This window comes from Lissotriton helveticus, chromosome 6 (assembly GCF_964261635.1).
Source record: "Lissotriton helveticus chromosome 6, aLisHel1.1, whole genome shotgun sequence".
Lineage (NCBI taxonomy): Eukaryota > Metazoa > Chordata > Amphibia > Caudata > Salamandridae > Lissotriton > Lissotriton helveticus.
The window spans coordinates 2043105778-2043240498 of record NC_136067.1 but is presented as its reverse complement, the minus strand read 5'-3'; the positions used below and the strand labels follow the sequence as shown (position 1 = coordinate 2043240498).

At 45.1% G+C, this 134721-nt stretch overlaps 1 protein-coding gene across 6 annotated transcripts; it reads right to left on the bottom strand.

Moving 5' to 3' along the window:
- Positions 1-15257: 15257 nt before the first annotated feature.
- Positions 15258-91547, bottom strand: KHK (ketohexokinase). Of its 6 annotated transcripts, XM_078650065.1 has the most exons (10): positions 91176-91547; positions 69329-69513; positions 55689-55805; positions 38121-38255; positions 37375-37509; positions 22826-22898; positions 20050-20196; positions 17522-17610; positions 16465-16622; positions 15258-15871 (listed from the first exon to the last, which is right to left on the bottom strand). In XM_078650065.1, the coding sequence occupies exons 2-10, from the start codon at positions 69418-69420 to the stop codon at positions 15786-15788; spliced, it is 1032 nt and encodes a 343-aa protein (XP_078506191.1). In that variant the 5' UTR covers positions 69421-69513; positions 91176-91547; the 3' UTR covers positions 15258-15785. The 6 variants fall into 6 exon arrangements, with proteins under 6 accessions (XP_078506191.1, XP_078506194.1, XP_078506189.1 ...); XM_078650068.1 differs by lacking the exon at positions 38121-38255 and having other exon boundaries at positions 91176-91544; XM_078650063.1 differs by lacking the exon at positions 91176-91547 and having other exon boundaries at positions 69329-69600.
- Positions 91548-134721: the final 43174 nt, after the last annotated feature.

Genomic DNA, 134721 nt, shown 5'->3' with positions numbered 1-134721 from the left:
TCCAATAAATCTGTGGTATTTGCGTAATCCCAAGACCCGCAAAGACCTCCTTGCTAAACTAGATGACTACTTTGCCAATAATGTGGGATCCGTGTCTTCGCCTGGGTCCTTATGGGAGGCCTTTAAGGCAGTTATCAGGGGCCATGCCCTGTCTGTGATAGCGGGTTATAAGAAGGAGAAACAGAGGGAAGTGGTGGAGTTGGAGACTGAAATCTGTAGACTGGAAGGGGAATTGGAGCAGGGAGTGAAGCGGGCTAAACTTCACCAGTTGAGCCTGAAGTTGCACAATTATAAGGCGTTGGTCACCGATAGGGTTAAGGCTCTTGGTAGGGAGCAACAGGGTAGACTTTACGAGCTGGGGGACAAGGCAGGGAAGCTATTGCATGGCTGGATAAGAAAGACTGGGCTTGCCGGCTGGTCCCTGAGCTCCTAACGAAGGAGGGGACACGACTCACTGAACCGCAGGATATAGTAGATAAATTCGCTGACCACTTCCAGGCGGTTTATACATTGGTCACTCCCATCTATTGCTCCGTGACATACAACTCCTGTGCCTTTCCCTCGATGACTGACAGTTTATGGATAGTGCGCTGACAGCAGACGAGATTGCCCTGGCTAACCGCTCATTAAACTCCGGTGAGGCACTGGGCCCCAACGGGCTCACCATTGAACTTTATAAACTTTAACCGGATAAACTCGCGCCTTATTTGAAGGAAATGTTTTTGGAATCCAGGGACGCAGGGATTCTCCCTAGAGATCAGAGAATTGCTTCGATAGTCGTGATCCATAAGGAGGGCAAGATCAAAACAAACTGTGCCTCCTACAGGCCTATTTCTCTCCTAAACGCCGAGCCGAAGATTTTGGCCAAGCTTCTGGCAAATAGACTGGTAAAAGTCATCAGCGATCTGGTGCACCCCGATTAGTCGGGCTTTATGCCCCATAGGAACACCGCCCTAAATCTTGGGGTATTGGGGTATTAGCCAGACCTCACACTGTGGTACTGAAAATTCTGAACCCGTGTTATTAAAGTCGTCGAATCATGACGATTTTGGTAACATCAGACCGAAAATGACGAAAGCAAGGTGTGCATGTATTTTCGTCACGTTTGAGTGGCGAGATCACCATTAAATCAGGGATTCCGTCCTGAACCCTCGGGTTCCATTTTGTGCACAGCAGCCATTTTGTGGTTTCCCTCACATAGGCCGATGACTAAGGCCAAGCGAGTCTTAAGGACACGTACACCTTCAGCTGACTTCTGTGTGACCTGGGCAAGCTGACTCCACTGCCCGAAGTCAAACCTGTTCGACCAGTTCCTTTCCCAGTAGCTGATCAAGCATCAAGGCACAGGAGATCATAAACCTTTATTGCACACAACTATGTCTTATCTTACTCACACCTGTCTCTGCTCCTTTCTTTATGGCCTGTTTACGATGGGGATGTGCCCGTTTTTATTATGGGTTTGTGCAGCTTGTGTAAGAAGGAATGTTGGGTTTTGCATGCTTGCAAAACCTAGGACTGCCCTTTTCTTTTGTACTGAGTCATGTAACGCTAAAAACATATAAAAGGCCTCTGTCCTCTGAATTCCTCAGACTACCTCATTCAGTTGCTACGGCTTCTGTGTGACGTGGCCTCACTATGTTAAGTTTAATAAAGATGTATTTTTCATATTACAGCTTCTGTGCCAAGTTCTTTGTTATATTAGTAAGTATTCCCTGAGAACGAAAATTGCAGTTCTTCAGATGGCGCAGCCAACGCGGGGCTCATCAGGAGAAGTGACTTTCTGTGGGAGTGATCGTGTCAGGAGACTGAAGTCTACTGAGGAGGACAGAACAGGATTCTACTAAGAAGGTACTCTGTGCACGGGGATTCTGGAGATTCTTTGATTCTGCAGCCCAGTATATTTCTGATCTTCCTGATTTTGATCCGCCACATGATGTCACTCCTGACTGAGAACCTTCTTGGCGTGAGTATTCTTAAAAAGACCATTAGGTCATGTAGAACTTGACAGTTAGAATTTGTATAACCTTTTGATTAGTAAAAGTAAGAGTTAAGTATAAGTGGGTCGCTCCCAGTCCTTTGTTCTTTGGTTCCTTAGTCTGGTTCTTAGTTTGATTTGTCCTTAGTTTTTATTTGAATATTGCAATTTTCAAAAACCGAGGGTCTTGTATATTTACGAGTGTATCGATAAGAGATAGCCCCTTGAAGTTTGAAGCTAGATTAGTGAGCTATAAGATGCCTGATCTTAGCAAATTTGGAGCTTTGTATTGGCCAACTTTGTAAACGTTTGGATTAGCCGGCTTCCCCTAGAGGGAATATCTAAATAGGTTTAGATTTAAAAACATATTTCTTCCTTGGTGATTTTGTATCCCCAGGGAATTAAAATATGACATAATACATACAAGGATCCTTTGTTCTGCGCAGTTTTATGAACAAAGATATGCAGAACGATTTTTGGTGTTCTGCCAGTCAAAGCTAGTGAATTAAGTGTATTGTGGCTTCGTGCACATACAGCAGTCTGTTAGGCTGTGTTTTTTGCAGTCTTTTGGAACCCTATTGAGACGTGTTTCTTGTAAATATGACTTACAGCTAAGTATTTACAAATGGGTTTGGTTTGGGTACAGTCTGTAGGCTGTCCTTTGTTTTCGTCCTGAGTGTTGATTTGTGGGTTCAATGTGTGTTTTAATGTCTATGTGGTTTTTCTCATTAGTGTAACTTCAGTATGTGGATTGCGATGGCAATTTATGAAACAATAGCTACAGCGCTGTATTGTGTGTCCTGAGTGTCTGAATACTTTCTCTGTATGTCTGCAATGAGCTCAATGTGTGTTTGTGGGTTTCTTGATGTTTTCAGTCTGTTAAGTAAAAATGTCAGATTAATTAATATTAAGTAGAAATTAAATAACACTCCAGCAATTTACTATGTCACATGCTAAAATGGCTATATGTTGCTATTCAATTTACAGACTAAGCAAAAACGCATATGTGCAAACTGTTAAATGCTTAAAATAGATAAAGTTAAAATCCACATTCACTAAGAATATGAAGGGCCTCAAAAATAATTGTGTGTTTTGTAGCAAAACGAATTTATAGCATTTTTTTACTTACATGCATTGTAGTACATGTAAAAGGCAAGCACTTCAGCTAAAGTTAATTTTTGCTAGATTTAAATGCATCTTATTGCACGCGCATTTTTAAAACTTGAAATGTCTGTTTTCAGTAAGACTGAAAGCGTGCTCAGGTTCCAGCACTGTGCAGGGCCTTTCCTGCCGTTAAGGCAGCAGATGTTGTTTTTCGAAGGCCATGAATGGCATCGGAATGTTTATTTAGCACAGTTGGACTTTTTCATTTCAGAATAGTGTTTTAGAGGGTTACAAAAATAAGGTTCATCACTTTGTATCACTGGAAGACATTCCAATTGCGGTTTTCCTCTCTTTAAGCATTTTTTTCAAAGTATATTTCTGGTTCTGTTGCTAAATACTGATTGTCCTTTAAAAAAATGGCGCGAAAAATGTCATGTTTAAGTTAGGCTTTTGTGCTTAGGCGCATAAATGAATGCATCTAAAATGATAGGCAAGGGATGCAGCTTACCTTTATATGTGGAATTATCCTAAAAACAGATAATTGGTTTCATTGAACGAAAAATTATTAATTATGGAAAAATTATTTTTAAAAAAATAAGTGCTTTTTAAAAACGTTTTTTGATATTTATAAAGCTTAATACTCATACTATGACCTCCTAGTATTAACATTTGATTTAAGTTATGTGTTACTGTATAATTAGGTAATTTGCATGTTGGTTTTCACTTGGCGCAGGCGTAAAAACTCATTTTTTTGAAGGAATTAGATGTGATATGCTTAATTTCCAATCTTTGCAATCTGTAAAGCACATTCTGAGGATGATTAATAAGTAATATAATTGTAGGATTTTTATTTTTAAGTGCCCCAAAGATAAAAGTCGAAATTGAGTTAAATGGATTTTTAACACAGCATTCTTGTCATTTACCATAGCTTGAAAGTGTCTCTGGCTTCAGTAAATGCATACATTTGTGTATAATACAAGCTTGCGAGTTGTTATTAAGGTTGTTTTTCATAGCTCAGTGAGCCAATGTGCCCGGTGCAGAGGTTTGTGTCTAATATCAGGGTTGAAGGTTCTAACTTTAGCGGGGCCCATTTAGGCGTTCATCCATGTTAGGTTGCTAAAATGAGTACCATTGTATAGGGTGGTAGCAAACATTTTTTCTAAAAACTGGTATGTGTGAATCATTCACAGTAAATGTAGTAGGCCTTCTGTCTTTGTCAGCCTCTGAATGAGCAGACATTGTGGGCTAGGAGAACAGGCTGCTCAAGTTGCGCTAAGATGCTATCTTTAGTTTTCCTGTAAACAATGGAGGAGGCTGTTATGTTGACATTTGTGACCCTTTTAAATTCGAGCCTTGTCTCTGTGAAATGCAGAATGACCTTGCTAAACAGCCTCTGAAAGGTGGGATTTCTGGTTTCTCCATAGGAACATCAATAAAATTAAAGAACTTAATTCCAAAGGGAAATATATAAAAAGGGTTTCTTTAAAAGTCCCAACATCATGACATTTGTATTTCTGCTCTAAAAAATAATGTCTGCTAGTCGCTTTTATTTGACAGAAAACGAAGTGTTACATTACGTCTTAGACAAAAAAAATAAGATGCAGCCTTTTACTAAAATTTTGAAGCCTACATGAATAAGTAAGAATGATTTGCCAATTGAGAAGTATTTTTCAAAGTTAAAGGGCTTCATGTTGCAAGGTGACTGACAAGATGGTAACAGTTAAGTAATGGAAATGTATTTTTGTGTTTGTTAATGTGTATCATGTTTTGTCTTCTGCTTAAAAGTTATAATTGATGTCTGTTTATTATGAGAAATGTCTCTCTTTTGTGTGCTGTGTATTTTTTCTCTTCGCTTCTGCTCACAGATCATTCATGGATTGCTCTGGGGGATTTTAAGCCTAACAAGACACGTGAGTTTGGTTGGCTGAAATGAGATTTTTTTTTGCGCAACTCCTTTTGAAAGAAATGTCCATGCGTTTTTCATGTTTGTGTATTTGGTTCTATCATGAATTGTTCTTGCTGGTTCTATGTGCCTCTCAGTTGTATTTGACAGCAGATACCCACTAATTGGTGATCTACTGTCAAAAAGGAGGGTAAGGATTTTAAAACCTGACACGGTATTATGCGTCACCGCTCATTTATATATGCTATTGTTTTACAGCGAGTATATCGGATGGCTTGATGTCCGTTTTGTGCGTTTTTTGCATGTTTTATGTTTTATGTTGCTCCTTAAGAAATGATTACGAGTTCACCTGTGTTGTTGTGAGGGGACATGTATGACGATACGTGTCGCTGTACAACAGTTGGGTAAAATTTTCACTGATACTAAAATTCACAGATATGATTTTTTTCATATTGTGAACCAGACAGACAACACTTCACCAGTGTATGTCAAATTTGGCTATAAGTATTGAAGAAAAATAAACAGCAAATTGTGTCATTTGGAGAATGCCACCGTGAACTTTTACCCGGATTTTACCCCGTTCGTTCAGAGGCAGAGAATGGGATTCCAGGGAGTCAAGAGACGGCTACGGGACTTGGGCCTTAAGTACGCCATGCTGTTCCCGACCAGACTCCGTATTGAGTATGGGGAACGAACGTTTTTCTTCGATCGCCCGGACAGTGTCAGTGACTGGCTTGATTTTTTGCCAAAAAAGGATGATCGTACTAAGCACCCCGGCGGAGCCGAAGGTGGCTTGCCGGAGCAGGAGTGACTGATGGATCCCGACGTCTGAACTTTTCAACTTCTCCAGCTGAGTTGGGACAATGATTCTTTAGTTCTTCCTTCATATTGGCCTGAGGGTGGCGGGGGTGACGGGGTCTCTTCCTCCCCTGGGGTTCTTCGTGTAGATTAGTTTCTTGATGGGGCGACAGGCACACTGCAAGTTGGGGTGGATTTTTAGTCTAACGCAGGGGTGCAGGGTGGGGGGTGTTGTAACGGGTTTCAGTTGGGGGGGTGGGGGTGTGTGTGTGTGTTTGTTTTAGTTCACAAGGCATTCAATTGTTTTCTTTAACTGTCTCTGTCTTTGGGTTCTGTGTCTGGGGCGCTCTGCTTCTTCTCGGGGATGGGGGGTGGTGAGTTGAGACTACTATCATGGAATGTTAATGGGTTGGGCGACAGGATAAAGCGAGAGGTAGTGTTGCAGTTCCTTAGGCGCCATTCACCCGATGTAGTTCTTCTACAGGAGATGCATCTTATAGGGAATACGTGTCGAGCCATGAACAGACGTGGATACCGCCTAATTGCTCACTCCGGTTTCACCTCTGGTTCCAGAGGGGTTGGCATTCTTACTCAGTCTTCTCTCCCCCTCGAAATTGATGAAGTTATACTTGATGATAGAGGGCGCTATGCTGCGCTCACGGGTAGATGGGAAGGGAAGACACTGTCCATACTTTCGGTATATATCCCCCCTGGCCTTCAGGCCTCCACGTATGCCGACTTGGGTAGGGTCCTACTGGGGTTGCCTGAGGGCCTTCTCATCCTTGGAGGGGATTTTAACTCCATTGTCTCTGGTACATCTGATCGTTTTCCCCCCAGGGACTTGGCTAGATCCCATATGTGGTTGAGTGACTTCCTTGATACCTTTGGGCTCGTTGATAGCTGGCGGTTGTTGCATCCTACACAGTTTCAGTACACCTTCCACTCTGGGGCACATGGTAGTCTTTCTAGGTTAGACTATTTTCTAATGCCATCGGCTCAATCCTCCTCCATCAATGAGGTTTGTCATTTTCCCTGGGGTATTTCTGATCATTCCCCCTTGTGGCTTCGGCTTGCGATGGGTGCGGGCAATGCGGGCAGAGTGGCTCCTATTAACCCCTGGTACTTTCTTGACCCAAAAACCCGTTCTGAACTTGTTAAAGCCGTGGATCACTACTTTAATGACAATGTGGGGTCTGTTTCTTCTTCTGTAATTTTGTGGGAAGCTTTCAAGACTGTCATTCGTGGGCATTCTCTTTCACTGATTGCCGCTGCTAAAAAGGCTAAAAATGAGGAGCTTGTGCGCCTGGAAACTAAGATAACTGCACTAAGGAGTGACCTTGATACAGGAGTAACACGTTTAAAAATGCATTCCCTCAGTCTGAAGCAGGCCGATTACAGGTCCGTCGTTACTGACGTGGCTAGGGTGATGTACAGGGAGCAACAGGGCAGGATGTATGATGTGGGTGACAAGGCCAGTAAATTGATTGCTTGGCTTGACAAAAAGGAAAGAGCGAATCGTGTTGTCCCCGTGATTGAGAGGCTGGATGGTGAGTGTGTCACTGACCCTGATGGGATTGTTGAGTGTTTTGTTGACCACTTTCAAACGGTGTATGCCTCTGTCTGCGACAGGGACGAGGAGGACTCCCGGTTGTTTCTTCGTGACATTGCGTTGCCCTGCCTTTGCGACGATGACAGAGACCTCATGGATGCGCCCCTCACGGTGGATGAAGTAGCGGAGGCTATACGTTCCCTCCGCTCAGGCAAAGCAATGGGCCCCAATGGACTACCCATTGAACTTTACAAACTGCGACCCGATAAAATGGTGCCCCACTTGAAGGATATGTTCCTTGAGGCTCTGGACTCCGGCTCCCTTCCCGCTGATCAGCGACTTGCCACAATTGTGGTCATTCATAAGGAGGGAAAGCCACGGGATCGTTGTGCCTCGTATAGGCCTATATCTTTGCTTAATGCCAAACCCAAAATGTTGGCTAAGTTGTTGGCTAATCGTTTGATTAAGGTGATCGGGGACCTGATCCATCCGGATCAGTCCGGTTTCATTCCTCATCGGAACACCGCCCTTAATCTTCGGAGACTCCATGGAGTCCTCGCGAGAGCTGGGACTCTCACTGAATCGGCCATTTTAGCTTCCCTTGATGCTACCATGGCTTTCGACACTATCGAATGGCCTTATCTTTGGGCGGCCCTCTCAAAATTTGGATTCGGCCCCGTGTTCATCGCTTGGGTGAAACTTCTTTATGAGATGCCCCTTGCCCAGGTGGTGGTTAACGGGAAGGCGTCCGGTGTTTTCACACTCGGACGCGGCACTCGGCAGGGCTGCCCGCTGTCTCCTCTGCTCTTCGCCCTCGCATTGGAACCGTTGGCGGAGTGGCTCCGTTGGGAGCCTTCCATAAAAGGCATTCGTTGGTCTCCCGATTTCGAGGATCGTGACTTGCTATATGCAGATGACATTCTCCTATATCTAACTTCCCCTCAGAAATCCTTAAGCGTGCTCTTCGATGTTCTTACCTCCTTCGGGAAGAACTCGGGACTCGTTATTAATTGGACTAAGTCCTGTGTCTATGTTTTAGCTGGTGGTCTCCCCCCATTGCCTCGTAGATTTCCGATTCAAATCACTGAGTCCGGTTTTAGGTACCTGGGGATATATGTTTCCTTGGACCCCACCGTTCGGTATGAGCGCAACTTGCTGCGTCCTCTTCAACGGCTGAAGTTAGATGTTACACGTTGGCGTCATTTGCCACTGTCACCGCTAGGTCGTGCGGCTCTCTTTAAGATGATGTCGCTTCCAAGATTATTGTATGCGCTCCAGAACTCGTTTGACCCCGTTCCCTCTCGTTACTTTCGGGAGGTGGAGAGTCTACAACGGCAACTGATCTGGGATGGCCGTGCACGCGTTGCTCTGTCTAAACTCACGCTTCCTTGGTATGACGGAGGCATCGCCCTTCCTGACATCAGGCGCTACTATTGGGCCTCCCAATTAAGTGCGGTCAACCACGCCACGTATGTTCCCGGTCCCGCCCCAGCCTTTGCAATGGACAAACACCTTCTGCCAGGGGGGAACTTCAATAGGGCGCTGTATTCCAGGAGGCTCTGTACATCGCTGACTGGCCCAACTAAAGTCGCAGTACGTGTGTGGCATGATGCGAATGCGGCCTTGGGATGGAAGGATAGACTCTCTTGCGCGACCCCCTTGAATGACTCTGAATGTCTGGGTAATTTATGGCGGACGAAAGGATTTGATAAATGGGACATGATCGGAATCACTAAGGTGGTGATGTTAAGACCTTTGAGGTGCTTAAGGCGGAGTATGAGATCGGGGACAGGGAATACTTCAGGTACGCTCAGGTCCGGCATGTTCTACTGTCGGTCTTTGCTGTGGGTACAGCTATCCCTGAATCCTCGCCTCTTGAGGATCGTATTCTTGATGGACATGTGCCCGACAGCACTATTTCATTAATCTACAAGAAGCTTATCTATAACAGGGCTGACCTGCTTGTGCGCCTGAGGGCCACGTGGATTGCCGACGGTCTAGAATTAGATGATGAGGACTGGCAGTCCGCTCTGTCCTCGCCAAAAGAAGTCGCCATACCCGCACGCCTTAGATTTGTTCAACTTAAGATCCTCCGCCGTGTGTATGTCACTGGCCCGAGTCTGGTATGCATGGGATACTCCTCTGATGACTTATGTAAGCGTAGTTGCGGTATGACTGGTACATTTTTCCATATTCTGTGGGAATGCCCAGCGATGGTCGAGTTTTGGTCCCGTGTGCATGTCGTGATGGAGAGGGTCACTGGGGTGGCACTGCTGCCAGAGGCCAGGCGCTGCCTCCTGAATGTCTGGGAGCCCAATGACTACACTGTGACACAGATTACCTGGGTGACCCTTGGTAATATGATCGCCAAAAGAGATATTGCACAGCTCTGTGGTTCCCATAGGTCTCCGACTGTAGCGCTGTGGGCAGAGAATATGGACTGGTGCATGTTTCGTGAGAAGACTGTTTATTTGTCGCGTGGACGGCCCAAGAAGTGGGGCAGAATCTGGTCGCAATGGAACGCATACCGTGGCAATATATGCACCCCTCCCCAAGATTTGTTTCCCGATGCCACCTTGTCCCCTTGATTGACATTCTAAATATTAATTACGTTCTATTGCTGCTGGTTTCCTAGCTGCCCCCTCCTCACGAAACACTATGCTATGTTATGTATGCTACATTGCTAAAGCGCCGAGTACATGGACCCATGACTGTATTTCCGCTCCATTTTTGCCTTGTGTAACATGTTATTGTTGTTGTTAATTTTCAATAAAAAAAATTAAAAATAAAATAAAAATTGTGTCATTTGTAGTCACAATACTGCCCTTACCTGTAAGGAACAGGCAGCCCTAAAAATATGTATCCTGATTGGACGTAAGGATAAATTATAGATTTGTGACTCTTGTACATGGTGATTTCTATATTACATTAGTCAGTTGTATTCTGCTTCCTAAGTAGTATATGGCTTTGTACCATAAAAGAAACCAGGTTTCATTTTTCCCTGAAGAAGGAACTGGAACATTAGCTGAGATTACCGTATATGGTGTAGCGGCCAGCGGTAGAGTTAAATTCGTAAACTATTGTGATTTTTTGTGTATCATCCATACTCTTGGTATTGTGTCACATGCCTGACTATCACCCAAGCGCATCGTGCCTAGTCATTGGGGATTTTAACTGTGTCCTAGTCCCATTTCTCTTTTCCGTATTCCTTTCACAAGTCAGCTTTTATTATTATTAGTGTATTGTTCAGGTTCACACTTTCAGATTGCAGTAATGTACCATGGACCCCCATCTTATGTATAATTCCCTTTTGCATAACCAGACTGTTTTCCCCGATAATCTGCATTATGCGATTTTTCTTTTGAGATGTTCTAGATGAGGAATTTAGGAACACCTATATGTAATTATTGAGATAAAATGTGTTTGCTCCATTAGACGATGCCACTATGTGTGAGGACATCCATTCAGATAGAATTCCCATGTCACTATCTACCCTTAGATGATGGAGGATATGCTCTCACACGGAAACCCAATAGAAGAGCCTAGAGGCACTGTTTTGCCTATTGCCTTTGTTTTTGTATTGCCTTTGAGAATGACAGTGTATTTAAACGCAGAATTGTCTCATGGCGTGTGGCCACTCCTTTGAAGATCGCAGGCCACCTGTTTGCAGTCCCCTTGTTATACAATGAACTGTTTACTTCATCGCACTTGCTTCATCAGAAGGCGTTCAACATCGGAAAAGAAGGAGGAGCTGGTTTTGCCACAAAACCAGAATTTCAGTGCAAAAGAGTGCCTGTCATGTGCTGGTTAACCTCTGACAGTGTGCAGTCCCTTGAGCCCTTGGCCTGAGTTTTGTCCACGCACCGAGCGCCTGTCATGTGCTGGTTAACCTCTGACAGTGTGCAGTCCCTTGAGCCCATTGGCCTGAGTTTTGGCCACGCACCCCCTTTTTCCTTTGCTTCAACGGAAGTGCAGTGCACCGGAGGATCCAAGAAGTGGCAAAAGGCACTCCATTCTGGTGCCCATGAAAGAGCAGCCTGAGCGTCCTCTGACACTGAATGATGAGTGTTGGAGTCTGAGAATGGTCCCGGGTCTGCACGAGATGACTTGTGCCCATGACCAATGAAGAGCACAATATCTGTAGTGTCTGCCGCAGAGAAGAGATCCTGGTGCATTGCATTGAGACACTGAGACTTTTTGAATGAGCTATGAGTGTGTAAGCTAGGAAAAAAGGGGACTCCCTAAAGTTATGTCAGGTCTAGAGGGGGGAGTAATAAACCATCAGTAAAAAGGGGGGAACCTCTATTAGGACCTATATTTCTTTATACATGAGCATTAAAGTCACTTCAGAGTTACATACAAGATGCTACAAGAAACATGAAAACATTCACTTAGACTTAGTATTGATATTTTATTTCTTTCATACTAATGGTGCTGACATATGTCAGCACTATTAGTATGAAAGATTGAGCATGTATGAATGTTGGTATGAGTGAAAACAACTGCTCTTGTATAGTGTTGGGGTCTTTTGTTTACATATGATTTAATCTTGCATTTTAACTGATTTGTACATATGTTACCATGTCACTGTATTGTAATTTTGATAAAACAATCACCAAAAAATGAAAAAAACTAAACTGTTATGAAAATGATAGAAAATAAATGAAAGAAATACAATATCAATACTAAGTCTAAGTGAATGGTTTCATGTTTCTTGTAGCATCTTGTATGTAACTCTGAAGTGACTTTAATGCTCATGTATAAAGAAATATAGGTCCTGGACTCACATTAGCGTAAGTGTAGGTTATTGCCTATGTAAGGGCAAAAGGAGGGTCTGTGGTACTGAAAATTCTGAACCCGTGTTATTAAAGTCGTCGAATCATGACGATTTTGGTAACATCAGACCGAAAATGACGAAAGCAAGGTGTGCATGTATTTTCGTCACGTTTGAGTGGCGAGATCACCATTAAATCAGGGATTCCGTCCTGAACCCTCGGGTTCCATTTTGTGCACAGCAGCCATTTTGTGGTTGCCCTCACCTAGGCCGATGACTAAGGCCAAGCGAGTCTTAAGGACACGTACACCTTCAGCTGACTTCTGTGTGACCTGGGCAAGCTGACTCCACTGCCCGAAGCCAAACCTGTTCGACCAGTTCCTTTCCCAGTAGCTGATCAAGATTAAGCATCAAGGCACAGGAGATCATAAACCTTTATTGCACACAACTATGTCTTATCTTACTCACACCTGTCTCTGCTCCTTTCTTTATGGCCTGTTTACGATGGGGATGTGCCCGTTTTTATTATGGGTTTGTGCAGCTTGTGTAAGAAGGAATGTTGGGTTTTGCATGCTTGCAAAACCTAGGACTGCCCTTTTCTTTTGTACTGAGTCATGTAACGCTAAAAACATATAAAAGGCCTCTGTCCTCTGAATTCCTCAGACTACCTTATTCAGTTGCTACGGCTTCTGTGTGACGTGGCCTGTTACGTTTAATAAAGATGTCTTTTTCATATTACAGCTTCTGTGCCAAGTTCTTTGTTATATTAGTAAGTATTCCCTGAGAACGAAGATTGCAGTTCTTCAACACTCTACAGGAGCCAGCTATAATTGCGTCACTCGACGCAACAATGGCATTTGACACGATTGAATGGCCTTATTTGTGGGCAGTTTTGGCAAAGTTTGGGTTCGGCCCCGGGTTTATCGGATAGGTACGTCTGCTGTACTCGGAGCTTCTAGCTCAAGTAGTAGTAAATAATAGAGCTTCAGCTCCCTTCTTGCTGGGACGGGGTACCCCCCAGGGTTGCCCGTTGTCCCCCCTTCTTTTTTCTTTGGCTTTGGAGCCTCTGACTGCTTGGATACGTTGGGAGCCTTCGATCAGAGGTCTGCGGTGGGCCCCTGAATGGGAGGACAGCATATTTTTGTATACAGATGATATACTACTTTATCTGACCTCTCCTCGTAAGTCCCTTATCGTTATCTTTGATGTCCTGGCTTCCTTTGGGAGAAACTCGGGGCTTTCCATCACCTGGGAGAAATCCTTGCTGTTTGTATTGAAGGGAGACACCCCTGTCCCTCCGCGAAACTGTCCTATACAGTTTAGCACAGAAGAATTTAAATATTTGGGAGTCTTTGTTTCACTGGACCCCTCGCTTAGGTATACCCGAAACCTTCTTCCCCCTCTCCAAAGACTCAAGAGTGATGTTTCCAATTGGAAGAAGCTTCCTCTTTCATTGTTGGGAAGGGCAGCCCTCTTTAAAATGATGGCCCTCCCCCGTTTTCCCTATGCCCAGCAGAACACCTTGGATGTGGTACCATCTAGATACTTCCGTGAGATCGAGAGCTTACAGCGGAGTCTGTTGTGGGAAGGTAGGCCCCACATTGCTTTACACAAGTTAACACTTTCCTGGTATGACAGAGGCATTTCCCTCCCAGATATCAAGAGATATTACTGGGCGTCCTAGCTGGCAGCGATTAACCATGGCACGTATGGCCGGGTTGATGACCCTGGATATGCTATGGATAAATGGCTTCTTCCAGGGGGTAGATATAGCAGAGCCCTATATTCTCGACCTAATAGACTGGCATTGACAGGGCCGACTAAGCTCTCGGTCAAGGTCTGGCATGTAGCCATGGGTTCACTGGGCTGGAAAAATAAGCTGACAATGGCCCCCCCACTGTGGGACTCGGAGAAGTTGGTCACGCTTTGGAAGACGAAAGGCTTTGATAAATGGGATCTCATTGGAATCTCCACGATCATGGATATTTGGGGGAAGGGGAGAATTAAATCATTTGAGGACGTGCAGGTAGAATATAATCTGGCGAAGTCTGAATACTTCCCTTGTGGGCAGATTCGTCACTCCCTTCTCTCTGCACTCCCCGAGGGGACAAAGCCCCCAGAGGCTTACCCTCTGGAAGATAGGATACTGGACAGACACCTTCCTGACAAAACGATCTCCTTGATATATAAAAAACTGATCAATCACAGACCTGACCCCCTTGAGGTGCTAAGAGACAAATGGATGCAGGACGGAATAGAGCTGGATGAGGAAAATTGGCAGACAGCAGTGTCCTCCCCTAGGGAAGTCGCAATGCCGGCCCGCCTGTGACTAGTTCAGCTTAAAATTCTCCACAGGATTTACCTCACGGGATCTCGGTTGTTGCATATGGGACTCTCAGACAGGAGGCTATGCAAACGACAAGGTGGTCATATGGGCATACATATCATCTGGGAGTGTGAACACATCACTATATACTGGTGCAACATACATGATACCATACATAAAGTCCTTGGGATCTCCCTTTCACTGGAGGCGAGGAGGTGCTTACTTAACATCTGGGAGCCTACTGATTTGAATATCTCACAGACGCAATGGGCTACTTTGGGATTCATGATTGCCAAACGAAATATAGCCCAATTGTGGGGAGCTGGGCAACCTCCCACACTAGAAGTGTGGGAAAACAATTTGGACTGGTGCATGTTCAGGGAGAAAACTGCATATCTTGCGAGGGGATGCCCTCGAAAGTGGTCATTGGTTTGGGGGCGTTGGAATAGTTACAGAGGGGAAATTTGTACACCACCCCTGAATGCCACTCTGGATGACCCCCCCCTTCTTCGTGAAGTTCCCATACAATTATGAGCGTTGTTTAATCTGTTGCCCCCTGATGTGTGCTCGGCTGCTTTATTTGACCCTCTGTAATGTGATTTTACTGATGCTTCTTTCAATAAAAAGAGTTATAAAATATATATATATATATATTACAAAAGAAAAAAACAATCTGGACCAATGAAAAGGATGTACTTCTTTTGGGTAATCTATTGGGGAACAGAATAGCCCACTGACCAACGAGCACCCAAGAAGCACTGGAAGATGCTGAACAGGTGGAAGCCTGAAGGTAACCAAGAGGAAATTAGCAGGAACGCGACAAACATATAATGTTTTTTACTTTTATTTTTACATTTAGTTTGGCTTTGTGAGGTCACACAGAGTAAGACAATAGAGGAAAAGAGTTCCTTGTATGCGACGCAGCTGTTAATTCATACTAACAATACCCTGCACATAATTGTGTATTTCCTAACACATCCATGGTATTGTACTGTTTTGTATTGCTCCATGAAAGGGATGTACACAAAAAGGATCTGGAGCCAGTGTTAACATTTCACAGATTTGGCAAATGTTGCAGCACAGAAACGTACCATCCTTGGTCTTTCAAGATATACAAGTGTGTTCGAGTGTCCCCGAGGTGGGCGATCTTTTAACGAATGCCCGGCACTCTGGACAGATGCTGCGTTTCTCTTCACGGGACTTTGATGCCCAGGATAGGTCTGGATGTCCAGCAGTTTTCCCGGCTACCAGGTTCACATATGAGTACACGGAGGACAGCGGTTTCATGGCCACTTCTTCCCCAAGTCATGAATTCAAGATCAATTCTTCTGACTTTTTAGAGGGGAGATGCTGACATCACACAATCCCATCATATCCTTGGATCCCACACTTCTTGCCTGCAATCTGGCAGCCGAAGGTCAGTGCCTCCTGAACACTCTTACCTAAAAGCAACACAGGGAGAAGTATGAAATGCACTACAGACGCACAACATCAGGACCGCCCAAACCACCATTTTTAGGGGATGCTACAGGCTGAGGCTGAGAAAAGGGGAAATGGTGCAAATGTTGATGTTCCATCACTTGCCCAGGTGATATCTACTAGAAGAAACTGGCACAAGGAGTAACAACTACAGCTTATGCAAAGCCTCACCACACATTTGCAATAGGTGTATTGTTTAACAAGATAGAGGAAGGCAAAGTCTGGCCTCTATTGCAACTGATTGTTGTGTTGCTAAAGAGAAAGCTGATTTGTAAAAGTTTTTCTTAACACTATAACTGCTTAAATTTTGGGCACAGCGAGGTAGAAGGATTTTCTATTTTTTTTATGTTCAAACGTCAGAATCCAAGGCTCTGAGTCCCGGTGTTAGCAATTTAGCCCCCAGATTACACCTCCTCCCAAGTTGAGGGGTTTAGGCAGGTAGTTCTGCAGAGACTAGGAATAGGTTTCTCAAAGTCAGGTTTCCTACCACAATGAGGTACAGGCTGGGCAGAAGGGGGTGAAACAACGCTGCTAAGAGACACTGAGAGCTACATACCAGTAGAGAGGGTGAATATCACAGATGCATTAAAGGTATCACCAGCTCCTAATGTGTCCACCATAACATCAGGAGGAAAGGCGTCGGTGTGAATTAATGTTCCATCAGGACCAAGGGCATCAGCTCCTTTCTCCGCCCAGGCACAGATTAGGTAGGCTCTGATCACACAAAACAAATGCATGCATTATCGACCCAATTCAGTACAAAAGTGTTCCATTACAGATGGACCAAAAACTTAATTTTCTCTGTGGGTGATTTTGAAGGGTTTTATTGCTTTGTCAAAGCGATTTTTGTCTCAATATGTCAATTAATTTCTGCAAGCTTTCTTATGCTGTTAAGTTTGCACAAAGCCACTCTTTGCTGGCTTCTTAAATTTCAGCTGGAAGCAAGACCAGTACAGCGAAGGGGAAAGGTAGATTTTATGTGACACCTGGAAAACCCATGCTGGAGACGTTGTTACAGGTACAAGATCCGGTACAGAGTTACAAAGTGTTTAAATCGAAATCTAACAACTTGTTTTTACAGAAATGTTAAACTAATTTCGACATAGCCAATTCACATATTTCAGGAAGGGTAAGCACTATCTACCTAGGAGCTCTCTTTCAATTCTCTGTCCTATTTCGAATCAAAAGTTCTACAAAGTCTGAGAGTCAATCAAGGACACACAACCTTCACTTTTTGCCCCAACCCTGCTCCCTCTCAGTGAAAATGCTATATTGTAAACAAACACATGTATGGTGCTTCAGAAACACAACATCTAACAGGATTCCAACTAAAGAAGTAAGGATGCCAGCTCCAGAACAATCTTTGTGTTGATACCATGACTGTGAGGAATGTCATTCTCAGGTGTTCATCCCAGGTCTCCCTATGATCTCCCAGTTGTGGATAACAAACTGAATAAACTCATTACAAGAGCTCTGAACCCTTCAATCATCAAAACAATATCATAAGTAAGAAAAATAGAGATGACAGAAACAGCAAAGGTATCCACTCAAGTCATGTTCACAACATCACGGACTGTGTCGCCCACCCACCAGCCTGGGTGGGTCTTCCTTACCCTTTTCTCATGCGGCCGTACAGCCCTCTGAGCGCCTCCGAAGCAGAATGAAACCCGAAGTGCTTTGCCACATCCTTGCTCACAAACACCTGCGGTGAGAAATTAAGAAAATAAGGTTTCATTAAAAACACACAATCCCCCTCCCCCTCTCACTTTCATGCAACACACCAGAAGTAGAGGCAACAGTAAGGAGCACAGACCACGGTCCACCCTCCTGAGACCTCTGCACCTACAGGGGGAGTAATGAGTGCGGACACATTGGCATCTACATCAGCACTCATGTGCGACCAGTTTATGAGACTGGCCATCTCAACCACGCTAGACGGTCCTTCATCAGGAAACATAAACAACAGGACTTTAAACCCACTACAGCCATCTAATGTACAGTTCTTTGAAAAGAGGACTGCAGAAACTATCCACAATCCACTCAAAGAACAGTTCCAGCCTGGACATGGTTTCAGGGGTAAAGACGAGCTCCTCTGCATCCCACCATGGGAGGCACAAACATTCTGGTGCTACATCACCTGCCTACAGAGTTAGAAAAAACAGATCAATAAATAGTCCTCTAAATACACTCTCTGAGCATCTGAACTGCTCTAGAGTGTGTTTGTGCTGTCTCAAGTGAGTAGACATTTCACCCTCCCAACACAACCTTTTCATGCAGTACCCCGTGCCTGAGCATTCTTAACAAACCTATGCAATGTGAATACGAAGCAACGTCACCGCCAGGTAGCCAGCCTCAACATTACAGAAGAAAAGGATTAGAGAAGTCAAACCTAGGAACACTTCAACCTGGAAACATCACATTCAAATCTCTGTGACTGAAGCAGCATTCGGGAAAGCAATCATCTGTTTCTTAAGAAAGCAGAGAAACTCTCTCTCCCTACATGGATACTGTTCCATTGCAAAGCATGGTAGCAGCCGCCTGTCTCAAGTCTAAGACCACTGAGACTGGGATGAGTAAAATGGCATTTGAGCACTAGAAAGTGTAAAAGTTCTCAAACGTTTGCAAGAAATTAAATCATGTTCCTTAGTTTTATGTACCAGTCCTGGAGGTATGCCACAGAGTATAACTGCACTCCTAAAGAAGATGAGAAGAAACAATTTCTCTGGAATATGACAACAGAAATAAACTTGAAAAGACTAGTCAATTTGGCATATTGAGAAATCTACGTATCAACTTTCGCACACCAATGTGTTCGGATTTCAGTTAATGTCCTAAACAAAGGAATGCTTTATCCACGGTAAGGTGCAATGTTCTGCTCCTCAAGGAGAACCTGGAAAGGGCTAAGCTACAGAGGGGCAAGTAAATATTCAGAATTTCTTTCTCTTGACCTATCCTCAATACAAGAAAGTCTACAGAAACAGAAGAGTTCCACAGACGAGAAGAGCTGGTATCAGAGCAGGGCGGCAGCAGAACTTCTCCGAGTGTGTGGTCAGGATAGCTTGATCACAGTTCAAATGAAGAGGTACTATAGTCAATGACAATTAAAGAATGAGTCAGTGAAGCAGTGAAAGAAAAATAACCCAGAGTAATAGAAGCCAGAGACATATGCGCATTTCTCATGGCTTTTGCTGATGGGGACTAAGTTGCTAAAAATAGCCTGAAAAAAAGTTCAAACGAACTGGAAAACAATTTTTTAATTATATTCATTGTACTTTTTACCTTAATTTACACCAATGTGTATCTGTAATTTTGCATGCCTTTTACAGCATGATTGTTTGTACTTTTATGGAAGAAAGGCTGAAAGCTCAATAAATTAATCAAATCACAAGTTCTGCATCTGCTGTGATTTTGCTACTGCAGGGTCAGCCGGCCATCTCACTGGTAAACAGTGGCGGAGTCAGCTGTTTCCTCTAGAGTATGGTTCTCCTATGTAGATCAAGAAGGACTTGATGTTGGCTAGGAGCCAGAATATCCCCTGCCACCCCATTTAGATCCATTGAATGCAATTGGATCATACGTTGGTGTCCTGAAAATCAGCCATAAATCTAGAACAACTTTCAACACCCTTGCTCAACAACACCCCTCTGAGTCTTTGGGGAGGGGCCGCAACCTAATTCTCCAAATCTTCAATATTACCAACTTTAGAAACATTAGGGGACAGGAAGGCAACTTGCTGTTAGAGCCTAGAGGCTTGGGGCAAGTGTTATGGGGAAGAATTGTAGTAAAAGCACAAAGGCAGATTATATATGGATTTAGCACTACTTTTGATATTCCAGATATGTCAACTCCATGCAGATAATAAAACTGGCATAAACCACGGAAGCAACAGCATGTGGAACAGTCTGATTAAGATCACCCACACTTTGGTTACAGGCCATAAAACAAGCAATAGTGACATCTATACAGTAGGAAGGGATGTTAAATTTTGGGGAAAAAAAGGCGCATAACCTCATCAAGAGCATACGGACAAAATAATCACATCTAGACACTTACTTATTTTTAATGCTGGTCAGATCTCATCTTATAGACCCATTAACTATCCTTCTTCTTGGTATACAATCGTGTTTGGGTTGCCACTTACAAAGTCTCCATAGCCGAATAGTTGATAGAGGTCTTCTCTCTCTTTCTCAATCTCCACAGAGGTGGAGATTTTCTGGCCTTCTGGCAGGGTTTTGTTGTAAGCGTCCACCCTTTGAATCATCTTCACTTGCTCGTCAGCATTCCTCCCCTTCAGTCATAAAGAAAAGCATTTGTTAAAGCAACTGGGCTGGAGTAGACCAGCAAACGAGCATGCTAGAAAATGGTAAGTATTTAGAAGTGTATTCTATTTCAAGTTCCAGTGCTATGGTTATGTGTATCCACACGCAGGTAAGAGTGTTAGTATTTCAGGGACTCGAGTTATGGTTCTTTGGACTGATAGACCCAAGACTCCAAGACTTAGGCCACTGAAGCTCAGCACTGGGAATCAAGGGTGGGTTTCAAGTCAGTGGAGATTCAAATGCCCTTGTGTGGTAGTAACTAGATAATGCTTTGTGAATGTACCGCTACAACTAAAGAGTCGAGACAATATGCATTTGTAAGACAGACTCTTAAAATAGTGCAACGAGAAGGAGGAGTATTTATTCACCTAAGAAACCCAAACTCATAACTCCTTCCAACTTGAAAGCAAATTCATGCTCATCCAATGGAATAACCTACTTTTTAGGAACAATCCAGCAGCCCACTCAAAGGATATAATCTTAAGAATTCACAAGCCATGAGTTTAAGAATTTTATCACTTGATAGTGGTGATCATAATAATAATGTTTTAGACAATGTTTCATACCACAAGTCTCCAATTTCTAATTCTTTAAATAACAGATGGTAATATCATTCATTTTAATGGTACTCACAAAATATCATACAGCATTAAGGAACAAGATACACTCAATTGAGCGCCATTCACTGTGAATCTACAGCTTGAACCAGAGAGCTTTTGAAACGTGACAGCTCAGAATGCGATGGTTTCGTAGAGCCGGCCATCATTAACTCCAAATCTTAAGGACCTACTTGTCTGAGACTGTCTACAATATTCTAATGCTGAGGCTGTACATTGCTCATAGCTGATGTAATCCATGCAGTTGGGTGGGGGTGGCCTGCACACCCCAGACAACTAACCTTAATGCAGTACTTACTTTCAAAGGCAAATCAATAAACTGTAATCTCGCCACTACTGACATGACACACACTTTGTGAATGTATTGTTGCCCTCTAGCCACAAACCTACACCACTGAGATTAGCACGGTTTAGAAACTGGGGGTTTCATGCCTGAAAATGATCATGAACAATGCATCCAATGTTTAGATCTATAGGATGCCCAACGGGCAGACAGAGTCTGTTCATCCTCAGAGACAGATTATTTCTATGTGTGTAGCTCGCATGCACAGACGGTAAGACTATTCAAACGTTATTCAAAGGTAACTGGGTGAAGGGCCTTCTTAAGAGGGATCCAGTTAGTAGGAAAAACTGCAACGGGTAATAAAAATACCTCCTTGGCAATCTTCTGACTTTTTATTAAGGATGGCAATTAACACTGATGTTATTAGCAACTATGGAAAAGGGAGGAGCCAAACAGGAAGATCTAGAAGTGGATACAGTAGAGGTTCCAACTGATAAAAGCAAAAATCACAGACAAAAAAAGTTGTGTGGGGGGAGAACATGACACAAAATAAGTTAACAAATGAGTTGCGATGGACCCATTAGCTGGAAATGCTTCCTTATTTATGATTTGCAAAGGAACTGATGTCACAGAAAAATACTCTACTTTATGTTTGATTAGGAGCCTCAGATACAACTTTAAGAACACATGACCTTGGAAATGGCACTTTATAAGGCTTGTATAAGACCTGTGTCCTGAAACTCATGGCATCTGCTTGGCACACAAAGAAGAAGCACACGTTTGACATAATTTGCCAAGTGCTGATTTCCGCAGTACCCCTGATGCCTTTGATGCCTGTAGCTCTACACGACCTGCAGACACCCCTCAGGGTGAAATGCACGCAGAAACGCCAAGGCAGTCAAAACACTTCCAAGATAAGATCCATCCTTAATAATTATGGGCGGGCGCATGGGGCAAATTTCCAAAAGACTTCACAAATGTGCTCAGCTCTACAACCCATTACCTATTGAAACAGATCAAGCAGTCAGATATTCTTGACCTTAAAGTGCATGACAATCCCACCTCCTAAGAGTATGTTTAAGTGTTCTCAAAGGTAGATGATGGGTGCCCTGTTAACTTGCAACACTCTATAAGGTGGCATTTCTAGAACCAAAGAACCAATCCTAATCATGGAGGAAAAAAGACCAGAACCTGTTCAACACAGACCCTTCCCTCACACATGACAATCTGAATACACTGTTGATAAATAACAAAATGCTTCCTTACCTAAGAGAAGGCATGCACCAACTAACAGATCAACAACCAAGGACCAGTCACCAAAAAACGCAAATGGCAGGAAGGCTTTGCTAGCCAGCATCGAAATACCTTACAAAGCTGGAGCTGATTTCAACATTTTATATACTATTTTGGCAAAGAATCTCCTTCCCACTCTCACACCCAGATGAATCTCACTTTCCGAAAGACTTGTTCACCGGCAACAGAGGGGTTTAGATTTTAAGGCATTCTGGAGAGTTTAGGAACTGGATAAAAAGTTAGTTATCCTTCTGCTATGCTGAAATATTCTGTAATGTATGTGAGGCTGAGTTCTGTCAATTTAACAGATTCCTCGGGCCATGGTTCTTTTGAGCAAAAACATGCAACACCTCTTACTGTTCTAAGTAATACAATCCCTTGAGGGCCAATGACGTGGACACTCACCTCCCAATGGATCCACTTGTATTGGGAAAGATCCACTTTTTCGAAATCCTCTGCAGAAACATCAGGCAAATTCCTAATACAGGAAAAAGGAGAGTTATATTAAAGTCAATACGCCCACATGCACCGTACTTATGGTGTACATGCGCGTTTCGGACCATATTCACAAAGATTTTTCCCCTGAGTTATATGTTACTCAGGAAAATTCAGGAGTAATTTTCAACTACTCACAGAAACTTTGTAAATTAGGCCATGTCTGCTCAAATGTTTGTGGGTGAGTGCATATATTTTCTGCTCACTGATCTGCCTGTTTTTCTTTCAGACTGAATAAGAGTTTGTGACAAGTGTACATTTGTACAACTGTCCCTGTGTTACTTCTCTCTCTCTCTGCATTTCTGTATAAGGTCTGCAAATGCCCTTGAATGGATATGTGTTTATCCATCTAAGCAGGTCTTTACTACAGCTAATGGACCACTGCTAAGGGTCACACTGTTTGTAAAAGGCCCTAAACACGAGCTATATTCCTGAGCCACAGGCACAGCCTGACACAGTAGGTATAACCTAATAAAGTAGGGCCTTAATGGCACTCAATAAATGTAGTCAAGGCTAGGCAAGACAATTCAAGTTTTCATTATCAGCTATATTCCTATAATGAAGAATGCTGCACAACTCCAGTTTAGAGCTGCTAAGATCTCCCAGTGGGGTCATGATCACATCAAGAGACAGTGTGTATTCTACAGATCAGGAACCAAGTGAGATCAGCTAGTCCTTGGTTAATAATAACTTACATGATGTATGCGCCTATTGACAAGTCCTGTAGATAGAACACATCTATAATGAGCCTACAACAGTAGTTCGGGCTGTTGGCCTTGTGAATTGTAGTTCTTACTGTCACACAAGCAATGTGAAATAAAAGTTATGACACCCACTAAAGGGTCGCTCACAAAAAGATAGAGAAAGCAATGTATGTAGCATAAATACTGGCCAAACAATGTTGTCCACATATAGAAATTGTGCCATGCAACCAAACTCACCAAGAAGCACCTGAAGCCGAGCATGCTAGACTTGAATTTGAATCGTGATGAGATTCAACACAATATTAAGGGGGAAGTAATCTTGGCTGAGATTTTATATTAACAAGGCAATATTTTTGTAAAGAATATTATTGGCCAGTTTATATTTTCACAGTCTTTATATATGCATCTATTATGCATGTGGTATGTGTATGCCGAGAACCTAGCCGAAAAGGAAGTGGAGCGCTGCACAGGGTTATAGGCACCCATATAGTCAACTAGTTATAGGTGAAGTAGCTGGTTGTTGGATTCCTACTTCCTTATGATGTAGTATCCTTTAAAAAGGTGACTCTTCCAATCTTTCCCAAATTGTAGTAGCGTTAAGACGGTCCTGGTGGATCTGGGGTTTTTATTAAATATCCTGAGTGCACGGATTCGGATGCCTTTTTTTCTTCTTTTTCACACTTCTTAGTTTCCAGGCTGATACTGTCCTGGCTGCGGGTACGCAGAGAAGCACCAGAGAGAGTGACCTTGTCGGCAAGAAAAGCAGGGTGATTGTCATACCAGTTTTGTAGACAATGCAGCTAGTTATGAAGATGGTGCGTGTTGGCTGGGGGAACCAATGGAGTTCCACCAAGATGGCAGGGATGTGATCATAAGTCTTCTGGTCCTGGATGACACCTGATGTATTATGTCGGAGGCCATTAAGGGAGGACAGTGTGAAGTCTCAGAGGTCATGGAACAGGGTGTTACCGCCATCCAGATCTGAGACTATGATGGTCTAAACAGCAATTTTGGAGTTGCTTTCAGGAAGAAATTGTTTCACTTTCTTTAAAAGAGAATGCTTAAACTAAACAGTCTTCCTCTTTTGTCAATGTGTTCCTTCAGGACGAGGATAGTGTTCAGGGTGAATCTAGGCAACTTGGTATTCTGTGAAAATTGTGTTCAGAAGCTGTGAAGGTTCATGTCATTGATCCAATTTTCTACTATTTCTTGTTTGTTCTTGTAAAATAACAGAAATTCTGTCTAGTTTGAGTTGAGCTTCAGGAAAACACTGAACATCCAGATCTAGATGAGTTGCAGGCACTGTTTGAGTAGTTGTGTGTCATGAGCAGAGGAGACTGTCAGATAGGATTGAGTATCGAGTGTCATCAGCATATTGTTGTGTCTTGATGCTGTTATTTGCTAGTAGAGCTTCCAAGGGGCTCCATGTAGAGGTTTAAGATGACAGGAGACATATAGAACTCCGGGGCGCGGCAGGTAAAAGATCCTTCTGGTGCCTGGGGAGAACATGTGATGGTTAGGAAGGCACAGGAGAGCCAGTGAAGGGACTGCCAAGGAATCACATTCAAGACACCAGGATGTGGATGAGAGTTGGACGGTCAAATGTGCTGAAGGCAGCTGGGAGGTCCAGCCATATCAGGAGTGAGGGGGCATCTTCAATACGACGTGTAAAGTAGCTTTAGCGTAAACTGGATTCAGATTACTAATCATGTAGGAGATGGTTAACCCCTTCCACGCTCGTGACGGAACCATTCTGTCACGAGCCACGGTGGGGCTGTGCTGGTGACGGAATGGTTCCGTGTAGGCCCTGCCGCTGCCCCTGCGCGGCGCTGATTTCGCGCCTGCGCGGCGTGTTCTATTGAGTGGGTGGGGCCGTGACGGAACCATTCCGTCACAAGCACAGCGCCACCGCGGCTCGTGGCGGAGTGGTTCCGTCAGGAGCATGGCGGCGTCGTGCGGCTCCCCCCAATCCCCCCAGCGCCATGGCGGAATTACCGTTGCGGCCAAGGGGTTAACTGATGTGATCTTGGAGCTGAGTGGAATCTAGCTTTTCTTTTATATCTTACAACATTCTAGTGTATGTTTTTGAGTTGTATATTTTACCATATAAAATGTATTTACTGCTTCTCTGTAGCTGGAGACAACCTCAATGTGTGAGGTAAAGATTAGAACATGCCACTTCCAAGGGAGATGGGGGAGGAAGTGCTAAGGTTTGTTGATCCACCATCCCAAAGTGAAAAGGAGAGGGAGTGTCAATGTTTGACTCGTGTATCATCCCTAGAGTGGAATGCAAAAAGTGGCCGTGGAACAGATGACTGTTTTGTAATGAGATAGCATAGGGAAAAATAAGTGAGTTCACAAATAATGTTGTTAACCCTTTGCAGCAGTTACATTTTAGAGCATTGCCAAGAAAATATCTGGTAAGTACAAAGGTCGAGCCTGCTGTTAACCTACAGATGACAATAGCAGCAATCCTGAGAAGCACAGAAATACCGAACCGGTACTTGTAGAACTACCTGTGAGCACCTAACAGCAAGTGTACCAGTGAACTGTGTGTGAACCATGAACAGGAAGCAGGACTTCTAAGTTAAACCAAACTCCCTTTCCATGTAGTCCAAGATCGAAATGTACTGAGCAATTACCCTACCTGAACCATTAAAGACATACTGAATATGAGTTGAACGATAAAGTTAGGATTAAATATTACTTTTCAATGTGTCTTGGAACAGTTATACACTGAAGAGCAATCCCAGCACTTTTACCATTACTAATCAGAGCAAAATGTACTTGATAAACTTTAATGTATATGAACCAGGGTGAAGCAGTAATGACCACCAGGCTACAACGACAGCTTTATGCATGTAAAAGAAAGGCCTTTAAAGCGAAGTCCAAAGTCCTGAGTAAGTACGAACAGGAAGGACCTGCTGATGTGCTCAGCTACTCCCCTCGGAGAAGTAACATTCCTGAAATATAACATGGATTGGTCGAGCTGAGGGCCCACGCAACTGAAGGCATGGGTATCCCATAAAAGCATTGATAAGGATAGTGTCCCCTTCGCATGCCTAGTACTGCCAGCTCGATATACCCCCAAATGGTACACAATGCTGCACATACCTGTAACTGGTCTTAAAAAGGGGATGTTGCATCTCCATTCTACATAACGCTCGGGGCCTCCCTGTCAGAGCCGGGGCACGGCTGTGGGTCATCTGCCTGAGCTTCACGTGTCAAGCCAAATTAGCCATTTCTACCTTTTGCAGAAAGTCCATTGTTAGAAACCATACGAGCCCTGCAGTCAGCTCACCCAGGACACCCCTTATTAGACGCACTACAGGGCAACAAAAGGATCTCCGGTCAATCACACTCCCTCTGGAACAACCTTCTCCCCCAGTAGCTGCTACAGCCCTTGGCTCATTACCTGCACAAAAGCAATGAAGGCCCCTCACTACAATGACAACACTGCAACAGACCCTTCCAAACCACACTCCCACCACTACAGGCCAACAGACAAGAAAAAGAATCCAATGGCAATGCCGGACATATGGCACCGTATCACCATCGGCCCAGGTTTGGCCAATCCTACGTACCCTGAAACAATGCTATTTGTTTCCCCCATTAATGCAGATAATATAAATAATAAATAGTTGATTAAAGATGGAGCATACTTCTGGACACTATTTGTGAATAAACATGGATGTGCTTTGCACCACAGCAGTATCCACTTCCCTACACTGTGTCTTGCCGCGTCTGGGCTCGTGGCACGCAGCTGACCCGATCGCTCATACATCAGGTCCATGGTGCTGATCTGGCCATTTATCAATAGTATGTCACAGAGCTGCATCTGACAGGTGCAAACAGAGATACCTTTAGTTCCTGACGGGAGACTGACACAGCAAATTTGATATCTTCCAAGAGGAGTAAAAATTGAATAACAATACTGTGATAAGCATCAATTAAACGGCAGACTAGTGAGATTACTAGATGCATTGAAAAAAAAAAGCCATTGAACGCTTAAACTCCACCTAGGCCAAGGGGAAGCCGCGATACTGTGCGCACTGCTAAATATGATACAAGACTGCCACCATTAAGGAGGACCTGGGAAATCTCCATATACACACTTGGACAGGGTTCTCAATAACGTCTCCTTTTGAATCGTAGTACCGCCCAGACAAAGTATGAAGCCGGGCAGAACGCATAAATTACATTGAGAACTTTGTGTATGAAGAACAAAACAATTTTTACTTGATAGCAATTTAACGGTTTTAACCTTTTAAGGAGCTATGAATTTTTGGAAATGTGTAATTTTATCTTATGATTTTATTGTATTATCTGAAACTCGTATTGCAATGGTTTTAAGTAACTATGCAATTGTAATAAATCCAAATTCATACTGTGATAAGCATGTACACGTCATTAGCACTTTTTCTATGACACCAAGGGCAGAACTCCAAACAAGGCCTGTCTCAGTCTTAAAAGAAGGAGCCTGGATTGCAAAAAGTGAGCCAGATAAGGTGGCAGCGCTAATGGCAGACATTTGAACTGATCCTGTTTGGCTCTACCTGAATGCTGTTCCTACTTCAAATATCCCTAAATGTCTGCACAGGTTGAAAAGCGCAATACGCAGATAGAAGGGTGTTGAAATGCGAAAGTCCACTGGATGGTAAATGGGCATTAACCCCATTCCTGAGTTACCAACTGTTTGTGCAGATGGTATAATGACTTTTTGAACTTGGGGCACACTAATCAAGCAGAGGCCTGGGCCTGTCCTAGGTAACGCCAGGTCCAAAGCCTGTTCTGTGGCCTGAAGGAGAGCACAAAGCGTGCCCTCATAGAGGCACAGGGTCTCTGCCCAGACCCTGGGTATATCACATTGAGAAGTGGTGGTAGCGCATTGAGTTTTTGTGAATCATTAGTGTGACCACTGAATGTTCTCTGTGTCAAGCATAGGATTGTTTACTGATCCTTCTCATGTGAAATATCACGGTTATGTGAACCCCAGATCCTTGCTCCTGGCATTCTAGGTGAAAGACGAGTATATATGTGCAGTGAGAAAGTGGCACGCGTGGTCATAGTACTCAGTGAGTGGTGAGAGTCTTTGAGTACAGGAGGCAGTGGGATCCATTTTGGAAGGCCCCTGGTTTAGCACGCCACAAAACCGGTGCAAACAGCTTCTTCAGACAGTAGAGGGTTATTGACTGCATTCTGGTGGGTGCAGATGGAGACCCAGACACTGAAGTAAAGGGGAAGAAGCAGGGCTCTCCTTAGAATGTCAATGAGGACCTTGTTATCATTCACCATGCATTTTATCAAGGAGATGTTGATTAGTTCTTCCTGAGCACTGAGAATTGATAGATGGCAGGGGAAGGGACTGGGACTGCAACTTCTGCGGTTCAAGATGAGGATGTTCCTTTTGTCTGTCCCCGATTATTGCTTCAAGAAGGCTGATGATAGCCAGGTACAAAGATCTCGCTCCTCGTTGTCCCCGCTGTTTTGGACACTTACTTCCAGTGAGAGCCATCGGCTTGCACAAAGTCTGTGTTTAAGGAACAGACAGAAAATAACAACTCAAACAGAACCATCTCAAACCGGTTCTGAAAACACATCCGGTCTGGAAAATGCATATAAAAGTGGAATCCAAACCACTACTGGCGTAATGAAACTTGAGTGGGCCCACCTGCAAGGTAAGTGGAGGGGTCTCCAGACCCAATCAGGAGCTGTATGGATAGAGTACAGGGCTGAGGGGTCCCCTGGAGCTCGGGCCCCCCTGCACCGCGGGGGCCTGTGTTACGCCACTGCAAACCACCACACCCCACTACCAGTTCCAAGTGCTTCATGACCAAGGATAGGAGTGTTCTGCACAGAGAGACTGGTGATGCTGATGCTGTGGAACCTTTTTTCTCTGCCAAGGTTTGAGCACTGTTTAGCCTGGAGGGACTACAGCTGAAGACATCCACATGGCCAAGATCAGCCCTAAGGCCACATGTGTCACCCCAGCATCTGCCCTAAGAAGGCAACACCTGCCGAAGAGGACAGCTGCTGTGTGAGCTGTAGTGCTGAAATCTCTCAGTTGTCATGTTATGAGTAGGCTCATAGCCACTATATTTCAAGAGCAGCTGCCGAAAGAGCCAGACCACTGCCCACGTCCATCCCGCACCACCTGAACGGCAACAACAAAACACAGGAAACTGTGGTGCCTATAACTCGAAGTTGAAGGAAAGACTGGGGTAGCAAATAAAAGTCTGAGGAACAAAATTTAAGGATTTATACTAAGTAACTATAAAAAGGCGAATGCAAACTAAATTGTTGAGGGCATAAACGTTCTGGGGGTGCCTAAGCAGTGCCGTATCCCGAATTATATGACAGGGACGATAGATGCTGCAGAACTTTAGCTAATGGGAGAAAGGATACCAACACATATAGTGCCCAAAGGAAGACTGCAAACATAATAACATACCTGTATCCAATTCCCTTAATTGCACTGTGTAGTATTATGCTGTGTTGTATGATTGAAGCACTTTTTAATTTAAAAGATAAGCACTGGGCTTACTTCTATTACTTGACTGCTCATCATCACTACCCTGAGAGGCAAGTGCAGAAAGTGTGTACTTTGCCAAGTTTGCAGAGTCATTGCAGGAAGGACCCATACCAGAGGCAAGTGACCTCAACCAACATATTTTGGGCCCAGTAGTCTCTGTTTGCCCTGAGAATGCCAAATCAGATGCGACAAACGGCAAATCCGATTAAAACTACCTAGTAAAATAAATACAATTATTACATGAATATTACAAAATTAAAGCATCTGACCAAGCACAAACCAGTAATAAAACGAATAAAGGAACACTGTTCCATAATCTTTCAAAGGAATAGCATATAACCAAAGGTTGAAAGAAGACAGATCAGTATGGAGCTTCAAAATAGAGATGGGGAAACTAAAATCCTGCCTTTTGGAAGTGAAGCAGAAATGTGCAGTTGTCCAATGATGGCTTGAACAACTTAGAATCTGACTTTAAAAAAACCTGGTACCTCTTCAACATGAAATGTATGGCCTGTCTAAAGGCGCGAGGAACCACAGGAGCCACTCAAACTCGCCCTTGTTTAAAACAGTCCTAACTCTTCAAGTCATACGAACTGCATGTACCAGAATGCAATGGGGCGATCCGGCGGAGAGGTTAGGAGTGTGCTCCCATCTTTGAATACTTGTTTAAAACAGTATTAAAAGGGACGTGATTCGATAAAGATCACGCAATCTGGGTTTCTACTGTGACCAGTGGGAGCCATGATCCATCCTACGTATCTTGACTAGGAACGTCCAAATGCGGAACTCAGCAGAATGCTAGAAGCTATAGCCACTTTGAAAACCTACGGAAAGACTCCGATCATTTCAACAAGTGGTCAAGGGTCCTCTGCAGAATGTCAATATCACAAGAGCCTAACCCCAGTATTAGCATAGCCAAGGGGGAGAAACTACAAAGTTCTAATCATTAAATCAGCCCAACCTGAAATCATTGGACAGATTCTTTTCTCCCATCATGATAATCGTGCGATTGCGAGACAGCCCTTGAAAGATTGCGGACATAGGGTTTGGGTGGAGAAAGGTTAAGCACACCCACCTCCTTCAGGGAACATAAAAGTAACTCTTCTTCTCACAATGCAAATAAAGTGCTTATACAGTGTGGGCGTACAATGTTTATGATCTCAAATTATGTCCTTAAGAAATCTTGGTGTCTTATTACATATAACTGTATATACACTCTAGCTGGGTCCCAAATTCAACATAAAAAAAATCTGAATCTAGTAAATCAAATATTACAAAGCATAGAACCACATTCCTTGAACACCTTCAACAGGTCTTTACACAAGTGCTTGTTTTCAGCAAGCCAAAAAATCTATAGAGTTAGACCACTTTAGAAAAATCCTCTGCTAAGCCCAATATATTGGAAAATTACAGATTTAGCTAACCAGGTGAGAGAAAATATAGGATTATGAATTAAGAGAAGTTGGCAGATGACCTATTCCTCATGGGTCTGATGTGTTTACATTCAGGTGCTATCTTCTACCTAATTTCTTAAAGTTACAGAGTTTTGTAGATTTTCACTTGCTTAGCAAGCACCAACCAGACATCTACCACACCTAAACAACCACATCACACAGCCCAGCAATTGCTTCACTGGCTAACAAATGCTCTACCTTAAAGGTACAATGCCTTTTTAACATGGCTATTAATGGTGCTAGACCATCCTTCAGTCAAGCAAACCTTCAAGGATACTGGCAGATAGAGCCCAAGGCTCTAGACTGGGACTCCCAGTGACTATCCCATCCGCTCTAAGATGCTCCATTCGCTACAAGAGCCAGACATCACTGCAACCTCCTTCTCCATTGGAGCAACACCAAAAATTTAGAAAGGCTGTACTGCACGGCTAACTCCAGTTACATTACTGTTGACAAGAGCAATACACTACTCATAAAGGCTGAACATCAAAATACTTCCCACATAAGTCAAACTTGGAACCCATTCCTTCCCAAACATAACAGTGATGTGAAAAAGAAGGTTAACTTCATAAGATTCTATGGTTTCCTATACAGTAGAAAATTAGAACGTCAGAATTCCACAAATATCCACAAGTTCATGACTTTTGCCACTAGAATAAATAAATGAAACACAATAGGTTTGCATTCATCTAAAGACCACTGAAATTATCAATGCCATGTTGACACCTGGCTAGCTCAATACTTGAATGGGTGCTACTATGGCTCGCGTAGCAACTAGGATCACTGGTTGGTCACCAGATTTATTTACAACATTTTTATGACATGGATCTGAATGAATTAAATAATGAATGAGATGTTTGTATATGCCACCCAGGGAATCTAGTTACAAATTGAGCACCGTATTTACCTACACTTTATGACTTGCTATATCAATGAATAAATGGATGCAGGAGATACATAAGCAAAGAACAAAAATCTAATCACCTGATAGATATCGAATTCATCTGGAACATGTTCATGACTTACTTCCTGGATGCATAAGCAAATTAATTTGACATTTGTATAGCACACGCTGCGAGTCCAATCAAAGCTAGATGTTTATTTATCTCTCGGACATACATGGCTGAGGCTTCAATGTCAGGGGTGCTTTTTGTGGCCGGCTGGACCCATGACAGAAACATGTAACTGCCTCTGAAAGATAATGGGACTATCAGCCCCAGGAGAAAACGCTGACGGGGCCCCTACATGCAATACATTTCATACATAAAGACCATTGTGCTTAATGTTTCAGAAATCATCTACATTGAAAAAAGTGTGGACATGTGAAAAATTACCCCTGCAATAATCATATGAAGAGTATCATTGAAAGGTTAATATATTCAAGCATTTTCCATTTAACAAGTGTTTAAAAGACATTGTCTGTTCCTGTAATATGAATTTTGGAACAACATAAGAAATTAAAGTAGAAATTACGCGTGATTCAACATCCTGCTCCAGGTACCATGTGGTAATGCTGGGGAGAAGGGATGGAGAGATAGGGTATTAGATCTGTTAGTGCCAGCGTGGAGATACCCGGACTCTAGAACTTCCTATGCATAAGGGGGCACAGAACGACCCGGTGGAACAATGATGATGAGGCTGTGTCTCAACACCACCAAAAATAACCATTCAATATTCTTGTTGTAGCCAAGGATCAGATCATTTCTGGGTGGGTGGCCTGTGCTTGAGAAATAAACACTAATAAGAAGTTTGTTCGGTGAATTATTGTTTGTGTCTGGATAACGGCAGATTATTTTTGATCTACGATCAGAGCCTGTCCTGCTTATACCTTGAGAACACAGTCCACCGTGGACTGGTGACCATTGGTAGTTGCTCTGATTTACGAGGGCACAATGACAGTACACAGAATCAAACAATCCAGCGCTTGTGGAGTCTAGGGCGGGACATTTATTTTTTGGGGGGGTGGATAGTGACATATATCATTTGTATTAAATACCGAACATCCAGAACCCTAAAAAGACTTTAGAATCTGGTGACCCTTGTTAGGTTGCTTTAATCAGTTAACATTTGGGATAGCAATATTGTTCAAAAGATGTCATCAAAAGTTAGCATACTCTTTTTCAAACATATATATTTGCTTTAGCTAGGGAAAGAAAGGCTTCAAACTATGACCAATTTGCGAAGGAACTCCTCAAACCAAGAGAAACAATAAGGTTTGACTTTTATCCAGTAGGCTTTATCTGGTAAAATAGGATGCCCAAAAATATAACCCTGGTTATTGGAGAGGTGCAACCCCTACCACACCAGTCCATACAAATGCCTCTAAAATATGAGCAATGAAGAGCTTGCTGAAGACCTGTCTGACTTGATAATCAACACAGAATTTGACTCTACACCACCACAATCTGCCACTGCTCTGTTTTTCAGGTCCTCTTCTTGGTTACAAGAAATACATGACCTGCATCTCCTACACTGCCAATGTCATCAGCATTTTCACTGTCTGCATCCCACATCCCAACACACCCGAGTCTCTCACTAACCCTCAATGCACAGGGCCCTTCTTCAGAGAATTTAAGCTCCCTGCTCCTCTTCATTCAACACTGCCTCCCCACACCAAAGAACATTGCCCACCCATCAAGAATTCAATAAAGTCTACAAGGCCCGCAAGTAGATCTGTTACAGGTTTGTGTTGCCCCATTGCTTGACTCTTGGGCACCTCCAGCAACATGATGAATCTTAGCTTGGTCCTCTCAGCACAGCATTAATATTTGATTTGATTTATTTATGTATTGTTTAGTTAATTAAAACCACAACAATATTACAAACACTAATTTTAAAAAAAGAGCAAATCGCATAAAAGTTACATATCTCTAAAACATCTTAAAATGTATGTAATTATAAAATATATTTCATGTTTTATCATTGGTCATATTTAGCTTTTAGTGCTTGTTCATGAGTACGTAAAAATGTAGTTAGTTTACAGTTCATTTGGAGGTCATTAGAGTCCAGGCCTCTTATGATAGCTGTTCTGCACAACTTTATTCCTCTATCCAGAAATGCTCGCCGTAATATTGTGGTTTGTGCTGGTTGCAGTATCTTGAAATGACATACAAGATGAATCAGATCTTTCTTTTTATAGCCGCAATGCCGGCAATTTTCATTTTCCTTATGTTTCCAATGAGGGGCTTCCGCAAGAGTGGGGAACTGTCCAAACCTTAATGTTATTCATTTCCTCTTTACATAAATGGAGTAAGTGGAGTCCAAATAGGCCGCTTGTTTCAGTGTTTTATAAGTGTTGATCACTGTCCATGAATTACTTCTTGTTGAAAAAAGGTCTTTATCAACCAGTAGCGAGTGGAACTTTGCAGCCTTGTTTATTGTTAATTTGAATGTTTGGTAGGACATGTATTTATTCCACAGCTCACTTGTGCAGGTAGCCTTAATAATATTTTCTTAAGTAAAGTTTGCACCATCTTCCCCTCCATCACCCCACCTCCATGTACCGCCTCTGCCTTGCGGAAGCTCTATCTTATACCTAAACATAAACAAATATGATATTCCAATTAACTAACTCTATTAATATATAAAGTGTTTAACAACCAATTCCTGTATCGTGTAATAAATAAGTTGTTATCAAGGAATAGACACCGGCCCTTTTTGTGAGGCTAGAGGCCAACCATACCTAGACCATCAAAGTAAAAACAGAGTTCCAGGTTATCAATTTGCTTACTCTATTTTAAAATCTTCAAAATGCAGTTATTAAATTTCTTTCACCCAAAAGAGACAATCTAAACAGACGACACGTGGGCAATTAACAAATAACGCCAAGCCAGTACAACAATCAAGAAGAATTTTCATGGACCAAATCAAAACTGACAGCATCATTAGATACTGATTTAATGCTTTTAGATATAGAGCCAGTAGAAACAGATCTTCGCTAAATCAAATGCAGTTTTATGTCCAGAAGCGTTTTTCAGGTTTTGCTTCACTTATGACAACACTTGCCGAAAGCAGGGACTTTCAGGAACATAGCATTCACAGTTACATACGCTTCTTTTTGAAGAAACTTTCTTCTTTGAAAGGGATACACTAAATTTTAAGATTTTAAAACATGCCCCATAGCTCTTTATTGGTGATGTGAAGGTTAATTTCACCTATAATATCATTATAACATATATGATTTTGCTGCTGATGTGTAATGAGTTAATAAATGTATTTTACTTGATCGCACAAAGTAGTCTGAGGGAGAAAGGGGAATGTTCTACAGACCTTCCTCACATCATAGGCTTTTATGGGTACAGACTCACTATATCGCCTGACCACATCACCTAATCTTGAATTGTCAAAGGTAAATGACATAAAATAGAATAATGTAATAGTTATTCAATACAAATATGGCAACATAACTTACATTAAGAAATGAGTCAGGGTTTTCCCTCAAGATAATGTAATGACAGGTGCTGTAGGGAAGGATATGTAGTGGCAGGTGATGAAATAGCAGGTTTTAAGGCTGGATCACAGAACTGCTATTGAATTCATGTGATATTTTTCTGCTCGGCCTATAGAAGGGCAAGGTCTAAATGGGTCCTTCAACTCTGTAGAAACTTGGGTATAAGAAATTATAGAGAAGTCTTTAGGATATTAAAATATGATACTCCCCCAGTTTTTGTCGTTGCAATCTCTAAATTTTTATTTGCAATGTGGTGCAAACGCAGATGCCTACTGAAAGACTGAATTGTGAATCTAGGCAATCTTGCCCTTTATTAATTATCTTTGGGACCTAAACCCGTATAAATATAGGGTGTGAATTTTTAAATATTTTTTGTTTAAATTAGATTTTTAAAGTGTCTGTTTTAATTGGCTATACTGTTTTAAATGTTGATAATGACGCCCTGGTCATAGCTATTTGCTTATGCCTGCTCTCCCACTTGCGACAATTGATTTCAGGGGGTGGCACCCTCCATATATTGATATTTTGATATTGTCTATGGGCCCTAATGATAACTTGCATTTTTTTTTATTCTTTAAACTAATGTGTCATTTTATGATGTTTATTTGACAACGTTATGTTACCTGTGCTTTTATGGCTGTAATAGCCGAAATAAAGCTTTTTGACTGACTGGCTATTGAGTATTTTCAGTCCAACCCATCCTGTTGCGTTCTGCAACACACAGTAAAGTCCAAATGCCTCCACAGAAACAATGTAAAGCGAACAGGGTGAGGATTTGAAAAGTCCAAACTAGTGTTAATCTAGCTGCCCTTTGTTACCCATTTTGAGATACATTTTTAAAATGTTTTATGTGCTAGGAATGATGGATTGAAGTTATCGTATTGAGTCACTGAAGCCTTCAATACAGAGGTAAAGAAGACCTAAAGTGGTCAGCGGTGTGCACAAGAGCAATCATTCCTATACTCCAGCCCTCGTCCGGGTAGAGCTGGGCTTCCATCCAATTAAAGACTAGCATCTGCTAAGTATGGGCATCAGAGTCAGCAGTGATGGAGTCAACTGCTAGCCTAGGACCAGGCAAAGAAGCCAAGGAATATGGAGAGATGAATGTGAGGTTGGTGTCAGGGCTCTACCAAACAACACAAATCAATGGGAGACTATGTCACAACCAGTAAAAATAGTGTATCACTGTCTGTTCCTGGCTTCTGGGGTGTCTCCAGGCTGGCACTAATAGGAATCAGCAATAGAGAATTGAATTAGTAGTAGAGTAGTATTATGATTTAGACGTGATTGGCTGTTCGGATTTCCCAGTGGGATCTTACGTGTCATACAGCGTGACCGTCCGCGAACCGTTCGCCATGTTCACAATGCAACAAGCAGATGGCGTATCCCCCTGGCTCTGCCACGCCACATTGGATGCATCCACACCCCTTCTCTGAAAGTCCATCGCGATATAACTTTGGTAAAGGAGCGGGAGGAATAACAGGAAGGGAAAATAGGCATTACTGTCAGGGACACCAGATTAGCTGCTTAAGGGAGGGCGTTGCTCAGGAGATGGAAGAAATGGAGATGGAAGAAAGGCGAAATGGGTGGAACAGCACATTACTAGAGTATGAAACACCATCAAGGACGCTGGCATCATCCACCTGCTCCTCGACTCATGTCATACTGTACACTCAAGACGTCACATTTACAGAGCAGTCCTGCTTTACAATAGAAGTACGTGTTAAAGAACTTACCTGTGTTACAACCCACCTGTTAACGCTGCTCCCACTCAATCACGACCATGCGGTCAGTTGTTTTACAATGCAGAGACTCTCTCTACACACTGCGATTTAGAAAAAAGGTGGAGAAGGATAACACAGCGAGACTCTTTCAGCAAAAATCAAAGCAGTATGTTGACCTTTCATTTAGTTCTACAGACTTTTGAGACCTTGACACCAATGTTTGCTTCTTCTTTCTAGATCTCTAACTCAGACATGTCATGAGTAGGACCTTGACAATAACAGCTCTGCAACATGTAAGCACACGTATGATCTCAGCACGGGGTCCATTTACCTTTACACACCTGTTCATATGAAGAATGGTGCGGCTACCGTTGGTTGTGTTGCAGATGACTATGGAGGCTGGGAAGGAGCATCCGGCGTGGGTGGTCACATGACTGGTATCAATTTTGTAGCTTTCCAGGCTGTCCAATACAAAACTGTCGGAGGTGTCACAGAGAAGGGGGAGGAGAGGGTTTCATCAATTCATAACCAAAGTTGGAAACACTGTCACGTGCAGGGAGAGAGAGTCTGGGAAAAGAGAATATGGAGTCTGGATGATCCAGGCAGAGAAAATAAAAGGAAGACATGGGGTGATGCAGTGCATGCTGGTGTAGTGAAAACTGAGAGACATGCAGAATGTAGTCAGGATGCATCAAGGTATTAAGGCATGCTGGGATTATAAACTGGCGGCGTGCAGTAAAGGCTGGGAATTGATTGGAATAGTGATAATTAACCCTGGGCGTAGGACTATGCTATGCTCGCGTATTGTGCGTAGTTTGCGCAACTACACCCTACGCGAATAGCACGTAGCACCGTGCAAAAATGCATAGTGGGCATTTTTGCTTGCTCGCGGACCTCAACGTCAAGTTGGCGACAGTGAGCGAGCAAAATCAACATCCCCGCGAGACTTTTTCCTCGTTCGCGATCAGCAGCATCAAGTTACCGATTGCGAGTGTGGAAAATAAACCTCCCAGCGAGGTTCTCAATGCGGGGAGGTCAGGTTTCTCACTGCGGGTGGTCGCGCATGCTCGCGACCGCTCGCGATGAGAAACTACCAGTCCGCGTTGAGAAAGCTGCTGCTCGAGTACAAATCTACTCGAGCTGCAGAAAACGACCGCTTGCACTGTGCAAGATGCCGTTTGCAATGATTGAACAGTGCGGACAAGCATCCGGCACTGTGAAATCAGTGCGAACAGCATTTTCCTACCGCACTACGCACTTCGCATAGCTACGCATAGTGCTACTACGCAAACTACGCCCAGAGTTGGTGATAATGCAGGCGCATGCTGGGACTCCAAAGGAATAGTGACATAAACCAAGGGCAAGCTGTGAATGTGCAGGAATAGTGATATATTGCACCAGTATGCTGAAAATCCTCAGGTCTAGCGATACAATAAAGGAGCATGCAGGAAATTCAAAGGGATAGAAGCTAAGAGAAGCACTGGGAGCGAGAAAAGGCCACAGAGTATCTAAAGCAAAATAAACAAAGGCGATCAGGAGACTAGAGAGGCTTGCTGGCGACCCATAGGCATGTGAAGATCAGATGTATGCTGTGAATCCAAAAGTATGGAGGCAACACAGATATCGACTGGAAATCCAGAGGGTCAATACAGTGACGGTGCATGCTGGACATCATTCTGGAAACTGAAATGAAGGCGTGCAGCCACAGGTAAAGATAATGCTGAGACAATCTGGAAATCTACTGTGAAGGGAGATAATGAGAAAGACTACTTACCAGTAACTTGGCCACCCTTAGAGGAAACAAACCTTTCCTATCAATTTATGGGAAAACTGATTTCAATCATCCATAACATTGTGCCCGCTGTAGCTGAAAATAATTTCTTAAGACGCTGCACTAAGAATGCTTGGGTAGATATGGAGGCACCGGTAAACTGAGACAGCGAATTGGACTAGGAGGAATGCACAGTCTGCGTTGCCTATTCTTCATGTATGCAAACTGATTTCAAAGAGTCCTCAAAGTTATACATAGAAAGCAGGAGTGTGCAAAGATGGTCCTCCACAAACTAAGTAATGTTTTAAACTTTAAAAAAGTGGCTTCAGAAGTCTGTCCGAATGAAATAAAATTGTTAATGGCAGCGAAGTTAAGTGCATATCAGATATAAGGCAGTAATGGACCTAGCAACCCAAGATGGGAGTACCAGGCTTTAGCTTATTTAGAAATCCGGACTCCAATGATGAGTCGACGTCTAGAATCATGCCAAGCTGGCTTATTACAGATGACTGAGGGCAGGAACCTTGCCTGGGCTACATCTCAAACATGTGACTGGGCCAGGGTGAAAAGAACTCCTGACTGATTGAGCTTGAATTGAAATGGCTACTGGCCATTCAATGCCTGACCACTGTAAGAGTGGAGGCCGTGTCTGTCTGATGTGATCCCTGCTTGGTTTGTAGGCCTAGGACCAGCATAGGCTCATCAATGTAAATGAAAACAGCCCCGAAAGATTGACTGCGCTATTTAAAAAGAAGACTAAAGATGCCAGATCCTTGGGGGACTCTCCTAGCTACTGGTTTCAGCGAGCACCACACTCGCTGCTACCGCTTTAAAATTAGTAGACAGATCCTCTTAATAGTCCCATATGAGACAATCCTCAGCAAAAAACTCTCAGAATTGCCAGGTGGACCAAGAGTAATTGCTTCCAGGTATCGGATATATCCAATAGGAATGAGCCAGATGATTTGTCTGTTGCATCCATCAAGAGCTCCTCGAAGTTCTCTGAACATCTCAGGCAAGGTCAGTAGTAAGATAAGGGGATAGTTGGCACTCCAGAATAACACTAGAAGCATCAAATACAACCGCATTGCCGGGGAAGAGAAGAGCAAATGTCTAATTTCTCATCGAGCCAAATAGTTTTGCATCGTCCGTGGACTGAGCTATTAAGGGGCAAAATACAAACACACTCCATTACAAATTTGCTTTCACAAAAGAGGAAGTTTTAGAAAAGTTAAGAAAACTTTATTTCCATAAAACCATAAAAATAAAACCGAAATTTGTTGGAACAAGGATTAACACACAATAATTACTATTAGTCGCCAATGCTTTATAAAGTCATTTGAAAGGCAATTGGGACACGGACTTGTTGAAGAAAAATCAGGAAAGTTGAACAAACACTCGAATATATTTTAACTAGATTAGGCTCTGAACTCCAATGCCTCATAACTTAAGGATCAAATACGATTCAGTAAGTATGGTATGATGCAGAATTAATACTCTTAAAAAATATGACTCATCTCTGCTCTAAAAAAGAAGGAGGAGTTACACTGCATAAGTTGGTACTGCAAGTGAAGAGATAATGCTACTAGGATTTCCTCTAGTACAGGAGGGGCGGAAATAAGCCAGATGGTTAGCCCTCCAGGACCGACTTTGGAGAACCCTGATCTAGTGTGATTTGGAGGTAGCCTGTAGTATGGAGCCTATTCAATATTGTTTTTTTGTTCCACAACAAAGGCAGATCCGCATAAGCTTGCTGATAAAGAGAATGCACTGCCTTCTGCCCCAAAAGAACCTGACCCTGGGGTTTTTAGGAGGAGTATGGGCCTAGCAAAATCTGCATCTCAAAGATATCGCTGTCAGAGCTACAAAGACGTTTAAATGATAGTCGCGAAACCACGAGTGTATGTTTAAACAGGGGATCGACTGATGTATCCTTCTAATTGAATAGCTCTTTGGATTCCCTTGCTGACGATTGTGTTAAACAAAACACTGGAGACCAGTAAAACTCCTGTGACTGGTCCTTAGTAATCTACTCCATACTTAAAAATAAGAACAGAAGTAGTGATCCAGACTGTTACTGATCTATTTTGCTCCTAGACACTTCAGAAAAGCATGGAGGTGAACTGGGCTTCCACATTTACCACTATGGACAGAATAATAAGCTGATTTGGAGCAAAGTTTTAGACCTTTTAGCTGCTAAATATGAGATGGTTAAAATGGCAAAGATCTACATGGCCTTCATGAATGTGAACTTACTGTTTGACAACGTAAATAATACCAAGCTACTGGCCATTGTAGGAAATCTGCCTTTTCTGGATGTTTTGCCTTTTGCGGGACTGTATATTTTTGCTGGCCTTAGGTCTCTGTGCACCTTACTTACCCCTGCTAACTAGTAGCACAGTAACTGTGCTCCCTTCCCTTTTATCCATGGTTAAATTGGCTTATTCCTGATTGACACATTTAACCTGCCTGTGAGACCATAGCATATGGCATAAAAAGGGGACTCAGGGAATGGAAGTTACATGTTGCTTGTGTACTGCAGTACCTATTGTGCCTTTTACAGTACACATGGCTTCAGGCCTGCCTGGCATAGCCTGACAATAGCAGTGTAAACCTGCAGTGTGACCTGTGAAAAGAAAACCTTTTGATAGGTAAAATCTTCCATCATAAAAATTATCAAGTCACTCCTATGTCAATCTTGTACACCACATGCAGGATGCATTGTATTTAAAAGTGGGAGTTTTAGACAATTAATGTTAGCATGTCCCTACAGTGACGAGCGTCCTAAAAGCTATTTTCACCGTGGCAGGCCCAGCTGCTCTATTTAGAAAACCAAAGTGCAGATTAAAATACTAATACTGATAACTCGGGTAAAGGAACAGCTAGAATAATAATTAAACTATTATTTTTAATAATTATTAGGAAAATGCAATTTAGTAGCAAAGTTGGATTTTTTTATAAACACTTAGGGCCATATGTATCGAGCAAATTCGCATTCGCAAACGACGAAATTCGCGAATTTGCTAAATGGTATGTATTAAGGAAAATCTCACAAATTGAGAATAACTTCCCATTCATTCCCATGGGCCTCCTGGCCCATAGGAATGAATGGGAAAGTATTCCTTAATTGCGATTTGCAATTTGCTAATCGCAATTAAGGAATACTAAGAATTCGCAAAAAAATTGCGAATTTGTACATACATCCCAATTTGCAATTCTGAAATAGCGATTTCTAAAAAATCGCTATTTCAGAATCGCAAATCAGGTTGATGATACATATGGCCCTTAGGGCCATATGCATCAAGCAAATTTGCATTCGCAAACGCCGAAATTCACAGAATTTCAGCGTTTGCAAATGCGAATTTGCTAAATGGTATGTATTAAGGAAAATCTGGTGCAAAATAAAGAATCGCAAAATTTGCGATTCCTTATTTTGCAATTGCATTTAAGGAATCGTAAATTTTGCGATTCCTTAAATGCAATGTATGAAGCAAAAAAAATTTAGCAAATTGTCCTTAAGGAATCGCAAATGACCACCAACTTCAAGTTGTGGGTAAGTTCCGAATTCCTTCAAAAATGCATATTTTTGCATTTTTCAAAGTGCCATGTGACGCACATACATGCCCTTAGGGCACGTATGTGCGCCACATGTGCACCCATGCTTATATCAGGGGTGCAAAAGGGTGTCCTTTGGACACCCCTGTACCCTTGAAATTATTCTCAATTTGCGATTCTCAAAATTGCGAATCGCTAATTTAGAATAACTTCCCATTCATTCCTATGGGCCTCCTGGCCCATAGAAATGAATGGGAGAGTATTCCTTAATTGCGATTCACAATTTGCTAATCGCAATTGAGGAATACTAAGAATTCGCAAAAAAATTGCGAATTAGTACATACATCCCAATTTGCGATTCTGAAATAGCGATTTCTAAAAAATCGCTATTTCAGAATCGCAAATCAGGTTGATGATACATATGGCCCTAAGAGAATGTAACTTTAAAAAAGTTACCATTTACCTGACTAAAATTGTCAGAAGGCCAATTAGCACAAGTTTCTGCCAACTACCAACCCTGTTTTGAACCTTTGAATAGGTGTGAAATGCCTCCACCCAAAAATAAACTAACCTGAATGGGCATTGATGATTGCTCTGAACACTACACAGTATGCAGAGGGGGGCTGTGGGCACCAGTGACACTAGACAGTCAAATCCTGCTTGAGGGGTCTGTTGAGTCCATATAATGCTTGGGGCACGCTTGAAAGGGAGATAACGGGATGCCACGACAATTCTTGTGGTTCCTCTATCTGGTGTCTGAAGGACCCTGCTTTTGTCTTACCAGACTGATGTATCTGGGTTTGTTGTGGGGACAGTGCTTCAAGCTGGATTTTAGTGTTAGATGTGGGAAGACACTAGAATTACTATAGTACACTCCACACACACACACACACACACATCTGAAGCCCTCAGTGGCGGAACACTTTTACCATCTTAAAAATGCCCTGATTTCAGGGCATTTTGGGCGTGCTTTCAGTCAGGCAAATAGGAACTAATGAAAAATTTGGTAAGGTTGGCCCCAGGAACGTTTACCTCATTGGTTAGTGAGTGCCCAGGAGTCACCTCCACCCACTAGCTGGTGCTAGACATTCATGTGGCAACTCCACGCACTCACTTCAGAACACTTTCTGGACCTGTGGAAGATCAGAAGGAGACTGGACCCCCTATATATGACCTGAATGGAGCCCTGAAGGACTGGACCTGTTCCCTTTTGTACCCGGGCGGAGAAGTGGAGGCAGACCCTTGCGCTAAGGGACAGTAAAGAACACCAAATGCCCCCCTCACCATGGGAGTCTTCAAAAAGAAAACCCCACATCTGGATTTTCTTTTTATGAAGAAAAAAAAATAGGAGAACAGTTTGGTGCAGGGCTCCATCATGTTGATGGAGCCCTGCGCCAAACTGCAAAAAGCATTGTCAGGAATCGCGGTGTCGATGGTTCCTGGGGAGGCTTTAGGAAATGACTGTGTGCTTGGCAGTCATTTCTAATTCAGGCAGACGATACCTCCGTCAGGGCGAAAGAGTAATTTACTAGGTCACCCTGGTGTAGAAATGGGCCATCCCCCAGAATATAAATCTGGCCCCAAGTCAGAAGATAATGCTTTTGACCAGGACGATCCTGGTTGGTGTTAAGGACCTGCGCTCCATCGCGGTCTGTCTGAAACTCCGCCTAGATCCTGGTCTACTGCAACCGTAGGCTATCATTGAGACTTAGTGCTTTTAGGCGCCATTTACCCATAAATCTTTAAAAATTCAATCTTTTATTCTCCTTATTAGCTTTTTGTCATTTTGGTGTCACTTTGCTTATTAAATGTTACTATTTTTCTACTTCGGTTTAGGATTTTTATTGTTTGGCATTTCAACTTTATTACTGTTTTACTACTCCATAAATAATTTACACATTGGCCTAAGTAAAGCCTGTCTGCTTTGTGCCAAAGTTACCAGGGGGTTGAGCTCAGGTTAATTTAGTCACTTTTAGGGTTCACACTGATATGAGAATAATCCAACAGCCAGGATGAGGAAGAAAGGGTTAAAGTATGTCCTTATTAGGGCAATCCAAGGTCTGTCCAGTCACTCAATATATCATTCATATATGCAGAAGGGGATGACTGTACAGAGTTCTTGAGGGTAACGAAGGTAGGCAGACACGTTTGTGTAACTGGTCTCTTCGAGTTCCATCAATACATGAACGATCTGTACCTACGTAAGTTAAGTTGATGACCACCTTAATACTCCTATTTCATATGCAGATGATGCAATAAACAGCACCCTTTCTGTTTGTTTCATATGCAGATGTGGCGGTTTTGGCATCACATTTTCCCATAGCTCTTCCAAATTTATGGATCTATAGATTTATTCACACTGCAGATGTTAAATATAGTGTTAAACAAAAAAGCTATAGTACTACAAACAATGTTTTAAGATGTTTCTAATATGGACGCAGCTGAAATTCTATGCTTAACCCGTATAACAGTGTCTTGAATAAATATGAGATCAGATTCTTATAAACTTTTCATAAAATCTCAATGAGAACAGAGTTTATACAAATATAATCTATTAGATGTGAGCAACTGGAGATACAAACATCTTCAGTTAAACACCATACACGATTAAGTGAGATATGGATAGAAAGGAATATTTTGTTTTACTTAAGAGTGACTATAGAAAAGGAATGCTACCAAGATTATGGATAGGAATAGAGCCAAATAAAAAAGCTGCAATGACCCAAACAACAGATCAAGGTGTTTTCACTCTGGATTTAGCTGCAGAAATACCAGGGTTAACTTATAAAAGAAATTCCATGTCCTGGTAGTTGTGAGTTATATAACAATCCTGGAACTCTGAATCCGCTGATTTAGGTCTCAGTGACGGCTGATTTCATACAAAGATGCTAGATTACCCATAAACATATAGAGATGCAAAACTCTCCAGTTAAGCATTTCGTTCAAACATTCTTACTGTAAGTCAGCTATGGACAGAGAGAAATATTCAGTTTTCATTAAGGATAACCATGGAAGAAGTCTACTTATGAGATTCAGAAAATAAATACAATGCTGACCTGCTAATGTGGGAGCTTGTAAAATATCAGGTGCCTTTATGTGATAGGAAGCCTTTATACAATGCAAGGTATGTTTTCTTTTTCTGACTATTAACTTTAAACATGTTTAAGAATTTCTCTTTGCCGCTTTTTCGTGAAATTTAGTTTCATTGTTCTTAAATTTTGGATCTGACATGGAATTGAATTTTATCTACTTACAAGGTTAAACAATGAGGCAGTGTGTTAAATTAGCCAGTCTGCTACTTCAAACTTCCCTGTTACCATTGCATTATTTTATTGAGTAACAACACAACTGATTGTATTTTATTACTCAGCAAATTGTTGTAAGTAAACAAATTCTTATTTTGTTCTCTTATCATGATGATATCATATCACCATCTTATCACTAAATCTACCATGGATTTACTGTGGGGGGAGTTAGCAGGAGTCATTACTCAAGTGCTCTATTTTTGGATATGAAATTGTGCTTTCCAAGAATCCAAATTTCAGGTCTCTCACTATCTAACTAAATTAATTCTCCAATTGATCCAGTTGTTCATTTGTAGAGTTCGGGACAGCTGCAATAGTCTGGAAATCATAGCCGACATGTTGACTTCTTCAGAATTTGCCATTGCTCTGGCTAGTAGCTGTTAACTACTGCATCCATCGCCTATTGCCAGCGTAAGATCCAATTGTTAATAAGTTTATTAGGTGCTGCTTTTTATTTTGAAGAATAGTTCGTAAAACCCTCTGTATGTCTCCAAAATATTTTCCAAAATATGCACGTGTTCGGATTCTGCATCAATCATTGCTTAGTCCTAGGTCGCGTTTGGAGACTTACAGAGAGCTGTTCCTGACATGAGATTTCACTGAGGGCTGAGGCAGTGGAGGCTGCCGAAACTGGCAGTGCCTGGCGGAAACTATCGCACACAACAGGTGGGCTGAGACAATTGATCTTCTGCACATGCAGCCACCATATTGGGGGGAGAAAGGGGATGGAATAACATGTTCGTCAGAAGCCATCTTGCTTTGGGATATCATTCATGGGGAACGCTGTACTTTTCTGAATCTTGCACATCTTCTGCTTCCTTTGATGGTCTCTCTTTCAGGTGATGTTGGGTAAAGAGCGAAAAAGGCCCCAAAGACAATCACTCTTTGCATGGCAAAACTGTGAGTTAGTATGTTTTCTTTGCGTGTTATAAAGTTTGCACTCTGCCTCTCTGCATTGTGCACCATTATAGTTTTTGCCATTGCCACAGTTCTCTTCATTAGTTAGCTTGCTGTTGCTTTACTTACTCTCTCTCCCCTCTCCCTCCTTATTTATGTTTTCTGCAGAATCCTGGTTCATTTGGAAGTCTTCAGAGCATCTCCTGTGGCACCTGGCCTTTGGGGAGCGAGTATACCATTCATTTACTTTGTGCTGCAATCTCAACCAATCTTTTCACTATTAGTTAGGTCTTCTCTGCTTCAATCTTCCCAGTGTTTGAAATGATCTGTGATGTTTACATCAGACCCAGCAGATAGCCCTTCTTACCATGTTTTGTTCCCCCGAGCTCCCTGTGAATCAGCACAGTGTCCGACACCTTCCTGGCTATTCGTGTCTTGAGGAGATTGTGGGTCGAGATGCGGTTCTGGTTTGTATACATTGCTTCTGCACATCTTATGATCCTAATCCCTGTAGAACTCATGTCAGTGGAGGGGTGTGTGCTCTCACAGTCCATTCACATAATATATTATTAGAGGCAGCTCATGTGTGCTATCAAAGTGGTTAGACTTCCCTATCCACAGGGTAGAATCTATAATAAAGGTAATAATGTTTTATACTATCAGAGTAGCAGCATCTAAATTAAGCAGAAAGAAACAGACAAACATTGAATGCTGATGAGGGTCTTTACCAGCTGGTATGCACCCTCTGCCACTCTGCTGGTCTGCATGGACCTTGAAAGATTCCAATGTTCTGGTATCAATTAGCAGCATGTGATTCAGAATATTGTTGCTTGTGTTCCACTTTGTAAAATTAATTAAGGCTGCAGTTTCAACTAGTCATTGGCACTAATTTCTTGCAGTTGTTGTGTCTATGCTTATTGGTGAGCAAGGATCATACAGTCTGTTACCATGTTAGCATCTTGGTTAGGATTTGAAAGCATTTTTTTGCTACCTGGAAGTTGGCATAGATCCTCAGTAAGTAAAGCTCCGTAGCTGAAAAAATGAAATGTGCCCTGAAGTTACTGGACCAAGCTACAGCTAAATGTGCCTTTTCTGTTTCTATAATGTCCTTAATTGTGGTGTTCCACTTTTAAAAACGTGTTATTGGTACCATCTAGCTGCCTCCATTTGGTCTTCCCCATACACTTGTTCTGTTTTATACAATCCTAAAAGTAGCCATATGCTCTTTAATTGTCATAATTTCATCCTTTACCATTTTTTATTTCTCTAATTCTTTAATTTAATTTACGAGTATACATTATCTCGTTTCTTAGTCTTCTTTAGAGTGAGTCTAAATGGATATTAAAACATACTGCCTATTACATTGAATAGATATAATGCCACACAAGGTACATATTTGTGTCTCAATACAAAAGAAAACAAGAATCATCATAGACAGCAAACAACAATCCATGCAAACTAAATAGGAGTACAACACATTATTATAACATCAATCAGATTCAGGTGCTATTGCCCATATCTTTAGATCAAGCTTAGGTATTCTGGATAACAAGTGGGGGTGGGGAAGGATGTCAACAGCCAAAAACAGGTCTAGTAACATCAATAGAGAATGTTCTTCATTACACATATGTCCTTTATGGGTGACTGCCCCCCCCCCCAGTGAAGTCTTCTCCACTCTTCTTCTTAAATAAAATACAAATAGTCAACATGGGACACAGTTCAAAGTGCAAATAACAAAGGTACCTGACACAAGTGAAAATCATAGATGGGTAACACATATAGGAGGGAAACAACATTTTCAACGCAACTTTTACAACGCACTACCATTACAATTCAACATCCAATACAATGCATGCAATTACAACGCAACCATAACAACGCATGACAATACAACGCACACCACTACAACGCATGTCATTACAACGCATACCATTACAACGCATAACATTACCATCCAACACTTACGCTATTGTTGCACCCCCTGGAGTTAGAATAGTAATTTTAACCCCTACACTATCCAACACTTACCCTACTGTTGCACCCCCTGGAGTTAGAATAGTAATGTTACCCCTACACTATCCAACACTTACCCTACTGTTGCACCCCCTGGAGTTAGAATAGTAATTTTTACCCCTACACTATCCAATACTTACCAAACATGCAATGTAATGTTATGCGTTGTAATGGTATGCGTTGTAAGGTATTATGCGTTGTAATGGAATGCGTTGTAAATATAGTTTTTAAAATTTCGTTGTAATGGCATGCGTTGTAATGGAATGCGTTGTAATGGATGTTGCGTTGTAAAAATGCGTTGTAAAGGTATGCGTTGTAAAAGTGTGCGTTGTAGTGACATACATCCATATAGGATGCTTAGAATCAGGCTCACTGTGCACACTCTTTCAAAAGACCTCAAAGCACTACAAATGTGTAATAGTGCAGACTGCTGGGATATTGGGCACAGAGGCCTTCATCTTGATGGACATTTGCATTAATCTAAATCATCTTACACTGCTTACGTTATTATTTAATGTCATGGAACTCACGGCATGTGGCTGCATCGGTTAAAATATAATGTACACAGCTGATCAGAAATGCCAAGGGCTTTGTCTCCAAACTATGTGACATTTTGATAAAATCTGTATTCATACAGTTTCCATTTGAGTCATAAGTCATCAAAATGCAGGAGTTTCCCAATAGTTGGCACTCAAGTTATGTTCTATTGCATCACACTGGTGTGTTGGTACCATTTCCAGGAGTTTGGAGATACTGATGTGCACATTGGTCATTATCAGCCTCTATAACGGATAGTTGGCCGAAACAGTTTGGTAACAGTAAAAGGCACAGGAGAAAATGGCTTTCCTGGGATGTGATGGGTGGAGACCTTTCAGGGGTCATTAATGAGTTTGGAAATTTTGGAATGACTGTCTACACTGCATTCTTGATAAACTGTTCTAATCTCAACACGTTCGCTTTTGCATATAGACTAAGTTGTCGAGCATGTTAAGTGGTTGAAAGGAGCGGATGGCAATAGGACAAATAAGAGACAGATTTTCATTTTTATTGCAAACAGCAAGCATTGTTTTTGGTTGATCTGATGTCTGTAATGTCTACTTTGGAACCCTACTTAATTTTAAAAAAACTATAAAACATCAATGGCTTGTACGGTAAGAGTGCACGACATCTGGAGGAACCCAGCTACTGAACCCTACCATTTTCAGCTCTGACTACTCATATCTGCAGTATGAGGCTGGGAGCAGACAGGAAGGGAAGAGGCAGTGGCTAATGGAGAGAGCCAGGTTGTTGCAAGAGGTGTTGAGAGCAGACACCACCAGAAGCACTGAGTTTGAATGTAGAGGCCGCCAGCGAGGAATGCACACAAGGCGGAAGTTGACAACAGGTTTAAGGGGTCTGATCCCTCATGCCATTTATGATCCATAACTTGCACATAAAATTAGCTGTTAATGTGTATGGAAAACACTCAAACTATTTTACTGACCAAGAGTTTAAAAATCAGTCTTTTGAAAATAAATTGGTATTTTTCAAACAATATTTTGGAATCAAAAAGATCATTTTCAACTGTGCGGACGAGGGAATGAGGACGTTCAGCACATGCCGCTATCCAACAGTTACTTGTGACGTATGCAACGTATGACTGGCAGGAGCAGGGTAGTGAGAATAATCAGCGTCATCAAGTCTGTATACAGCCTCTTTAGGAATGGTGCTAGTAATCCTACAGGGAGAACGTATCGCCATCAAGCTTCCACGCTGGGACATCCACCGCAAGCAATATTCATATGACACGAGAGCACGATCACGCATAAGAGCATTGAAAGACTTTCCGAAAGAGAGGGAATTTGTTCACCTCCATGGACAAAGGATGCGAATTGCAAAGTTTGTAAATCAATTCCAGTCCCACTATGCCAGTTGTGAAACCTCCTGGTAGAATCAGTAGCTTGAATGTTAGCCCTTTCTGCAATATATGCCAATGAGGTCTTCTCAGCGCAGGAGCACACCTTCCTCTACAGGCATTTTGGACAGCTTTCACGCCATAGTTTTATATTGGAATGCTCTTTTTGGGGATGTATGACGTTACAACGCATACTTTTACGGTTTTTACCACGCATACCATTACAACGCATAGCGCTTTGGGGTGCTGGATAGTGAATAGTTTCATTTGCTATTCCAACTCCAGTCCCCGTGGACACTAGGGAAGGTTATTGGATAGTAAATTAACCTATTCCCTATCCTAGAGCGCCCCCCCAGCGCAATGCGTTGTAATGGTATGCGTTGTAATGACCGCGTTGTAATGGTAGTGCGTGGTAAAAGATTCGTTGTAAAGGTTGTATACCTCTTTTTAGGAATGTAACGTCCGCGTTGTAACTTACTGTGTGGTATTTGCTCACGGTGTAAAGAGACATAATCCTCTTTTTGTTGGTACCAAACCCCAGAGGATTGCAGTAATCCCTGTTCGAACCCACAACGACCCTTGCGATCATCTGCGTTGAGTAGGAAAAAGTGGGTTCTCTTACAAGTGTTTGCAGCTCTTCCAATGCAAGTGGTAGGACTTAGATATTGGCAGAGTACCATTCGCCAATTTGGTCATGAATATTTTTAAGTAAAAAATTAGGAGAATACGTACCTCACCCAAGGGTGAAATACGAGTCTTGGATATTTTCATCATAATCCTTCATTTCTTTAATTACCTTTGTGATGCCCTGAGCAGTAATTCAGTCTTGTGTTTTTATTGAGACTGGGCCACCGATGGCTCACGCGTTTATTTTTTCTTGATTACGAACTGAACACATTTTTACTCTGTCTACAGTCCTTTTCGATATAATTATAAAATCGGACCCCTTAAGGGAATGAGAGTTTATGAGGCGGATAGATACATATCCCAAAAAGTAGCGATGGCAAACAAAAGCCCTTGGTGGATTCCATAACTCCCTAATCCTGGGAGAGATGACACTTCCCCCAAGCACAATGGTGACTGCCTAGTTTCAAAAGACAGTTAATAAGCTCAACACCTGGTCTGACACCACACCGGCTTCTTGATTCAGTGTAGAAAGTAGGATGCCCAGGGGGCCAGAACACCGTCAGGCTCTGCAACCAAAGGAATGTACGAGTCTACTTTACTGTTGTCTTTTGCGGTATTTTATAGCGCGAGTCTGGCCCAAGGGGATTAGAGTGTTTTACAACAGACCACACTATGGTACACATATTTAAGTACATTGTAAAATAATAAGGCACACATTAGTTACTGTAAATGCCTGTAGTAGTCTTTCTAAATATCTTTTTAACAAACAACTGCCTAAGCAGAGCAGTGGGTCGGTTTGCTGGAGCTCCAGAATTAAAACTAGTTAGTTGATATCTTTGGGAAACATAGTTTGCTTTTCCTTCTGGACTGATTTACTCTAGAATTACTCCATTTTTGTATAACTCAAAAAAAGAGTGCTTTAAATAATAATCTATCATTTCCCTGGACTTAAAAAACTAGAGCCACATCTCTTTGCCACACGAGAATGCCCTTAGCAATGGGTACAGTGCACAAGTGTGTCTTCTGTGAGTGGTGCCTCATATACATTCGTAAGATCTTCTAGGTGTTGTGTATATTTGTCCTCACCTTTTTACCTCTACACAGCCACAACGAAGATTCAAGCCAACTTTTAGCAGTCCTAATATACATACTTTGAAACTCATGAAACAGCTGGTAATAAAATGTTTGGCACTGCCTTATTTCATGAGTTTTTTATTGCTATTTATTTAACTAATGGTATTAAGAATAAGTAGAACACTTGTAGAAACCACTGCAGAATGGAACTGCAGATGGGGAGGTTTATAAACATCTAAAGTTAAACTTGAAGCTAGCAGATTTAGTACCATACGATTTGTAGGTATGATACTAAAGGCCTGATATAGATTTTGGCAGACGGGTTACTCCGTCACTACGGTAATGGATATCCTGTCCACCAAAACATAAATCCCATAGGTTATAATGGGATTCATAGCTTGGCACATGGGATATCCGTCACAGTTGTAACAGAGTAACCCGTCCGCCAAGATCTGAATCAGGCCGAAAATCTATCCTTGAAATGCATAATGGTGGCACATGTGGTGGAGAAGGTTCTAAAAATGGCATCTCTCTGTGTCTCTTATCTCATAGAAATGAACGCATGTAAATACACAACTGTGCAAACCCTATTTAACAAATGAATGTCTGCTATTTGTATTGCTTTGGCTAGCGTTACCCGTGAATCATAGCAGCAAACTGCTGTATCGCTCTTCCACTCTGTAGCCTTATGGTTGCTAACCGATACATTTAACTATTAAATATTAGCTCTTTAGGCATTGCATTTTGCATGTATATTGTAGTTCATAATGGTTTACATTGTCTCCTGAGCCTCTCAAAAATGTATCAATGGTAGTGGGCGTGTTCTAACGTATTTAATAACATTACGTCTTTCAGCTCATCTATGCTCGCATTCCACTTTTTCAGATGGATGATTCAGCTCGCTTGATTCCCAAATTATCTGTGATTATCCTGTGAGGTAGCGATCATTATACAAAGAGAGGGTTTGTAAGTATACTGTCGCTTGCTTCTCATCCTTGGCCAGCATGGTTCTGTGAGCGACCCACTGTAATTCTGCAGCAGACTTGCAAGAACAGATGTTGAGCGAGCAGAGCTACTTAGCCAAGACATAGAAACGATATTTACAATTTCATGCTTACTCTACTGGCTCATAGCATGCGACAAAGACACTATTAACAGTGGTAAACCTAGGCAGGCGCAGTCATCACAAGCTATTCCCTTTTTCATTGGTGGAACAGGATGCAGCTGGAGAACTGTGGTGAAGCACCAGCCAATGTATGCTTTGGGCACCATGCAAATGAAACAGATAAAAAGGTTGTACCATGAAATTGATCATTTTCTAATTGAATTGCCTGGATGTCTCAGTTTGAGTCCATGCTGACTGAAGAAGAGACGAGACACCCACGTAGAAGGACTCAGTGATGTTGATGGGAGAAGGAGGAGGAACAGCAGGAGTTTGGGTAGCAGTGGTTAGTGGTAGTTATACTTCAGGAGGAGGCGTCGAAAATGAAAGCAGATATCACAATAAGAAGCTTTGCCACCTCTGGCCTGACACTGAACACATCTGAATGTGTTGTTGGAGGGCACATACTATATGTGTCATAGGTGAGAGAGTGCATCTGCTGTCCACTGGGACCACCCTCTGAACCTGCTGGTCAACCTGTCGCTGAGGCAGAGGGCTGATACTGCTGCACCACAGGCCCCCTGCGGAGAACGGGGTAAGGAAGGGAGAGAAGTCACTGGGAGTCCGCGTCTCACTTTTCATGAAAGGATACCCACACAATCCACATTTTAGGGCCTTAGATGCGGACCATTGGCAGAGCTAGAAGGGCAGCAAAAAGTAAACAAAAACAAACCAGTCTCAGAATGCAAGAGGTCAGATGCTCAGGCACATGCGGCTAATGAAACAGCATCATGGGTAGGGAGCAAGGACATGGAGGATTGCCGCTGCAGAAGGCAGCAAGCTCCACGCAACTAGTAAAGGGGTGGTGGCTGGTGGATGGATATTATATTTAGGTGAGGGAGTCATGTGGGCATAGTAGAACTATCTGAATGTCTAACAAAATCCAACATGTTAAGATATACACATTTATGACATACAAGTGCACTATTTCATGTCTGGCCAGAGAAGGAAGGATTCAAGCCCAAAATGTTTCTTAATTGCAGATTAGAAAGACTACCAGCTTCAGCGTGTCTGAAAGATTCTACACTTGGTTTGAAAGTGAAAGATGCACGGTATGCTTTTTAAGGATAAATTGGGGGTTTAAAAACCCAAAGTTAATAAGGCGTCTAAACTAGTCTACTGTCTCTTAGACTATTATTAAGGCCCTAAGCTCCCATGCCTTGGCTGACTTTGCCTTCACCCACTAAGACAGTATGAGGGGTAAGAAATGGAAATAAAAGTGTGATAATATTCTGAACTGAGCAGGTGATCTAGAAAGGACCTGTGGGTGCCTCGGAAGATCTTCTAAGCAACTGACATGGACTCACAACACCCTTAGCCTATATACACCCACGGTCAGATGAGGTGCTTTATATCCTCCAAGATATGACCGCTTAAGTCTGGAGTTGTACTCTGGGAATTCAAGAGCCCTGAAGGACTTGGGCGTTACCACAAAGAGCTTGTGCAGGGTTATAGATTGCATGTAGAACAGTTAGATTCTAGCATCACTTGCCCCACTTCTCAGACTCATCCCAGGGCACTGCTCAAGAATGTACTGAATGGACAAGATGTTGGTGCTGTAGGTGCATGATTCGTTTTCAGATGCCAGTCACAAAAATACTTCCTACTTACTTTGCGATGTGTCCAGGAGCCAGCGAACCCATAAATGCACAGGGTGCCCCCAAGAGGGAGAGGACGGTGCAGGAGTTGGAGGCATTGCCTCCCCGCTGCCAGCGCTGAGACAAGCACCTGTGGGAGATCAGCAGGGGTGGTGTTAATTCTCTTGGTAAGGCTGGAATTTCAATCAACTGGCAACAAACTTTTTCATGGATCCCCAAATGAGGATTTTTTTGGGCAATTCCCAATATTAATGTAGACCATTTTAAAAAGTTCTATATCATCAATTGATTAGTGAAAGTAGCAAAAGGCGATTGTCAAATGAGGTTAAGAAAGGCAAGATGGCTCAGTGAGTTAGCGGTCACTGTGGGAATCTGCGTATGAGCATGAGGACACACGTTTAAATACAACCAGGGTCAAATGAAGCTATCTTCTTTCTGAAGTCCAAAAATTGAGTACCTTAAAATTGGATAATAGTAAAAAGCTCTTACTTAAAGACAACTCTTACATGGTTGGTCCATTATCTTGGTTCACACTTCACCAGACTGAACCGCTGCCTGAGCTGAAACCACCCATCTCCCTCCCTTGAGCTTGGTGAGAGGGAACTACTGACAGTGAAATAGGGGTGATGGTAAATATTGGGATGTACCCTCAATCTAGCAAACTCGAACTACCATAGAGAGAGCAACTACAGACAACACGTAGAGCACCGCCTTCTGTTCAGCTATCGTTATTGATGCCGGAGTGTTCTGTTTTAGCACAAAGTTGAGATATTCTTCTGCTATTGATGTGTTCTCAAGTGTCTGCGGTAAGGGATGCCGTGACATTTAATCAGTCGGGCTGTGTTCTTTTCCCGGCTTGTGCACGATCTTGAAATCATATTCCATCAGTCTTATACCCCATCGCTCAATGCGAGGCAGTATCTTTGCATTTGGATTGCCATATATTGTCACCAGCGCCTGATGGTCAGTTACGATGGTGAATGGTTTCCCGAGATGAACATGTGGTAGTGTTCACATGCCCACCTTGATACAAGTTTGTGAAACTTGGCCACTGTGCACAATTGCCGTGAGCAACTGCTCCGGTTTTACAAAATATTTACACTATTATAATGTTTTCTTATATCGTTGTCATCAAAAATTATTCACAACTCAAAATGCACATGCAATGTGCCAATCTTCATTCATCACACTGTAATTTTTGTATCTGTTAATTACACAGAACATAACATCTAATACAAATCAATTCTACTATCATCTCTTTGATAAAGTTTAGCAGTTTTCATTCTTTGTAGCCCAATGCATTTCGGGCCCCTTGGCCCTTCTTCGGCGGCTAGAATATAAAACAAATAAAATCATAACATTCATTATACTGATGCTAATGTGCAGGGAATTATTTGAAAATCACCATCAGTTGATACATTCTTTAGTTTTGTACGTACATCCTACTGGGTACTGGTGAATACCTCAAAGCAACATGGTGAAAGAACCCCACCGTGATCAGAAATAAACAAAAGTGAAGTAAGATACCATTATCGGGATAACACATGTAAACCAAAATGACATTTTCAACCATTCCATCACGTGTGTCCTAGGTAGCAACCTCAAGACAAACACCAAACCACCACACATACTGTGTGCTCACTTGGTTGCTCCCATTATGCTAAAATCTTATCACAAACTGCCAACTATCTTCAACCTCTGGACAACCTCTTCAAGCTGGACACACATTAGACGGTCTCTTCTCTAATGACAAAAATGTCAAAATCATAGAAGTCCTCCCTCTTGCATGGTCAGATCATCACGCGGTAATGTTCGAAATCTTATTTGACTCACTTCCACATCTAAGTCACAATACTCGCGCCTCTAACACGTTCAGGTCCTGGAAAGATCTCGATAATTTACAACTTATGGAAACACTGCCCTCCTTGCTGCCTGACCTCTCCTATGATCCCAACATAGCCGCTAATAAATATACTCACTGGCTCACAACAGCCATGAACAAGTTAGTCCCCACAAAATCCATCTCCAAAAATCGTAGCTCTCCCTCGGCGCCCTGGTTTAATAATGCTCTCAGACAGCAGAAACAAACATGTAGAAACCGAGAAAGACATTGGAGAAAGACATGTTCCCCTGAAGAGAAAGAGAAATACAAAAATGAACTCACCAAATACAAATCTATGATCCTACAAGAAAAAAGTTACTACTCCTCCCTGATCGAGCAAGCCAAACACTCCAACAAACAACTTTAGCAGGTTGTATCAAAACTTTCACACCTACTCCCTCAATCGATCCCCACACCCTCTCAAGCGTTCTGCAACAACCGGGCCAGCTACTTCTTTGACAAAGTAAATAACATATATACCGACTTTTCTGACAATGTCAAAGAAAATCCTCCTACCCTACACACCATCAAGCCCCAACCCATTTTTAAGCAGTTTCACAAAACCAATTCCACTCTTGTCGCTAATGCAATGACCACCATCAAATCAGGCTCCCCCAATGACCCCTGTCCTCCAGCTATTCTCCTCCCAGTAATCAACATTGTAGCACCCCAACTCACAGATATTTTTAATTCTATGTTCAGTACAGGGGTCTATTCCTCAATCTGGAAAGACACCCTCCTCAAACTCCTGCTGAAAAAATCCCATCTTGACCCTGAAGACACAAAAAATTACAGACCCATTGCCAGTCTGCCTTATGCGGCCAAACTGGTAGAGAAACTGATGAACCTTCAAATCTCCCAGTACAGCGAAGACCATTCCCTCCTGGATGACACCCAGTTTGGTTTCCGGAAACACCAAAGCACCGAGACGGCACTCATCAAAGCCACCGATGAGATAAGAGCCATCCTCGATCAAGGAGGAGCAGCTGTGCTCATCCTGTTAGATCTAACTGCTGCCTTTGACACGGTCGATCATAACATCCTGATTGACCGTGTCAACGCTATAGGCATCCAGGCTGAAGCCAAAGATCTTCTCGCTTCATTTCTCTCCAATCGTACCCAGACGGTCCAGCTGGGAAATTTCATCTTCGCACAGATGACATTACCCTGTGGCGACCCTCAAGGCTCACCCCTCAGTCCCACATTATTCAATATCTATGTGGCAGACTTAGCTTGAGTCATTAAGGACTGTGGGATGAGCCTAACATCTTACGCAGACGACACCCAACTGGTCCTGGCCATAAAAGATAATGGAGAAAAAATAGCGGCCAATTTTCAATACGGCATGCTAGCCATTAGTCACTGGATGACCACAAACTGCCTCAAATTAAACTCCGATAAAACGGAGGTAATGACATTCGGCAAACTCAACCCCGTCTGGCCCGGTCTTGGTGGCCTCCCGATCTAGGCCGCCCCCTCATCCAGTCACAAAGGTCAAAAACCTGGGAATACTCCTCGACGATAAGCTAACTTTTACCACTCACGTAAATTCTATTGTGTCCACGTCTTTTTTCAAACTTAAATCTATAAAAAAGATTCTCCCGTTTCTTCCCTCTAATTCAGGTAAAACTTTGGTTACAGCTTTCATCATGTCCGCCCTGGATTACTGTAATAGACTTCTTGTCAATGCCCAGCACAAAGTCATTAAAAAATTACAGTCCATACAAAACTGCGCAGCTAGAATGCTTTCAGGCACCCCCAAGTTTAAACCCATCGCCCAAGTCATCAAAGGCTATCATTGGCTCCCTGTCAAAAACTGGATAACGTTTAAAGCTCTTTGTATTGCGTATAAAGCCTCTCACAAACAAGGACCCCGCTTTCTACTGAATTCCTTTGCATTCCACGTTCCCAACAGATCACTACGATCTATGAACGCTCTTCAAATTGCAGTACTACGTACCAGGACTGTCTCCTGGGGTGATCGCCGATTTACTGTGTCAACAGCCAAACTCTGGAATTCCTTGGATCTTGATATAAGATCCTCCCCTACCCTGACCATCTTCAGGAGAAAAATTAAAACATGGCTGTTTAATCAATATTTGTAATCAAATGAGAAGGGATCACTTGTCCTGCTATAACCTGGATTTGCAGGTAGCGTACTTCTGTCCCAATTAAAAAACCCTCATGCACATGTCTGATGTTAAGCGAGAGCGGTATATCTTGATTCTCCGCTTTTTAGACTCGTGTGTGCATAATCATGGGGTTAGTGGTTTATGCACCCTCCACCAGGAGGAAAACCCTTCTCATTTGATTACAAATACTATGAACAAGGAAGTTGAATGGATCACGATTTCCTTCTCCCTCCACAACTGATTATATGTTTAATCAATAATCATCTTTCCTACCCCTCTTTTCTGCCTCGTCCAGAGAGCCGAGACACCCTTGGGCATTTGTTCGCGCTTTATAAATTGCATAAATAAATAAATAAATAAACCTCATTCCACTGTGTGCTTTAACCGAACAGCTCTGTTAAATGAATGATAAACAAAAAAGAATGCTGCCGGTTGCAACCTTAAAATACTTGAAAACATACTAAGCAGTGACCACCATAATTAGTCACGATCATGCTCACCTTCTTATCGCCTGCTAACGACAATGTCAAGTGACCCGTCTAGCCACCGATATTCCGCACCAGCTGTAATCATAGAGGTAACAATACAACACGCTTAGTTCAACCGTTGGTCACACACCACTCCGTAAATGCCGCATCCACTCTTACAGCTACAAGGAGCCTACCTTTAGTTAGTCCTTTCCCTCCTACCAGACGATTTCCATGCTTGCGTTTCCCACTGCTGCACGACTCTATGTTGTACTGAGTTGTGCCAGTCCCTCATTGATATCTCGTGTTCGACTGCATAAAAACTGACAACAGACTTCAAATCGTGATGTCCTTTACTCTACCTCTGTTTCAGCCGCCATCTTGGAACGATGAAAAACAGAAAAACTAATGGTAACCTCCATAACACTCTACATAAACTTACGCGTGTACTAAGCCTGCATATGAACTAACAGCAGGAATTCCGATCGTGATATCCTATACTATATCTCTACGTCAACCGCCATGTAGGAACAATGAAAACCTACTCAGACCACCATATAACTCTACACAAACCTCCACATGTGCTTATTAATCAGTCCTCCTGAAAATATGCTTTAAAAGCACAAGAACAGTGACAAAATTCAATCTATCAATCATGTTCTATATTCAATAAAATTACAAAATTGAAAAAAGGAAAAGGAAAAAAGAAGAAAGTGCAATGCATAGACCCAAGTTTCACACGTTACAATTACTTGTTGTACTGCAAAATATCAATCCTCAACTCTTAAATAATGCAACAAACCTTACATCTTCCATATCAGCAAATTACAAGAATCACCATTTCTATGACATACACACTGATACAATGCAAATTCAATCGTACTTTTTTAGATCAGTTATAGAAATCACCCCATTTCAATTTTTTCATTTAATCCACTAGGATCCTGAGTATTTAATTTCCTTATCCAAAAAATCTCCTGCTGTAATAATGCTCTGGTGAGATTTTTCCCTGCTACTGGACTAACTACTTCAATCATCTGAAACCTTATCTGCGCTATCGAGTGCTGTGCTTCCATCCAATGCATTACCAAACTGCTACGGACTTTTTGGTTGTGAATGGTACTCTTGTGTTCCGATATGCATATTTTAATTTTCCTCTTGGTCTTTCCGACATATAATAGTCCGCAACGACACTTTATGCCGTAAATAACATTAGAAGTGTTGCAGTCTGCATTGTGATGTAATTTAATGGTTTCTCCAGTTGTGGGATGTTGTATCTTGTTGCCCAATATGACATTGTTACAATGGACACAATTGTAACATTTCCTTGTGCCTTTGTATTCAGTACAGGAATCTTGCGGAGTCTTTTGCATTATTTCTTTCAAATTCTTTGATCGGTGGAATGAGGTTAAAGATAGTTGGCAGTTTGTGGTAAGATTTTAGCATAATGGGAGCAACCAAGTGAGCACACAGTATGGGGCCGATTAGGATGGCGGTTTTTCCGCATCCTCCGGGCCGGCGGAAGTGTCCGCCGGCCTGGAGGATGCGGAAAAACCGCGGCGGAGACTCCAAAGACCCACCGCCAAATTAGGATGGCTGGTGGGTCTGATAATCTGTCCGCCGCTTTTCCGCCGCGGTCGGAAGGCGACCGCGGCGGAAAAGCACTAACATGTCTGGCGGTGTCTATCAGACACCGCCAGGCATATTAGGATGTCTGAAAATATATGCTTTTCCGCGGCGGCTTTACCGCCGTGGAAAAGCATACGGACCTTCACTTCGGGGGCCCGTTGCGGGCCCCCTGGGTGAAGGTGGGGTGGGGGGTGCACATGGGGGGTACCTATGGTACCCCCCTGCATTTGCGTGCACAATGCAGCAGGCACCGCGCGGTGCCTGCCGCTTTGTGCACGCAAATGCTGTGCATGGATTTTTTACATTGCGGCGGGTGCAGCTTGAAGCTGCACCCGCCGCAATGTTAGAGATAGAGGATGTGACCGCCACCCTGGCGGTCACATCCTAATTTGATCGGAGGGAACGCCGCAGCCCATGCGGACGTTCCCTCCTCCTCAGGGGTCGCGGACGGACTCAAGTCCGTCCGCGATCCTAATCGACCCCTTATTAGTGTGGTGGTTTGTGGTTTGTGTTGAGGTTGCTACCTAGGACACAAGTGATGCAATTGTTACTGTTGAGAATTTCATTTAGGTTCACATGTGTAATCACAATAATGGTATATTACTTCACTTTTGTTTATTTCTGATCACAGTGGGGTTCTTTCACCATGTTGCTTTGAGTTATTCACCAGTACCCAGTAGGATGTACGTACAAACCTAAAGAATGTATCAACTGATGATGATTTTCAAATAATTCCCTGCACATTAGCATCATTATAATGAATGTTATGTTTTTGTTTGTTTTAGATTCTAGCCCCCGAAGAAGGGCCAAGGGGCCCGAAATGCATTGGGCTACAAAGAATGAAACAACCTTATCAAAGAGATGATAGTAGAATTGATTTGTATTAGATGTTATGTTCTGTGTAATTAATTGATTAAAAAATTACAATGTGATGAACGAAGATTGTTACATTGCATGTGTATTTTGAGTTGTGAGCAATTTTTTATGACAACGATATAAGAAAACATTACAATAGTGTAAATATTTTGCAAAAACGGAGCAGTTGCTCACGGCAATTGTGCACAGTGGCCAAGTTTCACAAACTTGTATCAGGGTGGGTTTTGTAGAGGGCATGTTGAGTCAGCGTGTCCACCACTGTTTGCACGTAATTTAAGCAGGAAAATAGCAGATTGAAGTTCTAAATTTTTTTTTCAAGAGAAAGGTGTGCTCCACGTCATACAATATTGTAGTGTTCACATGCCCATTCCACTGCTAGGCTTTCTTTTTCTGGCTGCGAGTATGCCCACTCAATGTCAGACAGACTTTTGCTAGCATGAGCAACAATTTTTTGTGGTGAGTGCCTGCCCGGCATATGTTGTGCTAAAATTGCTCCTAATCCTACCGGGCTGGCAGCCACCGTCAGCTCCATGCATAGCAGTGGATCGAAATAGGCAAGATGGTCAACCGCTATTACAGCATGTCTGATGGCTTCAAATGCCCTAGTGCATTCTTGTGTCCAGATGAATTTCTGACCCTGCTTTGTTAGTTCTCGAAGTGGTGTGCTCACCGTGGCAAAGTCTTTTATGTATCGAGCACAGTAGCTGGCAAACCCAAGAAATGACCTTACTTCTGCGACGTCTGTTGGAAGACTCGCCTTTTCCAACGTCTCTACCTTGCTGGAGTCCGGTCTCATTCCTTTTTTGGAGAAGATATGTCCGAAGAACACCAGTTCATTTCTCCCCAGTTCACACTTGTCTTCATTCAGTGTTAGGCCTGCTTTTTCTAGATGCAGGCATACTTCCCGCAAAGCTCGGTCGTGCTCTTCATCTGATTGACCAAACACCAAAATGTTGTAACTGTAGTATAAACTGTTCTTTACTGGCCTTATTACCTGCCTTATGGTCTCCTGAAATATTTCTGCTGCCGATGAGATGCCAAAACTCAGTTGTTTGTAGCGCAACAGGCCCATGTGTGTGGAGAATGTGGTATTGTACCTGGATTGTGGGTCAAGCTCCAGTTGATGATACCCTTTACACAGGTCCAGCCTTGAGAACCGGCAAGCGCCAGTGAGACAGCTGATCAGGTCATTGAGGTGCGGCCCAGGGTGTCTTTCACTTTCAATCACTGTATTTGGTATCCTCATGTCTACACATATGCGAATCTTGGATGTGTTCTTTTTTGGAACAGCCACCCATGGGGTCAGCCCGTCTGCAGGCTCTATTATGTCTTGGCTCAGCAGGCTTTGTATTTCCTCTTCTACCTGTGGCTACAGGTGTATAGGCACTTGTCGGTGATGCTGAGCCACAGGTTTTATCGCCTCATTGATGTGCAGTGTTATTTGCCGTCCTTTTACTTTGCCTAGGCCTTGTAGTATTGCCGGATAGTCTCGCAGAATGTTCCGTTTCTCTGACATGTGGTATGTCACTGCGAGGAGACCCATCGCCTGCGCTGTGACGTTGCTTAGCAGACATGGTGCTGGAATGCCTCCCAGTAGCATATGTATTTCTTCTTTGCTTGACCTTTCTTTGTACATCAGTGTCTCTGTAAACTTCCCCATGTTGACCACTGGTTTCTTTGAGCCCCAGGTGAATACATCAACAGTGGACGGTGATAGTAGCGGTTTTATTTTCATCTTTTCATACTCTGACTTGCACATTATGTTGCATGTGGCCCCACTATCTAGCACAAAGCATGTGCTGTGTCGTCCTACTTCAATGTCCACGGTCGCTGTTTTCTTTATCTGATGTTGCTCTATGAGATGGATGTGCTCTGGCCCTCTGTCTTCCGCAGGGGCATCATCCGTTCGGAGGGTACCGGACTGCTGACAGTCCCCAGGATAAGGAAGGCTAGAATGGGCGGACGCTCCTTTGCGCTCCAAGCAGCTCAACAATGGAACAAACTCCCCCCTGCTCTGAGACTGGAGAGCAGTGAAATGCGGTTTAGGACCTTACTTAAAACACATCTATACACTGCTTAGATCCTGTTTTTTTTTTTTTTGTCTGCTGCTTTTCCTAGGACAGCTTCAGCGCGGGGACACGCCGTGATGGCGTTACTGAGCGCTCTATAAGCTCAATATTATTATTATTATTATTATTATAGTCCTTCCACGTTCTTGGGTACTGCTGTTCTGTCTGATTCAGCTGAGGAGCTGCGATTTGCCATTTCCATGTGCCTGGCAAACCTGCTCGTTGCCGTCCGTATTCTTGCTAATCTTCCTCGCTCACTTTTAAACTGTGCACCCATGCAGGTGCTTGCAAAATGATTATCTGTGTTGCATTTCCTGCATTTCTGACCCTTTGCCGGGCATGCACCAACATGTGGAAACTCGAGTCTGCATCTATAAAAAGGTCTTTTATGCGCTTTTCTTGGCAGTGGTGCAGTGTTTTCTTTCTTTCTGTTGTTTCCAGTCATGCGGGTTATTTGCTTTACTCTTCTTTCTTTTCCCAGTTCCATCTGTCTTGCATGTGTTATTGCTCTCGCTTCCGCCCGGGCCATGGTCAGAATTTTCTCTAACGAGGTTGGTTCCTTCAGAATTCGTGTGCGGAATTCAACAGATTGACAGCCTTCAATGAGGCGCAGTCGAATTGCCTGTTCATTGTCAAACTTTTCAAATGCGCAGTATGTGACCAGTTTTCGCAGTCTTATTGCAAAGTCGTCGAGGTTCTCCTCTGCTCGTTAACACGCGGTGTTGAAGGTGTACCTTTCTAAATCAATGTTTCTTTGCGGGTCAAACTTGTCTGTGAGGCACTTTATCAGTCCCTTATATGTTGCTGTTTGATCTTGGGGAAATGGTATTAGCAGGTCTTCCACTTCATACCCTACGAAGTTTAAAAATATATCTATGTGTTTGGCTTTTACGATATCTGTGGCGCGCATGTATCGTTCGAACTGGTGAATCCAACTTTCCCATCTGATACCTATCTGTACTTCCGATAGGATGAATGGAAGTTGGCCTGCAAAATATTGCTTGTGTACTGTTCTTGTCACTTGCTGGTTCAACCATTTTGTTGACGTGCAGCTCTGGTGCACGTCTTGTTTGTGCGTAATTACTTTTCTTATTAGCACTGTGATAATGTACTTTCCGTCTCAATTTTGTCTCTTTATTTCTGCTTTTTATCCTTATTCTTCTCTCTTTATCTTTTCTTTTGTTGTATTTCTTTTTTTGTTGTTGTCTTTTCCTTTCAATTCCCCTTTTTGTATGGCTTTTGATATTTGCCTGACTTTAAAATGGCCACCAGGTCTTCCTCGAAGCTGACTGGCTGAGCCTGCCTGACCTCAAAATGGCCACTGCAGTCTTGTGAGATCGAGACTTCTGGTGACTTCGCCTGACCTTAAAATGACTGCCAGGCCTTCCTGGGCGCTTATTTGCTGCTCCAGCCTGACTCCAAAATGGCTGCTGAGTTCGCGCAATATTTCCTTGAAGTTGCGCACGATGCTGCAGTCTTTCTTGAAGCGGCTGGGGCACAGTCCGGTGCACCACTTTCAGTATAGGTGTGATGCTCGCGTGCACAGACGGATGCGCCGCTTGCTGTCGGGGACCTCTTACCTCTTCTTCACTGAGGCCGGGGTGGGCTCCCGCGTCGTTGCTCGGTTTCTCGGCACTCGGACCAGGGTGAGCTCCTGGCTCCGCATCTTCCTGCCACCAGGGTGGCTCCTAATGTCGCGGTGATTCTTCTCCGGTTCTTCGACGGCGGACCAGGGTGGGCTCCTGGCTCCGTCACGAAGGACCCGGGCACACGCGTCTGCTGTATTCTTGGAATCCCGCCTTCATCGCCAGTTGTCGTGTTCTCCGCCCCAGGAAACACGCCAGAGTCAGGTCAGTTTCGTGATATCTTTCATTGCTTATGCTGCTGCTGCCCACATGTGCGTCCGTCTTCCTGCCCTTGTCGTTTCTGAATGCCCTCCCCATTCCCCTGATTGGGAGTGGTGTCCGGTTCCTGTCCCCTCCCTACCAGTCAGGTACAGGATCCTATTGCCCCTTTCCCAGGTCACGACAGGGACCCTCACCGAACTCGCCATCTTACTCTGCTGCAGTCAGAGCCTATACTCCTCCTGTGGTATTGCTTCTTCCTGTTCACAGGAGAACCATTGTGTGGCTCCCAGTCAACAGACATGCCAACCAAATAGTAAACTTTGCTGATTTTTCTTTTAGATTATGCATGGCCTACTTGTGCTCTGAGCAGGACTGACAGACTTCTTGACCAAGACTGTCTGGCCCTCCAGGTATCCATTAAAGCAGCCCATCTGGCTATTGCAGTCATTCTTCAGTTCATGGAGGCGCCAAGGTTGTCCTGTGCGGTTTTCAACAGCTGAGCTATCTTCTGTCGCAGCCCCAGCACACACTCCAAGCCATCATATTTGGCAAACCTTGGGCTACCCTGAGCCTTTCTTCACCAGCTTGATCATGTAGTTGGTGCCCAAGCAAACGTGTAATGCCGATTCCTCCTCAGCGGTTGCTCCAAACCATCTAAAATGTTCTTGAAACATTTTGACGAATGGCTACACTAGGCTACTGGTTTGGGATAGAAAGAGGTCAAGAAGTTTTATGGTACTGCTATCTGATGCTAGATCACCCTTCATGTTATTTGACACGACGTTACTGGGCCGGTCGGAAACTGCCTCTGTGGGAAATCCAATCTAGGAGGAGAACCGATAGGAACTCTACTCGCCACAGGGCCGTGGTGCCTCCGCAGCGGCACGGCTTTCTGTTTGTGCTTATATGGTTCACACCACTAAAATGTACTTACTCCTTCAGGCTGATAGGAAGCTCAAGGCAACCGATAATGTCCATATCTAGGGGGAAGAGAGAAACCACCAAATATTCTGAAATGTATATTGAATGCACATATCCTGAGCCAGGGCAGATCGATGGTCAGGCTCCATTGGGGGACATGTCTCCTGAGCTCTGCACAGGTCCACAAGAAGGGGTTGAAGGATAACCAGCCCTGCTTAGCGCTTCAGGGGCTTCAGGTCGCGTTGTAGAGTAGACTGTGGACTATGTCACTTAGGTGCCCAGAGAAAAGGTTAACAGCAGTGTTTCAGTGGGGTATCTTTTGTGTAGCAAGAAACAATTTCAGAGGTTAATGCTGATGTACTTAAGAGACCATAGAAACAGTTAAGATGAAAACAAAGACAAGGAGCAATGTAAATTGACCACACGGTAGCTAAAACCACTGTGTCGGACGATACATCTGTAGGGTATGAGACCAGGTATTAAGTCTGACACTGTTGTCTTGGACAAATTTGCTTACCTGCATAATATGTTTACTTACCCCACTGAGAACTTTTGTGTTTGTTTTCATAATACTGTTCTTTATTATATGTTTCTTGAGTATATTGTAATTATGTTGAAATGAAGCGGTATAACTGCAATTTAAAAGGCTCCTCTCTTGCTTTTAATTGTCAACTCTCTATTGGTCTATTATTTACAACCGCATTAATGACTGAAATTGTTTATTGTTCCACAGAAGATACTTGGTTTAAGCACAGTAGTATGCTCACATTACTCAAGAGGCCTGTAGGACAGCTCCTGCTGCTCCTGTCAGTGCCAGAGAAAAGCACTTCTAAGAAGGGAAAAGAGGCTCTCTCAAAGTACAGACAGGGCAGCACCAGGGCAGAAGAACACTAAAGACAAGCCAGAGCGGCTTTCACTACCATCTATGGGCCTCCTTTGAGAGTCACCGTCCCCTTCTATGAAGATACTCACTGTACTCATCCAACGAAACACACTTCTCTCGCCATCACCCTGCACGCGGAAGAGAAGAGAGGCAGATACGAGAGGCTGACCAGAATTTACCATGAGGACTAGAAGGTGCCTCACTCAGGAATGCCGGGAAAAGGGCTTCTCACCAAGAAATCTAATCGTCACAGCCAACAACCACCCTATACCGGCTGCGGTAGACAGTATTCTATGGCTGCACCCCAAAGTCTAGCAGAGCACCCACAAAACCCATGTGTGGCACCTTACAGTGGCCTTGAGATTGAAGCCCACTAAACAGGTAAGCTAGACAGTCTAACAAATCACAAAAAATATTGACTGGATGGCACAGTTCACAAAGCCCTGAGAGACCTTTGGCTCTAAATAATAAATTTTCTTTGACATCAGAAACCTCCCCTTTAAAATGTTGAGATTGTTCTGAGACAAATGCACTGTTTGCCGCTCACTAGCATTTGCAGAATAGTCCTGGATGTGGGGGGGTGGGCACCCTTTTAAAGCAGTCTTTAAATCTTACAACGATTTGACTAATGTTATTGGCATGATCGCAATTCCAGCAGACCCTGCCTGCCAGGCCCGTGGCCCACCTCCAACAGTCCTCTACTTTTAAACTCCATTTCCCATACAACTACTTATCACACACAAGCACCACTACCTTTTACATTATTTCCTCATCCAAATCCTGCCACCCTGGCCACAGTCTTGCTTCTGGGGAGATAAAATAAGTACTATTTAGCTTTTAAGGTCCAAGAGGCTAATCATTCAGTTTGTGTTGAGCGTTGTATGAATGTACAATAACATTACTACATTTAGTGATGACGTATGCAGGTAGATAAAAGCTGAGTGTACCTGGTGTCGGTGTCTTCCTCCGGGTATTTATCCACCACGCTGATGACGTCGAGGCAGACGAGCCCAATGCAGAGGATCCGCTTCTCGCCCATGCTGTCCTCTCCGGGGTCCCTTGGGGGGCTGCAGGTGAGGGGTGGGCCTCCGTGTCCCCCCTCGCTCTCCGTAGATCTGGAGCCTTCTAGAAACTGTAGACAGGAAGGCCAGGACATTAGTCTGGGCTCCTCAGCCCTTCGCGCCTCCTGCCTGCCCGCCTGGTGCAGTGGACTCTGGACCCTGGCAGAGGTGAACCCTGACCCCTCCATTGACTCTCACCCACTCGGGCACACTGTGGCATCTGCTGAGTGTGCAGATCGGGGCCGCGCGGCTCGTGCACGCCTCTCATTCATTCATTAGTATAGCAACTTTAGCACTAGAGTACCTCTCTTTTTCCTTCTTTCTTAGTATTCTTTTTCCAAATCTTTCATCCCTGTATTATGCTTTCCCGTTTGAAGGGAAGGAGTGGGAAAGGGAAACAGATGTTTTTATATATATCATTATTGGTATCATGTATTTAAGACTGTTCATGAAATGCATGTTCTAGAACCATATCTGTGCAAAATTCATTTTTCTTTCTGCTCTTTGAATAATAAATGAGATATTTATCAACTTGTTAATGCACTCAGTTTTCTTTTTTCTTAAGTACATTTGTATCAATGAAAGGGTTTACATTATTTTTGCGGACGCCTAAACACAAGCCTCTTAGAAGCCTATTTGTGTAATCATCCTGTCTACAAAATTATTTGCCAAGAGGCACCTCCAGCCAACCCTTGCTTTTTTGCCAACACCAGTTGGCATCCTATTCCTGGGACTTGTAGTTTTGCATTTATTAATATAAGATGGGCATACAATGTGCAAAGTGCTCTTTGCTAAAAAAGCAAGGATAGCTGAAAAGGTCACGCGTGAACTTATCAAGTGCTAAAAAATATCTGAAGAGACATCCAGGCGCTGAAAAGGCAGGAGCGCGGGAAATGTACCGACCTTGGCAATCATTTGCAGCACCTTCCAAAGGCCCCTAAGTTTACCTTCAATCTAAGGGTCTCTTCCCAGATCTAAGGTGATTGTGGTTAAAATACGAGGTGAGGTTTCCCTCTACAGTATTACATTCAAGATACAGAAGTGAAGCTCATTCATTAGCATTTAGTGGTGTCCAGAACTAACGCATTTGAACAAAGTGCAGCCTTGAAACTGCACTGAAGTGCACTTCTGCCACACACAGTGCAACAGCCTCTTCGTACTGTCTTTGTTGTTCAATACGAAGTATATCAAAAGTATGCCAACCTGCAAATCTTTCACAGCAGCACCCTCGGTGCAAGTGGTATTGTGCAAGAAGGGGTGAAAGTCCATGTTCAGGGGGTGGGAGGGAGGAGGGCTTGGGAGTCCAGCCAGTGCTGCGAGCACAAAGCAAGCACACAGTCTGAGCATCTACGTACCTAGTGTGCTTTACTGAGGTTAGATTGTTTCTGATGTTTAATTTAAGAACCATCCTCCATTTGTAGACAAGCGTTTACTAGGACTGATTTAGAAATAATCATTTGATGAAATGAAAAGCACCATCTTCTTCACGTCATTATGCTTCGCTGCTAATACACGACTCATGATTCCTAAACAAATGCTAAATTGTTTGTGTAACATTTAGTGCCTTAAATGTTAGCTTTCAACCATCCTCCTCACCCGTGTAGAATCTGATTGGCATAGATACAATATGCATTGTGCAATGTATGCATTAATGTTACAGGTATGTACTTTCAAATGTAGTTCTGAGTCATACTTACTATTGAGTAATTTGAGTATGTACTCTATGCTAACCCATTAAGAACTAAAAAGTACTAAAGATTGTTATTTGTTTACGCTCTATTGTGTGCATGCATATTAAGTGTGCACCCACGAGTTCATATCTTAAGTTGACAATCCTTAAGGCCTATATTTCACCATGCTACATTTCGTAAAATCATTGTATTTCTTTTTTTGGTAACATGGCTTTTCTTGCAGGTGTTCACACGCATTTCTGGTTTAGAATAGATACATTTCTGTTTCACCTTGACTAGAAGATGATGTTTTCCGGATCCCTGCCAGAGCCTTGCCGGACTTCTTTGCTGCATACCCTATGCAGATTTCTCCTTGCAGACCCCTTCCAAGACTCACCTGCCCTTTGAATCGACTTTGAGAGGCTTAGACCTCAATGCTTCCTTTGGACTTTGCTTTAAGTGTGGCTTATCTGGACACTTATTTCTGACCCATTGCTGTGTTTTGCTCTTATTTCCTATATAGAACTCTTACATTTCTGAGGCTTCTAAATATCTGACCCATTTTTCGTTTGTGTACTGTGCTTGGCAGATTTAGGTTACTTATAGACAAGAGAGCTTAAGATTGTTTTCTGAGCATCAGTTACTGATGCTGTTGTTTGGCACCGCAGCCACTTAATTGCTGGTAGGCGTAGTTTCCCAGTACCATTATAGGATGGTCTTAGGAGTGATCTATTTGAATTTAATTACTAATTTGTAATAAACCTTTTTAGGTTTCGCTGGAGGGCGGAGCTCTTAGCTCCGCCTCCAGAGAAATCTCTTGATTTTAGTAAGGACTCTGGAATACGCCCCCCTGTCCCATTGGCTAGCTCCATAAATGGAGGCTAGCCATTGGAACAGAGATCTGTCCGTCAAGGCCGGACCAGATTCGGGGGCGTTCCCGAGATTTTTTCCCAGGGCGGAGTTACGTTTTTTCCCGTTCCCTCCCCTTTCACTGATGCGCTGTCCATTCCCGCCCCCTCCGTGTGCCTTTCCGCCCCCCCTTGCTGTCCTGTGCACGTTTCCCGCCGTCCGTGTCCTCTCCCGCCCCCTCCCGCCGTCCGTGTCCTCTCCCGCCCCCTCCCGCCGTCCGTGTCCTCTCCCGCCCCCTCCCGCCGTCCGTGTCCACTCCCGCCCCCTCCCGCCCCCTCCCGCCCCCTCCTGCCGTCCGTGTACACTCCCGCCCCCTCCCGCCGTCCGTGTCCTCTCCCGCCCCCCCCCCCCCCAGCTGCTGAATCAGAAAAGCCCATTGGTCACTGCTCGATTGTCCTATTGGCTAATCCGACTCTGCCCCATAGAATTCTACAGCGTACAGCCTCATAACCGAGAGTATGCCGCCTGGCCGCAGGGACTGACATATTATGCGGTGCTCCCTCCTCCAGTTACGGCCTCAGTGACTGCCTGCTAAAACCTGGGCCACTAGATGGGAGGGCACCCTCTCCGACTTCGGGAAGCGAGATGCAGTAAATGCACTCCAGGTTCTTTGACCTGTAAGGTTATTGAGCGGCTGCTATGTAGATGATGTATTGAGTCCATTTGTGCCAGTCCTTTGCGAGACACTGTTGCCAGGGCTGGTGTGGTCTCTTCATCCACGTGGGCACTGAAGGTGCGTGGGGGCAGTACCAGTGCAGCAAGGACGCAAGTCCTTTTCCACCTCAGCGCTCATTGGGGGCGGGGCCACCACATGCAGGTTACTTGGCACTGCTTGTCGTGTATGGGTCTACAGCAGCCTTCGTAGCACTGCGGGCCGTGACTTCCTTGCGGGCTCTGTGTGCAAGGCCGCAGTGGGGGTGACATTAATGCTGGCTGCAGCAGGTCTGATCTACACTCACCTCTCCTGCAGGCACTGCAGGAGGGAGGTGGCTTCTCTCCTTTCGCAGTGAGGATCGACAACATGGAAGCACCTCAAGCGCGGTGTTGGCTGTGACGCTTCATCCCCTTTTATTGCTCTCAGTGGCTGTAGTGCTAGGAGCAGGTGTGGGGTACCCTTGACACAGGCTACACTTCTCCCCATGAGGAACAGCAGACTGTAATTTGATCCATCACTTCCAAACCAAACCCTGAGAGTTCGGTAAATTATTTCCTTGCGATGTTACCAGGCAGTTTACAAGCTCCCAAAAAAATAACTGTAAACGTGAAGCCGCCCTCGGGTGTCGTCAAACGCCCCCACCCCCCATCCAGACTCTGGTAAAAAGAAAACCTTGCTAACACTAATCACACCTACGCTATTAGGGGCCCCAGGGCCCCTAGAGAGGTCTGGTCTATGCCCCTCCTCCAACCTGAAGCGCTCTATAGCGCCTCGTTCCCTGCTCCTCCTTCTCTGCGCACAGAAACCCCCTGATACCACCGCCCTAAGGGGGCCGCCCTCTTTACCTCGGTCCCTTCCCCGTCTCCCTGTCTTCGCCTCTGAAAGTGCCTTGAACGTGGGCATCGAGGCACTACAGACACATCATGAATAGACTTACATGAGGTGGGCGCCGCCGCTGCGCGGGCCGGGCCCCCGGGTCTGCTCGCCCATCCGTCCCAGGTGAGAACGGCAGGAGGTCCCTCTGGGTCCGGGGCTGGTGGCAGCTGACTGCCAGCATCCGATGCCAGCCCTGGCAGGCGGCACCTGGCTCAGGTGTCCCCGCTGCATTATTCATGCGCACGACTGTCTGTGGTCCCAGGGGGGGGGGGGGCCTTGTGCGGGCAGGGAGGGGCGATGAGCGCCTGCAGAACACACCTTCACAGCAGCAGGACCCGGGGACACCGGGGCACAGATTTATGGGCACTTTGTGATGGGTTTGTGTCACAAAAGTGCAAAGTGTTGCTTTGGTATTTACTGGAAGGTAGCGCTATGTTCTGCTTTACCTCAAGGGGGCGCACCCCGGGTGGTACACAGCCGTTCCCATGCAACTACCCGGGATTTTTCACTCAAATCGCTTTCTACAAGAAAAGGGGAAAACAGGCATTTGCGTCAAAAAATTCACCTACCTCCAGGAAGGGGTGACGTTTTCTCACACCGTTTTTTAAGATTGTATGTGCTCTGTAAAGTGCTACACACATTAAACGTTAGAATAACTTGTTCCTATGTCTTACTATTTTGTACGGGAGCAGGGCCCAATGCAAAGGCTAGTCTAGACATCACGCACAACGGTCAGGGGCGGTGGAAGTACCACAGGAGGGGGGGGGGCTGTACATATAGAATCCTTGGTATGTTGGTGTAAACACAGAAACAAAGGACATGGACTCATCAAGTCTCTCTGATGCCTTTGCGATCCCATCTGTGTGTGCATGGACAAATATAAGCCAACATTACCAAATCAGGTCAAGCATCACACCTTCCTAAAAGGATCCTAAATAATCCAATCTCGTGCAGCTAGTAACTGCACAGAAAATGATCATTATGCACTAAATCAGTGTGCTGCATGGCCAACTACAGCAGCAGAAATCTGTTCTCATCCGAATCATGACGCACACTGAGCTGGGCATTCAAAACCAGAGTTTACCTCTGTGTAATAAATTGCCCAAGGGGTGACCAGCATGCAGCTGGGTGAGCTCTTCTGATGTGACTGGATGGCCACTGTGATATTTGTGCACATCGCCACTGCTTGACCCAGCCGAGGTTTTACACAATTAAAACTTTGTGATGGATGCTTGAGGTCTGGATATTCTGGTATAAAACAGAACTGGCTGCAAATTGTATTTATATCACACTTACCACAGACAAGGCTTTGAAGCACTTTGCGGCATGTAGGATGCTACTCTGGAACTCAAAGCTGGAGGTAAATAGATAGAGGACTAGTAATAGGCGCTTCCTTTTCCTTGTAGGATTAGTTGCTTTAAGTTTGTGTTCTCGGGGGTCTCATGCTTTTAATTTTGTGTTAAAAAAACGGATAGGGTAAGTGAAGTGGATTAGTAATGGGAAGAGGTTTTTGGGAGTGGTGGGCATGCATGATTGCTAGTTGGATGGACTGAGGAATGTGGTGACCTTTTGACAAAGCCAATGATCTGCTTTATGTATAGTGATGTGGTGACTCCTCCCGCCCTCGACAATGCCAACAGGCCTGCTTTTATAGACTGATGTTTGGACATTTGACAAAGCCAGGATGTGTGCCGCATTTAAAAGCATGGATCCCAGTTGCCTGTTTGCTACGAACAAGTTATGATTTCTCACGAGTGAACAGTGACTCAGACTGTTGCCAATTAAATGAGAGGCACCAGCGACTTTTCTTAAATGCATGGACTATTTCACATGCAACAGGAGAGACTAGTTACGATTTGATTTGTCACGAGAGTAAGAGAACAAGTGTCCAAGGCCCAGAGAACACCACCGACCTCAGAGAGAAAGAAAGAGCAAGGGAGAATGAAAAGGGAAGAAAGAAAAAGAGAAAGAAAGCAAAGTAGTAGAAGAAACACCGGCCTCCACTAATCATCTAGCACAGTAAGCAAGTAAGGACACCGTGGGCTTCTATAGACAGGCAATGAAGAACAAACAAGACAAACACCACAGTGTAAATGCTACATGCAATCAAATGGGCACCTAGTACCATACAGAATGTGTTAAATTACAAAATGAAGAGAAACTCTACTATTAAAATTTAATTCTCAGAGTTGTAGATGCCAATTCCACATTTCAAATCCAATGAAGATTCACAGCTAAGATCACAACGATGTCCAGTAATCATAAACCTTTAGACCTAAAAGCATTTTCCACCAAAATCTCCTAAAAATCATCCAACATTATATAATCTCCAGAAAGTTCTAGTCACAACCTATCAAGACTTTTTTGCTCTGCGAGTATGGATCCTACAGAGTACGCCAAAGCATACAATGTACAAAACAAATGGAGACATTGATGCTCAACAGTCATCTGATATGGTCCATTCTGTGCACATGCCAGTACACAATCCCAAATTCCAACATGTGACCTCTTTAAATGGTAAACAACGCAGACACTGCAGCAGTGTTGAAGGACTCTACACAAATTGACCTCCAGTTGCAACTGTGAAACACCACATTTTGGGCGCATTGCCAGCTAAACATTTGCAGCGGTGATTTAAGTGAAATAAAACAAATACTTTTCACATACGTGCACTTTCCGTAACAAATTAGAGCCCAACTTATGTTTCAACAAATATAAACAAATACTATGGAGAATTGTAGAACAGAGCCAAATTAGGTCAAAACAATTGCAGGACCACCACCAGAAGTGCCCATTGTATAGGGTAATTGAGGACCTTCACTGGAAGCAGCTAAAGTCAACCACTTCTTTCATCCCATTAGGTTGTGTACAATCCAAATGGTCCACACAGAACACTACAAAAGGTAAGAATAGGACTGACCCGCCATTCTCTGTTGCACACCGCGCTTCCAACATTACATTATGGAATTACACAGCACAAACGCCTCAGGTCTGTGGTACACAGTCCATAAAACAAGCATTAAAGAACTAAATAACCCACAATCCTTGGTCAGTGCAACATCCCCAAGTCTCACTGGGAAAGACAAAGAACTGATAGATGCAATGTTTGAATTAATCTCAGCCACTAGTAATTGCTCTTTACAATGCAATGGTTTTGCCTTTGTTAAAGTTAGAGCTATTGGCATTGCTCTTGACATTATTTTTATTTTATTTATGTTTTGTTTTAACATAAATACATGGCATTGTCATTTACAATGCCACTAGCTTTATCTCTCGCAAATGACAGACAAAAACACCCACACAATGCCCTTCCACACACACAGCCACACAGAGCCCCCCACACACACAGCCACACACAGCCCCCCACACACACAGCCACACACAGCCCCCCACACACACAGCCACACAAAGCCCCCCACACACAGCCACACAAAGCCCCCCAAACACACAGCCACACACAGCCCCCCACACACACAGCCACACACAGCCCCCCACACACACAGCCACACAAAGCCCCCCCACACACAGCCACACAAAGCCCCCCACACACACAGCCACACAAAGCCCCCCACACACACAGCCACACAAAGCCCCCCACACACACAGCCACACAAAGCCCCCCACACACACCCACACAGAGCACTCTACACACACTTACACAGCACAAGCAGGCAACAGGGGCACACGGAGGCACAAGCAGGCAACAGGGTCACGAAAACGGAGGCACAAGCAGGCAACAGGGTCACGAAAACGGAGGCACAAGCAGGCGACAGGGGCACGAAAACGGAGGCACAAGCAGGCAACAGGGGCACGAAAAAGGAGGCACAAGCAGGCGACAAGGGCACGAAAACGGAGGCACAAGCAGGCAACAGGGGCACACGGAGGCACAAGCAGGCAACAGGGGCACGAAAACGGAGGCACAAGCAGGCACACGGAGGCACAAGCAGGCAACAGGGGCACACAGAGGCACAAGCAGGCAACAGGGGCACACAGAGGCACAAGCAGGCAACAGGGGCACACAGAGGCACAAGCAAGCAACAGGGGCACACGGAGGCAACTGCAGGCAGGACACTACCGGGCTGTGCCTTGGGACTGAGGACGCCGTGAAAATGGGGCATGTTATAGCGCCATAATTCTGTGAGTACTGACCCCCCTCCTTAAGGTGTGGAGCTCTCGGCACTGACCACTCGGCCGCCCGTAGCACAGGACACTGGTGGGCGTCATCACTGTACCAGCCCTCTCTTGGAAACTGGGAGCCCCGGCTCGTGCTGCTCTGCGGGGACAGGGTAGGTGGACAAATTCTGTCCGGGCAGCGGACGAGGGTGCGGCGGGCCTGCTGTTGCCCGGATCCTCCTGCTGAATACTGTGAGGAGCGAGGGAGCTCCGAGTGTGTGTGTGCGGCTGGTTGTGTGTGTGTGCGGCTGGCTGTGTGTGTGTGTGTGTGTGTGTGTGTGGCTGGCTGTGTGTGTGTGCGCGGCTGGCTGTGTGTGTGTGCGTGGTCGGCTGTGTGTGTGCGCGGGATGTATGACGTTACAACGCATACTTTTACTCCGCATACCATTACAACGCGGTATTTACAACGAATACCGTTACAACGCATAGCGCTTAGAGGTGCTGGATAGTGGTAAGTATAATTTTCTATTCCAACTCCAGTCCCCGTGGACACTAGGGAAGGTGTTGGATAGAAAATTAAACTTATTCCCTATCCTAGAGCGCCCCCCAGCGCAATGCGTTGTAATGGTATGCGGAGTAATGGTCGCGTTGTAGTGGTAGTGCGGAGTAAAAATTGCGTTGTAACAGGTGTATACCGTGTGCGCGCGGCTGGCTGTGTGTGTGCGCACGGCTGGCTGTATGTGTGTGCGCGGCTGGCTGTGTGTGTGTGTGTGCGGCTGGCTCTGTGTTTGTGCGCGGCTGGCTCTGTGTGTGTGCGCGGCTGGCTCTGTGTGTGTGGGTGGCTGGCTCTGTGTGTGTGTGTGTGTGGCTGGCTCTGTGAGTGTGTGTGTGTGTGTGTGTGCGCGGCTGGCTCTGTGTGTGTGTGTGTGTGACTGTGTGTATGTGTGGGTGCAAATGCAATAGGTCTCACATTTGCGAGAGATTAAGCTATTGCCATTGTATATGACAATGACATTTATTTATCTGTTTCCAAAACCAACACATAAATACAAATGTTGTCATTTACAATGCCAATAGCTCTAACTTTTCCAAAGGCGAAACCATTGCATTGTAAATGCTTGTTGAACCTGGCTATCAATTCCGGGTCCTCAATTTGTAGCCAAATGAGTTGCATGGCTTAATGAAATCTGATGGAATAATTAAGTGCTACCTCCCTTTCCACTCAGTGCGACAAGAAAGATCTGTTGGAGGACCAAGAGTAAGTAAAGTGTGGGCCCAGAAAACGGGGGATGGCTACTACTGTACCCTCGAGCAGCGGCTCTGCTTCCTGACCACCCTTCCCCCCACCCCCTGCCTTGTACACTGCTGAACTACAGTCTAAAGCCTGTCCCCCACCCTGAGCACCAGTGCTTCTTGCCCCTTGCGAGAGGGGTAACGTAGGCCCCCTGAAGCCCCTGCAGGACAGGCTGCCCCTAGCCCTTCAGGGGACTCTCAGCCCTTCAGGGGGTTCAGGTGGCTCCCCCATTTAGCCCTCGACCAATGAATATCTGTGAGATATGGGAGACAATGGGGCCCTTCTTCATATTCTGTGGGGGGCACCCTTTTGCACTACGCCACTGCCCCTTGTCTCCTTTCCGGTGAGCACCAGTTGGTTTCCTTCCTGCCCTCCCCCATGACCACCAGTTGGACTCCTTCCCCCTCCCTTGCCACCTCCTGTCCTGTGAGCACCAGTTTCACTCCTTCCTGCCTCCTTGCTGCCTCCTCCCCAATGGCATCAGTTGGGTTCCTTCCTTTCTCTTGATGCCTATCCCCCCATGGGTACCTGTTTGGTAACTTCCTGACATTCCCACCACTGTCTACCCCATAAGCAGCAGTTTGCTTCTATGTCAGGACCGGAGGCTCAGATTAAGCTTCTCTTTGCTGCACAATGAACAGCAGACAATGAAAACGTTATATTAAAAAAACTACATTTCCCATGAATATCAGGGAATTGTAATAAGTCATATGTACCAATCACCTCTGTCTACTTCCATAAATGCCAGAGACACCAATTCACCTCCTCTTTCTTTGCAGCAGCCTAGTTAAGTATATAATTTATATTATTTTTACTAGTGTGTTACGAATATTGCTTATTCCCATGTTTGGATATTATAATGCCTTTTGATATGTTAGAGCTTCTATTCGCACCCTTTCAGACCGATGTACCAGTTCATTGTCTGCTCCCATTTTTTGACAGTTTGATAGTCTATTGTTTCATTAACAAAATATTTTCTTTTAAGTCCTCACTGGTGGACTAGCGGGACATTTCTGTACATGATTTTTAACCCCTTCAGCGCGCGCGAATTTTCGCGCTGTGCTGAAGGTTCTAATGAGCCTATGGGCTCATGACGGAACAGTTCCGTCATGAGCATGGAAGGGGTTAAAACGATGGTTTGTTAAATATATGGTACGTGCTTGGGGGCAGGAAACAGTGATCGTAACAACAGCTGTTCAATATATCAACAAGATGGGAGGGATAAAATCCCGCTTGTTGGCAGAAATAACCAAAGACTTCTGACATTTTTGCTTATAACATCAGATTTCGATGATGGGGGAATACATTCCGGGCCAACAGACTGTGATAGCGGATTGGAAATCTTGCCACCTGATAGACAACAGCGATTGGAAACTGCATCCAGATGTGTCGGAGCGTCTCAATTGGACATGTGGTCTCTGTCTAGTGGATCTATTTGAGTTCGCCTGAACAGGTACCAGCATTCTTCAGCTGGTGTCCGGATCCTCTGGTGCAAGCCACGGATGCTTTCCTCTAAAACTGGTTGCAAGGAAAGAATTACACCTTCCCATTTGTGATGATTCCCAGCGTACTGACTCAGGTGAGGGGCCTGAAAGTGGAGATTCTCTTAGTGACTCCGATTTGGAAAGCCCAACCATTGTTTCCAGTCCTACTCGACCTGTTGTGTGACTTTACGATGAGACTGTCAGCATCCCGGGATCTTCTCTCAGAACCAGGTGGGTCAATGGCACCCGTTGATTCTTTCGGGGCAGCTTACCCTTATGTCCTAAAACGTTTCTGGTGTATGTGGACACGGCAGAGTGGAACAAACAGAAATTGGCCCCCATTGTCCCACTCTTCTCACATACCTTTATCTGATGGGGTTAGAATGATGAAGCAAGTGTCAGGTGTGTGTACAGCAGAGTGGAATGGCTCTGCCTGTAGACATTCTTCCTGGCACACTGTGTTATGAGTGATTTGCCTCTCAAACCAAGATGGTAACAACATAAGGTGCGAAAGTAATTTTTGTCTGTTCTTCCCCAACACAGATGGCAAGCCCAGTGCAATAAGAAACTGCCCTTCAGGATTTTACAAGAGGAAGGAACGCTTCAAGCCAAAATGTGCGTCCGAGTCAAAAGATTTGATAAAATGAATTACCACTAAAAATTCAGATATGAAAAAAAACAGTTACATACAAAATATGTTCTTCTGTGAAGTTACCTTTAACCTAAATGACTGACATCATTTACATAGAATTATTAGAAACTCACCTACTCCTTTACACCTATCCTCTCCTTTGTGCTGCCCTAGCTACTCCAACCCAATCCAACCTCTGCAGGTTAGACACCAAAGGCAGCAAGCCAGCCCACTACCCGGACCCCAAACACAGGTTTACAAAACCCTGCATCAACCAACACAAGCTGAGGATTCATACTTTCATTGGGTAACAAACAAAGCAGCAAATGGTGGCCTTCCTACCCACCCCCCAGCCCCTATGAAATGTTTTTGTGCTCCTTTCTACACTTGACTCAGCTTCCCATCTTACAGTCCACTCTTCGGACAGTGCCTGCGGTTAAACTGTGCTGTGTATTGTAGTAGGTGTATTTAAACAATACAATATGTATATGGATTCTCACAGGGCTCTTCTGATTCACCTTTCATCATAGGACATCCTAAAACAAATAGTTATTTACATTGCAGGGTCATTTAAAGAAAGTTATAATTTCTGTTATATCTGTCACACAGGAATAGCCTTAGTGGAAACAAAATTGTCCAGAAAACGTCCGTCCGAACTTCCTGTAAAGCTGAAGAAAGATTTTGCTGGACAAAGATAGGTTCATTGATGAGGGGAACGTTCTGCTCAGCTGATCCGCTAGAGACTTGTCTACACCCCTGATGTGAAATGCTGTCAAACTCAAAAACCTGGGCTCTGCCCAGAGAACAATTGATGACATTACCGGATTCAAGGCTTTGGATCTGGTGCTCCCCTGATGATTTCTGTAGGCGATGGAAACCATGTTGTCTAAGCTCACCAGCACATCCCTCTGTCTGATGAGAGCCGAAAAGTGTATGCGAGCTCCGCAGATCACCATAGGTTCCTTCCAATTTGATGGCTTCCTCTGCTCCAACCATGACCACTTCTGCTGACACTATTGGGAGAGACAAGTGGACGCCCAAACCGTGGATTCCCCACTCCGGCCGACCAATCTTGATGGTGTCTGTGGTGAGGACTACCGGTTGATCCTTCCGCATACGCATGTCTTTGATGAGGTTGGGAGTATCCAACCACTATTTCAACCAGATGACCGTGAACACACATGCCGACATTTGCCCCTAGACCTCCAGACACAGTTGAGCCGTCCCCTCTGAGGATCAGAGAAGTGACCTGCTCCTACTTTGCATACGAGTGATCCTGTCTAAAGATAGAATCTTGCCAGATCCATTCAGAATATGGCCCTTATGAACCTGCTCTCTCGGGAAGGAGTCAGCTGACATTTGGGAAGATGGGGAAGACTGATGAGAAGGCCCAGCTGATTCAACATTCCGTTCATGCGATCCAGAATATCCAAGGTATCTCAAGAGGATGGAGCCAGTAGTTGAGGTATGGGTAAACTGGAATACCCTGTAAATGAAGATAAGCCACAACCAGAGTTATAATTTCCGTGAAAACACTGGGGCAGATTTTATGCTGAAGGGGAAGACCATGAACGGCCAATGATGACAGCGAATCTTAGGAACCCTCCAGTCATGTGAGCAACAGGGATATGCCGGTAAGCATCCATTAGATCAAGGGTAAACATGAAACTGCGAGGGGGAATTAACGGGGCAGTCCTTGGAAGGGTTTCCATCATGAATTTGACCGGGATGAAATAATTAAGGTCTATCACTTGACGATATACCCCAGACGATTTCTTGACCAGAAAGAGAATGGAGTAGCCCTCTGGCCTCTTTCCCTCTGAGGCACATGGGAAATTCCTCTCTTCTTGAAGAGAGAGGCAATTCCTTCCACCAAAGCCTTCTGTTTGATGGAATCCCAGGGAACAGGGATGAGGATTGTCCCTCATAGAGTCAGAGAAGTCTAGAATTCTATCCAAAAACCCCTCTTGACAATGCTGACGATCCATCCGTCTCTGGTTATGGAACTCCATGCGCGGAAAAATTCCCATATCAATCAACCGACCTGTAAGAGCACATACGCCCCTGCATAGTCAGGAATTCTGCGTATTAAAATCTGAATCCAATTCCTGAAATAATGAAACAAAGAATATTTACCCTGGGATCCAGAGGAAAGATCAGACATCTTCCTCCTCTATGGTTGCCGGAAAGATTTCCACCTAGAAGATGTGGATGATCAGGAAGATTTAGGTATTTCTTTCTTAAAGGATAAAGAGTGTTTCCTCTACTTAAAGAGGTGACAGAGCTCCTCCTCCAAGCCTGCTCCAAACAAAATCTGGCCCTCAAAAGGCATCTTAAGGGTGGTCGCACTCTGGGCCCCATCTGTATTCCAGTCCTTTTAATACAGATTTTGCCTGGCCGAAATGGATACATCACAAACTAGAGCCGAGAATCTCATCACATCAAAGGCTATGTTACAAAGAAATTCAATTTTTAGTTCCAAAGATTGCAGCAGAGGAAGACAATTATTTTCCTCCTGAATGGCCTGAAAGAGTAGCTTAAAGCCCATAATCAAAGACTGAGTGGTACGATCCGCATAAACACCAGCTCTAAGTGCAAAGTGAGATCCAGAAAAAAACTTTAACGAAAAGTCCCCCTTTCTTCCCACCAGGTCTTTGCAAATAGTGTCCTCCGACATCAAAGAACAACCCGCCAAACTGGCCACATCTGAGTCTACTAGGGCAGCATCCGGAAGAACAGTCTCCATGTCCTATGAAGGGTAAAGCTTTGTCGTAAATCTGGGCAAATAAATCTTCTTGAGATCCCTCCACTCATTCCTGGTGACATTGAAAATACACTGGTGAAGAGGTTGACGAAACTGCAGAAGTAAATTATCCTGAAGTGAGGAAGATCGTTCTATGGAGGAAATCCCATATCCTTCTGAATCTGGAGAAGACTTTCATGTAATACGTCCTTAGGGATACAGTTCCCTTCAAGGTCAGTTGCAGGAAGAGAAGAGTCGCTGTCTGAGGAACCATCAGATGCTGAAAGGAGATTATCTGTAGGGTGGCGAACATCCCCCTTAGTAGAGTCCTTCCTTGAATCATCTTTAAAGACCTTTAAGGTTTCCGGGACAATACGCTGAATCCTATCCTCCTCCTTCTCTTCCACTATCCCCTGCTTACGCTTCTTAGGGGATGGAGAGGAGGACTCATCTGCCGACAAGGAAGGAATTCGGGACCGAAGGGTCTGATGCCTCTTTGCAGAATGCATCCCCATTACGAACAGCAACCTATCATCAATCAGGCACCAACAGCAGGCACATGGCAGCAAAAGAAGATAAATCACTCCAAATGCAGAGAAAAATACTGAAGAGAAACCAGCAACCTTATGACACCAAACAACACTTCCCTGCCTCCAGGCCTGCTGTTTACATATGTATATATATATATATATATATATATATATATATATATATATATATCAGCAGTATCAACCAGCTGGAAGAGAAAAGACTTGCATGCTCAGAGGCCTCAATTCTGAGAATGTGCAAAAATCCTAACTGGCTGCTAATCTCCAGTGGCTCCGGAGAAGTGGGAACAAAGCCTACACTTGATCTGGCAATCTCTAACATCCTCCTGGCCTCCCAAGACCAACTCAGGAGCAAGAGGATAAAGGGGGCAAAACCCAGAACCTGCCCCTCTGCTGACATAAACCAAACTCTAGGCTCTCCCAAGTCTAGCTGGAAAAGGGTTTGGAGAAGGCCCGCCCTCCCCACACCATGACCCGAACAGAGGACCGGCCACAAAACAACTTGGGGGTCTGCCAGAAGACGAACACCGCCAACCCCGCAGCCAGTCCCTGAGAGGAATCCCACAGAGTAGAGGAAAAGGGACTTCCAAGCCCAGGAGTGAAGTCCCTCGCATTCCAACATGTACATCCTGTGTGTCCTCGCACCAGAGGACAGAAAAAAAACAATGAAGAGAACTCTGGGTAAGCCCATGCCTCATATGGTACCCAGGATGGTGGGGGGGGGGGGCTTACTGGAATATGCCTGTATGTTTATTTCTGTCTGGAGGGTGGATTCACCCTCATGCTGTAATGACTGGGCTGATGAGGAGGGAACACACCGGCAAAGGGGTCAGCGAGCATGAATAGCAGGGTCGAGGCACCAGGCATGAGATCAATCAGGAGACAACAGTAAAAGAATCCCACCAACCCTTGAACATGTTAAAAAAAATAAAAACAATCCCACAAAGCCTCAGGACCCCCTGCTGAGGAAACTATTACCTCAAGTACTGAATACTTGGAACCCAATACGCTGAACAGAAGCAGATTCCGGAGACAACAATGGAAGCAAAAAGAGAGCAGATTACAGGAGCTGCCAAAACCAAAAAGGCAACAAACGTTCTGCTTTTAGGCCAGAAGATCCCTGGTACAAAAGACCTATTCCATACTGGTTAAAGCCAAGCTAAGTGGTACCTTGAGACCAAGTGGTGAGCCCACCACCTTTTGCTGCACACAACAGCTGGCAACCAACCTAAAAACACTCACCTGTTGGCCAGGGGAAGAAGTGACCTGTCTATGAATCCGCTACAACATACAGATAAGGCCCAATAAGGCCAACATCCTTTGGAGGAAACAATGCATGGCAGTTTGGGCTGGACTGTTTTTATAGATTATTGTGGCTCTGGCCATAAGAAGCATTATGCTGATAATAGTGCTTTGTTTTCAGCATTAGCGGCTCTGTAATGGGCCATCACTAACATCTTTTGTCATGTATATCTTGGTTGGGAGAAGGTGTCAAAAGGGAACAGACTCCAAATATTCTTCAAACCAGCCGCCCCCATTTCTAATAATCATACTGTGGGTACTTTTACGCGTTTGTAAGTCCTGCCTGAATAGAACAGTATGTTTGGCAATCATGTATTTGATTGCATTTTTAAAACAGCAATAGACCTTAACTGCAATGTTTAAATACGTCTAGACATATTTAAACATTGGCAGTTTAAAACAATAAGCGTGAACATTTTTGAAGGGAGGGTCAATGGGTTTTTTTCACAAGAGGGGGGGAAGGGGGCACAGCATTAAAAAAGTTTGAAGACCACTGCTCTAGAGAGAGACTTGTTCAACTTCTCGTGCTGCTGGAAAGGGTCATCAAGGGAGGGGTCGAGGTCACCAGTAATTTATGAGATTGTATGACGTTACAACGAATTCCGTTGCAACGCATGCCTTTACCACGCATGCGTTACAACGGAATTCGTTTTCCACGCATAACCTTTACCTCGAATATTCCTTTACCACGCATACATTTACAACGTTTTTCGTTGTAAATGTATGCATGGTGAGGGCATACTCTTGCTAAAGGTTATAACTCTCCCCTTACATGCCCCCAGCCTCCACTCCTTATATTTACCCCTGCCCTTAACCCTTAATATATATATATTTATTTTACTAAAATGCCCCTTACCTTTTAACTCGCCTTCTCTCCATCTTCTTTGTTTACGTTGGTCGTACGTCGTTAAGAGGAAGCGGAAGTTACTTTCCGTTTCCTCTCTAATGACGTTGATTGCTTCAGCTTCGACTCTTCAGGTTAGTTTTTATTTTTTTGGGGGGGGGAGACCCCCCCAGCCCCCCTTTTTATCCCAACGCTTTATTTTTTTTATGGGGGAGACCCCCCAAACCCACCCTTTTTTTTCTTTTCATTTACCACACATGCCTTTACTACGTATTTCGAAGTAAAGGTATGCGTGGTAAAACCACTCGTTGTAACCACGCATGCGTTGTAATGCATGCGTGGTAAAGGATTTCATGGAAACGGCTTCGTTGTAGAGGCCATTTCCCAATTTATGATATGCTAGTTCCCTGACCCCATGGTTTGGGCTCTGGCTATGCAGGGCCCTGCACTTTAGCATTCCTAATTCTTTTAAAGGAAAGACAATGCTTGCTCATTAACACTGCAATGAGTCAGCTGTAGATTTAGGTAACGCCTGCCCTAATGGCTATAAAATCCTCCACAAACCAAGAACCACGGGTAGGGGAGGAGGGGTGGGGGTGATTTTTAAAGAGGAGCTGGACTTTAGAGCTCTGCAGGTGGATGAGGTTGAGGGGATAGAAATGCTGGGGCTCTCCCTACACTCCTCCAGTGGGAACCTCCTTACAGGACTGCTGTGTTATAGACCACCAGGGGGGACCACACCCTATCAAAACCTCTATGACACTATCACCAACTTGACACTGGCACACTCTAATATGATCATTTTAGGAGACTTTAATCTCTGGGAAGATGGGAATGTCAATAGCCAACTGCGCGATCTTAGGCATACATGCACTAATCTAAATCTTTCCCAGCTGGTGGAAGACCCAACATATCGAGGGGGTCATACCCTTGATCTGCTATTTTCCAACCAATCCACTACAAGGATATTAAATATTACTCCTCAGACTTGGTCTGACCATTATCTCATCCAGTTTACCATTAGGATGCCACACTCTGGAGACAGGTCTGGTCAGCAAAGGACCTACAGGAGAGGCAGGGAATGGGCTAAACTGGAGCGGACTGGATCTCCCATATTTGATCTGGGCGTCACTCACTTTGCACCTATAATGACCGTTGAAGAAAACTACAAAGTGTTTATTAAACATATAGATGACACTTTGGATCAAGTTATCCCTATTAAAGAAATAAAAAACAAAAACAAAATCTCGGCTCCATGGTATTGTGAGGAGTTGAAACAGCTCTGTGCGCTCCGCAAGAAGGCGGAAAGGAAATGGAGGAAATGGTATGATGAGGAAGATAAGAAAGATCTTAGACGGATACAAGTGCAATATAAAGAAGAAATTCTTAGGGCCAAGGCAGATTTTTATGCCAGCTCGATCATTCATGCGCCCAATGGGACTAAAGCTCTGTTTAGAATTATTAAGGACATCTCCTCCCCTACATGTTTGGAAAATAAAGTTGTAGCATCTCAAAAATTATGTGATGGAATCGATCTACATTTTCAGGACAAGATTGCAAATATTGTGAATAACATGCATGATAACGATAATGGTGAACAACTCAACCCTGAACATTGGATTGAGGAGGACTTACAACTGCCAGCTTACCTGGATAACTTCCAGGCATTAACAGAAAAGGTTTTTGATAACTGGGAGATAATGTTTCCTCTGGCTCTCCCCTTGACCCTTTTCCCCATAAAATGTGGAAATCTCTCGGGCGTAACACCTTTCCATGGCTGAGACAGATATGCAATTAGTCTTTGGAAGAAGGTACGGTCCCGGAATGTTGGAAATTGGCGGTGGTGTCCCCCCTGATTAAAAATCCCTCCTTGGACCCGTCAATACCGGCTAATTTCAGGCCCATTTCTATTCTCCCCTATCCGGTGACGATTCTGGAGAAAGCAGTCAGTAGGACTTTGTCATGTTTTCTGGAGGAGAACCTTTTACTGGATAAAGACCAGTTTGGCTTCCGCCCGGGGCACGGGACTGAATCCGCTTTGACCACGATGATGGATAATCTACGTATGCAGGCCGACAGCGGGAATGTCACTATTTTAGTGCTTCTCGATATGTCGGCCGCATTCGACACGGTGAACCATCTTCTATTAGTGGAAAGACTGAAGAGATAGGAGTGATTGGCCGTGCACTGCAATGGCTTCAGTCCTATCTGGAAGGTCGACAGCAGGTGGTAACTTTTGCATCTTTTTCCTCTGGTAAATCCTCAGTTGCCCATGGGGTGCCGCAAGGTTCTGCAATTAGCCCTATTTTATTTAATGTCTACTTGCAGCCCTTGTTTTCCATCATAAAGTCCTTCGGAGTCTGCTTAGTCAATTATGCCGACAATACTCAACTGGCCTTCTCCTTGGAAGGGGACCTTGCAGTATCGATAGACTTGTTCCAGCTATGCATGCGGCAGACGACGGACTGGCTCAGAAGGAATTCTCTGCAATTCAATAGCGGAAAGACAGAGGTAATGTACTGTTCGGCAGGCAGGATGGCTAGACAACTGCATTTTGATTTCAGACTCTTACCAGTGGAGGAATCGCTAACCCCGGTCAGGAAAGTTCACAATCTGGGGGTGCTGTGTGATGACGACCTCCAGATGGAATCACAGGCAAATAAGACTGCTAGCGTATGCTTTGTCCTTATCCGCATGCTACGGAAAATACTCCCCTTACTACCTAAAGAGGCACGTCCTCTGGTGGTAAGTAGCATTGTGGGAAGCAGGCTGGATTACTGCAACTCCCTATATTTGGGAGCCCCTGTGTACATCTGCCAAGGACTGCAAAGAATCTAGTCTGCAGCAGCCAAACTGGCCCTTGGTAGGCCACGGAGCTCTTCTTCTTCCATGGCTCTAAGAGAGCTACATTGGCTGCCCATTAGGGAAAGGGTCCATTTTAAAGCTCTGTGTATGGTTTTTCGAGCTGTGCACGAGCTTGGTCCTGTCCCCTTACAGGAAAGGTTCATGTGGTATCATCCCACAAGGCAGCTTCGCTCTTTTAGCGCTGGCCTGTTGACGATCCCCCGGTTTAAATGGGCCAGGATGGAGGAAGGGCTTTTAGCAGGGTTGGTGCTCGTTTATAGAATGAGCTCCCTCAGAGCCTCAGTTTAGTCAACTCTCTGTTAGAGTTTCGTAGGAACTTAAAAACTTGGCTTTATCCCATGATTTAGGTTCCTGCTCCTCTCCCCTTCTGCTGCGATCCGCCTCTACTCTGGTCATAGTTAGTTCTTTAGTCTGATGCGCCAGGATACCCGTAGGGTGACAGTACGCGCTATATAAAAGCTGAAATCAATCAATCAATCAATGACTGAGGCATCATCTGCACTTGAAAGGATCTCTGCCCTGTTCCCAACCTGGCTGTTAACCTCAGACCTTCCAAGTAAAGAAGGCACAAATGACAAATTATATTCAGGGTCACTGGAATTATGCGGCAGGAGAGGGCCAAATCATGTGGTAAGAACATAAACATTTTGAAGAACATTTTCTGATCATATTACTTCACTATTTTGTCTTTCTTACACTTGTTAACACTGTCTGGGCATTAGTGTCACCTCATTGTTAACAGTTTAGCACTTAAACATAGCCATAAGCAACGAAATGTGACCAGTCAACCTTTACAAAGGGGGTTGCACTGTAAGGCAACATATGTTGCTGTGTCTTTAGTAACTTTTGAACCATTACTGCTAGAACATTTTTTAGGGGGTGGAGGATGGTGAAATCTGCAGATTATGCAGAAGATGAATTATGTGGCAAGAATACAGGAAATCCATAATTATGTGAAAAACCCTGGAGCTGCACAATCGCATAATTCCAGTGGCCCTAATTATGTTGTATGTAATTACATATATATAGCACTTATTACCCATGACAAGCAGTAGCCAGCGCTATATAAATGCAAAAAAGGAGAGAACTATTTAAATGGCGTTGCAATGATTCAGCGTTCATTAGGCAGTCCAGACTTTTTTTTACCAACATCATCTTGCATTCTCTAAGGGAACGCTTGTAGTTTTGCATCTAAAAATTCCAAATACTGGCTAAAAACTAAGAATGTGCATAGTGATATTGGCAAATAAGGGGTCTGCACCGTTAGTTTGTTTTGGTGGTGGGTGGCACCAGCATTTAATAGTTTGGGCAGGGATTTTTAAAAGATTGTAACGCAGGCAGCCTCCGATTAAAATTGTCTTTTTCACGTGTCATGCAACACAGTTACTCCAACAGTTCAGCATTAACGAAGTGGAAATGGCAAATATATGCCTAAACTGACGACCTACATGCAAATGTCACATATTGTAACTGAAAACCCCAGTGAGGTGCAGCTTGGGTACCTGTGGCACATCGAGCTACGGCACCCATGTTTCTGTATACCCAAGTGGGTTGATTGGTATGAAGCAGACTACAACTCCCATAATGCATTAGATTGATAAATCAATGCTCAGGAACGGAGAATCAGATAGCTGGTAAAACGGAAAAAATGGTACATATAGAATATTTAGGGGCAATAAGAGCTATATAAATATAATGCAATGGCAATATTTGTTTTTCCTATCTCCTCGCTGTCACCGGTTTGTTTCAGACAGTACTCTCTTTTGAGCTCTTTTATAAAATAAGACCATACAACATACCTAACGCTTCTAGGTAGAGTATTGTTTACATTTCCTCTCGGTCCTCGATGCCAGGGCCCCGCACAGTTACACGAACGACAATGAACCAGGCATTGACGTTGTCCAAAACCCGGAAGAGTTCTACTTACACCTAATATGAGAAGTGCCAAATGCAAGGCGCGGTCTAGTCTTTGCAGAGTCGCCATGGCGACGGGGCACGCTTGCTCCATGCGCAAGCACAGTCTGTACACACAACCGGGGACCCGGAAGCTGCCCAATCGAAGACCCGGAAGCTGCCCAAGCGCTTTTAAGACCTAGACTTAGATATAAAAGAATGACAAGAGCCCAATCGAAGGTGAATGAAGCACCTCTTAAGTACCAATTAAATATGGCGGCAACAATTACTGCAGCCTAGAGTAGCCTCCGATGTGATTGTCCCTTGTTTGTGTCTACGGCCTTAGAACCTCTAGCCTGCTCACATTGAAAGCCAGTTTGTGTGGCTGTGGGAGCCATGGTACTGGAGGCCAGTGAGGGAACAAACCACTGTACGGCACATCTGGCTGAATTTGTTGGCTTAAAATAGTACTGTGTGTTGCTGCCTAAAAACGTATCTTTCGATAGGTTCGAGTTAATTACGAGAAGTATGTTTTAATGTGTACAACCTGTGAAATTCATGATGGGGTTCAACCTGTGAAAAAACTGAAATTCATTAAAGCCATTGGGTATTGAACGGCATTGTTCAGGTTTATACAGGTATGGTTCTGTTTTAGCAGCAAGCAAGCTCAATGAGAGGGACAGAAACCAAATTAGTTATTGTTTATTTTAGCATAATGGCTTTTATTTTTCACAAAATATTGCAAAATTATTAAAGTATTGGCGTGCATTACTTGTCTATCCCAATACTACAGGGGAGAGTTTGAGTCCCTTAGGTGCACAGCCACATTTTCATGAATGCCCCAATCTGAGCAGTGGGGTGCTCAGGATTTTAAGCATGTGACCTACTTGCAGTGTCATAAACTGATTGTGAGTCACAAAATAGGCCCTGTAGTTTTGCTGCTGCGTTCTGCATTTAGCCACCTGTTGTCCGAACCAGGTTCAGAAGACCAACAGCTGCTGGTTAACTTCTAATGGACAGTAGCTAAGAACAAGCTAACATTTTAGAAGAAGACAGTGGGAAATTAAAAAAAAGAATCAGGAGCATATATTTGGCCCATGGACTTCAATTGCAGCAGAAGCAATCTGTCTTTGTTTATTTTAATTATTAGTCAGGGATCATTAATGCAGTTCAAGAACACATTTAAACATGCTTACTGTTTATATGGGGAAAATACATTCTCCTTTTATATTCTCTCACTTTCCTCTTCTAATATGGTGAAATGTAAGCAGCAACAACATAAGGGTGTTGTGCACCCCTGCATGAATGATACAAGCTTCATGGGCAGGGAGTCGGCCTTTCTGTACCCTAGGACAGGATAGGATGCTGTACACCCAGTCTTGCATGCCACACATCGAGGGGGACAGATGCAATGAGAAGAAGAGCAATGCGGTCATCCTGCACATCCATAGCATTTCACTACAGAGGTTTTTTGAGCTGCTCCTTGCACACCTAATGGGTACGACGCGATGAAGGTGTTTTTTGCTCTCTGTGAAGTGGTGAGAAATTGTGAGAGATCAGCCCTTGTCCATTATGGCCATTTGGTCATCCTAGGAAGCCACAACGATATTCCGACCTGAGGCAGATGGCAAGACACCTCTTCCAGGCGTCAGTCCTCACTGCAGCATTTGAACCAGCTACCACTCTTGTGATGAAAAAGCAGGGTCTTAGCACACAAGGCAAGCAGTCTACCTCCTTTCCCTTCTTTCCCAGCAGCAACAGGCAAACCGCACTGTATAGAAGGGCATCCAGGATTCCTGCCCATGGCCGAGTTCTGTTTGTTGGCTTGTGCCCAGGAATCCCTTGCAGTGATAATGTGAACTTACTACTTGGCTCACAGGGCCAGCTTTTATTCCGACAGAGTGGCCCTTGGTACCTGGCCTTAGAATCATAAGTCATAATATCTGTTGGACCCGGCCTCGTGGCATGGTCCCACTGCTCCCGCAGAGCGGGCCCTGGACAACATCAACCCTTATCCCCCGGCTGAAAAGCTATCCCCTCCAAACTTCACGAGGGCCGCCACCCCTGGCGATCCCCGGCTCTCCCCCTCTGGAGCCCGGTGACCCCGGCTCGCCCCACTCTACGGATCAGACCCCGATTCCGGCCCCCCATTTCAGGCCCGACTCCATCTTGGACCCTACACGTCCGGACCACGTGGCCTCGGCCCGACCTCGGCCACAGCCCCAGCGAAGCCCAGACATCGAGGCACCAAGATCCAACCAGGTGGTAAAGCGGCCACTTGGCAGATCCAGGAGGAGGGGAGTTTCGATAGGCCTCCAGCCGTCCGCGGACGCCTGGTTTCGATCGCCCTCCGGCCTCCCTGGGCGCTGGCTCCTCCTCCCTGCTGGGTGTCTGGACACTCTCATCCCGGCCCCTCTGACCCCCAGGCGCGAGGGTCCGGACATCAAAGGACTCCAGACCTATATCTGGGGCAGCTCTGGGATGGGTTGGCAGTTGTATCCTGGAGTCGAGAGCCCTGCTGACGCTGTCGCGGCTGACCCCGAGAAGAACTCACTACTTGAAACCCTGAACCCTCTTTGGAGTCCTGCTGGCGCTGCCGTGGCCCAACCTCGCTGAAACCATCTTTGGAGTCCTGCTGGCGCTGCCGCGGCCCAACCTCGCTGAAACCATCTTGGAGTCCTGCTGGCGCTGCCGCGGCCCAACCTCGCTGAAACTATCTTTGGAGTCCTGCTGGCGCTGCCGCGGCCCAACCTCGCTGAGACCATCTTTGGAGCCTGCTGGCGCTGCCGCGGCCCAACATCGCGAAAACCACCTTCGGAGCCTGCTGGCGCTGCCGCGGCCCAACCTGGCGGAACCCCCCAGCTCGAGGATTGAGAGCTGAGCGTAGGGTATCCCCGTGCTAGACTGATATTAAGACTGTCCCGCTACCCTTTCTCCCCTTGTGACCGAGACTCTGAGGATCCCTCGATCCGTTGTATATATTACTGAAGGAACCGAACCATTAATGCAGATAAAGATTCGAAGACGTACTCTCTTGTGTGGTGTCCCTTTGTTGTGCGTGATTACTCTGCTTTGACGATTCTTGGAGAGGGCCCTCGCTCTGGAGGCCTCTCGACGGCGCTCGGCCAACTCTTTAAGGAGAGGTGGGTCTCGGGGTGGTCAGTCAGACACCTTCTGCCTCCCCAGGGACCGCCTTTCTAACATTGGTGGCAAGCGGTGCGATCCGAGCCGACGCAAATCGTACAGAGAGTGACTTACCCACTACTGACAGAAACACACCGCAACCATGACTACCAAAGAAACCAGACCAACGGCGGGGTTCCAGAAAGAACGACTAGATGATTATAATCACAAAGAAGTGAAACAATTCTGCAAGGACCTGGGCATCGCTACCACTGGACTAAGCACCAAGGAAGATTTCAAACAGGCCCTACAAACATGGGTGGAGGCAGGGGCAACGCCACCCCAAAGCGAAGACGACACGGGTCCGATCATACACCCCGAGACCAACGCAATCCCAGCGGGGGAAAGACCTACGAACATAGACACGGGCCTCTCCCCCGAGACGCCCGAGAGCGAGAGAGGAGCCGGCTCCACGAATTGGAGCTCGCCCGACTCCGTCTGGACGGAGAACTGCAACTGGCCGAGAAAAAGATAGCCCTTGAGCAACTACGGCTACAAGGGGACCTAGAGGAAAAACGAAGGCAGAGAGACTTAGAGGAGAAGAAGCTCACGTTCGAGCACGAGCGTGGCTTAAAAGAACTTGAGATCAAGGCCAAAACTGGGGAGGCCAACGCCTCCGGGAACCGGAGCCCACCTCCTCCTGCGGACACGAAGGTCCACATGCCCAAAGACGTCGTCAAGGAATATTACAAAAACAACGACATCCAGCAGTGGTTTAAGGCCTACGAGGTAGCCATGCCTCTCATCGAATACTCCATAAAGACTGGGGTGCCGGCTTGTGGGGGAAGTTCGTCAACGAAGGGAGAGACTCCCTGCTAGAGCTCCCCGACGCAGAGATGACCTCTTATGAACACATGAAAGCCGCCCTCCTTACTCGCTATCGGCTCACCCCCGAGATGTACCGGCAGCGATTCCGTGACTGTAAAAAACTCCCCGGTACTACATGGGTGGAGTACGTGAACTTCTATAGTAGAGCCCTAGAGGGGTGGATCAAAGGCAGCCAGGTCACCACCTACGAGCAACTGTTCAACCTCATTGTGTGGGAGCACCTCTCCAACAACTGTTTTATCGAACTGAGGCAGCATCTCCTCGACAGCAAACTGACCGAGCCCCGTAAACTCGCCATCGAGGCCGATCGATGGGTGAGCACCCGGGTCCCCCGGAGCCCGATGGGAGACTACGGCCGAGCTTCCCCGGGGAACCACTGCCCGTGAGGCGGCGGAGGAGGCCCGAACAGGATCCGCGACTCCCCCGCGGGGCCGCCCCCGACCTCCATTTCACCATCCCTGGCCAGAAGAGGGGCCCCCCCAGCACGACCGGGGCCCCGCCCGAACGTTACCTGCCACCGATGCCAGCGACCCGGTCACTATGCCAATGACCCCCTCTGCCCGATGAACCAACGACCCGGCCCCACCGGTCCTCCAAACCGCCAGATCGCCACCGCCGCCGCCCTAGGAGAAGAAAGGGGCGAGGAAGAGGACTATGACCACGAACAGGCCGAGTGGGAGCCCGCCGCGATGTCCCTGGTGTGTCTGGGCGAAAGAGATATGATCCCCCGGGCCCCGATCCCGGGCAACACTCAAAAGTACCGCCAGTGGGTCACCATTAATGGGCGCCGGACCGAAGCCCTCCGCGACACCGGAGCCAGCGTGACGGCTGTCCGTTGCCACTTGGTAACCCCTGATCAGATCCTGCCTAATGTGCTGTGCCCCGTACGGTCGGCTGACAATTCCGAAAGCCTGTGCCAGATGGCCCGCATTCCCTTCGAATGGGGGGGGGTGTCAGGCATGCTGAAAGTGACCGTCCGGGACGATGCCCCCGTGGACTGCCTCCTCGGGAACGACCTAGAAAGTTCCCCCATGGCCAGCGTCGAACGGAGAGAGCATCTAGGGATGCCAGGCCTTCCCGAGTGGGCCTGCGCGACCACCTGATCCATGGCCGCCCGGGTCGCCACCCCGACGGAAGTCGCCCCGACTGAAGACCCCGAGTGGCCCGCACCTCGCCACCCGCTGTATCCGAAGACAGCGACCCAGAACCCGACCCGCTGGGGCCCCCAATGAAGAAATTGCTGAACTTGGCCACCTCCCGGAACTAGCCCAGTGGCGCCAAGAAGGTGGCCCCACACGGGAACAGTTCCGGCAAGAGCAGAAAACCTGTCCCTCCCTCGAAGGAATCCGACAGCAAGCCACCACACAAGCCGCCGGAGACACCTCGGGGTCCCATTGGATCTATTGGGACCACGATCTCCTCTACAGTGAACAAAAAATTGCCGAACTGGGGGCCAGCCGGGTGCTGGTGGTCCCCCTCCGATTCAGAGACTTCCTTCTGAACCTGGCACACGACGTGCCCCTCGCCGGGCACCTGGGGCAGGACAAAACATACAGCCGCCTGGTGACCCATTTCTACTGGCCCAAAATGAAAAACAATGTGAACAATCACTGCCGGACTTGCCCCACCTGCCAAGCCAGCGGGAAGAGTGGAGGGAAGCACAAGGCCCCCCTCCAACCCTTCCCAGTCGTCAGCACCCCCTTCGAGCGGGTGGGAATAGACATTGTGGGACCTCTGGATCCCCGCACCTCCCAAGGACACCGGTTTATTCTCGTCCTGGTGGACCATGCCACCCGCTATCCCGAAGCCATCCCTCTCCGGACTGTGACGGCCCCCGTGGTGGTCCGGGCGCTAATGGGGATCTTCTCCCGGGTGGGATTCCCCCGAGAAGTGGTCAGTGACTGGGGTACGAACTTCATTTCTCGATACATGAAATCCCTGTGGCACCAGTGCGGGGTCACGTATAAGTTTACGACCCCCTACCACCCCCAAGGGAATGGGTTGGTGGAACGTTTCAATAGAACTCTCAAAGGGATGATCATGGGCCTGGAGGAGCCCTTGCGTCGCCAATGGGACGTGCTGCTGCCCTGCCTCCTCTTCGCCTATCGGGAGGTCCCACAGAAGTCCCTGGGATTCAGTCCCTTCGAACTATTGTACGGACACCCCGTCCGGGGTCCCCTCAGCCTAGTCAAGGAAGGCTGGGAGGTCGCCGCCCAAGGTACTCCTCCAGCTGTCTACCGGTACCTCCTAACCCTCCGAAATCAGACTCGGAAGTTCGGGGAACTTGTAGAAGCGAACCTCGAGGCCAGCCAGGAGGAAATGAAACGCTGGTACGACCAAAACGCCTCTTCCATTGAGTTCGAGCCGGGTCAACAAGTTTGGGTCATGTCCCCGGTCGAACCCTGTGCCCTCCAGGACAAATGGACGTGGCCCTTCAAGGTGGTGGAGCGCAAGAGCCCCTTCACTTACCTGGTGGACATGGAGACCCCCAGGAACCCCCTCTGGGTCCTCCACTCCAACCGACTCAAACCGCATTTGTCCGAACAGAACTTAGCCTGCTGATGGCTACTGATGGCGGGGCCGAAGACGACTCTGAGCCCCTACCAGACCTTCTGAGCACCTCCGAAAAAGACGGCTCCGTCGAGGGGGTCCCCCTCTCCTCCGCCCTGACCCCAGAACAGCACCAGGATTGCCGGAAATTGTTGGGTCAATTCGCAGACTTGTTTTCCCTCACCCCCGGAGTCACCCAGTGGTGTGTCCACGACGTCGATACCGGGGACAGCCCGCCTGTGCGACACCGGGCCTACCGAGTTCCCGACCGAGTGCGGAACTGCCTCCAGTTGGAGGTCTCCAAGATGCTGGCCCTGGGGGTAATCGAACCCTCCGACAGTCCATGGGCCAGTCCAGTCGTCCTGGTCCCAAAAGCCGCCGCCCCTGGTGCCACTCCCGAACTACGATTTTGTGTCGACTACCGGGGGTTGAACGCCGTCACCCGGACTGATGCACACCCCATTCCCCGGCCTGATGAGCTGATCGACCGCCTGGGGGCGGCCCGCTACCTGAGCACCTTCGACCTCACCTCCGGCTATTGGCAAATCGGACTCACTCCGGGCGCCCAAGAGCGCTCCGCTTTCTCGACCCCCGATGGCCACTACCACTTCAGAGTGATGCCCTTCGGGATGAAGAACGCCCCCGCCACATTGCCCCCGCCACATTTCAGAGACTGGTGAATAAGGTGTTGGCGGGGCTAGAAGGGTTCATCGCCGCATACCTGGACGATATTGCGGTGTACAGCCTCCACTGGGCCGAGCACCTCCAGCACCTCTGGGGGGTCCTGACGGCCCTCCGATGGGCCGGACTGACAATCAAAGCTAGCAAGTGCCAGATAGGCCCAGGTTCCGTGACCTATCTGGGACACCAAGTGGGGAGCGGCCAGGTGGCACCCCTCCAACCCAAGATCGATGCCATCATGGCCTGGGAGCCTTCGGTCACCCAGACAGCAGTCAGAGCCTTCCTGGGGCTCACTGGTTATTACCGGCGCTTTGTGAAGGATTATGGGAGCATTGCTGGCCCCCTCACCGAACTCACTTCCAAGAAGCAGCCACAGAAGGTGCACTGGACACCCGAGTGTCAGGCCGCCTTTGAGACTCTGAAGACAGCAATGTGTACCGCCCCCGTGCTCCAAGCCCCCGACTACAGCCGGGAATTCGTGGTCCAAACGGATGCCTCAGAGCACGGTGTCGGGGCGGTCCTTTCCCAACTCAACGACCAGGGAGTTGATCAACCGGTGGCCTTCATCAGCCGGCATCTGCTGGCCCGAGAACAACGCTGGAGCACCATTGAACGAGAGGCCTTCGCTGTGGTATGGGCCCTCAAGAAACTCCGACCCTATCTCTTCGGCTCCCACTTCCGGGTGCAAACGGACCACCGGCCCTTGCGGTAGTTGATGCAAATGCGAGGGGAAAACCTAAAGTTGCTGCGATGATCCATCTCCCTCCAGGGGATGGACTTCACTGTGGAACATCGCCCCGGCAACGACCACGCCCCACGCCGACGGCCTGTCCCGCTTCTTCCGCCTCGACGAGGAGAACCCCCAAGAAGATGGGTGACTCTCCCCGCCTTCAGCTGGGGGGGACGTGTGTTGGACCCGGCCTCGTGGCGTGGTCCCACTGCTCCCGCCAAGCGGGCCCTGGACAACATCAACCCTTATCCCCTGGCTGAAAAGCTATCCCCTCCAAGCTTCACGAGGGCCGCCACCCCTGGCGATCCCCGGCTCTCCCCCTCGGGAGCCCGGTGCCCGCGGCTCGCCCCACTCTACGGATCCGACCCCGATTCCGGCCCCCCATTTCAGGCCCGACTCCATCTTGGACCCTACACGTCCGGACCACGTGGCCTCGGCCCGACCTCGGCCACAGCCCCAGTGAAGCCCAGACATCGAGGCACCAAGATCCAACTAGGTGGTAAAGAGGCCACTTGGCAGATCCAGGAGGAGGGGAGTTTCGATAGGCCTCCAGCCGTCCCCGGACGCCTGGTTTCGATCGACCTCCGGCCTTCCTGGGCGCTGGCTCCACCCCCCTGCTGGGTGTCTGGACACTCTCATCCCGGCCCCTCTGACCCCCAGGCGCGAGGGTCCGGACATCAAAGGACTCCAGACCTATATCTGGGGCAGCTCTGGGATGGGTCGGCAGTTGTATCCTGGAGTCGAGAGCCCTGCTGACGCTGTCGCGGCTGACCCCCGAGAAGAACTCACTACTTGAAACCCTGAACCCTCTTTGGAGTCCTGCTGGCGTTGCCGCGGCCCAACCTCGCTGAAACCATCTTTGGAGTCCTGCTGGCGCTGCCGCGGCCCAACCTCGCTGAAACCATCTTGGAGTCCTGCTGGCGCTGCCGCGGCCCAACCTCGCTGAAACCATCTTTGGAGTCCTGCTGGCGCTGCCACGGCCCAACCTCGCTGAAACCATCTTGGAGTCCTGCTGGCGCTGCCGCGGCCCAACCTCGCTGAAACTATCTTTGGAGTCCTGCTGGCGCTGCCGCGGCCCAACCTCGCTGAGACCATCTTCGGAGCCTGCTGGCGCTGCCGCGGCCCAACATTGCGAAAACCACCTTCGGAGCCTGCTGGCGCTGCCGCGGCCCAACCTGGCGGAACCCCCCAGCTCGAGGATTGACAGCTGAGCGTAGGGTATCCCCGTGCTAGACTGATATTAAGACTGTCCCGCTACCCTTTCTCCCCTTGTGACCGAGACTCTGAGGATCCCTCAATCCGTTGTATATATTACTGAAGGAACCGAACCATTAATGCAGATAAAGATTTGAAGAAGTACTCTCTTGTGTGGTGTCCCTTTGTAGTGCGGGATTACTCTGCTGTGACGATTCTTGGAGAGGGCCCTCGCTCAGGAGGCCTCTCGACGGCGCTCGGCCAACTCCTTAAGGAGAGGTGGGTCTCGGGGTGGTCAGTCAGACACCTTCTGCCTCCCCAGGGACCGCCTTTCTAACAATATCTTTATTCGGTCATTTGTAGAAAAACCATCAAAGTATACAAGGAATAAAACATAAAAAAAGTCACTTCGAACATTGTGTAGCAGTGATCCAATCAAATCCAAGTGCATCTTCCTTGGTGTGCTGTTCGTTCATACAGTAATGAGCTCCCTACAGCATTCAATGTGCCTCTTATTCCCTGGTGTTTGTAGGCAATAACACAAATCTGCTTGAGTGCTGTAGCCAGAGCTGCGGACTCACTCTCCCTGTTCTTCTCTCTCTCGTTTTCTCTCCCTCCCAATTACCCCCACCCCCCATGCCTCTCCATCATGCTCAGGAGGAAGTGAGACCCAGCCAGAGAAGACTGCACTGATTCACCAATGGCGAGCCATTTGACTATCCTCCTCAACCTGATATGTATATCAACTGCCATCAATCACTGCAGCCAATCGTTATCCTAGACTCAGGTACAGCTGCCACATATGTTAAAAGGTGGTTCACTTGACCCCATCTCAAGCACAGATGATTATTCAGCTGGTGAAGAATCACTTAGCACAGCTGACTAAGGGGTTGATTTAAAGTTTTGAGGACATGGTAGTCCGGTGCAAATGCAACAGAGCATCCTGTCTGACAAACTCTCGAATCCGGCTGCCTCCTTTATAGATGGGTGGACTGCAAGCTTTATGTAGACGGGCCCATTGTTTATGTCAACTGAAAACTTCCTCCGACAGCCCGACGGAGTAGGGGCTGCCGGAGGAATAGCCTTACGACGCCTGCCCTATTTAGGATATGGAATGCAATGTCCTTTTTTCTGTCTTTGTGTTTTTGCCTGTCTGACAGAAAAACAATAGTTGCCCCCACACCTCAGGAGAAAAGTCCTGGAGTGGGGATGTTTACTTTTTTGTCTTTTTAAAATAAGCTCCCACTTTAAGAGTTTGTTTTTGAAAAATAAACTTTAAAAGATTGGTGGATGGCCATCAAAGCCAATGGTGGCCGCACACCAAACTTTGTACTTTGAAGGACATCGCAGTGACTGTGGTTCTTTTCATATACATAGATGACCCCTGGGATGGTGGTCGTCTTAAATTAGGCAGGCAGTAGCCCATCAGGGTGGAGGAAGTAATGTTTTCTGTCACCCTGATGGACTGTATTACGTCCCTCAATGTTCAAATCGGCCCTTAAGTCCCTAGTGTAGGAAACATACCGGGCCAATCAGAAATGTTGTAATGACTAATAGGGCGACACACAGCCGTTGCACCACGGACATCTAACCTTACAGTTTTTTGCATGTTTTCTGACTTTTCTCTGCTGGACTAAACATTGGATACAGGTTGAGCTGGCAAGGACTTTAAACAAGACAATAAACATTTTCTGCGTTATAGAGTGTGATTCAAAGCATTTATTTAGTCTGGGTCACAGTTTGATTGTTCAAATGTAGGTGTTTGAGGGAGTTCCATTTATGATAATTACAGGGATCAGCTACCCAAGGGTCAAAGTTCTGTTTTTATTAAACATAATTGATCTCAACTGAATTGATCATTACAGATAGTGACACTGCTAAGTAAACTGAGAAATTGGCATTTAATGTTATCTTATAAGACCGAGATAACACGCCTACACAGGAACAGGGAAGGTGTTAAACCTCAACCATGTATAGAGAAATATGTGTCCCTGTATAGCGCACAACCACAAATCAAATAAATGGCAATTTCAAGTGAATAAATCCTCTGGAAATGGTGGAACAATATAAAACATAAAGGTTTTTTCATAACTCAAGGTGCAATACGGAATGCAAATGTTAGTCAAATACACATTGAGTCACTGCAAGGAATTAGCTTAAGGCTTAGTTAATTAAGCAATAGAAATGGCATGAAGGCAAGCAAAAACTATTCCAAGTACAAATCATTAGACAAACCAGAATGGGTTCAGTCTCTAAAATCGGGGATTAAGAAGACTGCCTCATCTTCAGAAAATATCATATTTGAGAGCAAACCTACGCTACAAGTAAATGGAATCAGTCAGCATAGGGTGAACAAATGCAGCAATACATTTTGCAACATGCAGTACTTTTATTTTTTAGTAAAAGTGTACATAATGTTTAACACAAATGTATTATTAAATCAAAATCAACTTTATCAGTCTTTGATAGATTTTATTGAATTACAAAAAATATCTACAACCTTTATTTAAAAAACAGTTTCAATTGTCTCTAGCTTCTTGAGTCAGAACCCTGAACTCCTTATAAACACAAGCCTGTGTGTGTTCTTTAGCATATCATCATCACACTTGCACAAAACTACACCTTGATCTTTTAAGATCCATTAAATTCCTTTCACTTATCTCATGCACATGATACATAGGAGGAAAGACTAGAGCAATATAACAGCTTCCCACCCCATTATATAGGAGATTATAATAAACAATCTAACAGTGAACATCATAGATTCCTCTCAGTATTGGTTCTTCACCACTTAGAAATTAATCAACTATATATCTCACATTTCACTCACTCCCACAAACTCGACTCACTCCGAATTCTTAGACTTTTCACAAACCTTTCTTTTCCTGTCCACTCTCAGCCTAGGATGCATTCTTGATTGCCTAAACCTCTCTTGAGCATCTTTTTCTAATTCATTCTTTCTCATTTATTTCCAGTTTCTACTAATTCTCACCTTTCTTTCATTATACTTGTTTATAAACTCACGTTCAACATTAATCAATGTATATACAAACGCATTAATTGTGATTGGCAAAAGAGTTGCAGGATTCCGAGTTCTACATCTTCTGATTGAAGTGTTGTCAGTTGGCAAGATATTTGTGCTAATTTTAGACATATAAGACAACAGTTTGTCAAATGCTAAGTTCATGTGCCAGTCAGTAAAATCTCAACGGAATGAGGGGTTAACACAATAACCCATTATAATTGCAAGACAAACTGCTGCCACCATGATGTCATCAATATATTTGCACCAACACTAAGTTACAGGGAAGTTGCACATTTCTTTAGGATCTGACGAAAGATTGAGGGGGCTCTCTATAACCTTGCAGGTTGCAATATCAAATGAGGACTTTATTGTGGAATCTGAACAGCAAAAAGACTCTGGCTATTTTCATGAAGGCCGATGGAGAGGAACGCTTGGTACAAATCAATGACTGTGTACTATTCTGCATCCATAACAATCTGTAATATAATCACAGCAGGTTGTGGTACCACAGGACAAGATGGAACTACAATTTTATTAATCTTTATCAGGTCCTGGACCACTCTCCAGTTTCTGCTAATTCTTTAATGCTCATCACAGGATAGTTAAATGGACTATCCAGCTCCGCTTTTAAAATTCTCTGTTCAATCTTTTTTTATCACAGGTTTCATTTACTCCTCTGCTTCCCGGGTGAGCCTGCACGGAAGCGTTTGAGGGTAAACCACATTTTGATTCACTGTAATCTTCACTGGCATTGCACTCTTGATTAGTCCTATCAGGAGGCAAATCCTCTTTTGTGAGAACTGGGAACAAATGGACTCTAGACTCTTCTGTTTTCATTTTAGAGGGCAAGGCTTCATCTTGGGTTTGAATTGTGACACCATCTGGCATGTACAGTAAAGCATGCAATTCATTTTACAAAGGAAATTCCTCGATAATAGGTTTGCAGGACTTATATCACATATTATGAATTTATGATTGTTTTTGAATAGTCCAATTTTTACAGGGACATCGGCTGAGACTGGATTTGTAATTTGCCTATTACTTGTATCAACAACTTGGATATGTTTCCCTAAGAAGAGTAGGTTTGGAATTGCCATTGGACGAACCGTGGAGTGGGAGCACCTCTATCAATCAGAAATGATTCTGGGGAGCCATGCACCTCACTATCTATACGTGGGCCACTCTAGTATACCTCCACGACTGCACCAAGCTTGCAATCCTCTTCTCCTCTCAGGCATTGTCACCGTGAATTAGTCACATTTGCTTTAAAATTGTGAAAAGTCATCATCAATCAACAGAGGATTCTGCTGAATAACATGCATTTTGTTTTGGGCATTCTACTGCATGACTGGAGCTGCAGGCAGAGTTGCATTGATTCACCCTTGATTCTCCATAGTTTGCGCAGGAGCCAGCGGGCTGAGATCTTTGACTGAGGATGCCCCCGTCCACATTGGGCTTACTGATTTGGACTCTGCTGTATTTGGGGAACAAAATCATTCTGAAGTAAATATGGATTTGATTTATACTCCCGTTTCCAGTGACCAAGATGCTCTTAGTAATGACGGGGGTAGTCTTCTTCGGCGTGTCAATGTTAGCAGTTGTTCCATTTGAGCCATTCACAAAATGGAACCTTAGGGAAAAACGTGTGCACGCTGAACACTACTTCCATGTACATTCTCACCCTGAAAATCAGGATCACAGCCCAAACCCACTTGCTGAATTATAGCCCCTCTCTGAAAATGCTTTGTTAGTAAAAATCATCAGTTTATCTTTCAGTTTCCACAGAACTTTGTGTACAATACTCTTAGACTGCCAACACATCACGCTCTACTGAAAATGAGAACTAAGCCCGGGTACAAACCCAAAACAAGAGCAGACACCAACGGCTTTCTTTTGTGGGGTCTTCCGTTCCACTAATCATTCTATAAATATACATTAGCCTCTCATAATATGCATGCACTAACTCCTTTCGCTCTTAAGTACCTTTCATAATTTTTTATTCACTTCTTTCTCTGGAAATGTTTGCTTCAAATACACAATCACTTGTTTGTACTCATCCATAACCAAAGCAGTTGGCGTATTATGAGGAAGCACCCTCCGTGGCTGCTCTGTTGGCCAATCTATGGCTGCTTTACATTCTGCCCAGAAATCTTTGGAATTACAATTTCAAGTAACATATTCAAATCAGCCCCAAACACTTTAAAGATTGTCACTAATTCGTGCACTTCCGTATACCACTTTTCCAATTCTTCTCTTAGCTTTGGAATGTTTGTTGTGAATGCAGGAAGTTTAGACCTCCGCCAAGGAACAAGCCCATGATCACCTCCATGTATTTCTCACTAAGGAAACTCAGCCACAGCCCTTTATTTTTCCGTCTTACTCACATTTGTTTCGTTTTCTGTTTCTGTCTTTTTTTTGCACCTAGCCTTGAAGCTGCCTTCCCAATTTATCTCTATGTTTCTTTAGATTCATCCATTCCATGAAATAATTTGCTAATTCTTTAATATGCAACTGTAGAGACAGTAAACTACTGTCTTCAATCTCATTTTCAGTTATATGCATTCTATAGTTTTGTTCGCCAGCACTATTTCTTGGGTAAGTCAATACCACTTTCTTCTGCCAATTATTGAAGTTTCTCATATACATCACACGACACACTTTTCCACTACTCAGTTATTTCAGTTCATCTTCATTATAGCCAGTTAATCTATCTAAAGTAATAGTACCCCGTAAAATGTCTCCATATTAATTTTTTATTTGTAAGTATCAATCTCGTTCTGTGCTGGCTTTTCTGGTTGCACTGCAGTAGCAGCGACAACCGTCAATTGTGTTACGCGTATCAACCGCAGGTGCAGTACATGCAACAGACACAGTAGGCATATTAACAACACTAGGAAAATCAATCCCGCTCATCCCTGCTACTCCATTCTCAGGTGCTGTTGGAGTTTCTGGCAATGTATGTATACCTGTGCCAGCAGCACTACACCAGGATCCCATGCTCTACCCTGTGGAGCGAGGTGCTCTACAAATCTCGATCTCTGTGAATTACTAGAAATTTAAATCAAGGAGCTATACTTACCAATAGCCCCTATATCAGTTACCAAATAACCAGTCAGTTGGCAGTGAAGAAAGTTCAATAGTTTATTATGCCGAAATACTCTATAGAGGAGCCTCTCCAACCTTCACCATCAGGTGCGCTGAGAAGTCTGCTTGCTTACATTCAAAACAGCACATATATACTTTCGACACAGCACATGAAGTCACCTTAAATGGAAAAACAGCACTTGACTTGGCCTCTAGTCTTGAGGAAGTACCATATATAGCACACATGATTAGTTTGAAGCTCTACTTGGTGAGGAAATATGAAATATCCAAATACCGCGTCCATCTTGTATTTAGACTCCATTTTGTTTTGCCATTACCCAGGCCTAGCTTTTTGAGTCACGCGCTCAGCACTCAGCACTCCTTGTCCCTGAAAACACATGCAACGCTCGCTGGGAAAACAAACTAGTCCTTGCTGGCTCTGCTCGAGAGGATCAATCCTTTACACAAAGGGGATTGTGTAAAATCCAAGCCCGCATTATGGCTCATGTTTGTGGTAGAGTTCATCTGTCCTTGTGTATTGTGGCTCATGTTTGTAGTTGGGCTCGTCTGTCCTTGTGGCGGGTGGTATAAGTCACTAGATACGTTCATGATTAACCATGTTGCAAAAGACGTTGCATGAGTAAAAAACTAAAGCACGCGATGATCACGCCGCACTCTGGCAAACAAGAAAGTCACTGGTGATTGGTTCAGATTTATTTGAGTGTGGGTTGGATATGGGTGTGTCTATTGCTATAAAAGATTGTACGCTGCGGATTGAAGCAGCAGTCTCCAGAGAACTTACTATATTTTACTTCTGGGACCACTGTTCATGGCTGCAGCCAAATAAATATTTACTCTTCCTCACGAATAGAGTGTTCCGTGTCTCTGTATACCTGGACAGGTGAACTCAGAGATTTCAGGCGTGCCCCTGGGCCATTAAAAGGTCCGGTTCTTCAATTGGCGCCCAACGTTGGGCGTCTTCAGTGGTTTCGGTCAAGCCGGATGTTGGTGAGAGGTCTTGTGAACAAACTGTGAAGGAAGCGCACCATCTAATAAGACCCCTGCATGTCTTTGTGGACCCGAGGTTTTTGTAGCGCTACTTCTCCTTCTCGAAGGCTGCCTGACTGCCGCCCTGACTGATGCCCTGTCTTGGTCCCATTAGCTGAGAGAGCGAGACATTAGATGGACCTCTATCGGTGAGAAGAGAATTTGGTCAGGTAAGAGTGGGGCGCTCCCACTTGTCTGGTTTAGTTATAGATGGTTTATTTGTTCGCATTTTGCAAAAGGCGAAACCGAGGGCTAAGTACTTGAATTGAGAAAGTACATGATTAATTTTGCCTCTTAATGTTTGTTTTTCGAGCCAGAGATTTTTAAGATGCCTGGTTTTAGCAAATTTCGTCAATGGTGTTGTTCTTGTTCAAGGGACTCCCGACTGGTAGACACTTGTCCAGTGCCTCCGGTAGGAACTCCGAAATATGAAGTTTACTCCAAACATGGGACTGGGCCTATTATTTTTACGGACCTTCGGGGAAAATACACTAAGAATAATGGTATTTTACAATGGCCGAGAGATGGTACTTTCGAGCCCTGTGTGTTGTTGGACAATTTAGAGGAGAGATTGTACAAAAGAAAAACCCGTCCGGCAATGTTTGATTCATTTCGCATTTGGCGAAAAGAATCAAAACAGAAAGAAATTAAGCAACAGAAATCTCAGGATAAACAAGTTCGTATGTCTATTATACAAAAAGCTCAGAAACATGAAGACGATCGAATTGAAAAGGACATAGAGATAGTAGATAGGAAGCATAGAATAGAGATAGATAAGTGTTATCCGGCTTTGCCTACTTCTCCGTCAATAGACGTGGAGAATGAAAAAGACCCTTTAATGTCCCTTATGTTGTCTGCTCCACCGCCTTATGTACCAGCTCTTGCTCCCCCGCCAGTACCTGTATGCCTCCGCCAGTGCCTCAGCGCTTGATACCAGTAGTGGTCCCAGCTACTTCTGTGGGTCCTGTAGTCCATGTGATACCTCCCGCATCGACACATGTCTCCACCTCTACTCCTTTGCCACAAGCTTCTACCTCACAAACGGTTCGAAGAAAGGAGAGTGGATTCTTTTCAGCCTTTTCCCCTATAATAGACCGAGTTCGAAATTCCCCTATCTTGAAAAGAACTCTTCGAAGTCAGAGTCGCCTTGACCTCCATGAGGAAACAATACTCCAAACTCAGGCTCGAAAGTGGATGACAAATGGAAACATGTATGGGTCATCCGATATCCAAACTGTGACCATGCAATGGCTTCCATCCACCCAGCGTTATGTTTTTGACCTCATGTGTGAAATATTAGTTCAAATGTGGAAGAATGAAGTCGAGAATGGCCCACCTAGGGAATTAATGGAATTACGAATGGAAGTAGCTTCTGGAGCAGTGGTAGGACAGGATTATCAAGATGCAGTAGCGAATTTAGTGACATTTCTAGACCTGTCTTGTAGAAATAAGGGAGCAGGAGGAATTGTTACATTAGAAAGAACGTACCCTATGCGAGAGGTACAACCAGTATGGGGTGATGCTGTGGGAGGAGTTAATCCTGTGGCTGCTCATTTTCAGCAAGTTTGGGTACATGTTCCATGGAAAAGATCAGAGGTTATTGCATTAAAACAAGTATTACCTGATCCACGTAAAAATCCGGCAGTTTATTACAAGGAATTAACGCAGACATTGTCCTCTTGTACTTTAACATTATCTGATATAGACATGTTGATGGGCCAAATAGTCCCATCCGAAATATGGAATAAGATTCGTAGGGAAGACCACGCAGCTGAGTTAGGCGGTAACTGGGCTGCCATCGTACAAGCAGACCAAAGGCAGGTGGGTGGGGCTAAACCAGAACCAATGATAGTAGAATTGCCCGACAGAATAGTAACACTTATGAAAACTTTGATGCCTGCCCAAGCAGTCAATTGGAATAAATTATCCGCGTGTAAACAAAAGAAAGATGAGTCGGTGTCCGATTTCTTTACCCGTTTTGAGGAATCATTTGTGGACAAGATATGGCCGCACCAGGTGGCCAGAGATTATTTATGGATAAATTTGTCTCTAACTTACTGCTGGAATTATCTACTAGACTCAAAATGTCTGAGAGCGCATGGCCTGTAACAACGCCCTCAGGGATTTTGACGATGGTTCAATATTATGAGAATAGGGATCTGGAGGAGAAAGAGAGGTTGGATAAGAAAAATAAAGACCTCAAAACGAAGGTCCTTTTGCAACAGGCTTATTCTCCACGGGACCAACAGAGGATCCCTCAGAATGCGCCACAATTTCAGAAACCGTATCAGTATCAACGTCAGGGATATAATTTTCCAGGCCCACTTCTTGGTCCTAATCAATGTGCCTACTGTAAGGAAGATGGTCATTTCAAAAATAGATGTCCACACTTGGCCCAGAAAGATAATATGGGGCTAGTACCTAGAGGCCGGGGCTGATATCAGTCTTTGCCACAAGGCAGGGGACGAGGAACGTTGATACAAGATTGGCGACCTTTACCACAGTCCAATGCCAATTATTTTGATCAACCATTAGGGCAGACAGGAAACTATTATAATGATGATTATCTAGGAGAAGAAGGACATGCTTTTGTTTTCCAATGGGACAGCTTAGGACAAAGTGAGGGAGTCATGACTATTCCTGTGGATCAACGTGGTCCTTATGTTAATGTCACTACATTAGGGGTGCAAGAACAATTTCTACTGGACACCGGCGCATCTAAAAGCTCCATTGTTCGCTTCAAGCTCCCTGGGGCACCTTTGTCTGGCATTACAAATGTTTCAGTAGGATTTTCTGGGACACCTGTACAGAATCCTGTTTCTAGCCCCTTGCCCATATTGGTAGGACCATGTCATTTGGAGGCGCCTCTTATTCTTACTACTGGCTGTCCTGAGAATTTGTTAGGTCTTGACCTTTTGAAGAGATTATATGCCACACTATACTGCTCTCCTCAAGGTGTACATTTGACCTTAGGCCAATGAATAGTGTCCCCAGTATATTTGTCCATTAATGCCTTACCACATGAGCTCCGACAGATACCTGTCTCCCTATGGGCGCAAGGCCCTAACGATGTCGGATTGTTGCAAATTCCACCCTACTCTATCACATTGAAGAGTAATGTCAAGTTACCATGCATTCCTCAATATAAGATATCTAGTGAAAGTGAACAGGCTTTGCTCTTAATAATATCTGATCAGATACAGAAAGGTGTTATCGAAGAAACAAGAGGTAATATGTGTAACAGCCCTGTTCCTCCTGTGAATAAACGTACAGATCCGACACAGCCTCCTGTTTATCGCTTTGTCATTGATTTACGCGAAATCAATAAATTGGTTTTGCCTCAATTCCCTGTCGTTCCAGACATTACTGCATTGCTTACTATGATACCTTCTACTGCTTCATGGTTTTCTGTAGTCGACCTCAAGAATGCATTTTTTAGCATTCCGATAGCTGAAGATAGCAGTGATATTTTTGGATTCTCTTTAGGAGGTCGCAGTTTTAGATTTTGTAGAGTTCCTCAAGGTTACTGTGAGAGTCCCTCTATCTACAGTCAAGCACTCAAATCTCAGCTTGATGCATTATCCTTACCAAAAGGTACTGCCTTGATACAATATGTGGATGACTTATTGGTAGCAGCCGATTCAGAGTCATTGTGCAAAGAGGCTACTCCTTTGCTTCTACAACACTTGTTTCAATATAAGCATATGGTCTCTTTGTCCAAATTACATTGGTAAGGAAAATGCTTATGCTGACCAAGTAGCGAAAGAAACAGCTAGAGATTTGTCCAACCGAATGTATATGGCTGGTCCAGCACGATGGATTGTGGAGGTAGGAATGTGTGAGGATACTCTAGAAAATGTGAAAAACATACAAGCAGAAGCCACTCAAGAAGAGAAAGACAAATGGAGGGAAATGACTGGCCGGCTAGATGACACTGGTTGTTGGACAGATTTGTCTGATCAACAAAGATGGTTACTACCCAATGCTTATGTTCTTCCTGTTGTGACAATGGCACATGGTCCAGCTCGCATTAGTGCCAAAGGGATATGTAAGCTTTTAGCACCAGTTTGGCAAAACTCCAACATTCCCAAATACGCAGATAATCTAGTGAAAAACTGTATGGTGTGCCTGATGTATAATCCAGGAAAAGGAATGCCGACTCCAGCAGGACACTTTGCACCACCGAGATGTCCTTTTAAAGTCCTCCAAATAGATTACATTCACAATCTAGAGGTGTAACAACCTAAAATACGTACTTGTGGTGGTATGTGCCTTTTCCAAATGGATAGAGGCCTACCCCCTCAAAGACAACACAGCCTTGACAACTGCCAAAGCTCTTTTAAAGGAATTGTTTCCGAGATTCGGCTTACCCAGAATCATCTGGATTGACAATGGAAGTGAATTTGTGGGCCAGGTCATGCAGAAAGTTTGTACTGGTCTAGGTATTCGACAGAAATTTCATGCAGCAAACCATCCACAATCGCAGGTTTAGTGGAACGCTATAATGTAACCTTAAAACTTAAACTTGCAAAAATACAGGCCACTACGGGCCTAGCATGGCCTGATGCATTGCCTCTTGCCCTTCTATCCACGAGGACTACAACACACTCGCGCATGGGGCTTAGCCCCTACGAGATTGTGTTTGGACGTCCAGCCAATGTCTGGGGCGTCCCTAGACCAAAGAAATATTCTGATATTGAATATCCTATATTAATTGATTATTTGCATGAATTAACTAAAAGAATGTCTGTCCTTCATCAACAGGTGCATGACGCTTTGCCTTCAGCTTCCACTGACCAGGGCCATTCCATACAACCCGGAGACTGGGTGTGTGTGAGGAATTTCCAGAGGACCAAGAATCTCGAGCCAAGATGGAAAACTCCGCAGCAGGTTCTACTTTCAACGAGAATAGCTGTCAAGGTTGCAGGAAGAAAAAACTGGGTGCATGGGGTACATTGTAAAAAGGTACCCCTAGCCTTGCCTTATGATCAATGGGTAAAAGATGGACTAGGAGATGTTGAGTGCGAGAAAGTTCCAAGATTTGTGCCCTTCAGTGATGCACGCTTAAAGTACACCAAGTCTGAGAAAGAAGACGACGAGATTCTCCAAGCAGCGGTGTCACTGAGATTAGACACTACCGAGCCTCACCTCCTTTTTCAAGACCAAACTGTACCTGGTTCAAAAAGATACAATTTGAGGCCAAGACTAAGCAAGAACACTTCAGCAATGCCTCAGTGTTTTGTCCATGATTTTTTGTCAACGACATTCTGAATTGAACTCAAGTTGCAGGGCCGTGATTAAGTCTTAGACTCGTGACCTGAGTAGTGGCATTTAGGCCTGCGGGACCTGAAGGATCATAGGACTGCAAATAATCACGGCTGAGTGAAACAACCACCAAATCACGGGCAACACCTAGAGAATGGAATTGGCTGTCCCTAGGACAATGGACAAAATGCAAATGAAAAGAAAGAGATATTGTAAATTATTGCACAATCGTTGTGTCATAACTTTAATAATAGTGGTCCTAATATGTATTATGTTTTCTTGTATAGGATGGGTGTTTCATATAACTCTTGCACACCCTACCACCAAGGTTATTAGTGAAATACATTCCCATGTTACTCTATCCCCGCATCTTGAGTCAAGAAGGAGCGAGTTCCACAACAATACGTTTGTTTCTATGTTACATCAACATCAGCTGGCCATTAACACCACTAATTGTTGGGTTTGCGGCCTTCTGCCGAGTTCTGTAAGCACCGGGATACCATATATCCCTCTTCCCTTTTCCTTTAATGGTTCCTGTAGTGCGTGGTGGGAGTTAAGCGCCAGTTGGGCATTTATCACCAACAGAGATAATACGGACATATGGGATTTTGGATTATATCTGTACCATTTGTGTTGGCCAGATGGGAAAAGAGTATATGGAGTGACCAGTGAAAAGTCAGAATATGCTGATCGCCAGAACAGGTCTACAGACTTGTATTTCTTGCCTTCTGATAAGACTCCTCGCAAAGGACAAACTCTTTTAGTAACGTCCGAACAGGCACCATTTTGTATTAAAAAAAGGGGATCAAAGAACAAGGGTACTAGTAAGTAAGCATGGGCGTAAAATCCGCTCCGCTCGCGGATTTTTCGGATTTTCGGCAAATCCGCAATCCGCGAACGCTCGCGAATTTGTCGAAAATCCGTGAATCCGCTCGCGGCGGATTTTTTGCTTGGTTGCGGCGCGCGGCGTGGTGCACGGCGTTCACTTTCCGTCATTTTAGCGTTTGCCGAGTTGTTTTTCTTTGCGAGTGACGCGCCATTTTAGATCTTGCTGCGTGTTCCCGCGGGAGTTTGTCGCCCGCGAATACGTACTCGCGGCTTGCCACCTTGCACAGCACACCTCGCGAGAGTTCGCAATTGCGAACATGTAGTTGCGGCGGAAAGGAACAATCTCGCACTTGCGAAATAGAGATTTTGCAATTTCGCACAAGAAAATCACCAGCAAACAGGATAAACCTTCAGAAAATTATGATTTTTATCAGAATCACTCCTCAGGTTGACATTTGCATGGCCTTTTTTTTTGCAAGGAGTCCATTTTGGGGGGGGGGGGAGGAAGGAAGTGCCCCACAGTCTCCAACTTCCTGTTCCTGTCCAGCAGGCTCCTCCCAGTGCTTTGTCCATCTCCTGGTCACTTTCATTTGGATCTGGAGCTGGAAGGATTACTTTTTGTGGGTGCTGCTGGATATTTGGATTTGAGGCCTTTTTGACTGTCTTTGGATCACTTTTGGATTAGAAATCAACTTTCACAAGTAAGTTTGTTTGGGGCATTACAGTTGCTGCAAGTACAATTTTGGAACTTTTTCAGAAAATTAAATAAATTATATTGTGGGTAGCCACAGTATCCAGTAGGACCAGGGTTGGTTATGGGTGCATGATACAACTGTTTTGTTGAATTTAAACACCATTGAGGCCATGGATGGGCTGGGATTGTGCAGATTTTATTGTTTTTTGTCGTTTTTTTGGGCCTGCTGGTGTGGCCCTTTGCCCAGGGGTGGTGAGTGTTGCATGGGCCTAGTCTTTCTGTGGGGTGTCTTCTTGAATTTAAACATAATTGAGGCCATGGATGGGCTGGGATTGTGCTTATTTTATTGTTTTTTGTCGTTTTTGGGGGGCTGCTGGTGTGGCCTTTTGCTTGCCCAGGGGTGGTGGTGGTGCATGGACTGAGTGTGCCTGTGGTGTTGTCTCACTCTCTTTGATGTAAACATCATGGATGGCATTGGATTGTGGTGATTTCTGGCTGTTTTTCTGTTTTTTGGGGGTGTACTGTTGATGTGGTCTGGCCATGTGGGTGGTGGTGGTGGCCATCTTGAGTGCTGGCTGGTACAGGCAACATGTGCTTGGGGTGTAAGGGGGCCATTTTGAGGAGAGGCAGTGTCTGAGGCCTGCACTTATTTTGCCTACTTTTCATCCCTTATGCCCAGGGGTAGTGAGTGTTGCATGGGCCTAGTGTTTCTGTGGGGTGTCTTCTTGAATTTAAACATAATTGAGGCCATGGATGGGCTGGGATTGTGCTTATTTTATTGTTTTTTGTCGTTTTTGGGGGGCTGCTGGTGTGGCCTTTTGCTTGCCCAGGGGTGGTGGTGGTGCATGGACTGAGTGTGCCTGTGGTGTTGTCTCACTCTCTTTGATGTAAACATCATGGATGGCATTGGATTGTGGTGATTTCTGGCTGTTTTTCTGTTTTTTGGGGGTGTACTGTTGATGTGGTCTGGCCATGTGGGTGGTGGTGGTGGCCATCTTGAGTGCTGGCTGGTACAGGCAACATGTGCTTGGGGTGTAAGGGGGCCATTTTGAGGAGAGGCAGTGTCTGAGGCCTGCACTTATTTTGCCTACTTTTCATCCCTTATGCCCAGGGGTAGTGAGTGTTGCATGGGCCTAGTGTTTCTGAGGGGTGTCTTCTTGAATTTAAACACCATTGAGGCCATGGATGGGCTGGGATTGTGCAGATTTTATTGTTTTTTGTCGTTTTTTTGGGCCTGCTGGTGTGGCCCTTTGCCCAGGGGTGGTGAGTGTTGCATGGGCCTAGTCTTTCTGTGGGGTGTCTTCTTGAATTTAAACATAATTGAGGCCATGGATGGGCTGGGATTGTGCTTATTTTATTGTTTTTTGTCGTTTTTGGGGGGCTGCTGGTGTGGCCTTTTGCTTGCCCAGGGGTGGTGGTGGTGCATGGACTGAGTGTGCCTGTGGTGTTGTCTCACTCTCTTTGATGTAAACATCATGGATGGCATTGGATTGTGGTGATTTCTGGCTGTTTTTCTGTTTTTTGGGGGTGTACTGTTGATGTGGTCTGGCCATGTGGGTGGTGGTGGTGGCCATCTTGAGTGCTGGCTGGTACAGGCAACATGTGCTTGGGGTGTAAGGGGGCCATTTTGAGGAGAGGCAGTGTCTGAGGCCTGCACTTATTTTGCCTACTTTTCATCCCTTATGCCCAGGGGTAGTGAGTGTTGCATGGGCCTAGTGTTTCTGAGGGGTGTCTTCTTGAATTTAAACACCATTGAGGCCATGGATGGGCTGGGATTGTGCAGATTTTATTGTTTTTTGTCGTTTTTTTGGGCCTGCTGGTGTGGCCCTTTGCCCAGGGGTGGTGAGTGTTGCATGGGCCTAGTCTTTCTGTGGGGTGTCTTCTTGAATTTAAACACCATTGAGGCCATGGATGGGCTGGGATTGTGCAGATTTTATTGTTTTTTGTCGTTTTTTTGGGCCTGCTGGTGTGGCCCTTTGCCCAGGGGTGGTGAGTGTTGCATGGACTGAGTGTGCCTGTGGTGTTGTCTCACTCTTTTTGATGTAAACATCATGGATGGCATTGGATTGTGGTGATTTCTGGCTGTTTTTCTGTTTTTTGGGGGTGTACTGTTGATGTGGACTGGCCATGTGGGTGGTGGTGGTGGCCATCTTGAGTGCTGGCTGGTACAGGCAACATGTGCTTGGGGTGTAAGGGGGCCATTTTGAGGAGAGGCAGTGTCTGAGGCCTGCACTTATTTTGCCTACTTTTCATCCCTTATGCCCAGGGGTAGTGAGTGTTGCATGGGCCTAGTGTTTCTGAGGGGTGTCTTCTTGAATTTAAACACCATTGAGGTCATGGATGGACTGGGAATGTGCAGATTTTATTGGTTTTTGTCGTTTTTTTGGGCCTGCTGGTGTGGCCCTTTGCCCAGGGGTGGTGAGTGTTGCATGGGCCTAGTCTTTCTGTGGGGTGTCTTCTTGAATTTAAACACCATTGAGGCCATGGATGGGCTGGGATTGTGCAGATTTTATTGTTTTTTGTCGTTTTTTTGGGCCTGCTGGTGTGGCCCTTTGCCCAGGGGTGGTGAGTGTTGCATGGGCCTAGTCTTTCTGTGGGGTGTCTTCTTGAATTTAAACATAATTGAGGCCATGGATGGGCTGGGATTGTGCTTATTTTATTGTTTTTTGTCGTTTTTGGGGGGCTGCTGGTGTGGCCTTTTGCTTGCCCAGGGGTGGTGGTGGTGCATGGACTGAGTGTGCCTGTGGTGTTGTCTCACTCTCTTTGATGTAAACATCATGGATGGCATTGGATTGTGGTGATTTCTGGCTGTTTTTCTGTTTTTTGGGGGTGTACTGTTGATGTGGACGGGCCATGTGGGTGGTGGTGGTGGCCATCTTGAGTGCTGGCTGGTACAGGCAGCAACATGTGCTTGGGGTGTAAGGGGGCCATTTTGAGGAGAGGCAGTGTCTGAGGCCTGCACTTCTTTTGCCTACTTTTCATCCCTTATGCCCAGGGGTAGTGAGTGTTGCATGGGCCTAGTGTTTCTGAGGGGTGTCTTCTTGAATTTAAACACCATTGAGGTCATGGATGGACTGGGAATGTGCAGATTTTATTGGTTTTTGTCGTTTTTTTGGGCCTGCTGGTGTGGCCCTTTGCCCAGGGGTGGTGAGTGTTGCATGGGCCTAGTCTTTCTGTGGGGTGTCTTCTTGAATTTAAACACCATTGAGGCCATGGATGGGCTGGGATTGTGCAGATTTTATTGTTTTTTGTCGTTTTTTTGGGCCTGCTGGTGTGGCCCTTTGCCCAGGGGTGGTGAGTGTTGCATGGGCCTAGTCTTTCTGTGGGGTGTCTTCTTGAATTTAAACATAATTGAGGCCATGGATGGGCTGGGATTGTGCTTATTTTATTTTTTTTTTGTCGTTTTTGGGGGGCTGCTGGTGTGGCCTTTTGCTTGCCCAGGGGTGGTGGTGGTGCATGGACTGAGTGTGCCTGTGGTGTTGTCTCACTCTCTTTGATGTAAACATCATGGATGGCATTGGATTGTGGTGATTTCTGGCTGTTTTTCTGTTTTTTGGGGGTGTACTGTTGATGTGGACTGGCCATGTGGGTGGTGGTGGTGGCCATCTTGAGTGCTGGCTGGTACAGGCAGCAACATGTGCTTGGGGTGTAAGGGGGCCATTTTGAGGAGAGGCAGTGTCTGAGGCCTGCACTTATTTTGCCTACTTTTCATCCCTTATGCCCAGGGGTAGTGAGTGTTGCATACTTGCATGTCCCTAGTCTTTCTGTGGGGTGTCTTCAATGTAAACATCATGGATGGCATGGGATTGTGCTCATTTTTCTGTGTTTTGTCGATTTTTTGGGGTGTATAACTGAACTGATGTTCCTCTGTCTTCCATTGCTTTTAGGTGCACAAGAAGACTCAATAGAACCACCAGTGCCAGGAAGAAGTCCTGCAGCGGTGTGTGCAGCATAACGTCACGCGACGTCACGTCTGGACACAGAACCCTCTGCAACTCGTGCAACTGCTGCCTGCTGACCTGCTCTGAAGAAGATGGCCCCAAAAAAAGTAACCCGTAGCTCCTCTAGCAAGAAAGGTGCCAGTAAGGAGCAGAAGAAGCAAGTTACCAAGGACACTGGTGTGCCGCCCGCCCCTTTTTTTGTGAGTAAAAAAAAAAGTATGCCTGCAGCAGCTGCAGCGGGATCTGCTGGGGACCAAGCTGGCAGCAGCACCCCCGCTCCATTGGGCTCAGTGCCACCACCACCACCACGCCAACTTAAGTCCAAGCCCTTGAGTGCTGCAGAGGCAGCCAGTATACTTCTTCAATCACCATCGACCAGTGATGTTGGCTCATCGCAAGAAAGCAGCAGCAATGTCCCTCAATCAACACAGGTTGTTGTAGCTCATCTGACGAGTGTTGAACAACCACAGCGGCAACAACAATCACATGTGCAAGTACAAGCCCAAGTACATGTGGAAGGAGAGGCAGCGCAAGGAGATGCGCATGCAGAGGTGCATGGAGGGTCACAACAAGTGCCCACAATAGTTGTTCCTCCCGAAGTAGGGGCACATCAGGAAATCGACAATCAAGGCGAGGTATCATTTGAGGAAGCCACTCCTCCTGATGATCCTTCATTGTCTTCCACAACCCTAGCAAGGAAGAGATCAAGGGTGGTGTCTACATCCTCTTCAAGCACACCTCCTTCTGATGATACGGATCAAACTTGGGAACCAGCACCACAGCCGTCTGAGAGTGAGGCACACCATGATCCAACAAAGGTACTTAAGCGTAAAAGGAAGCTCGTCCAAAGTCTCAGACTTATGGAGTGTGATGAGGCTCAACAAGAAGTGGCGGATACTGCTGCTGATGAAGACTCTGCCAACGACGACCCAGTCATCATAAAGGTCACTGCAGCCCCAGCGGGCATGCAGCAAACAGACATTTTGACCCTAGCCCGAAGAGCTGCTGCGCGTGATGATGATGATGATGATGTTGTCGATGAGGAGGCAGTGGAAACACCACAATCATTGGAGTTAAGTAGTACACCAACTCGTCCCGCTTCCATATTTCTTTCTGGCAAGAAGAGACCTGCGTCAACCTCGACCTTAATTAGTGGCGGTGAAAGTGGAAAACGTACAAAAGTTGGCCAATCCAGATCCTCCACTTCATCTGGCATTAGCTTCATGACCACCACCACCACCAGTATCGCCGCCTCCTCCAGGTCCCACAGACACTTCAAGTCCCCAGTTTGGGACTTCTTTACTGTTTGTCCCAAAAATCCAAGGTTTGCCATTTGTACCCTTTGTAAGCTTGCAGTTAGTCGTGGTAAGCCAGGTAGCAACTATGGTACCGGCGGCCAGAGTGGTCATCTTGACAGAAAGCACGGTGTCCAATGGTTTGCGCACCTAGCTGCGATCAAGAAAGGCCAAAATCAAGGAAACGTTGATGTTTCATCTGATGTTGACGAGCAGGAAGAAGACGTGTCAAACACTTCCCTTACACCCAGTACCCCTCTCAGCAGCACACCCAATGTGAGGCACACTAAGAGTGTTGGAGCGAGTGAGACACCAACGCACAAAAGTTCACCAGCGAGCAAAATTGGGTCAACGAAGTCATTATCAGCCCGTAAATGCTTGGTCCAGGCCAACATTAGAACAATGCTTACTTCAGACGTGCCATATGAACGCAACCACCCACTGACGCGTCTGTATAACACTAAGCTGGCTAAAATGCTAGCTGTGGACCTTCTACCTTTTTCTTTTGTAGAAGCGGTAGGTTTTCTTGAATTAGTTGCAACGCTCTGCCCTAAATGGAAGGTTCCGAGCCGGTTCTATTTTGCCAGAGTTGCGGTTCCAGCACTACATGAAGATGTGCTGCAGGCGATTGGGGCAGCTTTGCAGAAGAGTGCTGTTCACACAATACATCTGACAACAGACATGTGGACCAGTGGCCCAGGCGATGATTACATGTGCATCACTGCACACTGGGTCTCTTTTTCAGGTGTTATAGCAAAGCTAAACGCAGGTGTTGACCCGGACCAAGTTTTCAAAGCTGCTCGGAAACATGCAACACTAGCCATGTTTGCCTTGGAGAAAAGTCACACAGCAGAAAACCTTTTGGAAGAGTTTGACAAAAAGGTGTTGTCAATGCTATCCCCCCTAAAACGCAAGATTGGTTATGTTTCCACGGATAATGGCGCCAATGTAGTTAAGGCCATGTCACAGGGTCACCATGTTAGAGTGCCGTGTTTGGCGCACTGTATCAACCTGGTAGTTCAAAAATTCTTGAGTGATAAAGAGAGTCCAGCGTTCGAGGTAATGGCCACCTGCCGCAAAATGTGCAACCATTTCAGCCATTCTTTTAAGGCCCGGAAGCATCTGCGGAGACTGCTACTTCAACGTGGAATGCCAGTGAAAGCACTCATCCAGGAGGTGGCAACACGTTGGAACTCAACCTTCTACATGCTTGAGCGTCTGCATGAGCAGTATACGGTACTCGATCACTATTTCTTGACAGAGGCTACATCTCAGAAGGAGGACCTGCGGATGAGTAAGGCGCAATGGGCCATAGTTAAAAGCCTGACAGACATGCTTCGTCCTTTTGAGTTCTTCACGCGTGCAGTCAGCCAGGAGGACTGTAATTTGGGAAAAGCTATCCCATTGTTGTGCATACTGGAGCACCAACTGATGGCGGTTTCTTCTGAGTTTGAAAAAGATGAAAAAAAAAAAAAACATTTCATTTTGTCTGAGAAATTATTACATCGCCTACGTGGTGATGAACGTCTTAAAAACATCAACTCAGATCAGCATTACATTTGTGCTACTATTCTGGATCCACGCTACAAAAAGGCGCTGGCAGACAACGCATTCTTTCCTTTCGCTGATGCAGATGTTCAAAAGTACAAACATTGGTTAGCCTGGTCAGCCAAGAGGTTTGAAAAAGAACGGCAGGTTATTGAAGGAGAAGCCAGTACATCAGCATCAGCATCAGCAGGCCATCCGCAGTCACAAGAATCCACTTCTGCACCTGTGGCTGGGGCACAAGTGACCTCTCAGCCGTTAAAGACACCGGCAACTGGATCATCTGCACCACACACAATGACAACACTAACAGTGGCTGGGGAGGAGGATTGGCTAAGTTTGATGGGGTATGGTTCTCTAAAAAATGTCACAGGCACAGCAAAAAGTAAGCAAAGTGGAGGAACAGTTGATGACCTTGAGTCGATGGTGCAGGACTATCTGAATGACTCAACAGTGGTCTTTCTTAATGAGGAGCCATTGCAGTATTGGCATGGCAAAAAACAATTGTGGCCACAGCTCTACAACCTGGCTATAAACTATTTGTCTTGCCCACTCGCAAGTGTGTCTTCTGAACGTGTTTTCAGTGCTGCTGGTGGCATTGTAACTGCCAAACGGAGCCGCCTATCGCCCAAAAATGTGGAGCGGCTGACAATGATCAAGATGAATCAGCACCTCATACCACCAGATTACAAAGTGCGAGAAAGCACGCCACATGAAGACGATGAGGACAGCAACGTAGATGAGGGGATTTTTTCTCTGTTCGGTGCCACTGACCTCATCCAGCCTGAATTCGCAGAGTATGATGACGAAATCTTGTTCTTATTCCCTGACACCGAGCCCTGAAAATGAGACAATCAATCAAGAACTTTCTTTTTCGTCCTTATTCACTTTTATTCCTGTGTGCTTTGTGTCTCTCTTTCTTTGTTTTGCACAGTTAATTTAATTCAAACTTTAATCACCTAATCCCAAAAAGAAGACCATCATCAGAACTGTCTTCACTTGTTTGCTTATTGATTTGAAGTTGCCGCAGTCTACATTCCTCAGGTTCACAAGTTCTGAAGAACATGCTCCTCTATCCTCCTCCTCCAGACTGCGATTTCCCTCCAAGCAGAGTGCTGGATTACGCACAATGAAGAAAGACTCAGCACTTGTGGGGGTGTTGTACTTCTTTGCGGGTGAGTTGACGGTTTTGGGCCCATTGCTGTGAAGCTCTAATAATGGACAAAAGTGTTTTGGACCAAATATGAGGTGAAAATTTCTTGCCGTTTTTGCTGACTTGCTTGCCTTTGAGGTGCTCTTTGGCGGGGTTCCGGGGGTTTGTGTGTAATTTTTGGTGTCTGTCGAAGCACTGCTGCGACAGTCTAATCTTGATTGCATTTGCTTTTCAGGAAATCCGTGGTGGAAAACAGGAGTTATGATGATTGATGATTACCTAGCTGCACAGCGCGTTACTTTGGACCGAAGGCCGAGAGATATTGTAAGTATGAGATTTAGCTTTTTCGCTGTTTGGGGGTGTTGTCGGGTGTTTTTTTGCGGGTGGGTTGGCGCCGGCGGGTCTTGCCTGGGGCATTCCTGGGAAGGTCTAATACCGGATACAAGTATTTTGGACAAAATCCATAAGGAACAGCCTTTTTTTTGCCATTTCTTCAGACATCTTGCTCAATGTAGCTTTTGGGGGGCTTCCTGCTGTTCGTGGGTGGGTTGCGGCCGGGGTCTCTGTCGAAGCACTGCTGCGACAGTCTAATCTTGATTGCATTTGCTTTTCAGGAAATCCGTGGTGGAAAACAGGAGTTATGATGATTGATGATGATGACGACCTAGCTGCACAGCGCCGCGTTTGGACCGAAGGCCGAGAGACATTGTAAGTATGAGATTTAGCTTTTTCGCTGTTTGGTGGTGTTGTGTCGCGTGTTTTTTTGCGGGTGGGTTGGCGCCGGCGGGTCTTGCCTGGGGCTTTCCTGGGAAGGTCTAATACCGGATACAAGTGTTTTGGACAAAATCCATAAGGAACAGCCTTTTTTTTGCCATTTCTTCAGACATCTTGCTCAATGTAGCGTTTTGGGGGGCTTCCTGCTGTTCGTGGGTGGGTTGCGGCCGGGGTCTCTGTCGAAGCACTGCTGCGACAGTCTAATCTTGATTGCATTTGCTTTTCAGGAAATCCGTGGTGGAAAACAGGAGTTATGATGATTGATGATGATGATGACGACCTAGCTGCACAGCGCCGCGTTTGGACCGAAGGCCGAGAGACATTGTAAGTATGAGATTTAGCTTTTTCGCTGTTTGGTGGTGTTGTGTCGGGTGTTTTTTTGCGGGTGGGTTGGCGGGTCTTGCCTGGGGCATTCCTGGGAAGGTCTAATACCGGCTAGAAGTTAGTTGGACAAAATCCATAAGGAAACACCAGTTTTGGCACTTTGTAAGTTAGGGTTCGTTAGGGTTAGCCCTAGCAGCAGGATTGCATGTGTTTAGGGGGGTTCTATTGCAACGCGGTTCTGTTGTTGTAGAGCACTGTTGGAGCGATGCTGGCTATGGATACTTTTGCTTGCAGGCAAGTGGTTTGAATACAATCCACGGTCTGTATTTGGGTCTACTGTTACTTTCAAAGTACGTTTTGTAACCATTTTTCTGCTAGGCATCATCAAAGTGTGACTTTTTGAACCACACAGCGTACATACCTTTTATTTATTTATCAGTGGTATTGTAATAGCACTTCCTGTTTTCCGTTCAATAATTACAGGCCGGGTTTCAGTCAACATCCGCCAGGCAGGCAGTGGACAGGGTGTCTCTTCTGTCAGTGGTCACCACCACATTGATGGACGAAGCGTCAGCTGGAATGGAGGAGTGCCGCCAATAAGAGGAATTGTTTGCTGCATGCAACTTACTTACCAATTTCAACAGGACAACTCCAACAACATACGCAATACAGATACAGTATCCATTGTTGTCTTTTATTCTATGAGTGTGACTGCATGTGCTTACCTTTACTTTGTAACCAAAGATTGTCTGTAAACTCTGTATCTTCAATTATTGTTTGTCCATGCTCTGCTTTTTTTTTCTTCTCTCAACAAAACCTACCCAAAAAGAAACCCCCATTCCCATCCATTTTACAAACCCTAACCCTCTTCCCCCGGGCTGTGTTGTTTTGCTTGATGTCTGACTAAAATGACATCAATAATTCCACACACTTGCTGGGGAGGATAAGGTGATAGCAGCAACAGGCTGGTGAAGGAATACGAGGATATCTTCTAGACTTACTCAGCTTCAGTACTATATCTTCTAGTAGTAGTAGCCAATGTCAAATAAATTCAACGCAAGTACTAGTTATACTTGCAATACTTTACCATTTGTTAGGCTACATTATGGCACTGTTCTAGTGTACTGTCACCTGCTATTTTCTCGATCGTACCGTAACCGTTGTAATGCTACAGTAAGGAGTACAAACAAGGTTTCGTTTTCTTTTTTTCCATAGGCATGCAACTGCCACTGTGTCACACCACTAGTAACACCGCAATGAGGAAATGTCACCCGCCCAGGAATGACAACGTTAATCCCCATTTCACCTGGAGCCAGCCCTGGGCCTAGCCCTAATTTCTAACACAAATTACAGGTAAGATAAGCGTTTGGTGGGAGGTAGTATAATGGAGTATTATTTCGGAGTAGACAAGAGTTTGACGGTTGTACTACTAAAGTCCTACGACTGTTCAGGAAAACAAAGTTACTGTTACACCCCCGCCCCCCACCCACCAGACTGAAAAGCAGTAAAAAACAGGTATGGTCAGATAAAGTAGTTGAAAAATATATTTATTTATCCCTAACAAAATAATCTCCCTCACCCACCCTAACCCCAACGATTGTCTCTGAAACGTCCCAAAACGATCCCAACTCCCAAATCCCACCCCCCAAAAGTCTATAAAAAAAGGGCAAGGGACACTCCACTACTGGAGGGTGCTGGTGCTGGTGCATGATGCGGCATGGGCATCATACTCCTTGCGGAGGGTGGCAAGCTCGGAGCGGAGGCCCTTAACCAAGGTCTTATACCTCAGGACCTCCTGCTCCAGGTTGGACATGCGGACTCGTAGGCGGTGTTGGCGTTCCTTGCAGCTCCTGTGGGGGGCAGCTGGTGTTTCCGGTGCTTGGCGGTGGCGGTCGGCTTTCTTAGCCCGGCTCGGTCCCGCTGGTTTAGTCACGGAGGAGGATGCAGTCGAAGATGTTGCCCCGCTCGACTGCGTGTCCTCCTCCTCCTCCAGGGCCACCAGCCGCCGATACTCGGCGACTGTGGCCTCCAGCCTCCGTTGCCGGGCCAATCTAGCCTGCTCCCTCCTTGTTGTTGATTTGGAAGAAGGAGCAACTATATGAAGAAAGAAAGACATAGTCTGTAACCAATGCTCCTTATTAATAACACAAAGTGATTGAGCCGAAAGTTGGGTCACAGAGTACAAGTAGCAAATTGAAAGCACAGTACATAACTATTGAGGACAGTATCTATGTAACCCTCCCACTTCTGCATCCTTGCTCTAACAGTAGTGGTAGTTTAATGAACTAATTCTACGACCACTATGGACTTCCATTACAGTCGACTATGACAGTACACCAGTCTTATTCTTCTTCTTCTCTCTTGTTTAGGGAAATGGGTACGTTATCTTATGCAAGCCGGCAGAATGACATGGACACAGCACAGTGAAGTTGCACCCGAGAAAAAAAGTTGCACACCATGATGATGGAGACAGACTTGCGTTACTGTACCGGTCCAGTACATGCAGGTGGTGAAGCTATTACTTTTCTATTACGGGTGGCACTGAGAATACTCTGTTACAAGGGCTACTGCTTAATTAATTTACCTTTCACCCTACAGTGCAAATGAGTACTAGAAAAGGAAACTGAAGAAGCTAACTAATTTGATTATCTATCACTTCACATGGGACGTATTTAATGACAGATGAGATGACTTTAGGTGCTTTGCTTAATATTGAGTGAACACAGTGATACACCCACACATGAATGACGTACTACAAGTAAACTAAAGTTATTAAGAGAGGTACGGAGTGTCCACCGTAATAACCAGATATATGCTGTGAATGCAAACGCAATACAAAGTACTGCTACTATTCATGGAAGTATTGGACACATTTACAATTTCTTTTCCTTGCCTTCCCTGCACTGGGACGGACGTGCGGGTGCGGTGGTACATGCTCTTCAAGGTAACACTTACTTCACCTGGCGACCATCTACTCTCTCTAGATACACATTTGCTATGTAAGAGTCAGAGAATACCATGCTCCAGGCATCCATTCATTCAAAGTATACGCACACATACAGTTTCTGTTTCACCCACCCAGGCTGCTGTCCTTCCACCCATCCTTGCTTCATCATTGACCCAGCCATGCACCATACCATATTCTTTCCTTCCCAGCCACCTCTGGGTCCAAGCAAACACATATCGTTCTTCTTTGCCAGCCATCATACAAGTTCGCGTCCCACTTACTTACACCCTTCTTTCGCTTTTCGTTCATCCCATCCATCACGTTCGTCTAAGAACTTATTGGGATTCTTCTCACCAAAAACTTCACAGCTAAGTCGAAGTACATTTCGAGGAGGCTACTACCTGGTTGATTTGTAATTGTAATACACCCGTGCAGAAAGCACACTATGCAGTCTTCAATCTCAATAAGTAAGGAATATATAGCTTACCTGTTTCCGCCACCACCGTTTGATCCCCCACAGGAACGGCCACCAGCTCTTCTACCGCCGCATCCTCCCCAGAGGCCTCCGAGTCCAAGTCCAACACATCAGCCACCTCCGCGCTGGCCCCGTCACCAGATGTTACACCTACAAAGTACATTTAAGAAAGTTAGAATACACCACTCACTACTATATAATATTTGGTCTAGGAGAAATGTTAAAAAAACAGAATACAATGTAATAATTTGTGACTGTCTACTCCATAGTAAAAATGTCCCATTTTCCAGGGAAGGCTGTTGTCTTGCTGCACTTTTATGCACAACTGATGAATGCTTGCTTTTGATTTTTAACACGCACCACTTTTTCTCCTAACAGACAGAAGCTTGACTCCTGAGTCCTAAGAACACGACCAGGATCAAGTTCAAAGTAGGTGAGAGTTCGGCTCGACCACAAGAAATGTGTCCAATTAATCGTCAGCACTAACCACTTTTCCGTTTACAGTTAAATAGTTTTATGACAAAGTAGATTTCAATAAATGTGTTTACTTTTAATAAAGCTTTTACACTTAAATAGACTCTGTGGTTTTTGTTCCTCTAGACTAGAGTGGATGAGCTAAAGGTTTTGGAATTTTTGCAAGCATGAGTGCCTCTGACACTTCTTGACTGTGCTGTGACTCCGTACTACTCTCTTGTCCTGCGTACGATAATCTAGAGATCATTGGGGATCTATAATCGGTGACTTCGGGAGCTGAATGACTCTGCCACACTATCTAGTCAGTAAGGAGACAGTGCATAGAGGTATTGCTGAATATAATGGGAGTCCAATGGAATTGCCAAATGTCCAATCTTAGTTAGCTACACAGACAGACTAATAAGAATAGTCTAGTAATACCACAGGGAGTCATCATATTCGAGGCAGGATAAGAATTTATATCCAGTCTACAAGAAGATCAAAGACGATTTAGAAAAAATCGAATGAGGAACGCTAGGAAAAAATAGGTACTGTTTAGTAAAATGTAAACTTACTGGGGCCAGCAAAGGAGCCCTCGCCTGCCCGATCCTGGCCTGCATCCTCAGCACCCTCCTCCTGTGTCCTCTTGCCCTTGGGGGGAGCTGATGTACAACATGAAAGAAAGAAAAACCATAAAACATGGATGAGATTTTTCAACCAAATCAAACATTTCAAAAGAACAATAACAACATATTTTGGAAAAATAGCAAATAGATAGACAACTATTCCACGGGATCTATCTCATGTGGTATACTACGTTATTCGTATTGCCTGATTTGCGGAACGTTGACTTAGAAAGTTCCTATGTAACTCAATAAACAGACTACTAAAGAGGTTTGCCTAGGCCTGGCACTGCAGGCAGTAGTGCACAACACGTGACAGACAAAGTCCATCCTGCTTGCAGATCAGTGAATACTCAAACTATCAATCCACCCGCCACCACCGCCACTATTTCTTCTGATAGCCATGTGACTGTCTAAAGGAAGGACACTGGACTTCAGTCTGTTGGGGCTGATTTATAAGTCCCTTGCGGAAGTTGCGGCTGATTTTCCTCCATTGTTGCGTGCCTTTTCTGACGCAGCGGCAGAACAAAAGACTCGCCATGGTGTTGGTGCGGCGTATATATTAAAAAAAAAAACACATATGGGCATATGGGCGATGCATCACGTTGTAAAGCCCTGCGCCATCAGGGGGCGTTCCGGCGCAAGGGAGGGCGTACCTGCGCAGGAACGAATCCTAAAAGTGGCTGAGGGAAATCTACAAGATGTCAATCAGTCATTTTTATGACAATGATGCATGACTCAAACCCTGCGCGCTTGAAGCCGACGTACGGCTTGATGCAGCATTGGGGAGATAGGGTACCCCAGAGCATTGCTGGAGCTGCGCCATCGTTGGCACGCAACTCCAGCAATGCGCTGCCTTTACGGCACAGATGCGTAAGGCTTCTGTGACGTTTTGGGCCAATGGGTGGTGGTGGCATGGCACACAATTACTGCCGCATCCCTGCTACTTTGCAGGGATGCGCCGGTAATTGAAAATATGACCCTTACTGTCTAGCATTACGCAGTTCTTTTCTTTACAGTACACTGATACATAATTTCTCAGGCCAATGAAATGCTTCTGAACACAACATACAAAACAAAGAAGCATAGTAGCAAGCAAGGCTACTGAGAAGGAGAGCAGTGCACCTGAAAATGAAATGCATAGAAGATTTTGAAATATAATTTACCTCAATGTAATCGGCAGCATTATTGCTCTTGGTAAAGAACAAAGATTTGCAAATAACAGAGCAGGATAAAACAGAGTAGTAAATGTACTACTACTACTACTCACCAAGCCCGGGGACCTCTACGCCGAGCGCGTCCAGCAAGTCCCGCTCCCGGTCCATGACATCGGTCCAGCGGTGGGTGGCCTGGTTATATGTGCGCCGGACCCCAGAGATCTTGTACATGGCCCGGCACACCTTCTCCCACCGCTGGCGGCGCTCCCGGATGCCATAGCCGGTCGCGATCTTGCCGCCTCCCAGGATCGTCTTGGGGAGGCGGCGCTGGACATGGAAGATCAGTGCCGCCACTTCCTCCGCGCTAAAGATCTCCCTCGGGACCACTTGCTCCCCCCTTAAACGCCCGCACGGGAGCCGGGCACGGGGTGCGGGACCCTTCCCCTTCTCAGGGTGCTTCCCGGCTCCCTTTACCATGGTCTGGGCAGAAATAAACTTAAATGATAAAGAAGAAATAGAATAGTGAAGAAGAAAATAAAAGAGTTTAAAAAAGTAGTTTAAAAGTAACTAAAAGCTGCAGAAAACACAAAAATATAGAGCTAGAAAAATAGAGGGTTAGATAATAAGTAAAATTAGATCAAAAAAACTTCAAACAAGCAAAGGATGGCAGAGATTGAGAGAGGATAGAGAAAGCATGCCCAGAACCATAGCAATGAATGAGAAACAAGATGGCCGCGCCCGTTCACGACCGCGTGGGTAAGTTCGCGCGAGATTTTCCTTGCGAGTACGCGCGAACTTGTACTCGCGAGCAGCACACTTTGCGAGATTACACATAGCGGGCGGAAACGGAATTACGTCACGCCAACAAGATGGCCGCGCCCGTGTACGACCGATAGGGTAACTTGGCAAACGAATAGCTAGAAGCGCCTCGCGAACACGCGCAAGATCACGCGAACATACACGTCGCAACAAAAACAATTTTGTATTCGCACGTATTCGCGGCTTCCGAAATCGATCTCGCACGGATTCGCGCCCCAAATAACGCGCGAAATTGCAAAAAAAACGATTTTAGCTAAAATGAAAGCAATGAGCAGGTGCAAAAGTTCAAACTTAACATTAGTAACATTCAAGGTAGTGCTTCCTGATGGGCCCCTCCAGAGTTTGCAACAATTCTATGACCCTGCTATGACCCAAACAGCAGGCTCATAGAATAGCACCATAAAGGTCCTGTAAAAAAAAAATTTCACTGCAACAAAAAGCAAATTACAGATAAGGAAGGAAGCAGGTGCCAGCCAGACTGGAACTTTCAAAATTACTGACACATTAATGAAACACAAATTAATTGATGGCAGTTGAAGAAGGGCAGGTGTGCTAGCTTTTTTCAACCACCATAATCTACAGTAATAAATAAACCTAATAGGTGCCTGTGAGGATGTACTAGAGGGTGGCATGGGTGTCCCAGAGGGTGGCAGTGGTGAAACAGAGGGTGCTGTGAACCTGTGATGATAAACCAGACGTAGAAACAACATAGTCGCGGCCGTTGCAAGCCGAAAAGTAAGTTCGCAATTGCGAACTTGTCCCAAAATCGGCGCGAACACGCGCCAACACAAAAAACGGAAAAATCCGCAAGTCCGCTAGAGTTCGCGGATCTTCGCGGATTGCGAATCCGTAAATACGCAAGTTCGCGGATTGCCAATCCGCAAAATCCGCCCATGCTTACTAGTAAGTGTCTGCATGTTGTAACACTAAATGGAACAGACTGGCCTCGCATGGTACCCTCACGTAACACATATTTCGTGTGTGGAAGTAAGGCCTACACTCCTTTACCCAGTAACTGGAAAGGCACCTGTTATATTGCTTGGTTACTGCCCCCTACGTATACGGCAGATGCCTAACACCACCTAAAGAAAAGAGGAGTGGTGTCTACCGTAGACACAGCAGGACAAGAAGCAGGAGATTTCTTAAAAGGGCTCTTTACATTCTGGGGTCCAATAGCCAACAGTAGAGACATAAGACAACATATTTGAGTTGTAGAGACAACTGTCAATGAAACAGCTGGAGCTCTAAGTAATATTACAGCAGAGCTTGCTGCTGACCGCCTTGTCATGCTCCAAAATCGGATGGTTTTAGATATTATCCTTGCTGACCGTGGAGGCGTATGGAAATTGATCGGATCTAGCTGCTGTATTTATATTCCTGATAACGCCCCTATGGTATACCAGGCCATCTCAAAACTCCATAAGATAGCTGAGTCTATCCATCAAGACGAAGGAAATTGGTCATTAACAGGATGGTTCTGGGGAATGCTGTCCACTTGGGGTTGAAGGATTATGACATTTATTGGAGCCATTTTAGCTGTGATAGTTACCTGTTGCCTCTGCCTACAATGTGGTCCGGACATCTGCGCCCTTTGTGCCACATTATGTATACCCCGACCGATAAGTAAGAAGAAAGAAAATAATACACAAATAATGCTACAAAAACAAGTCTCCCAACTCATGGCCATTAATATAGATTCTGACTAGGATTTGCCTGTGCATGGCAAAAGGGGGGACTGAGGAATTATGAAATATCCAAATACCGCGTCCATCTTGTATTTAGACTCCATTTTGTATTGCCATTACCCAGGCCTAGCATGTTGAGTCACGCGCTCAGCACTCAGCACTCCTTGTCCCTGAAAACACATGCAACGCTCGCTGGGAAAACAAACTAGTCCTTGCTGGCTCTGCTCGAGAGGATCAATCCTTTACACAAAGGGGATTGTGTAAAATCCAAGCCCGCATTATGGCTCATGTTTGTGGTAGAGTTCATCTGTCCTTGTGTATTGTGGCTCATGTTTGTAGTTGGGCTCGTCTGTCCATGTGGCGGGTGGTATAAGTCACTAGATACGTTCATGATTAACCATGTTGCAAAAGACGTTGCACGAGTAAAAAACTAAAGCACGCGATGATCACGCCGCACTCTGGCAAACAAGAAAGTCACTGGTGATTGGTTCAGATTTATTTGAGTGTGGGTTGAATATGGGTGTGTCTATTGCTATAAAAGATTGTACGCTGCGGATTGAAGCAGCAGTCTCCCGAGAACTTACTATATTTTACTTCTGGGACCATTGTTCATGGCTGCAGCCAAATAAATATTTACTCTTCCTCACGAATAGAGTGTTCCGTTTCTCTGTATACCTGGACAGGTGAACTCGGAGATTTCGTCCCGGTGCCTGGGAGCACAGGCACGGCGCCTTCAGGAATGCGCTTATCACACCCAAAGCCAGATGCGACCGTGAGTCCCAGGACAGAGAAAAATAGTGGGCATTCAGCTGTTCTCCGTAACTCAACTAAGTGGGGCCTGCCAGCTATTGGAGAGTAACACGTGATCGTTGCTCGAGTCTGACACAGGCAGAGAGAAGATGGCGTCTGTATGGTTCCCGGCCTACTCGATGTGAACAGTACCCATGAACAGCGTATACCCCTTCTAGCCAGCTAAACCAGACATAGGTTAGGAGTTATGCATATTTATCGCAAAGAATATATAGATACATCATGCTAATACAAAATATAGAAATGGCTATACTACGAATATAGGGGAATGGGATTTTTATCCCTCATCTGATGGTCATCATACGGATACCTTCTAAATTAAATTGCATGTTCTTGATGGAAGTTCTCCCATTCCACTCTTTTAACCACTTGCACAAATGGAGACCTGAATTCAACATTATTTCGTAGGTGAAAGAATCTTCAGGAGGAATGTTCTCACCTTTCGTGATAGAAGCAGGATTCTTTCTCAATGTAGAACCTATTCCTCAGTGGCGGCTCCTCCGTTAAGGCGGAGGAGCGCCGCCACACTGCTTTCTGAACAGTGAATGAAGGAAAAATAAAATAATAATAAAACATGTTATAATTAAATTTTTTCTTGCTATGCCCGCTATGCCGATTCAAGGGCAGGGCCAAACTGGGCCATCCTAATTGACCCTGGGAGGCTGGGAGGAGGAGTGTAGGCAGTGCCACAAGTGCACATGTCTCTTTGGCTGCCCAAACAGACATGCACACTTAGGTTTCTCCAACCCAGCTGAATTCCACAGTAAGGTGGAGAACCAGCACAGACTCACTAAGCCTGAGCGAGCGTCAAAGCAGCCCACTCAGGCCAATACCCACAATGCTCTAATGCTAGGTATAGCAGGAGAGCAGCTTCTGGATTGGTTGGGGAGTCAGTGATTTGTCCCCTGGACTGCCGGGACCAGGAGAGCAGAGGAGCACTGAGGCGTGAGGTGGCCAGCAGCATCAGGTATGTCTTTTATTTACCCCCACATTCCTCTCCCGCGCTCCACCCGCCACCCTACTTTTTACTTGTATTGACCGCCACTGCTATTCCTGCTCAAGGGGATTTAAAACAAATCACAGAAAATACATAACACAATTCAACAATCTCAGTGCAGCTAGTGTAAATGCCAACCAGTCACAGCATGAACTTTTACAGCAAATAACCAATAATAATGCAACTCGCTGTGATGTCTTTCTAATCTCAGCACAACTTCTCAGTGACAGTCAACCAATTGTAGCGTTATTCTTCGTGACCATGGCAACACACCACTTACAGTGAGATTCAGTACAGTACAATACTTTGCAGACCACAAGCACACATACGCAAACAAGATCACTGCTGCAACTAAAAGGGGAAAGAAATATGAATAAATCAATTTCACTTGGAGTAGAAATAATACCTTTAAGTACTATTAATTGCACTCATACAAGTTTCTAACTCACTACACTCCAATCTACCCCACTTCACTCCAATCTACCCCAATCTACGCCACTCCAATCTACATCAATCCACCTCAATACACTCAACTCCCCTCTAATTTACCCCATTCCAATCTGCCCAACATACCTGACTCCACTTACACTCTACCTAACTCCACTGTAATCTACCCCACTCTACTCCACTCCAGTCTACCCCACTCCATTCCACTCCACTCCAATCTACCAAAGTCTACCCTACCCTATCCATTCCAATCTACCCTACTCCACTGCAATCTACTCCACTCCAATCTATCCCACTCCACTCCATTTAAATCGACCCCACTTAATTTAAATCTAACCCACTCCACCCCTTTCTACCCCACCCCACTCCAATCTACCCCATTCCACTCCACTCCAATCCACACCAATGCACCCCAACTCCTCTCCAAACCCCTGGCTAATCTACCCCACCCCACTTCAATCTACCCCATCTACCCCCTCCATTCAAATCTACCCCATTCCATTCCAAACTACCCCACTCTACCCCACTCCACCCTAATTCACCCCAATTCACCCCAGTGCTCCCACTTTACCCTGCTCCAATCTATCCCAGTCCACACCAATCTACCACATTCTACCCCACTCAACTCCAATCTATCCCACTCCAGTCTACTCCAATCTATCCCAATCCACTCCAATCTACCCCACTCCAATCTATCCCACTCCGCTCCAATCTACTGCATTCAGTCCCACTCCAATCTTCCTCACTTAACCAGACTCCACCCAATCTACCTCACTCCAATTTACCCCACTCCAATCTACCCCACTCCAATCCGCCCATGGATTGAGTTAATCTATCCCACTCTACTCCACTCAATCCCAATCTATCCCACTCTAGCCCAATCTATCCCACTCAACTC

Bases quoted from the DNA above. Each gene is read 5' to 3' on its own strand.
- KHK (XM_078650063.1), bottom strand. From the start codon at position 69,537: ATGTCCTGGCCTTCCTGTCTACAGTTTCTAGAAGGCTCCAGATCTACG. The intron at 20,197-22,825 runs GTGAGTGTCCAC...TTATGACTGAAG, and splicing joins ACAAGTGGATCCATTGGGAG to GGGAGGAATGCTGACGAGCA. The intron at 16,623-17,521 runs GTAAGGAAGACC...TTGTGTGATCAG, and splicing joins TACGGCCGCATGAGAAAAGG to AGCCTACCTAATCTGTGCCT.